This window comes from Schistocerca serialis, chromosome 10, assembly GCF_023864345.2.
Source record: "Schistocerca serialis cubense isolate TAMUIC-IGC-003099 chromosome 10, iqSchSeri2.2, whole genome shotgun sequence".
Taxonomy (NCBI): Eukaryota; Metazoa; Arthropoda; class Insecta; order Orthoptera; family Acrididae; genus Schistocerca; species Schistocerca serialis.
The window spans coordinates 185,642,385-185,766,917 of NC_064647.1; the positions used below are offsets into that span (position 1 = coordinate 185,642,385).

Consider the following 124,533-nt stretch of genomic DNA (forward strand, 5'->3'; position numbering starts at 1 on the left):
CCTCCTGAAACTCCTATCTGACTGGACAAGGGGTCTGCATCATTCCACCATCCTTCACACCTACAAATCCTTGATCCATCCCATCCTCTGTTATGCCAGCATTTCTTGGATTTCCACCCCTCTCGGTTCTATAAATCACTCGAAATTCTCAAACGCCATGCAGTCCGCCTCATCTTCAGCATCTGCCTTCCGTCCCCCATGCACATCCTCTACAACCTCATCTCCTTCCCCCACCTCCTCCTTTTCCTTGAACACAGAACACATCCACACACTGTATATTGTCCGCCACCTTGATCCCCCTCACACCCTGGTGTCTCTCTTCCTCTCCACCCCCAGCCCGTTGCCGCACCTTTACCATTGTATCCCACCCTCTCTCCATCTCCACATCCTCCGCCTCCTTTCCCAACACAACTTCCACCGTCTACCCCTCCCAGATGATGAGTTTCGCCCTGACATCTACCCTTCCTATCAACTCTAACCCCATCTTCCTCCTGCCTCCTCCTCAGGTCTCCCTCTCCTCCCCCTCCCTTCTCCTGAGCAGCTTTCCCCTCCTACTCTCCCTCCCTCTCTTGTGATTCCCTTCAGTGTCTCTGCACTCCCTCCTGCCTTGTCTTCCCTCTTCCTCTCCTGCCCCACCTGTCTCCTGCCTCTTAGTGCACCCACTAATGCCCCCTACTCTTTTCATCCCAACCCCTCCCCTGCTGCACCTTGCTCTCCCCTCCTTTTCCATCCTTTCAGGCCTCTCCCCCAGCAGGTCCCACCTGGCAGTTTTATTCTCCATCATGTGTGCTCCAAGTGGGTTTAAAGTGTGTTGTTCTGGAGTGTTTTTAATACTGTGGCCAACTTTTAACCTGTGCGTGTGACTTCAGTGTCTTTTTTGTGTTCTATGAAGCGCCAACTGTGTTTTTTTAACTTTATGTCGGCTTTTTTAACTGCCCCCCCATGAACATCTCCATGTCAGTGTATTTTTACCTCCATTATCTCCCCTTACTCTGTTCTATGTCCCCCTTTTTTATCGCCTTATATGTAACATTTTATTCTTGTATTGGTTGTCATATCACTCGGCTGAAGAGCAGCGGATTGTGCCACTGACAGCCGCCCCCCCCCCCTGCCCATATGGGGCAGGGGAATGAAATCACAATACAGAAAAAAAACCTGATTTCTCAACATTTCCGAACATGATCAATATCCCCTGGGTCTGACACGATTGAGCAGTATTCTATGGTGTGTCACATGAAAGATTTGTAAACAATCACTTTTGCATAGCTATTGATTGTATTTTCCCAGTATCCTACCAACAAATTTAAGTCTGTCACCTGCATTCCCTACAACTGAGCCTATGTAATATTCCATTTGATAGCCCTACATATTTTTCTAAGATCAGTACAGTACAAACTTATTTACTTATTTTATTTGTGTATATTATCAAAGAAACAGCATATTCTTTACTTGACTTGTGCCATAAAGGATATTGTTTCACATGGTAAACATCTAATTTGTTTACTCATTTTCACGATTGAGATTGCTTATTTGTCACATGTCATAAGCACAAGCAATAGGCTTTGTCAGTACACTTGAACTAAGGAATCAGTATTTCTTAATATGGAAATTTTTCAGAAGTTGAGTTCAGTGCCTTACAGCCTTAGAAAACATCATCCACTGTGTTGACGTAAAGACAAGGCAGAGTGTTTCAAATTCCTTTGACAAACATTTAAGATTGGTAGATCGTGTCATGGGGAATAGCTTTTGTTAGAGGCAAAATGTTCGCTGACATTTCCCAGCAACACTGGGCATTCTCTGGTACCTGCTGCCCCTGGGACTATGATATTTCCCAGAACTAACTACGTCTACTAACCAGGTGTGCAGCGTACTACCCCAGTAATTTGACAGTGATTTTCAATAATTGTGGAGCAGGTGACTGGATGACTGTCTGGAAGAGTCAGTGAACATATTGTCTCTAACAAAATGACATGAACTATCATACCCAGACATTTTTCACAACAACTTTGAAACACACTGTATATTTAGTGGAATGTGTAACAGTTTGTGTTATGGCGTAAAGTCAGTGCCGGCATGCCTGTCAGAAATGAAAGGAAAGAGAAGGCTATGAGAAGTCAGCCAATCGCACGCTAACCAACCTCACTTCCAGGACGACAACATGACAGCAGTGTCCCCTCTGCGAAGAAGGCATAAGCGCCATGCCTGACTGGTGGCGGCCCACTTGGATAGCAGTGACAATGATAGCCACTTCGATAGCAGTGTCAACCTTAGCCACTTCGTTAGGAATCTCTTTGTAGCACAGAGTTGTATTGGACTATTCTGAAGAAGACTAAATTATTTTGTATGTTACCCCTTGCTAGTGACACATCCATCAAAGTTAAGTATTTTATTGTTTTGTTGTAATAAAACTCATTAATACGAGTTGTCTGATTGATTGTCTAATGAACCGAATAGGCAGGATTCCTAGACACAACAGTTTGTATCCAGCTCAAATAACCAATTCATCCTGCATGAATTCATCCACCAAGTAACAGCATTTCAGTATCAGCGACTAATGTAGCTTCATCAAAAGAAAATAGCCCTTGGAAATGTTCAGAATGTAACCACACATACAAATTAATTTGTGGTGTGAGTGTAAAATGACTCATTCCACATCATTACAACTTGTAATGCAAAATGATCATTGGAACATGTAACTAACTAACCGAGAGCCTAACTTTACCTGCATTAGCTGGTTCCCTTTTAATTAATTATACATTTTCATTTCCATAGATGGACATGCCTATTGTCTTCTGAAATTATTTTCTGGAACAGGCTACACAAAATAAACAATGTGTTTATTGCACAGAAGCGAACAGTAAGCATACGGTGTAAAGTGGTTAACTGTACATCTTGCAGAAGAGTTTTCAAAGATCTTGGAATTCTTACACTCACTGCCCAATACATTTACTACTTAATGGTTTTTGCTGCCAATATTAAAAATCCATTTCAAGTGAACTCTGATATACACAGTCACATCAAAGGACACACAAAAATAATTTTTACTTCCTTTTCAAAATAAAATTAAAAACTTACGCAACAGCCACTCTTTCTACAAGTTATCTGAATATCTAGTCAGGGACTGAAAACTTCTGTTAGCTGTGTGGCATGCAGAGTGTTTGTTATGAAGCTGTACAACAAATAATAATTTGCTATAAATATGACTCTGTATGTGTGGGAATAATCAATCCGCCAATCAACTCTAGTGCATTTTACGTCCGGTACAATGGTTATTATAAAGTTACCATCAGTGACAAGCGACTAAAATGAGTACAGTATAACTGATGTTTGGCTGGAATTGACTGTTTAAATAGGGAACAAACATAAACATTAGGCTACACTACAGGTCACTCTGCTGCCACAACCATTTTCTGGCATGCACATTTATTGGCTTCTACAACTCACAATCGACTTATCACATTTCAACCTAACCTAGACCTGATGCTACCCTACAGATCAGTCTGTCACGCCAAACAATTTGATCAATTTCAGCCATATGTCAGCCATACTGTACTCATTTTATTGACTCATCTCTCAGTTTAGAATTGTCTCTTGTTGTTAATAAAAGTATATGACTGTTACTCAAAATAAAAAGTTCCATGTACCTTATTTTATGTGGAGTGTTCTATATGACTTCATACACAGTGGTAAGGAGAGATGGTCTATAGAGTGGTGCAGCAACCATCATCATAGGAAAGCTGGACAGGAGCAGAAATGATTAAAGAACAAGTTAACACAGTGAACAGTCAATTTGCTTAATTTATACTTCTTGAAGTGTACAAAGACTCATTACAAATAATGTGGCAAGAAATAAGAGTCCAGCTCGTACAACAGCAACAAGGTTCAGGATGTCTGAACTAAGCACAAACAATGGTATTGGAGCTGCAACTAGGCGGCATCTGCATAATGTCATGTAGTAATGTGGCTCTGAGTGCAAGTGGACTGTGTGGCTGCTGCCTGCCATCCTATATTGTGGTGGCAGAGGCCAATTGTAGTCTAGAGCCGTTGGAGGCACGGCTCAGAGGGAACGCTCCATTGGTTCCACTCAATCCTGTGTGACTGCCGTTGGTATCTGACAGAAACTTGCAATTCTGTTGCCAACTGTGACACCTGTGGGATAATTGATATGTGATATTGTATGGAGTCTAAGCTCTTCCCACACATTTGGAGATACTGACAATGAAGAAACGAGTACGATACGGCAAAATAACATTGGAAGACAGACACAAATAGTTCGTTGTCATTAGTGTTGAGATTTCAAGAAATCAAGGTTTTGGTCCCTTCCTGCAATCCAAAAAGTGAACACAGAGCAATGAAAAGAAACAAACACTAAAACAACAATCATTTCCGTGTCAGTTCAACAATCACAAACAACAATGCCGACTACACACTACCTTGCATTTGATCTTCCTACTAAACCAGGAGGTGGTGGTAAACCCAATTTGAAAATGTTAATGGTTCTGGTGAATTATTCTGGGCCACCACCTGGATAGCATAGATTACCAACACTAATTAAAATCTATTTTCTTATGAAAATTGTCTAACCCCCCCATTATTCAGTGTTGTCATACTGTGAGCTACCATCTTGCCAACAGTGGGATGAAAACAAGATGGCATCGAACTGTAAAGATAGCTCTCATGTGGTACTGCTATAAATTGCCCTTTCAGGCCTTCACACAATGTACCAGTCATAAATGGGAGCACCATTAGCACAAATGCTCTGTGGGAAGCAAGGGATCTTACAGCTGCACCATAGCCACAGGTGGCACAATAGCCCTGAGACCACATAGCTGCCGGCCGGTGTGGCGCTTCAGTCTGGAACCGCGAGACCGCTATGGTCGCAGGTTCAAATCCTGCCTTGGGCATGGATGTGTGATGTCCTTAGGTCAGTTAGGTTTAAGTAGTTCTAAGTCTAGGGGACTGATGACCTCAGATGTTAAGTCCCATAGTGCTCAGAGCCATTTGAACCATTTTTTGAGCCACATAGCCGAGATCTGACACCGGCTTGCTTTGCCCCAGTTTTGGTTGGTTGGTTATTTTGGGGAAGGAGACCAGACAGCGAGGTCAGCGGTCTCATCAGATTAGGGAAGGATGGGGAAGGAAGTCGGCCATGCCCTTTGAAAGGAACCATCCCGGCATTTGCCTGGAGCGATTTAGGGAAATCACGGAAAAACTAAATCAGGATGGCCGGACGCGGGATTGAACCGTCGTCCTCCCAAATGCGAGTCCAGTGTGCTAACCACTGCGCCACCTCACTCGGTGCCCCAGTTTTCTCCACTAAGTTGTCAAAAAGTGTATTCACATCGTTCTCTGCACAGATGTCATCAAGTTACCACTCCAGCCACCATACACCATCCCGTTCTGGTGTTGTGATGAGGAGACCACATTGTGAAGATCATGCAAAATGTCAAAAGCCGCAAAGGTATCTATTGAGTGAGGCCAGCTGTGTGGGTCCCTCCTTCACCACTACAAGGCACCCCACCAATGCCACAGTCCTCATCACATCCGGAGACTCCAAGTGCAGACTTCATCTACAGTTCCCAACCCCCTTCATAAGCCAAAGCAAGAGGTGATTCCCAGTACATGATTTACCTGTTGTCATTTATGATTACGTTACTTAAAATAAAAAGTGCTACTATGCACTTAAATTCTGTGTACTTTATTTTATGTGGATTATAAGTCTAACTCGGCAACAGCCTTGCCGCAGTGGATACACCGGTTCCCGTGAGATCACCGAAGTTAAGCACTGTCAGGCATTGGTCGGCACTCGGATGGGTGACCATCCAGCCGGCACGCGCTGTTGTCATTTTTCACTCAGCCTTGTGATGCCAATTGAGGAGCTACTCGACCGAATAGTAGCGGCTTCGGTCAAGAATACCATCGTAATGACCGGGAGAGCGGTGTGCTGATGCCACGCCCCTCCTATCCGCATCTTCCTCGGAGGATGAGAGGCGGTCGGATGGTCCCGGTAGGCCCCTCGTGGCCTGAAGACGGAATGGAGTGCATAAGTCTAACTCACATATGGAAAAGTCTTTTCTCTGAAAAATACCAATTTAATATCAAGACTAGGACTAAGCAACACAGTGATAGTTTATTGTTAATATAGTATACTTAAGTTTCTATGATTCCTTAGTCTTTTGTTAATGTATACCTTCCCTCATTTCACATCCCTAAAGGTTCCTTGATGAGATCTACGAATACAGTGAATGAGTGAGTACGTAAATATATTAGTACACGAGATATAAGAAAGGCAACCTCTCTCTCACACACACACACACACACAAGTTGCCACAGTGAGACTGCTTATTACTGATTTTGAGAGCATTTGCCTAGGTAGAAGAAGATGGGGAGGGGATAGGGTGGAAAGCACAAGGTGAGGAAGCAGTTTGAGGCAGGTGTGTTGACAGATGACTGAGTAACTGCACAATGAGATGAGAGTAGTCCAGAAGATAGAGCATATAGAAGGTAGAGAGAGGGAAAGGGGACAGAAAGGAAAGAAAGGAGAGGAAGGTAGAAATGAAGGGGCAGAAAGGGAGGGGAGAGAGAAAGAGAGAGGGGTGCAAAAGGAGAAAGAGAGAGAAAGACAACATGAGGGCAGGTGGAGGAGTGGTAGGGTGGACAGAAGAGAGAAGGGTAAAGGTAAGGTGAGGCAGTGGGAATTAATTCAGTGGAGGTGACTGTGTGATTGCGAGAGTGTGGGACATGCTGGAGAGAGAATTTCCATCTGCACTGTTCTGAGAAATTTGTGCTGGAAGGGAGCATCCAAATGACTCACATAGTGAAGCAGCTGTTGAAGTCATAAGTTTCTCTCTCTCTCTCTCTCTGTCAGCCGCTGTGGCCAAGCGGTTCTAGGCACTTCAGTCCGGAGCTGCACTACTGCTACGGTCGCAGCTTCGAATCCTGCCTCGGGCATGGATGTGTGTGATTTCCCTAGGTTAGTTAGGTTTAAGTAGTTCTACGTCTAGGGGACTGATGACCACAGATGTTAATTCCCATAGTGCTCAGAGCCATTGGAACCATTCTCTCTCTCTCTCTCTCTCTCTCTCTCTCTCTCTCTCTCTCTCTCTCTCTCTCTCTCTCCCCCCCCCCCCCCCCCCTCCATCCTTCCTCCCTCATTTTTTCACCTCTCTCTCCCACATTCCTATCTTAATCTTCCTCTCCTTTCTTCTCCTCCTGTAGTGTAACGACGTAAGTTTTGTATAAATGATTTTGTCGTTTGTTTCTTATCAGAAATTATATTAATGCAAGTTATCTGCTTTAATAAATATTAAAACCACATTGAATAAACTTTTAAGACTCAAACTCGTGATGAACGTTGTCAAAAATTAATAATATTGTCAAATAAATCAGTAATACTTCTTCCTTAATATAATTCTTCATAAATAAATTCTTGGAACACGTATTTAAACTTTTGTAGTATACACTAGCTTATTATCTTCACATATACTACATATAGACGTGAACATGGGCCTTGACAAGATACAAGATAGGACTGAACATTTACAACATGATTAAACTTTCCATTACGTTATTGTTGTAGAAATATTACAAATTCTTATTTTTTTCAGTTTTTAGAAGCACGATGCAACAACTCGGTTTCAGGATCTTCTGTTGCTGTTTGGCTGTCAACCCGCGACGTATAGTGGCCAGCAATTTTCTCTCTGGTCCCGGCAGTGAAGATGCTGTCTCCGTTCGTTGCACCGCCCTCTGCATACATGAAACATAAAAATAAATACAAAACTTTAGATAATTCACAAACAATACAAATATTACAAAATACATAAACAAAACACTAAATTAAACTGATATTCACCTGCAAACTGGGCTGACACTGGTGGATGGATGACGCTTCAATTTCGCGTCCCACTACACTCCCTACCTTTCTCTATTCGTTATACACTCTCTACTCCTTCTGTCTTGTTTTGCAGCCACTGAGTCATCTGTCAAAATACCTGCCTCACAAATATGCCACTACCCCTCCTCACTTTGTGATCTTTTCCTATCCCCCTTTCCATCTCCATCTACCCAGCAACTGCTCTCAATAATTGATTATCAACAGTCGGTCCCACCACAACCGTGGGTGTGTGCACTTGGGTGTGTGTGTGTGTGTGTGTGTGTGTGTGTGTGTGTGTGTGTGTGTGTGTGTGAGAGTGTGTGTGTGTGTGAATGTGAATGTGTGCACTTTTACTAGAGGAAGGGCAAGAGCTCAAAAGTCCAAGTAACACTGTTTTCTGGTATGTGTTTCTATGTGCCAAACATCAGTCAGCTATAGGTGAGTGAATGCCTTTCCTTTATTTTATGTATAAGTATTCCATTCAAGGATTTCCATATTAGTCATAAATATGTTATTACAAAGCGAGACTAAAACTGGGAATATGAAGGAAATTTTCTAATTCATCTACCCATGAGCAAAAATGATTTTGTAATAAGAAACTGTCCAGATTTTCATTAAACAATTTGACAAGGTTACACTTGGTGTAATTTTAAAATCTGTTAAAAAACACTTGAACTGCTATATAAACATAGCTAATGCTTTTTTTTTCTACAGTGTTGTGTGGTGACACAAGAGATGTACAGATTCTGATATTACCCTTGTGTTTTTGTTTGATTACAATTATGTGCTGTAGTTACATGCAGGTGCATTAAAATGGTGGAAACATATAAGTTAATTAGTGTTAAGAACTTATATTTAATGAATAAAGACTTCCGATGGACTGCTATCTACCCATTGCCTTCCAAATTTCAAGAATGTAATGTGAAATGTGAGTTTCTCAGGGTGCATAAAATTTCAGTGACATCACCAGCTGTACTCCTGTAAGTTGTTTCTGCTATAACATAGCTTCCATTTTCACTGTTTCCCCAAGTACAAATCCATACCTTCACAAAGGCGGAAAAAAATGTAAAATATGCCCTTCTTACATATTTTGAAGTCATACAGGCTCTCAGTGTCCTCCAAAGCTGTACCACCATTGACAATGTAACTGCTATGTATTCATCACTGTTACAGGTTAGTCTGTTGTTAAGCACAGTTCCTAAGTATTACAGCCAAAACCTCTCAGACAAACAGAAGCTAAAAGATGTCAAAGTTAGCGTAAGGAGGGCTATGCTTGAAGCGTTCAGTGAATTCGAAAGTAAAATTCTATGTACCGACTTGACAGAAAATCCTAGGAAGTTCTGGTCTTACGTTAAATCAGTAAGTGGCTCTAAACAGCATATCCAGACACTACGGTATGATGATGGCATTGAAACAGAGGATGACACGTGTAAAGCTGAAATACTAAACACCTTTTTCCAAAGCTGTTTCACAGAGGAAGACCGCACTGCAGTTCCTTCTCTAAATCCTCGCACAAACGAAAAAATGGCTGACATCGAAATAAGTGTCCAAGGAATAGAAAAGCAACTGGAATCACTCAATAGAGGAAAGTCCACTGGACCTGACGGGATACCAATTCGATTCTACACAGAGTACGCGAAAGAACTTGCCCCCCTTCTAACAGCCGTGTACCGCAAGTCTCTAGAGGAACGGAGGGTTCCAAATGATTGGAAAAGAGCACAGATAGTCCCAGTCTTCAAGAAGGGTCGTCGAGCAGATGCGCAAAACTATAGACCTATATCTCTGACGTCGATCTGTTGTAGAATTTTAGAACATGTTTTTTGCTCGAGTATCATGTCGTTTTTGGAAACCCAGAATCTACTATGTAGGAATCAACATGGATTCCGGAAACAGCGATCGTGTGAGACCCAACTCGCTTTATTTGTTCATGAGACCCAGAAAATATTAGATACAGGCTCCCAAGTAGATGCTATTTTTCTTGACTTCCGGAAGGTGTTCGATACAGTTCCGCACTGTCGCCTGATAAACAAAGTAAGAGCCTATGGAATATCAGACCAGCTGTGTGGCTGGATTGAAGAGTTTTTAGCAAACAGAACACAGCATGTTGTTATCAATGGAGAGACGTCTACAGACGTTAAAGTAACCTCTGGCGTGCCACAGGGGAGTGTTATGGGACCATTGCTTTTCACAATATATATAAATGACCTAGTAGATAGTGTCGGAAGTTCCATGCGGCTTTTCGCGGATGATGCTGTAGTATACAGAGAAGTTGTAGCATTAGAAAATTGTAGCAAAATGCAGGAAGATCTGCAGCAGATAGGCACTTGGTGCAGGGAGTGGCAACTGACCCTTAACATAGACAAATGTAATGTATTGCGAATACATAGAAAGAAGGATCCTTTATTGTATGATTATATGATAGCGGAACAAACACTGGTAGCAGTTATGTCTGTAAAATATCTGGGAGTATGTGTGCGGAACGATTTGAAGTGGAATGATCATATAAAATTAATTGTTGGTAAGGCGGGTACCAGGTTGAGATTCATTGGGAGAGTGCTTAGAAAATGTAGTCCATCAACAAAGGAGGTGGCTTACAAAACACTCGTTCGACCTATACTTGAGTATTGCTCATCAGTGTGGGATCCGTACCAGATTGGTCTGACAGAGGAGATAGAGAAGATCCAAAGAAGAGCGGCGCGTTTCGTCACAGGGTTATTTGGTAACCGTGATAGCGTTACGGAGATGTTTAATAAACTCAAGTGGCAGACTCTGCAAGAGAGGCGCTCTGCATCGCGGTGTAACTTGCTCGCCAGGTTTCGAGAGGTTGCGTTTCTGGATGAGGTATCGAATATATTGCTTCCCCCTACTTATACCTCCCGAGGAGATCACGAATGTAAAATTAGAGAGATTAGAGCGCGCACGGAGGCTTTAAGACAGTCGTTCTTCCCGCGAACCATACGCGACTGGAACAGGAAAGGGGGGTAATGACAGTGGCACGTAAAGTGCCATCCGCCACACACCGTTGGGTGGCTTGCGGAGTATAAATGTAGATGTAGATCTTGTTTCTCTATGCTAAATCTACAGAGCAAAAACCAACTATTTTTGCCAACTTATTTATTATGGAGACTTCAATACACCACCAACAGTAACACACTCTTCAAATCAAACAAAACAATATGGACCCCTGTTGCAGATAAATCAAATAACTAGTAATTCCTACAATCAGAGTTCCCCTCAACTCTATACCCATATAACTGTTTCACATCGAAGTCGTCTGTTAGCAGCTGGTAGATAGTGTAACATAATGGAAATGACGTATCACAATTGCTGTGGAAGAGAGGATGGCACACTGCTGTAACGGCCAATCTTCACCGCACTCGGCGGTTCGAGAACGGCCCATTGAATGGCTGGGTGCTGGCTTATCTGTCCCCTGGGCAGAAGGATATTTCCGGGACTATTTGCACACATGTGATAGCCGGGAAATAGTTCATTGATCATTGCACCACCTTCCTCTGCTGTTGGTTAATGCCCTCTTATGGACATTGGCTATACCTATGGGTTTGTTGTCAACTGTGAAACTTGCTGATAAACACTTTTGCATTGGCCAGACTTCACAGCAGAGCTAGCAACCTGCATCACTGGTCTGTCATCGGAGTTGCCACTGCAGTAGGTGTTTGTGGTGTCTGCAGCAATCCTTCCCTCCACCCCTCCCAGGTGCGAGGTGAAGGCACATCTCGACATTGGTCCCACGTTCTGCCAGTGGAACGAGACCACGGGCGGCAGCAGAGGTGTTGGTGGCGGGAGGAGCCTCATCGATATCCATAGGTGAGAGACCCACCCACAGGGTCTGTGCGAAAGCCAGCAGCTGCGACTGCAGCGATGGCAGCGAAGGGACGTCCGAGGAGCCTGCAGCCTCCTGGAAGACATCAGACTGAAGGCACAGTGCCGGAGACAATGGCAGCGCTGGGCCCAGCCCACGACGGTGCTGGTTGAAGTGCTTCCAACAGAGGGAACCATCGTCGAGGACAACAGTTGCCATGGTGCAGCCGAGAAATGTGGAGATCTTGGTGGGAACCCAGTGGGGGCTGGCCTTGGGAAATACCGACGCCCAGACTGAATCCTGCAGAGAAAATTACTATATCTTCATCGTTTACCATCCATGGCTGGACAGACTGCGTCAAAAATACAATGTTTATCAACTAACATTTATACAACGCCATATACAAAATTTATATTACAAATACAAGAAAATATTTATGCAGTGCACAAAAACACATAGAACATAGAGAAAATGAAATATAACTAAACAGGAAAGTAAAACTTCATAGCAGCAAATGAAAATACCATAAAGCAAAATGTTTACAAAACCATGTAAATCAAACACATAAAGTTTTGTTTTGGCAAATTATGTACTTTAAGTAAAACACAAAATTAAATGTGCAGTTAACTGAGAACATAAAAAGATTAAATTTAGGCAAAATTGTATATAAAACATAACAATGTTTATTATTTTGTCCATTCACTAGAACCACTGTTGAAAAACTCTTCCAAGGAATATAGTGGATGTTGTTTCAAGTCCTGAGCAATTTTTTTCCAATTCAGGTGGCAGGGATTTCACTTCTGGAGGCAGTTGATTGTACATTTTTAGGGTGACTGTTGGAAAGCTGTCTTGCGTACTTGATAGGTGACACCTTGGCACTTCAATGTTCCTCTTACAGCGAGTGTCATGATTATGTATTTCTTGTCCTGTGCTAAAATTCCTTTGATTTTCTTTTATATAAATGAGGCAGAAAAACGCATACTGGCTAAAAACAGTCATTATGCCTAGCCTGGTGAAAATACGCTTACAGTGGTCCAGTCTTTTGCTAGAGGATATGATCCTGATGGCCTTTTTTTTTTCTTGTAATAGCAACACATCTTTGCAGCCTGAGGAGTGTCCCCACAACAACAGTCCATAGCTAATGTGGCTGTGGAAGAGTGCATGGTAGACTATTGTGAGAACCTGGTCAGTTATTATCCTCTTCAGCTTCCTCGGGAAGTATATCACATGAGAAAGTTTGGTCCATACATATGCAGTGTGATCATTCATGGAGAGTTTGCTGTCAATCTTGAAGCCCAGTAGTCTGACAGTCTCCATGTTTTCTTGCTCTTCAATGTTGGTTAGACTGCATATCAAATGTTGGGTTTTTTCTTCATTGAGCTTCATTTTATTTATGATGAACCATTCTTTTATTTCTTCAAATATCAAATTTGATGCACCAAGAGCTTCTGCGGCTGTATGTCCTTTGGCATTAAGGGTAGTGTCATCTGCAAACTGCAACATTTGACTATTACAGCTCATATCATTGACATATATGAGGAATAGGAGAGGTCCTAAGACTGATCCTTGGGGCACTCCATGTTCCAGTTTTTGTTCAAGAGAAGTTGCTCTGTGCACTGATACTACCTGCTTTCGGTTTTCCAAACAAGATTGCAGTGTTGATAGAACAACACCTCCTACACCATAGCATCTTAACTTGGCTATTAGTGTTGTGTGTGAGATGCAGTCAAAGGCTTTGCTGAGGTCACAGACTGTCAGTGCCACACTCTCTCTCTCTTCAAAACTCTGTTGAATCATTTTTAATAAGTCCAGTGTGGATGTCACTGTTGATCTCTCTTTGCGGAATCCATGCTGTGTGTTTTGGAATAAGTTGTTTTCCTCAAAGTAATTCAGTACCTGGCAGTGCATCACAGACTCCGTAACTTTGGCTAGTACTGGTACCACTGAGATTGGTCTGAAGCTGGACACCTCGCATGGATCCCCCTTCTTATATATTGGTACTGTGCGCGCCAGTTTAAGGAAGTCTGGGAAGACACCAGAAGATAGACATTTGTTTATTACTATGGCTAGTGACTGAGCTAATTCTGCAATAATTTTCTTTAGCAGTGTGCAGGACGTGCCATAGATGTCTACACTTCCTGAGTATTTGTAGTTCACAATTTTTATCATGTCTTCAGGGTGTACTTTCTTCCAGTTTTGAATACTGCAACTGTCTGCATTTCTTATGTTTGCAGTCGGATCTAGGTCAGAGTGTAGAATTTCACTCACTGTCTTTTCCACTATTCTGACAAAATATTCATTGAAGTCATCAGTTGTTGTTATTGTTGTGGTCTTCAGTCTTGAGACTGGTTTGATGCAGCTCTCCGTGCTACTCTATCCTGTGCAAGCTTCTTCATCTCCCAGTACCTACTGCAACCTACATCCTTCTGAATCTGCTTAGTGTATTCATCTCTTGGTCTCCCTCTACGATTTTTACCCTCCACGCTGCCCTCCAATGCTAAATTTGTGATCCCTTGATGCCTCAAAACATGTCCTACCAACCGATCCCTTCTTCTAGTCAAGTTGTGCCACAAACTTCTCTTCTCCCCAATCCAATACCTCGTCATTAGCTACGTGATCTACCCACCCTATCTTCAGCGTTCTTCTGTAGCACCACATTTCGAAAGCTTCTATTCTCTTCTTGTCCAAACTGGTTATCGTCCATGTTTCACTTCCATACATGGCTACACTCCATACAAATACTTTCAGAAACGACTTCCTGACACTTAAATCTATACTCGATGTTAACAAATTTCTCTTCTTCAGAAACAATTTCCTTGCCATTGCCAGTCTACATTTTATATACTCTCTACTTCGACCATCATCAGTTATTTTACTCCCTAAATAGCAAAACTCCTTTACTACTTTAAGTGTCTCATTTCCTAATCTAATCCCCTCAGCATCACCCAATTTAATTTGACTACATTCCATTATCCTCGTTTTGCTTTTGATGATGTTCATCTTATATCCTCCTTTCAAGACACTGTCCATTCCGTTCAACTGCTCTTCCAAGTCCTTTGCTGTCTCTGACAGAACTACAATGTCATCGGCGAACCTCAAAGTTTTTATTTCTTCTCCATTGATTTTAATACCTACTCCGAATTTTTCTTTTGTTTCCTTTACTGCTTGCTCAATATACAGATTGAATAACATTGGGGAGAGGCTACAACCCTGTCTCACTCCTTTCCCAACCACTGCTTCCCTTTCATGCCCCTCGACTCTTATAACTGCCATCTGGTTTCTGTACAAATTGTAAATAGCCTTTTGCTCCCTGTATTTTACCCCTGCCACCTTCAGAATTTGAAAGAGAGTATTCCAGTTAACGTTGTCAAAAGCTTTCTCTAAGTCTACAAATGCTAGAAACGTAGGTTTGGCTTTTCTTAATCTTTCTTGTAAGATAAATCGTAAGGTTAGTAATGCCTCACGTGTTCCAACATTTCTACGGAATCCAAACTGATCTCCCCCAAGGTCTGCTTCTACCACTTTTTCCATTCGTCTGTAAAGAATTTGCGTTAGTATTTTGCAGCTGTGACTTATTAAACTCATAGTTCGGTAATTTTCACATCTGTCAACACCTGCTTTCTTTGGGATTGGAATTATTATATTCTTCTTGAAGTCTGTGGGTATTTCGCCTGTCTCATACATCTTGCTCACCAGATGGTAGAGTTTTGTCATGACTAGCTCTCCCAAGGCCATCAGTAGTTCTAATGGAATGTTGTCTACTCCCGGGGCCTTGTTTCGACTCAGGTCTTTCAGTGCTCTGTCAAACTCTTCACGCAGTATCTTATCTCCCATTTCGTCTTCATCTACATCCTCTTCCATTTCCATAATATTGTCCTCAAGTACATCGCCCTTGTATAAACCCTCTATATACTCCTTCCACCTTTCTGCCTTCCCTTCTTTGCTTAGAACTGGGTTGCCATCTGAGCTCTTGATATTCATACAAGTGGTTCTCTTCTCTCCAAAGGTCTCTTTAATTTTCCTGTAGGCAGTATCTATCTTACCTCTAGTGAGACAAGCCTCTACATCCTTACATTTGCCCTCTAGCCATCCCTGCTTAGCCATTTTGCACTTCCTGTCGATCTCATTTTTGAGACGTTTGTATTCCTTTTTGCCTGCTTCATTTACTGCATTTTTATATTTTCTCCTTTCATCAATTAAATTCAATATTTCTTCTGTTACCCAAGGATTTCTATTAGCCCTCATCTTTTTACCTACTTGATCCTCTGCTGCCTTCACTACTTCATCCCTCAGAGCTACCCATTCTTCTTCTACTGTATTTCTTTCCCCCATTCCTGTCAATTGTTCCCTTATGCTCTCCCTGAAACTCTGTACAACCTCTGGTTCTTTCAGTTTATCCAGGTCACATCTCCTTAAATTCCTGCCTTTTTGCAGTTTCTTCAGTTTCAATCTGCAGTTCATAACCAATAGATTGTGGTCAGAATCCACATCTGCCCCTGGAAACGTGTTACAATTTAAAACCTGGTTCCTAAATCTCTGTCTTACCATTATGTAATCTATCTGATACCTTTTAGTATCTCCAGGATTCTTCCATGTATACAACATTCTTTCATGATTCTTGAACCAAGTGTTAGCTATGATTAAGTTATGCTCTGTGCAAAATTCTACAAGGCGGCTTCCTCTTTCATTTCTTCCCCCCAATCCCCCAATCCATATTCACCTACTATGTTTCCTTCTCTCCCTTTTCGTACTGACGAATTTCAGTCACCCATGACTATTAAATTTTCGTCTCCCTTCACTACCTGAATAATTTCTTTTATCTCGTCATACATTTCATCAATTTCTTCATCATCTGCAGAGCTAGTTGGCATATAAACTTGTACTACTGTAGTAGGCATGGGCTTTGTGTCTATCTTGGCCACAATAATGCGTTCACTATGCTGTTTGTAGTAGCTAACCCGCACTCCTATTTTTTTATTCATTATTAAACCTACTCCTGCATTACCCCTATTTGATTTTGTATTTATAACCCTGTAATCACCTGACCAAAAGTCTTGTTCCTCCTGCCACCGAACTTCACTAATTCCCACTATATCTAACATTAACCTATCCATTTCCTTTTTAAATTTTCTAACCTACCTGCCCGATTAAGGGATCTGACATTCCACGCTCCGATCCATAGAACGCCAGTTTTCTTTCTCCTGATAACGACATCCTCTTGAGTAGTCCCCGCCCGAAGATCCAAATGGGGGACTATTTTACCTCCGGAATATTTTACCCAAGAGGACGCCATCATCATTTAATCATACAATAAAGCTGCATGTCCTCGGGAAAAATTATGGCTGTAGTTTCCCCTTGCTTTCAGCCGTTCACAGTACCAGCACAGCAAGGCCGTTTTGGTTAATGTTACAAGGCCAGATCAGTCAATCATCCAGACTGTTGCCCCTGCAACTACTGAAAAGGCTGCTGCCCCTCTTCAGGAACCACATGTTTGTCTGGCCTCTCAAAAGATACCCCTCCATTGTGGTTGCACCTACGGTACGGCCATCTGTATCGCTGAGGCATGCAAGCCTCCCCACCAATGGCAAGGTCCATGGTTCATGGGGGGGGAGTCATCAGGGCTACATGAATTTAAGCAGGAGTTAGTCTTCTTTCTGTTCTCATTTACAAGATTCCAACAGATTTACAAGGATTTTGGGCCTCTTTAATGTATGTATCATTATATTTCTTTTTTGCTTCCTCTACTGCCTTCCTATAAGCTTTTTTGGCTTTTAGGTAGTTGTGGTGATGTAATTCTTTAGCTGGAATGTCTAAATCTGATTTTACACTCCTGGAAATGGAAAAAAGAACAAATTGACACCGGTGTGTCAGACCCACCATACTTGCTCCGGACACTGCGAGAGGGCTGTACAAGCAATGATCACACGCACGGCACAGCGGACACACCAGGAACCGCAGTGTTGGCCGTCGAATGGCGCTAGCTGCGCAGCATTTGTGCACCGCCGCCGTCAGTGTCAGCCAGTTTGCCGTGGCATACGGAGCTCCATCGCAGTCTTTAACACTGGTAGCATGCCGCGACAGCGTGGACGTGAACCGTATGTGCAGTTGACGGACTTTGAGCGAGGGCGTATAGTGGGCATGCGGGAGGCCGGGTGGACGTACCGCCGAATTGCTCAACACGTGGGGCATGAGGTCTCCACAGTACATCGATGTTGTCGCCAGTGGTCGGCGGAAGGTGCACGTGCCCGTCGACCTGGGACCGGACCGCAGCGACGCACGGATGCACGCCAAGACCGTAGGATCCTACGCAGTGCCGTAGGGGACCGCACTGCCACTTCCCAGCAAATTAGGGACACTGTTGCTCCTGGGGTATCGGCGAGGACCATTCTCAACCGTCTACATGAAGCTGGGCTACGGTCCCGCACACCGTTAGGCCGTCTTCCGCTCACGCCCCAACATCGTGCAGCCCGCCTCCAGCGGTGTCGCGACAGGCATGAATGGAGGGACGAATGGAGACGTGTCGTCTTCAGCGATGAGAGTCGCTTCTGCCTTGGTGCCAATGATGGTCGTATGCGTGTTTGGCGCCGTGCAGGTGAGCGCCACAATCAGGACTGCATACGACCGAGGCACACAGGGCCAACACCCGGCATCATGGTGTGGGGAGCGATCTCCTACACTGGCCGTACACCACTGGTGATCGTCGAGGGGACACTGAATAGTGCACGGTACATCCAAACCGTCATCGAACCCATCGTTCTACCATTCCTAGACCGGCAAGGGAACTTGCTGTTCCAACAGGACAATGCACGTCCGCATGTATCCCGTGCCACCCAACGTGCTCTGGAAGGTGTAAGTCAACTACCCTGGCCAGCAAGATCTCCGGATCTGTCCCCCATTGAGCATGTTTGGGACTGGATGAAGCGTCGTCTCACGCGGTCTGCACGTCCAGCACGAATACTGGTCCAACTGAGGCGCCAGGTGGAAATGACATGGCAAGTCGTTCCACAGGACTACATCCAGCATCTCTACGATCGTCTCCATGGGAGAATAGCAGCCTGCATTGCTGCGAAAGGTGGATATACACTGTACTAGTGCCGACATTGTGCATGCTCTGTTGCCTGTGTCTATGTGCCTGTGGTTCTGTCAGTGTGATCATGTGATGTATCTGACCCCAGGAATGTGTCAATAAAGTTTCCCCTTCCTGGGACAATGAATTCACGGTGTTCTTATTTCAATTTCCAGGAGTGTATTCGGTCCACAGGATTCTTCACTGGTCTTACCAGAAATATGTCATCAAATATTGCTTTTAAGGTTTGGAACAGACATAAGAAAGAATCACTGCCTACTAACTCTGCAATTTTCTGCTGCCAGTTTACACAAGACAGAGCTGCTTTGTGTTATAACCAGGAATAACACAATAACCTCGATCAGTCTGGTTTATTAAATCACTTTTTAACAATTATGTTAGCCAAACGTCTACCCAGGCTCACACTCAGAAGTAATGCATATTTAAAGTTTGGTTATACCAATGTACAAATGTGCATAGTGGGTTGCACGTCCCATAATTATTCCCAAGTCCAGTGAAGTTCAGTCTCTCCAAGTGAAGTCGCTAGATTTCCGCCGAGCAGCAAGGTAACCTCGAGTGGTGTGGCGAGTCATCCACAAGCAGCTGCGACACGGCGTACTGCACTTCCCGATGAGAACAGTCGTTTGCTGCGGCTACCGGGTTTATATAAGGCTTGCTAGTTAATGGAGCCGTCGGCTGGGGTCGCTGTTTTCCATTGAAAACCAATCGCAATGTTTCCTGGCGTAGCCAAGTGCTATGTGCTGACAAACGCCCGCGCGAAAAGGCGGCCAGCTATGGTAGCCGCGAGCAGCCCAGAGAAGTGCGGCCAGCGATGTATTTCTCGGCCACGTAAGGGAGCGTGCGCGTGAAGACGGCCAGCGATGGAAGCAGCGGGCCGCCCAGAGAAGTGCGGCCAGCGATGTATTTGGCGGCCGCGTACTGGAGCGCGTTGTTCGGTGTTTGTTAGAAGTGGTGTATACCACACTTTGAGATCATTTAGTCTCTCTTCTTCCACAAATCTTCTTTTGAATGTGTAGTTTGAATGCCATGTGGTTATCTACAGTTTGCTCCTCATACCGGTTTCCATCACAGCTGCACGGAGACAGGAGCAGCCAGATGAGGAGAAGCAGGAAACAGGAGCAACAAGAGTGTCCGATGAGGGCGGCCATGCAGCTTCTCCACCAGAGAGGACCCCGCGGGATCAGAAGAACGATAATTATACAGGAAGAGGTCGAGGGTAGCTGCCTGGTAGTGATGCTGACACAGTTTGGCCATCTGTGACTTAATCGTGCACACAAACCTTTCAGCCAACCCATTGGATGCGGGATGGGATGGTGCCGTATGGAACAGCTGGATGCCCGACGCAGCACAGAAGGAAGTAAACTCTGCTGACGTGAACTGTGGGTCATTACCGTCACAATCGCCTCCGGTAGACCCTCAATGGCGAAAATACGAGAGAGGGCTTGATGGTGTGAGTGGCGGTCGTTGAGGACATGTTGCAACATACGGAAAAACACTTCCGGCATCCACAAAATGAACCAGTAGGACCCTAGGAATGGACTCGCAAAATCCAGATGGAGCCGGGACAATGGGGCAGTGGTCGCAGGCCATGGCAGCAGACGTCATGGCGGCGCCGACTGCTGAAGCTGTCCATGCCCCACCAATAGACATGTTGGTGGGCGAGGCGCTTCATCAGGACGATCCACCAGTGCCTGACATGCAGGAACATGAGGACCCACTGACAGAGGGAGGACAGTATTACGACACGCCAACGATCAGCATCCCCTAAGAGAAGAAGAACAGTAGTGCAATAGTATCGAAGGAAATTGACGGAGATTCGAAATGTGAAATGATTTGGGTGAAGGTCACGGTTAAAGCAGGCCCAGACATGGTAATTGGACGTCTCTATAGGCCCCCTGGCTCAGCAGCTGTTGTGGCTGAGCACCTGAAGCATAATTTGGAAAATATTTCGAGTAGATTTCCCCACCATGTTATAGTTCTGGGTGGAGATTTTAATTTGCCGGATATAGACTGGGAGACTCAAACGTTCATAACGGGTGGCAGGGACAAAGAATCCAGTGAAATTTTTTTAAGTGCTTTATCTGAAAACTACCTTGACCAGTTAAACAGAGAACCGACTCGTGGCGATAACATATTAGACCTTCTGGTGACAAACAGACCCGAACTATTTGAAACAGTTAACGCAGAACAGGGAATTAGCGATCATAAAGCGGTTACGGCATCGATGATTTCAGCCGTAAGTAGAAATATTAAAAAAGGTAGGAAGATTTTTATGTTTAGCAAAAGATGACAAAAAGCAGATTACAAAGTACCTGACGGCTCAACACCAAAGTTTTGTCTCAAGTACAAATAGTGTTGAGGATCAGTGGACAAAGTTCAAAACCATCGTACAATATGCGTTAGATGAGTAGTGCCAAGCAAGATCGTAAGAGATGGAAAAGAGCCATAGTGGTATAACAACCGAGTTAGAAAACTGCTGCAGAAGCAAAGGGAACTTCACAGCAAACATAAATATAGCCAAAGCCTTGCAGACAAACAAAAATTACGCGAAGCGAAATGTAGTGTGAGGAGGGCTATGTGAGAGGCGTTCAATGAATTCGAAAGTAAAGTTCTACGTACTGACTTGGCAGAAAATCCTAAGAAATTTTGGTCTTATGTCAAAACAGTAGGTGGATCAAAACAAAATGTCCAGACACTCTGTGACCAAAATGGTACTGAAACAGAGGATGACAGACTAAAGGCCGAAATACTAAATGTCTTTTTCCAAAGCTGTTTCACAGAGGAAGACTGCACTGTAGTTCCTTCTCTAGATTGTCGTACAGATGACAAAATGGTAGATATCGAAATAGACGATAGAGGGATAGAGAAACAATTAAAATCGCTCAAAAGAGGAAAGGCCGCTGGACCTGATGGGATACCAGTTCGATTTTACACAGAGTACGCGAAGGAACTTGCCACCCTTCTTGCAGCGGTGTACCGTAGGTCTTTAGAAGAGCGTAGCGTTCCAAAGGATTGGAAAAGGGCACAGGTCATCCCCGTTTTCAAGAAGGGACGTCGAACAGATGTGCAGAACTATAGATCTATATCCCTAACGTCGATCAGTTGTAGAATTTTGGAACACGTATTATGTTCGAGTATGATGACGTTTCTGGAGACTAGGAATCTACTCTGTAGGAATCAGCATGGCTTTCGAAAAAGACGGTCGTGTGAAACCCAGCTCGCGCTATTCGTCCACGAGACTCAGAGGGCCATAGACACGGGTTCACAGGTAGCTGCCGTGTTTCTTGACTTCCGCAAGGCGTTCGATACAGTTCCCCACAGTCATTTAATGAACAAAGTAAGAGCATATGGACTATCAGACCAATTGTGTGATTGGATTTAAGAGTTCCTCGATAACAGAACACAGCATGTCATTCTCAATGGAGAGAAGTCTTCCGAAGTAAGTTATTTCAGGTGTGCCGCAGGGGAGTGTCAGAGGACCGTTGCTATTCACAATATACATAAATGACCTTGTGGATGACATCGGAAGTTCACTGAGGCTTTTTGCGGATGATGCTGTGGTATATCGAGAGGTTGTAACAATTCAAAATTGAATGTAGGAGGATCTGCAGCGAATTGACGCATGGTGCAGGGAATGGCAATTGAATCTCAATGTAGACAAGTGTAATGTGCTGCGAATACATAGAAAGATAGACCCCTTATCATTTAGCTACGAAATAGCAGGTCAGCAACTGGAAGCAGTTAATTCCATAAATTATCTGGGAGAACACATTAGGAGTGATTTAAAATGGAATGATCATATAAAGTTGATGCCAGACTGAGAATCCTAAGGAAATGCAATCCGAAAACAAAGGAAGTAGGTTACAGTACGCTTGTTCACCCACTGCTTGAATACTGCTCAGCAGTGTGGGATCCGTACCAGATAGGGTTGATAGAAGAGATAGAGAAGATCCAACGGAGAGCAGCGCGCTTCATTACAGGATCATTTAGTAATCGCGAAAGCATTACGGAGATGATAGATAAACTCCAGTGGAAGACTCTGCAGGAGAGACGCTCAGTAGCTCGGTACGGGATTTTGTTAAAGTTTCGAGAACATACCTTCACCGAAGAGTCAAGCAGTTATATTGCTCCCGCCTACGTATATCTCGCGAAGAGACCATGAGGATAAAATCAGAGAGATTAGAGCCCACACAGAAGCATACCGACAATCCTTCTTTCCATGAACAATACGAGACTGGAATAGAAGGGAGAACCGATAAAGGTACTCAGGGTACCCTCCGCCACACACCGTCAGGTGGCTTGCGGAGTGTGGATGTAGATGTAGATGTAGATGTAGAAGAACCCTGTCGCGGATGGAGAAGTCATTGCGTTGAGGCCAATAAGCCCGAACCTCCTGGTCCAATACCTGACGATGATCAGAGAGCCACTCGAGTTGAACATGGCGCAGAATCGTCATTGATGACTGCAGGCGACGAGCGGTCTGGGCAGGGATGCAGGGATGGCGGATGTGGCATCGAACACGGAGACCAAGGGCTTGTGGTCCGTGTAGAGCATGAACCGGCTGCAGTAGATGAAATGGTAGAACTTCTTGAATCCAAAGATAATGCCTAAGGCCTTCTTCTTGATGCCGCTTTAGTTGCGTTGTGCATGTGATAGGGTTTTCGAGGTGAAAGCCACTGGGCGCTCAACACCGTCGATGATAAGAGACAACACAGTGCCCAGCCCATAATCCGACGGATCAGCAGCCAAAATAAGAGGTTTGGTAGGGTCGTATGAGACAAGGCACAGTGGAGCGAGAAGAGCAGATTTGAGACACTGGAAAGCTCGATCATATTCCGACGACCAGGCTCAGGGAACACTCTTGCAAAGCAGGCGATGCAGAGGCTCCGCCAGAGCTGCAGCATGTGGTAAGAAACACTGATAACAGTTGAGGTGACCCAAGATGGATTTGAATTGAGAGATATTAGTCGGCATCAGGAGCCGCTGAATGGCCTCGAGGTATTGCAGTGTTGGGCAAACACATCAGTGCTCAAGACATGACCGAGATAGGTCACTAGTGGCAAAAATTATTGACATTTAGTTCTGTTGCACCACAACCTCGCAGCCTGCAGAACCTCAATAAGTTGCCGAAGATTCCACGCTAAGTCTCGGGCCGAGGTCCCTGCGACTAAGGTGTCATCTAAGTAATCAGCGGTACTGGGGACCTCCTTAGTCACAGACTCCAGAAAGCATTAAAAGATGGCTGGACTGCTGGCGATCCCAAAGGGCAGGTGGTTGTGCTGGAAGAGCCCAAAGGGAGTATAGATGACAAGGATCTATTGAGAGAGAGCATCAACCGGCAGCTGCGGGTATGCTTCCCGAAGATCAGTCTTGACAAAGATCTATCCAACTACCAACTTGGATAGAATATCATTGACCTTCAGGATTGGATAAGAGTCAATGATATACCCGGAGGGACTCATTTGGTTTTCCAAGGATGACAATAGCTGAAGCCCAGCGACTCTGGTGAACTGGTGTCAGAACTCCTGCCTCCTTGAGGTGACTCAGTTTTTTGTGTAGGGAGTCCTGTAGAGCAAAAGGCACTGGTGGTGAAACTTCAGGACCACCGAGGGAAGTAGTTCAATTGCACTTCAAAACTGGACACTTCTGGAGAAGAATCAGAGAAGACATCAGGAAAGGAATCTAAAAATTCCTGTAAAAGAGCATCAGGGGACACAATTTGGACGGCCGGGGCCGAATCATGGATTTCAAGGCCAAGAGATTAGTTGCTGCGGGAGGGGCTATAGAGGGAGAAATTTGATTCCAACAATACAGAGCCACCGGTCACACTTCTCGGCATTCTCTAGAAATTTTGAAGGATTAGTTTCCTCAAAGTCTTATCTGTTCTCGAGGAGACAGCGCCTGGCCCCAAGGTCATCTTATTTATCACCTAGTGATTTTATTTCTTTGGGGACAACTAAAGGCTCAAGTGCACAAAAATCGCCCCACCACTCTGCAAGGCAACTACCCAGAAAGTGGCTGCCATTCCACGAAAAACTATGGACGGCTTCGGGGAAAGGATTCAAAATGTGTCAACAATGGAGGACGTCATTTACCGGACAAAAGTTTTAAGATCAACTAATGTAAAATGACATAGTATTTGTTGTTTACAAATAAAAGTATTTTCTCTGTATCTTTCTCTGGATGTTTGTAACTGTCTTTTGAAATACGAGAGGTCTTTTTGCCAGACTCTGTAGTAACACCATTCATTGTAGTGGTTTGCTCTGTGTGATGAATCATATTATTATTATTTTTCTTTCTACGTTCTTATCTTTATATATTTATATTGGTTCTGGAAAAAATTGTGAGGACATGGGAAAAGGAAATAAAAGGAATTCAGCTTGAGATTAAAAAAGAGCAGAGAATCAGAGTTAAGTGTCTGGCTTTCGTGAACGATCTTGCCATTCTAACGAACAATAGAGAGGAAGCCAAATTTGCATTGGAAAAACTACGCAAAATCTCAAAAAAAACTGGACTACAAATCTCCTACGAGAATACACCGTATATGGAAAACAAACCTGTAGATAATCCCCCCATTACTACTCAGTATGGGAAAGTGGCACAAGCTGACCACTTCGGATATCTGGGAGAGGTAATCCAACTATCAGGACTGAATAGCCAATAAAGGTAGAATCTCCAGATTACAAAAAGCATATAAGTTCACTTGGAATCACTATAATAAGAAATCTATTTCTGCCAATGTGAAACTAAGGTATTACAATACAGTAGTCCTACCAGAAGCAATTTATGCTGCAGAAACTACAGTGATTCATGGTCATACGAACATTAGAGAGACTTAAAAGCAGGAAAGAAAAATTCTCAGGAAAATATGTGGACCAATGCATCGGGAAGGAATTTGGATGAAGAAGCCAACTACAGAGATTTAGAAAGACATAGAAACAATAACAGACACCATTAGAAAGAGAAGGATGAAATTTTATGGACATATCAGCAGGATGAATAAAACCAGGCTCACAAGGCAAATCTTTGAGATAGTAAACAAGAGCAAAATCAAGACAAAGTGGATCACTGAAACAGAAGAGGACATTAAAGAACTGGGGACCACACAGGACAACTTAAACAATAGAGAACAGTTTAGAAACATCATAAAGAAACACCCACTTAAACAAGAACACACGGAGAACAGAACGGGAAAAAGATGGTCAGAAGAATGCAAGAGAGAACACAGTGAACATATGAAGAGAATTTGGGAAGAAGGAAGAAACAAGAGGAAATCATGACTACTCGAGTTCAATCGCTCTCTTAAAAGGGAATAATCCAAAATAAGTAACGAGTTGTTTTGTGGCAAAGATAATGTTTTGATACAAAAAGATAAGAGATACGGCTCTTCAGTTGATGAATTTCAGTATCTTCACCTGTTTGTTTCTATAAGTGGTAGCAGCAGGACGTATGACTAGCTCTGTCGTACCAGTACTGTTTAAAAATGTGCATTCCAACGGTATATTAAAAAGTGTTTTAAAAGATTATAAAAGAATATATATAAAGCCAAAGATAAAGTAACGAGTTGTTTTGTGGCAAAGATAACGTTTTGATACAAAAAAGAGAAGAGATACGCTCTTCAATTAATGAATTTCAGTACCTTCACCTATTTGTTTCTGTAAGTGGTAGCGGTCGGACGTATGACTAGCTCCATCGTACCAGCACTGTTTAAAAATGTGCATTCCAACCGTATATTAAAGAGTGTTACAAAAGATATTAGGAAGGCCAACTTTATTCATATACTTACATCAATCACACCTAACGTTTCATCATTTCGCTCGCGCCGAGAATCCTGCATCAGGAGTTTCGAAGCAGACAAGAGGAATTTGCGCGAGCAGCGAAGGGACTATCCTGTATCGGCGTTGTCTTAATCAGCACTATGCACAGTGGAACTAATGTGAAGCAATACGTAACTCAAAATCTGAATATTAATCTTAAATGTATTGACTTTGAAGGTCTGCTGATATTAGTACCAGTTGAAGTTCACCCAGGATACATGTACAGATTTATAAATTACCTTCCAGTTTCTTTCATTATTCTTTCCAATCATTTTTTTTAATTGTTCAAGCAGCAGTTATTAATCAGTTTCCATTATTTGCTCGCACATCTATATGCCACTATTCATCTGCTCATCTGTTGCGTAATATGTGGCGCAGTTTAAGATAGAAGACAGATCTAAAAATTGAAGACTCAACGGAATCCAAAAACTTCGTAAATGACTAGTTGCTGCAGGCAACTCCTTCACTATTATCCCAGTCCCTTTTTTTTACTTTATCCCAAATTAAACGTTCTCAGTAATTTGTACGGAGTGTTCAAAAAGTCCCTCCGCAGTGGTATATGATTGTTAGCCGCGCGTGCCATATGACTGTTCGCCTGCCAGGGTTACTTCCCTTCAAGTGGACTCTCCCAACATTCCACTGTTTCGTTTATCTCAGCCAGCGTCAGTAGTATCGTTGGTGTGTGTCGTTACGTGTTGACGTGAACGTTTAAGTTTAGTTCCTTTGTTCGTTTATTTCGTTTTTGTCACTGTTAATTTGCTAACCATTGAAGAACGTGTGTTTTTAGTCGAACAAGTATTCAAAGCTGGCGGTAAATACACAGTTTTAGTTCGTCAACCACTTAATTCAGTTTTCCCGGAGACAACACTCCCACATCGCGATACTGTGCGAGATTTGATTAACAAATTTCGAAGTACGGGTTCAGTGACAGATGCATCGAGAAGTGGTCGTCCTAGCGTTTTGTCTGAGGATAAACTATTCGATATTTCCGATAAAATGTCCACGAGTCCGAACAAGTCAGTAAGAAAATTCGTCCAGGAAATCGATGTTAGTGTCGGAACAGCCCACTCAGCTGTAAGGAAAAAACTGAAACTGCGTTGTGACTCACAATATTTACGTCTTTAAAAGCACAGTTTTTGAACAAATAGCTAAAACTAGCGGCAAAAGAATAATAGCGCACCACAAACAAGGAGAAACGTGGTGAACAGGATGAAAGAAAAAGTTTGGAATATAAAAATGTTCTTATGTTTCGGAAATGAAGTGGTAGTGCGACATCCAGACCAGAGAGGAAACGCAGGTGCTAACAAACCGTAAGTAATTGCTTATTTACATGAAAAGGCGCCACGTGAACTGTTTGATAATCTAAGGAAAACAAAACTGTATCGTTCTAGATCCCCCTGAAGATGCCTTAGAATAATAAAAAGGCGAAACGCGTCTGGGGAAAATAAATTAAGGTGGAGCAAGAAAAGGCGGTTCAAATGGTTCTGAGCACTATGGGACCTAACACCTGAGGTCATCAGTCCCCTAGAACTTGGAACTACTTAAACCTAACTAATCTAAAGATATCACACACATCCATGCCCGAGGCAGGATTCGAACCTGCAACCGTAGCGGGCGCGCGGTTCCAGACTGAAGCGCCAAGAAACCGCTCGGCGACACCAGCCGGCTGAAAAGGCGGTTTTATTTCCAAAACAAGTATTACTACACAAAAGATATTAACATTCGGCGAATGTCGTTCATGGCCCGAATTTCGTGAGGATTTTCAGTGCCTCTCATTCTCACAGTGTGTCGATTAAACTTTCAAGATAAATGGGAAGTTGCTTCGTCCCTGAATAACAACTTGGAAAGCCGCGCGGAGTGGCCGCGCGGTTAGAGGTGCCATGTCCCTGATTGCACGGCCCCTCCCGCCGGAGGTTAGAGTCCTCCCTCGGGCATGGATGTGTATTGTGTTCTTAGCATAAGTAGTTTAATTAGTATGTGAGTCTACGGACCGATCACCTTAGCAGCTTGGTCCCATAGGAATTCACACACATTTGAATATTTTAACGGCATGGAGATGAAATGTTCATCCGCAAGTGCCTCGTGCATTTTGATGTAAAACTGAAGACGCTGGCCATTATCTTTCGTCTATCCTTGTACATCCTTCTTTCCAACCATATCTGCATTTTCAAGTATTCTTACACTCCTGGTAATTGAAATAAGAACACCGTGAATTCATTGTCCCAGGAAGGGGAAACTTTATTGACACATTCCTGGGGTCAGATACATCACATGATCACACTGACAGAACCACAGGCACATAGACACAGGCAACAGAGCATGCACAATGTCGGCTCTAGTACAGTGTATATCCACCTTTCGCAGCAATGCAGGCTGCTATTCTCCCATGGAGACGATCGTAGAGATGCTGGATGTAGTCCTGTGGAACGGCTTGCCATGCCATTTCCACCTGGCGCCTCAGTTGGATCAGCGTTCGTGCTGGACGTGCAGACCGCGTGAGATGACGCTTCATCCAGTCCCAAACATGCTCAATGGGGGACAGATCCGGAGATCTTGCTGGCCAGGGTAGTTGACTTACACCTTCTAGAGCATGTTGGGTGGCACGGGATACATGCGGACGTGCATTGTCCTGTTGGAACAGCAAGTTCCCTTGCCGGTCTAGGAATGGTAGAACGATGGGTTCGATGACGGTTTGGATGTACCGTGCACTATTCAGTGTCCCCTCGACGATCACCAGTGGTGTACGGCCAGTGTAGGAGATCGCTCCCCACACCATGATGCCGGGTGTTGGCCCTGTGTGCCTCGGTCGTATGCAGTCCTGATTGTGGCGCTCACCTGCACGGCGCCAAACACGCATACGACCATCATTGGCACCAAGGCAGAAGCGACTCTCATCGCTGAAGACGACACGTCTCCATTCGTCCCTCCATTCACGCCTGTCGCGACACCACTGGAGGCGGGCTGCACGATGTTGGGGCGTGAGCGGAAGACGGCCTAACGGTGTGCGGGACCGTAGCGCAGCTTCATGGAGATGGTTGCGAATGGTCCTCGCCCATACCCCAGGAGCAACAGTGTCCCTAATTTGCTGGGAAGTGGCGGTGCGGTCCCCTACGGCACTGCGTAGGATCCTACGGTCTTGGCGTGCATCCGTGCGTCGCTGCGGTCCGGTCCAGGTCGACGGGCACGTGCACCTTCCGCCGACCACTGGCGACAACATCGATGTACTGTGGAGACCTCACGCCCCACGTGTTGAGCAATTCGGCGGTACGTCCACCCGGCCTCCCGCATGCCCACTGTACGCCCTCGCTCAAAGTCCGTCAACTGCACATACGGTTCACGTCCACGCTGTCGCGGCATGCTACCAGTGTTAAAGACTGCGATGGAGCTCCGTATGCCACGGCAAACTGGCTGACACTGACGGCGGCGGTGCACAAATGCTGCGCAGCTAGCGCCATTCGACGGCCAACACCGCGGTTCCTGGTGTGTCCGCTGTGCCGTGCGTGTGATCATTGCTTGTACAGCCCTCTCGCAGTGTCCGGAGCAAGTATGGTGGGTCTGACACACCGGTGTCAATGTGTTCTTTTTTCCATTTCCAGGAGTGTAGCTGGTGTAGACTCCTTAAATTTCCTTTCTCAGAACTCGCTATATCAGAAAACATCTATCTTGTACAGCTATAAATTCTTTTTGTATCTGCCACTATCATTATCAATAATATTGTCATTATTATTACTACCATTATTATCACATCTGTTACTATTAGGACAGCTGCTACAGTAGTAAAATACTTCCAAGTATTAACTTCACTAGTTCATTGCCAATATTATTTACTCACATTGCCACTTCAGACAGATAATTCTAATGCTTTTTTATTGAAATTGTTATTTTTTAGGTGTCTATGATGTAAAATGGTACTACATGTGTGAAAGCCTAGTCCGATGTAAGAGAGACCTTGATGGCCGTAAACAGATCAGGTTAAATAAATAAAATAATTGTTGCACGAGCTGCAGATGGTAAGGTTTGAAATGTAACCGCCGTTGCAAAATCTTCCACACTGTTGCGTGTTTCAAGTTTGTGCCTTGCGCGGACCGTTGATTTTTTTTGGACTACTCACAGAAAGTTCCATTACCTTTGCCACGATTGCATCTGGTTCACTTGGTCGACCGGTACTTTTCTGTTTACAGAGACAACCAGTGTCCCTAAATTGTGTCAGTACCAATGTACAACGCTGTTTTAACATGTTGGTTCTATTTCAAAATTCCTTGTGAATTCACGACACATTGTTGTAACGGACATACATCTCACATTTTCCAACTCATAAAAACTGCTGTCTTGCTTTGTCATAATTTTGTCAAGGTACTAACTGATGGGTACGATGCGAACTCGGTGAGTGTATGTTCTATTCGTGCATCAATCAAATTTGTTACGTGTAATACTTTGGAAAATATAGAACTTTGAAAATGAATGAATCATTTATATTAGTCCTGTACTTGTGAACAACGAGATTTTTTTTCTTTATTGACTTTCGATTCCCCCCACCTGGGGAGGCGCGGGCTGACAGCGTCTTAATACGCTGCTCTACAGCCGAGAGGAAGTTAAACAACGGTGACAGAACAAACAATATAAAAAGACGGTAAAATGGTGACTTTGTTAATAACAGTTGAATGGCAGAAAGTTGCGGAACTTAAAATACAAACACGGCGTTGACGATGCGGATGAAGACACACAGGAAGGAGACATGCACAATTAAAAAAACATGGCGACAGTCTGGTTTCTGTTCGCACGAGATAAAAACACAACTAGCGACAGTATGGTGGCTGTTCGCAACGCGGACAGGGAACGCACAACACTGAACACTCACTAATAACAGCACTATACAGGTGACACGGCGGCAGATGGGGGAGGGGGGAGGGAAGACCTGGACTTATGGGGGGAAAATGGGGGGAGGAGACGAAAAGAAAAAAAAGGGGAACCGACGGAAGGAGGGGACATAGAAAAGGGGGGTGGGCGGACGCGAGAAGGAGGAGGAAAGGCAGTGGAGGGGAGAGCAAAAAGGACTCGGGGGAGAGAAGGGAGGCAGAGAGAGGGTAGGCGGGGAAAAACCAGGATGGAAGGTGGGAAAGAGGGAGCCCAGGGAAGGGCAAAGGAAGGGAGGTAGAGGTGAGGATCAGAGATGTTAGGAGGGATAAATGGAGGGAGAGAGGGAGTCGACGAAAGCCACCTTGGGAAAGGAGATGAAGGGTGTAAAGGTGAAGGGTAGGGGGAACACAATGGTGAAGGCGTGGCAAAGTGCGGGGGTTGGAGAGGCGAGGAGCAACCAGGGGATGAGGGGGAGCAACGAGACCGCAGCTAACAAAGTCATACATTTCCTGACAGATGGTGGATATCAGAATAAAAGTGAACGCACCTCACCGTTAGGTGTCAGGGGTGGACATGGGGCATTCACTACCTCTCATAGAGGCGTGAACCCCGAGTGGCCTGATGCTACCAAGAAAACTTTTTTCTCTCTCAATTTTGGATGGAAAAAACAGAATTTCTTTTGGGTCATCGTGGAATATTTCCGCTTCAGTCCCTTTAGTTACATGAAGTTCTAATAGGTGGCTGTGTTATACCAAGCTTTCAAACTGGCATCTGTAATGGAGGTGCATTCCGAGCAGAGAGGTATCATTGAGGTTCTTTTGGCAGAAAACCAGAGCATCACGGATATTCCTACGTACTTGTAGTATGTCTACTGAGACCTGGTAGTAAACAAAAGCACGAAGAGTCATTGGCCGAGGCATCTGTCATCATCGCATCAAGATCGCGCAAACCTGTCCGATCTCCTGCTTAGCAGCTGGTCTCACACAGCTTTGACTCCTGCAGTGTTGGAACGCGCAGACACTCTCATTCTAGGCAACCGTCTGATCCAGTCAAACACCTCGCTCCTCAACTCGACGTCTCTGTTGGTTGTGCTGCACACCCGAGAGGTGCTCGCAATACTTTATTGGACTGTTCTTCCCCATCCACCATCATTCGCTGCAGGTGAATGCTGGGATGGTTCCACTGGAAAGGCATGGCCTGTTTCCTTCACTCTCTATCTCTGTTGTCCGCCCCGATAACTGAGTGGTCAGAGTGGCAGTCTGTCATGCCAACAGGCCCGGATTGGATTCCCAGCTGGCTCGGAGATTTTCTCCACTCAGGGACTGGGCGTTGTGTTGTCTTCGATATCATTTCATCATCTATCAGTGGAAGGCAATGGGAAAGCACCACTGGCATCACTTCCCTAGATGCCGGCCACAGTGGTCTCGCGGTTCTAGGCGCGCAGTCCGGAACCGTGCGACTGCTACGGTCGCAGGTTCGAATCCTGCCTCGGGCATGGATGTGTGTGATGTCCTTAGGTTAGTTAGGTTTAAGTAGTTCTAAGTTCTAGGGGACTGATGACCACAGCAGTTGAGTCCCATAGTGCTCAGAGCCATTTTGAACTTTCCTAGACGCTCATGCATTGGATGTCTGTGATGAAGTTTTGCCCATGACCAGACCTGCTGTAAGGCAGAACACAAATTTTCTCTCTGTTGATCCATTGTGAATACGAGACAGCAGCTGGTCAAATTTTCGGTAGTGTTTTTGATGTTGTGACAACTAATTCTGATATATCACCAGTAGCAATAATGTTTAGGCGACAGATATGCACACTACAGTGTACTTCATAGGTTATGTCACGACATTGAACTTTAAGTGACAACAGATTTTCCTCAGAAATAGGATGTTTCTCGTCTATAAGAATTATGTAGGTTTTTTTATACAAAATAAATAAATACACCAAAGTAATTAAAATATAAAGAACTAGACAAACTTTATTCTTTTGTGCTTCTGATTTTCTGTATTGTCTATGTTTGGTTTTTTATAATATTTGGCATGTTCTGTTACAACTCTGTGATGTCAAAATAATTGCAAGAGTTATTCAGAAAGTAAGTTTAGATGGGTCGCGAAATGAAAACCACTGTGAAAATCTGATGAAGGTTTGCACAGATGTGTTGGGCAGTGTCTGTAGTACGCTCGTCGATCTCGTCACGCCGTTCTTTTCGATTCTCAACGCACAGTGAACTCATAAAAATGCCAAGAAAACAGTGTCCCTCGCCATGTACGTGGACCTGGTGAGAAATTTCGCCTGGAGCTATGCAACCCACATAACATAAGTGTCATGCGTTTCCTTCTTCAAGACAATTATCAGCCACATTCTGAATGGGCAATGAAGATGCTCCTGCAGCGTTTACAGTGGGAAGTGTTTGATCACTCACAATACACCCCATAATTGGCTCCCTCTGAGTTTCATCTCTGCTAACATGAACTGCTGGGTATGAAGACAACATTTTGGCATCGACAACGAGCTGCAGACCAATGTAGGGTATTGGCAGAATGCACTGGCGGCTGCCTTCTATGACAAGGGCATTGAAAGTTGGTACGATGCTACGACAAAGATCTAAGTCGAAGTGACAGCTATGTAGATAGGTAGCTGAAAGTTGTAGCTAACTGCTACAAATAAAACATTTTTGATTTTCATAGTGGTTTACATTTTGCGGCCCATCTTAACTAATTTTCCGAATACCTCTCGTAGTTTCGATGCTAATCAGTACGTGTACATATTCTGCTTTGTTGTGCTTTATGCACACAAGGAGTCTTCTTAACGTTGCAGATTGAATTTTGTAGGTTTCAAGGACTTTTATTGTTATGCTTCATTTTCTGTAATGTCAGCTGTTGTATACCTTGACATACACTACACGTATACTCGTCTTTAACATGCAGGGGCCGGAAGAAGGCATTAATGAGATGCCGAAATTGGTCATCTAAATAAAATTTCTCAAAACATGCGGGTGTTTGACGATTTTTCTTTGGTAAGTGATGATTTCCTTCCCCGTCCTTTTGGAGTTCGGGCTTGTGCTCCGTCTCTGATGATTGAGCTGTCGACGGTATGTTAAACCCTATACGTCAGTTGGTGGGAGCTCGATCGCTTTGAAGAGGCCAGAAACAATGGACGAATTCTTCCAGGGAGAAACTCTGAGCTCTGCAGCATCGCGGCACCGGATAGGTCAGCACCAAAGAGAAGCGTAGGTTTGACAAATGACTGGAAACGGCTAGGCTGTTTCAACTCCAAACCGCATCATAACTGTGGAACCCAGCTCTTGATTTTGTTATAAATACGCTTCAAACAGAATGTACCACATCTCTAGTAATAGAACGTTTCGTGGCTGGATAGTTACAGAAATATTTTTGCGCCAGATCAATCATCTGCCGCACTCGCACACTGCCCCATACGGACTATCACTTTCCGGAAGACTCTTACCAACTGTTTTTGAATGTGTACAAGTAGTCAGGGGTAAATTTAGTTCTCGTGTCCGACAAGACGTAAACCAGCTAGACATTGAATGTGTACCTGCGCAACAGCAACGAAATATGGAAGGTTCACAAAACAAAACGTATCATCAGTTTCTGGATAACGTTTTGCAACCTTACGTAAAAACTGAGCCATTTGCGTACATTATTAACTCGTGTGGCGAGCAAAGCGATCCCTCCTTACATGGTAGACTCCTTGTAGATGAAATCTGAATACCTACGTGTTCAGCATAAGTGATTCCGCCGGTCTGTCATCTCTCCCGCGTTTACTTTTACCGGCAGGTGAAGAATTACATTCGCCGATTACAGAAGTGCCCTGGTCTCATCGCACAACAGAGGGAAATCACAAATGGAAGCTGTGCACTCAAAATACGCCACTTGAGCCATCATCAGTTGCTGGCGTCAGCTTTCGATAAAACGCTTCGATATGCGTGGTTTTCCGCTAAATTATCTCTAGATCTCGAGGTACTTTGCGTCATTGATGGGCTTCCTTTTCCTAACGATACTAACACTGAAAAATGTCACTGTGACATGTTTGTCTTGGCACGTTGATCGTGGTGCTCAGAATTTTTATGCTTTGAATGTTTTTGTGAAAGGTATCACTGTGGAGAATGCACTGGGTGTCCTGAAGTACAAAATAAGAACTCAATGCAAAGAGTGAAGTATTAGAATGTACATTCTAATATTCATTTACTGGTAATTATATAAGATTATATAAGATTTGTGATGATATAACCAGTTCTTCTTCACAAAAATGCTTACATCACATTCTTCCGTGACAACAAATGATAAAGGAAAAAAACATAAAATTGAATTTGGACCAGTCGGCCGATGTGACCGAGCGATTCTAGGCGCTTCAGTCTGGAACCGCGCGATCGCAACGGTTGTAGGTTCGAATCCTGCCTCGGGCATGGATGTGTGTCACCAACTGCGACATGGCCGCGTATACAAACAGTGATCCAATACTGTCAAATGGTTTTTATTTCAGTCTTTGATCACAATATGGATTCTTTAGACGATGACCGGGTTCAGTCCATAATGACCATCCTCAGATCTATAATATACAAATATATACACCTAGTGAGCAGTGTGTCTTTCAACATGATACAGCAATACGTATCACAATATACTATCATTCAACCGAGGAGATGTACAGAAAATACGGTAAAACGTATCTTTTTTACACCATATCCTAAAGTGATAAGGCCATAATGGCATGTCCCTGGTTGTATGATAGTATACTGAGATATGTATTGCTGTATCATGTTGAAAGACACACTGCTCACTAGGAGTATATATTTGTATATTATAGATCTGAGGATGGTCATTACAGACAGAAACCGGTCATGGTCTAAAGAATTCATATTGTGATCAAAGACTGAAATAAAAAACAAATGGATGTGTGTGATGTCCTTAGGTTAGTTAGGTTTAAGTAGTTCTAAGTTCTAGGGGACTGATGACCTCAGATATTAAGTCCCATAGTGCTCAGAGCCATTTATTTTGCATTTGGATCCAGGGCTTACAGCTGACTAGGTTTCACGCTGCGTGACTGACTTGATCAAGCGACGAGAAAATTTCGACCATCAATTTCTAGGAAACTTCGAGTGTCGGCAACTAACCCAAAATAGGTGTCCCCTTATTTTCACACTTTTTTCACGCTGCGAAGTTTTACCGTTGTCCCATATGGTGGGTTGTCCGTGTAATTTATTGATGCACCAGCAGCAATATCTTGTATGGTGCACAGAAATGTATTTTTTTACCTTTAATTACTCTTTATCCGTTTGCGGACCGATTATGCTGATTACTAACACCATCCGGCGGTGTTCCCAGGCCCACAATTTAAACAGATTGCCTTAAGAAGTATTCAAACTTGATATTCACACAACTCTGTACGGCTGTCCTCAGTATCGATTACTCTATTGTAGTTCTTACATACAAATGCTCTTATCTTTCACGTTTTTCTTAGTGTCTCTTCTCACTTGCTCGCAGTTCAAAGCAAGCTGGGAATCACGCACGCGCTATGAAGTAGTCATATAGTCCACTGCTGTGTGTATATATCACTAGAACGTATCAGCGTGATATTAGACCCTTGAACGACAGATTACATCAAAGCATTCAGCCACTTGAAACTCGAAACTTAAGCTTGCTGTTGGAGTTAATTATGAAAACACTCATCTTGACCACACGGTTCCTGAGTAACACATTCAACTATTCCGGCAAATTACTTCAAAAGTCCTCATTTAGTCTAGTATATCTAGTATGATAAAAGAAAAAAATAAATTAAATCTATTTCAATTTTTTCAATTTTAATCTGATAATTATATATACATTGTGTTTCATACTAGAATGTTGTGTTCCCAGTTTGGCACAGCTTTGCCACAGGAAACACAAAAGAGCTCGAAGACGTCCTTCTTCTGGTCGGCTCCTGATCGCTGTCAGAAGGAGGTTAGTTTTTGATTACACAAAGGCTTCTATTATTTGGAAAAGAACAACCCGGATTCCTTGACGTAATCAGTATGCATTATTATTACCTAAGGGATTTTTAACTATGAACAATAAAAAATTGCATTTGCAAATGAAATCATTAATAAATGGGGCGGCTATGTATGATGTATAGAAAACAAGGAGCGGCCTTCTGTCTACGGCCAGGATGCCGCAGTATTCTCTGCAGTAGTAAAGGCTGTTTGACATTTATTAAAATAATATGACATGGAGGTAAAAAAAAGGAAAAGAATAGAATAAGAAATCTGGTAAACACTTATGAAACGTCCCCTTTGAAAAATTCATGAATTACTGTGCTAATAAACCTCTTACATTATTTTATCTTCAAACAGCCGAGCAGAACTGAACGTACTCAGACATTTCGCTCTTTACTTATTCTGATAAACACTAAACTGGCACACAATATTTTTAACGCAATGCAATCTGACTTTCAATAATCTCTACAAAAGAATGGCCCTGACTAACAATAACCTATAACTTTCATGAATCACTTACCTCACACGTTACTCGAACTACTGCAATACAGCGTGCGCCACTACTGCCAGCTAAATAAAAGATTCTAACTACTGAAAGCACTAACTACTGATAGGCATAGTTAGCAAATGAAAGATTTCGATGGAAACAAACAATGTATTTACCTTAATAGTGTTCAAAAGTCATAATATATATATATATATATCAGTTCATCACATCCAGTCTTACAAATTTACTGTCTCTGATGGACACACGTCCAGATCATCTGCTCTCAAAACTCCGCCATCTCACTCCCCACATCCACCACTGCTGGCGGCTCACCTCCAACTGCGCAACCCTGCGCGCTGTTAACAGCCAACTGCCCAACACTACAATAGCAAATTCCAACAATGCCACCCAGCCACAGACTGCACACAGCACAGCCTACTTACACACTAAATATATTCAAATAATTCTCACAAGCAATTAGGGCTCATTTACAAACAGTATAACTTACATACGTAATTTTCCGATTGTGTTGGTGCGATCACATTTCAGCCTGTCCTGTGCTCGCTTCGTGGTTCACGTCTTTATCACAAATCACACTCATTACTTTTCTCCTTCCTTCGAGACAATTCTTGCACCGTTCAACACCTTCACAACAATAACTTGCCGATTTACAGTATCGAACAGAAATGACTTGAATTTTATTAATTAATAACTTTGTCTGCACGCTGGTAAGACCACTCACTTTTATGGCTTAAAGACGACCTTCTTTACGCTTTCACATTACATGAAGAAGTACGATAAAATCTGAAGATCTACAATGGTTTTTACCGTCATATTTTTTATTTAGGTCGAAGCGGAACGCTTAGTTCAGATTCTGTTACAATGTTTCTTTGACTGCGCAATCGATGAATTAGCGTTCGCGCTAGATGCGCATCTTTACAGTTACGTAAATTATATAAAACAAATGTCTTTCAAAGAATAGGTCTCATCTCATAAGTTGATCATTTATTACACAGTTAGGTGAATGCCTTTCCAAGGGTACTCACAGCTTTCATATGACGGAAAGTCCAATAATATTACATATACCATTTTATTAGCAAATCCAATCGTTCAGATGGTTGATAAAAGGTGATACAGTACTTCGCTTCTAGTATTACGTGTCTTCAGAAATCCTTGAAAATAATGATTACTGCACTGCGTTTCCATTAAATTCAGTAATGACGTCATAGTCATCACTCCGATCGTACTGTAGCGCTCAGAAGATAAGGTTCAGTAAGTCGTGAAATTTCGTCGTTTTCAATCAATCAACACAAGATCCATTGGTAAACGGTTGAAACAGTCGAACTCAAACTGTTACAGCCGAGATCGAATAACGTTGTCCTTGTATCGGTGGCAGATGTAACACATTACAATATTACCTACTAAAACATACGGAAAACTATCTCTTCTTGTTTGAGCTCATAGAACGGAGTAAATAAATACGAGGTCTTCTTCGCCTGTAATTATCCTCTTAATATGCACAAATTTTCAACTTTCCCCATTGATTTCAATCAATGCCCAGTTTCAACCAGTGTATGTAATTCCTTTGTGTCTTATCTTTTTAATCTTTCCACTTAAAATTCACTGATTTACTTTAGCCATCTGCTTCTTTTCCTCATTCAGTTTCAGTATGTGGTTACTATAAATTTGAGATATCGGTCAGTCAAAAGTCAACACGTTTGCTGTCCGAAACTGGAGCAGAACTTATCTCTGTAACTAGCTGGCACGATATGTGCAGTATCCCTAAGTGTTCTACAAGGAGACCAAACGACCAAATGATTGTGGTGCTAACGTTTTGGCACCTTTTGGTGACTGCTTCACTGACGCAATCTCTGCACACTGATCTCCTCGCTCCAGTCGTGCATGCGACTCCTACTTGCTTCCCGCAGGTTTCCATTGTCAACAATAACAGAACAGCTTTCCCTTTTATGAAACTTAGCGCTTACGGTGTCCCCTCCAGTAAGAAACTGGTGCACATTTATAAGCAAAATACCAGAAACAGTGTACCGAGCGAGGTGGCGCAGTGGTTAGACACTGGACTCGCATTCGGGAGGACGACGGTTCAATCCCGCGTCCGGCCATCCTGATTTAGGTTTTCCATGATTTCCCTATATCACTCCAGGCAAATGCCGGGATGGTTCCTCTGAAAGGGCACGGCCGACTTCCCTCCCCATCCTTCCCTACTCCGATGAGACCGATGACCACGCTGTCTGGTCTCCTTCCCCAAACAACCAACCAACCAACCAGAAACAGTGCTAGTTCACAGGCATAAAAAATTAAGTATCATACACAAAACAAGAGTTATAAATTCTTAAATGCCATTGAAAGCTACGTACTTCGCACAGATATTTCGAATAACAAAACCAACTTCACTAATTCTGTGGTGGTTTCTCTGTAAAAAGGAAGATTTATTCGATGCACCAATCCCTCTTAGTCTGTCCTGTGGAAGCTGAAACCTTCTTCATGTTTACGTAATTACTGCAATCTACGTCCATTTTGACCTGTTTATCGTGTTCATCCCATGGCCTCCACTATCAAATTGGTTATTCCTAATGCCTCATGTCCTATTAACCGATCCCTTCATTTAATGTCATATATTTCGTGTCTTCCTAATTCTATCCAGCACCTTCTTATAACCTATTCGAACTCTCCATCCAATCTTCGGCATTTTTTGTAACACCACATTTCAAAAGCTTCTATTCTCTTCTTGTATGAACTGGTTACCGCCCATGTTTCACATCTGCATAAAGCTACACTCCAGAAAACAACCTTCATCAAAGATTTCGTAACTCATAAACTTATATTCAGTGCCACTAGGTGTCTCTTTTTCCCGAAATGCCTTACTTGTAGTCCGTCGTCAGTTATTTTACTGGCCAAATAACTTAATTCATCTAGTACATCTACATCAACTTGAGCCAGAATGATATTTTCACTCTGCAGCGGAGTGTGCGCTGATATGAAACTTCCTGGCAGATTAAAACTGTGTGCCGGACCGAGACTCGAACTCGGGACTTTTGCCTTCAGCGGGCAAACGCTCTACCATCTGAGCTACCCAAGGACGACTCACGCGGCGTCATCACACCTTTACTTCCGCCAGTACATCAACGTGGATAGTCTGCAAATCACACTTAAATGCCTGGCAGTGGGTTCATCGAACTACCATCACAATAATTCTCTATTATTCCAATCTCGAACAGCGCGCGGAAGAAAACACCTACATGTTTCCGTGCGAGTTCTGATTTCCCTTTTTTTTTATTATCATGACCATTTCTCTCTATGTGGGTCGGCGTCAACAAATTATTTTTCGCATTCGGAGGAGAAAGTCCGTGATTGAAATTTCGTGAGAAGATGCCGCCGCACACGAAAATGCCGTTGTATTAATGACGTCAACCCAAATCCTGTATCATGTCACGGACACTCTTTCCTCTAATTTGCGATAGTACAAAACGTGCTGCTCTTCTTTGAACTTTCTCGATATACTCTGTTAATCCTACCTGGTAAGGATCCTACACCACGCAGCAGTACTCCAAAAGAGGTCGGACAAGCGTAATGTAGGCAGTCTCTTTAGTAGATCTGTTATTTTTTCTAAGTGTTCTGCCAATAATCCGCAGCCTTTTGTTCGTGTTCCCCACAACATAATTTATTTGTTCTTTGTAATTTAAACTGTTCGTAATTGTAATTCCTAGGTATTTCGTTGAATCTACAGTCTTCAGATTTGACTAATTTCTCGTGTAGTCGAAGTTTAACCGATTACCTTTTAGAACTCATGTGGATGACCTCACATTTTTCATTATTTAGGGTCAATTTCCAATTTTCGCACCGTACAGATTTCTTTTCTAAATCGTTTTGCAATTTCTTTTCATGTTCTGATGGCTTTACTAGACGATAAACGCAGCATCATCTACAAACAACCTAAGACTGCTGCTCAGATTGTCTCCTAAATCGTGTTTACAGATAAGGAACAGAGTGCCTCTAACACTAACTTGGGGAACGCCAGAAATCACTTCTATTTTACTCGTTGACCATCCCTCAGTTACTACGAATTGTGACCTTCGTGCCTGGAAATTACGAATCCAGTCTCATAACTGAGACGATATTCCATAAGCATGCAATTTCACTACAAGCAGCTTGTGTCGTACAGTGTCAGAAAACGAAATCAGTTTGAAATCCCTTGTCAACAGCACGCAACACTTCGAGTAAAGAGCTAGTTGTGTTTCACAGTAACGATGTTTTTTAAAGCCATGTCGACTGTGTGTCGATAGACAGTTTTCTTCGAGGCAATTCATAAGGTTCGAACACAATATATGTTCCAAAATCCTGCTGTATATCGAGGTTAATAATATGGGCCTGTAATTTAGTGGATTACTGCTACTACCTTTCTTGAATATCGCTGTGATTTATATCTGACACCTAGCCCCCCCCCCAGGTGTTAAAGAAACTGAAGAAAGAAGAAAAGAAATATGATAATACAAAATAAATTAAGAAGTACGTTAGGGGGCTCGCATATTTAATTGTGATCAGGGACTGGGAGAAGGAAGAAAATGAAAACTCGACTACATTATATTACCCTGTTTTGCTTTTGTTGATATTCGTACTGCCAAAGGCCTTGTTGCAGCGGTGACACCGATTCCCATCAGATCACCGAAGATAAGCGCAGTCAGATTCGGCTAGCAGTTGGATGGGTCACCGTCCGAGTCTGCAGAGTGCTATTGGCAAGTGGGGAGCACTCAGCCCCTGCGACGCCAACTGAAGAGCTACATGATCGAGATGTAGCGACACTGGTCACGAAAACTGACAATGGCCATGGGAGTGGTGTGCTGACCACATGCCAATCCATATCCACATCCGGTGACGGTACCGTTGGATCTTCAAGGCCTGTTCCGGCGGTATTTGTTTATAACATCTTTTCTAGACCCTCTCCACTCTGTTATTGGATGACACAGGAGACAGTGAATTTAATTGATGAAAGGAGAAAATATAAAAATGCAGCAAATGACACAGCGAAAGGGAATACAAACATTTATCATTTGGATTTGCAGCTTCTTGTGTTTACCATGTTTGCAGTTACAATAGTAGGATGTGAGGTCCGCCAGTTATGCAAAACACCGTTTCTCAAGTACCCAAACGTGTTTCATCACCACTGTGCCACCATCAGTGAGTTTTCGTTTTATTTAATCTGTAATGTGAAGATTTCTACTAATTGATTACAAAATTCTGTTGATATTTAGTTCAAACATTAGTTCGTTTCTTTTTGTTAACACCTTTACACTTGGTGTACATGATTTTTCAGGACCACTTGTGTATTATTTATTACAGGTAACTTGTCATCTGCAACCAAACGATGTTGATGAGAAATTTTGTTGGGAGTTAACCTATCATCTAAACGTAATTTAGTTTGTCGCGATAATTCACACCTATATTCGTTTTTACTTACGTTTTCGTGTGGCAAGCCCTTTTATTCTCAGCGTCATGAGGAGGTGTCGTGATGCACACGTAAATATAACATTTATTTTCACAAATAAGGTCGTAAAACCACTCTGCACTTCACCAAAACACAGTGTAATTGTGGTTGTTGTGTGTCCCAGTCCAGTCAGTATTCATTTGTTCAACAGAGAGTTTGGCGCCAAATTTGAATTTTGTTTACGTTTTATCTGTGTGTGTGTGTGTGTTTTCTGTGCGCCTCTTAGCTGTTTGTGTTGTCTTTTACATGGAGTTCCTTTTGTGTGTAAATTGTGAGTCTTTGCAGAGTGTAGTGTATCCATTTTTCGTGTGTGTGTGTGTGTGTGTGTGTGTGTGTGTGTGTGTGTGTGTGTGTGTGGGTAGACTTTTATCTGTTTGTGTTGTCTTTTTTGTAAAGTTCCTTTAATGTGTTGAATAGTGTGCCCTTACAGAGTGTAGTGTGTTCATTTATGACCAGTGTTCCTTCTGCTATTGCCTTCTGTATGTGGAAGTTTTCCTCAATAGTCAGTTTGCTGTATAGGCTGCAAATGGGTTTTAGTATTCTTTGATCCTATTGTAGTTGGGTGGTGATTGTTGGCTATAAGGTGGTCAGCAAATGTGCTATGGGAGCTGTTGCCTTTTAAAGCTCAGAGACGTTCTGAATATCTGGTTTTGAAGTTTCTGCATGTTTGTCCTATGGACACTGACTGACAAGTGTTGCATGTGAGTTCATATATTCCTCATCTGTTAAATTTATGTGTGGGTGTTTCTCGTGTTCTGATCTTTTCTGTGTTGTATTCTCTGTCCTGTATCCTATTTGGAGTTCCTGTTTCTTTAATATGTTGCCTATACTGTGAACCATCTTGTTATTGTAGGTGAGTATGTGCCATTTCGTTTTGTGTGTATGTTGTTGCTCTGTTGTGTGTGGTCATTGGTTATTTTTGGAGAAGAGAAATTCATTAACATCGAATACAGATTTAATTTTTAGGAAGTCTTTTCTGAAGTAAAGCATTGTACGGAAGCTAAACGTGAACAGTAAACAGCTTAGTCGAGAGAATAGAAGTTTTTGAAGTGTGGAACTACAGAAAATGGTGAAGATTAGATGTGTAGATGACATAACTAACGACGAGGGGCTCAACAGAAATGTGGAGAAAAGACTTTTTTGCATAACTTGATTAAAAGTAGGGGTTAGCAGGTAGGATCCGTTCTGAGACATCAAGGGATCACCGATTTAATATAGAGGAGAGTGTGAGGGTAAAAATTGTAGACTTAGACGAAGAGATGAATACAGTAAGCAGAGTTAGAAGGATGTTAGTTGCAACTGTTAATCGGAGATGAAGAAGATACAGTAGCATGGACAGCTGCATGAAACCAGTCTTCAGACTAAAGACCATAACAATAACAACAACAATCCACTTTGTGCAATTCCTCTTCCAAGTCCTTTGCCATTTCTGCCTCAAATTTTCTTTAAAAAATTACGTAACAAGAATGTTTCTAATGTCCTGCAAAATATTATTTACATATTTGGATACGTAACGGCTTTCGCTTTTTTATGCCATCTTGAGGTGAGAGCTGACACAAATACAGATTTAATTATGTGTGAGTTGCACTGATATTACTTACTCAGAAGATACAATAATGATGACATTACAGTGTTTACAAAGTAAAACATTACACTTTCATGTCACGGAAAAGTAGTTACGTTTAACTAATGAAAAATAAATTTATTATGTACGTATCGTTACATTTAATAACATATGAAATATAACGCCGAATTTACAGTATTGTAATCTAATATCTGTATAAATTAATCTCAGAATAACAGAGGGCAAAAAGGAGACGGTGTTTCGTCATTTAAAACAAAGCTGTTATTCAGAGTCGCATCTCTTATTTATTTTATGCTTTTCGCTTAGACCAGGGTTGACCAAACGTCCCGGATAACCGGGACTGTTCCGGTTTTCATCCCTGTGTTCCGATGTCCCGAAAATTTGTTTCCAGACGCTCAAAAGTCCCGGAATTCAGTTTTTAAATACATTTCGTGAAACTTTCTCAAATTTTTGGGATATCGCTGTATTAAAGGAAATACTACACAAGAAATTGATATATTTTAGCTTATTTGTCTAAAACCTCCATTGTCCCATACTAGTAATCACAGTATCAGTATTGATACACTCAGGCAATAATTTACTTTGAGCTGTACTTTGGCCAACAAGTAGTAAGTTGTATTATTGTAACAGAACTATGAAACCGTCCGATTGTCGCGCCACTTACTCACACACTCATTCTCAGAACAGTGTAGCAGTTGATGTTTTGTCAGACAAACTGCAATAGTTTTTCTCATATTAGTGGTATTATTGGTGCAGTACTGTGAAACGCAATGCCGTAACGTGCCTGCAAGTTCAGTGACTGTTATTCCAAGGAATGGAATTTCATTAAGAAAGGTCGTTTTGATTACGAAGCAGAGTGTTCCGTATGTAACTGTTTTATTAGTATAACTCATGGTGGACGTTCCGACATAGTTGATCACATCAGGTCAAAGAAACACATTAACAGATACAGTGCACCGACGTGCAGTAAAACTCTACAAAATTATTTTGTGAAACATCAGTCAAGTGAAGAAACGAAAGTTCGAACAGCCGAGCTTACACTAGCCTACCGCACTGTAAAACATCACCAAACTTATAGATCTAGTGATTGTACTAATAAGCGTAACAGCATTATGTTTGATGATTCTTCCATTGCAAAAAAGTTTAGTTCAGCAAGAACTAAAGTGTCAGCCTCAGTGAAAGGAGTTTTTGCTCCCCAGAGTGTAAAGGAAAGCCTTGAATACATCAAAAAGTCTTCTTTCTACGGGATATCCACTCATGCCAGCAATCATAAGGCCACTAAAATAGTTCCGTTTGTTGTTCAGTTTTTCGATATTAATCAGGGAATTCAGACCAAACTTTTGAAGGTGATTTCCCTACCTAATGAAACATCTGACGAAATTTCAAGATTTTGTATGAATACTATCGAAATGTTTGATCTTGAGGAAAACAAATGTGTGGCATTTTGTGGAGACAACACCAACACAAACTTTGGTGGTTTAAAAAGTCAAGGCAACATTGCATGAAAACATTGAAGGCATAGGGTACCCTGCACATGTTTTACACAATAGCGTGCAGACCTCTGCTGACAGTTTAAGCTGTGATTTTGAAACTATCGTCATGAAGGTATACTCACACTTTTACATATATACTATTAGAACAGAGAGGCTTAAGGAGTTCTGTGATTATGTGGGAACTGAATATATGAATGTAATGTGTCACTCGAAAACTCGCTGGTTATCACTGTTTCCAGCAGTTGAAAGAGTAATCCGCCTGTTTGAACTGTTAAAAGATTTTTTCCCTAAATGAAGACAAAGTCCCCAAAATATTGGTTCAGTTTTTCAGTAACCCTTTAAGTGAAGCCTACTTATGGTTCATTCACAGTCAGCTTAGCATTTTGCAGCATGGGATAAAGGAAATTGAGGGAAACATGAGAAGTGTAATAGAGGTAAATGATGTTTTGAAAAATGTTCTGGAAACTGTTGCCGGCCGAAGTGGCCGTGCGGTTAAAGGCGCTGCAGTCTCGAACCGCAAGACCGCTACGGTCGCAGGTTCGAATCCTGCTTCGGGCATGGATGTTTGTGATGTCCTTAGGTTAGTTAGGTTTAACTAGTTCTAAGTTCTAGGGGACTGATGACCTCAGCAGTTGAGTCCCATAGTGCTCAGAGCCATTTGAACCATTTGGAAACTGTTACTAAGAGGAGAGAACAGCAGTTCATTTCTTTTAATGTTAAATCTGTCCTTAAAAGAGCAGAAGCATCAGAAGCAGCGGAAAGGAGTTTTAGAGAAGAGGTTAACAAGTTTTATGACACTTGTGTAGAATATCTCAGCAAGTGGAGCGCCTTAGATTTACCCTCATCGCTGGTGTTTGATTGGATAGTACTGAACAGAGTGCCAAAATGGGATAGTGTTGAAGAGGCAGTTTCTTATTTGAAGAGTAAAGAGATTGAAATCGATGATTCCATTCTCTTTGATCAGTTCGGCATACTGACAAATTTTGTTGAAGAAAGTCTTCACAAGTGGAATGATGAAAAGAAAACACCACTGGAATGTCATGAGAAGTGGGTGAGTTTTTTTAATAGCTGTGACTGTCTTCAGCATTACTCTGAGTTGGTAATAATTGCAAGGTATTTATTTGCAATCCCAACCCATAATGCGAATGTGGAAAGAATATTTTAATTCATGAATATCCAGTGGACTGAAGAAAGAAACAGAATGGAGGTGGACTCTCTTGAAGCAATCCTGCAGATCCTGTACAACTACAAAATGGATTGTGCCGAGTTTTATCATTGTGTCTCAAAGAACAAAGACATGATCAAGAACGCTGGAGGTGGTGAAAAATACCCTTTTCTCTAAGGACAGTCAATTCCATCTATAAGTGCTCAGTAATATTAAAGCTCATGTTAATATTAATTGATTAAAAGTTGAATGGCTGAAAAATTTTGTAAAATCGCAATACATTTCTTTATTACTGTATACGTTTATTAAATGTCATTAATTATACAGATAATCTAGATTATATCAATCTTTTGTATCCTCTTATTAGTTATAATAATCGGGTTAACAAAGTGTATGAACAAAACATTAATATTTAAAATTACGAAACCTGGGTACATGTGGAATGAGGTGTCAATTGGCACCCGGGTGAATGTGTCCCGGTTTTCACCGAAAATAATTTGGTCACCCTACCTTAGAGTCATCTCTCTGCTTTCCTTAAACGGCACGTAAGTCTTCACAATTTACATTGTATGAATGACGTTCTGTTAATATTCTCTTTGCCTAAAATAAATGATTATAGTCTCATTCAATGATGAATAGTTTAAGCAACCATAACATAAAAAGACCTGTGTTTGAATTTGCCTCACAGGATCTCCACAAATGTCAGGTGCCTTTTCTGATCTTCGTGATTCTCGACCACTATCTCTTTGAGCGCTACGTAAAAGACTCTGAAACAGTGTTACACCATATTTGATAATACTTACAAACAAAATTATGTCAAAATCTAAGCGACACGTCCTTTTATCCAGATACATGATACGTTGTCAGGACTTGATTTACAAGTACATCTAGGACAAATATACAAAGATTTATCAACAGCAACAGATGCACTAACAGAATGTAGTGTCAACTACACATCTGTCCAGACAACAGATTTTAAATAATTTTGACGCAATTTCTACGGAAAAAATACGAATCGCTCATTTATCTGCGATAAAGCAGGACATATCTATACATTAATGAACGTTATACACCGGTGATCCTCTCTTTTGTCATTAGCGCTAGATTGTCAACTTCGATTAGATAGTATTTTCTTAAAGACATACGAGAATAGATGGAAAGTGATGCCTCAAAATTTCTTACGTGAAAACTCTCAAAGCTTTACGAATAAAACAAACTTTCTTAGCATTCTACATCTTTATTCTTCATGTCTACATATTTACTTCTCAATATCAGGGCAACGAACACATTTCTCCTAACGAGACACCAGTTTGCTGATACTGTCACTGTAGAATGTTAGACTTTGCTGATGAAGCCACATCGCGAACTCTCCTCGCACCGCTTCATCGCTATCAAAATTATGTCCTCGATGGTGATACATTATGTGGTCAAAAGCATTCGGACACCCCAAAAACATACGTTTTTCATATTAGGTGCATTGCTCTGCCACCTACTGCCAGGTACTCCATATCAGCGACCTCAGTAGTCATCAGACATCGTGAGAGAGCAGAATGGGGCGCTCCGCGGAATTCGCGGGCTTCGAACGTGGTCAGGTGAGTGGGTGTCGCTTGTGTCACACGTCCACACTGCTAAACATCCCTAGGTCCACTGTTTCCGATGTGGTAGTGAAGTGGAAACATGAAGGGACACGTACAGCACCAAAGCGCACAGGCCGACCTCGTCTGTTGACTGACAGAGACCGCCGACAGTTGAAGAGGGTCGTAATGTGTAATAGGCAGACATTTATACAGATCATCACACAGGAATTCCAAAATGCATTAAGATCCACTGCAAGTACTATGACAGGCGGGAGGTGAGAAAACTTGGATTTCACGGTCGAGCGGCTGTTCATAAGCCACACATCACGCCGGTAAATGCCGAACGACGCCTCGCTTGGTGTAAGGAGGGTTAACATTGGACGACTGAACAGTGGAAAAACGTTGTGTGGATTGACGAATCACGGTACACAATGTGGCGATCCGACGGCAGGGTGTAGGTATGGCGAATGCCCGGTGAACGTCAACTGCCAGTGTGTATAGTGGCGACAGTAAAATTCGGAGGCGGTGGTGTCATGGTGCGGTCGTGTTTTTCATGGAGGGGGCTTGCACCCCTAGTTGTTTTGTGTGGCACAGGTCTACATCGATATTTTAAGCAACTTCTTGCTTCCCACTGTTGAAGAGCAATTCGGGGATGGCGATTGCGTCTTTCAACACGATTGAGCATCTGTTAATAATGCACGGCCTGTGGGGGAATGGTTGCACAACAATAACATCTCTGTAATAGACTGACCTGCACAGAGTCCTGACCTGATCCTAAAAAACACCTTTGGGACGTTTTGGAACGCCGACTTCGTGCCAGGCCTCATTGACCGATATTCTACCTCTCCTAAGTGCAGCACTCCGTGAAGAACGGGCTGCCATTCCCCAAGAAACCTTCCAGCACCTGCGAGAGTGGAAGCTGTGGTCAGGGCTAAGGGTGGGCCAACACCACATTGAATTCCAGCATTACAGATGGAGGGCGCCACTGTATTTTTCAGCCAGGTGTCCGGATACTTTTGATCACATAGTGCATTTAAGTTTTGGAAGCAGATAAAAATCAAATGGAGCCAAATCGGATCTGTTCGGAGGATGATCGATTATAGCAAACCCTACGCATCGTACTGTCGCAGATGTAGCGCTAATGTGTGGTTAGTGTTCATGTGTAGTCAGGCATAGTCATTCTGAAAGAAGAACACGGTTCTCCATGTGTGGAAGAATTCCTCGAGAATTCGTGCTTTCAGTTTTCTGAGGGTCTCACAGTACACCGACATAGTTTCTTTACACACCGTTATGTTACACGCTACATTTCAGAGCACTGCAGTGGCAGAGGGTTGCAACTTTCTCCAGCAAAGCAGGAAAGCGACCGAGCAGTAGGCACGACATGTAATGTGTCAACTGATATTGAGGACACAACAAACAGTTCGCAGCCGTTACCTTCCTACACGTCCTTTTATGATCAAACTTACAAGCTTTCAAATAAAAAAAAATGAAATGATGGTGCCCTACACTAACAAGGGAACCTCCCCATCTCACCCCCCTCAGATTTAGTTATAAGTTGGCACAGTGGATAGGCCTTGAAAAACTGAACACAGATCAATTGAGAAAACAGGAAGAAGTTGTGTGGAACTGTGAAAAAATAAGCAAAATATACAAACTGAATAGTTCATGGGAAGATAGGTAACATCAAGGACACCGGATCCGCCGGAGCGCTGTGGTCTAGTGGTAACGTGAGCAGCTGCGGAACGAAAGGTCCTTGGTTCAAATCTTGCACCGAGTGAAAACTTTAAGTTTTTATTTTCAGTTTATGTGACAAACTCTTATGTTTTCATCACTTTTTTGGGAGTGATTATCACATCCACAAGAAAACCTAAATCGGGCAAGGTAGAAGAATCTTTTTACCCATTCGCCAAGTGTACAAGTTAGGTGGGTCGACAACATATTCCTGTCATGTGACGCACATGCCGTCACCAGTGTCGTATAGAATATATCAGATGTGTTTTCCTGTGGAGGAATCGGCTGACCTATGACCTTGCGATCAAATGTTTTCGGTTCCGATTGGAGAGGCACGTCCTTTCGTCTACTAATCGCACGGTTTTGCGATGCGGTCGCAAAACACAGACACTAAACTTATTACAGTGAATAGAGACGTCAATGAACGAACGGACAGATAATAACTATGCAAAAATAAAGAAAGTAAAATTTTCACTCGTGGGAAGACTTAAACCAAGGACCTCTCCCTCTGCAGCTGCTCACGCTACCACGGGACCACGGCGTTCCTGAGCACACGTTCTCCTTGATGTTGCCTATGTTGCGCATGGACTACTCAGTTTGTATACTTTGCTTATTTTTTCACAGTTCCACACAACTTCTTCCTGTTTTCTCAATTGATCTGTGTTCAGTTTATCAAGGCCTATCCACTGTGCCAAGTTATAACTAAATCTGAGGGGGGTGCGATGGGGAGGTTCCCTTGTAAGTACCCTCCGGCTCAGAGTTGAAATATTAGAAGTTTTGGCTAGTTTCGTTGTCTAGGGGCCGGGATACGTAATTGCCGCATTACAAGCCAAATACTACTGATTCTACATTATACAATATGAATAGACACATGAATCCAATGGCCGAAATTTCCTATCACTCGGCAATTGCGAATTTTGAACGTAATATAGACCTTTATAAATGAAAGACTACAATTAAATAAAATCTGTAGGTTCTAGCTTAACGACGTTAAATGATGAGTGCAATAATAGAAGTACTTTTGTGAATGCAGTATATTTCTGCCGAACACTTAATGGTGTCGATGGTCCAGCAATTAAATAAAATATAAGTTGAATAACAGGGAAACAATAGATTCCTACTGCACGTAATTAATTATGAATGACGACATAGCTCGCGAGATATTCACTTCTAAACGCATACTATGTCTTCACTGTGGAAACCACGGAGATGCCACAAGTTCACAAGTCAGCACTACGAAATGTTTCTATCTCCCATGCCCACGCGCAAACTGCTCCACCGTCCAAGTCTTTCCGCGACTGTGCATCCGTCGTGCGGTACTGTCCATGACTCTCCATCCAGCACCTTCCGCGTTCTGTGCTGTACTCGCTAGAGCTGTGCTGTGATTCGCTAGAGCACTCGCGCCATGTCTTCAAGCCAACGCACACACACGCACAAACACATTCGAAATATTGGATTTACATTTAAATAACTTGAAATTAAATAAATATTCCTATGGCTGGACCACGAACACGCTCTAACACACATTATTAGATACATAAACAAATTAAACAAACATATATCCAAGGAATACAACAAAAGTTAAGCCAGTAGCCTAATGTCTCTGTGCTTTCTAAAACACAGTAAATATTTAACCAATTTCTTCATGAATAGTATATATCGGATATAAACAAAGACACAGACGGATAAATATATTTATAAGCATGCTGCTACCGTTTTTTCGTGTCACTGTGGAGTACTTATGGCCTGACGCGATTAGTAGTAATCGGCCACTTTGATCTCCAATAACTCACGTACTATTCAAGTTACATGCCTGTAATTCATACCAATTTAGGTTTACACTAATAGTTTTCTAAAGACACGTCGATCGACAAAATCGGATAAACCGTTTAGATTTTGGAAATTCGTTGCTGGGTGTTACTTGTATAATTTATCGTCAGATACTAAAGTTTAAATTAGTAAAGGTATCGAAAATCTGATTACACCATCAGAATTATTGTGCAAATAATGGTAAGGTCCATGTTTCTTTTTGAGGTATCATGATTCACCTGGCTACTACTAATTTCTATACGAACTGTGGAATGTCTGCCATTAAGGCTTCACAAGGCCCGCCACATCTGGCACTCCCTGCATACACGTCTCTTTCACTGACACAGCGTCTCCATGGAATTCCCAGCCACGTGGCTGATGGACCCCGGCTAACATTCGGCAGCACGTGACCGCCGACGAGCCACGGCCGGCCCCCCAAGATGCCCCAGTGCGGCCACACCATCTCCAAACTTAGAATATTTCCGGGGCACCACAACTCGGCCCTTACCTCACAAACTTCTTTACTATCATTATTGTAATCCCTATACGCACGAAGCAAAGCAGTGCTATTACCCACCTTCTTACGGGCTCGGTATGATGTAAAATTATCATTATTACGTACATGTCAATTCACATATAAACATAGTAAGGTTTTTTGAGTCATCGGTCTTCTGTCTGGGTTGATGCGACCCCTCCACGAATGCCTCTCCAGTGCCAACTTCTTCATCTCAGAGTAGCACTTGCAACCTATGTCCTCAATTATTTGCTGGATGTATTACAATGTCTGTCTTCCTCTATAATTCTTGCCTTTTATTTGCTCGATTATTCCAATCTCTGTCTTTCTCTACAGCTTTTGCCCTCGATAGGTCCCTCTAATACCATGAAAGTTGCGCACTAAAACAAAGCAAAACAAAAAAACCATGAAAGTCATTCCCCAATGTCTTAACAGATGTCGTATCATCCTGTCCCTTCTCCTTGTCAGTGTTTTCCATAAATTCCTTTCCCCTCCGATTTTGATCTGAACCTCCTCATTCCTTACCTCATCAGTCCACGTAATTTTCAACATTCGTCTGTAGCACCACATCTCAAGTGCTTCGATTCTCTTCTGTTCCGGTTTTCCCACAGTCCATGTTTCACTACCATACAATGCTGTGCTCCCGACGTACATTTTCAGAAATTTCTTATTCAAATTAAAGTCTACGTTTGACACTAGTAGCCGGCCGCGGTGACCAAGCGGTTCTAGGCGCTTCAGTCCGGAATCGCGCGACCGCTACGGTCGCAGGTTCGAATCCAGCCTCGGGCATGGATGTGTGTGATGTCCTTAGGTTAGTTAGGTTTAAGTAGTTCTAAGTTCTAGGGGAATGATGACCTCAGATATAAAGTCCCATAGTGCTCAGAGCCATTTGAACCATTTTTTGACACTAGTAAACTTTTCTTGGCCAGGAATGCCATTTTTACCAGTGCTAATCTGCTTTTGATGTTCTCCTTGTTCCGTCAAGGGTTAGTTTGCTGCCTAGGTAGTAGAATTCCTTAGCTTCACCTACTTCGTGATCATCAGTCCTGTTCTCATTTCTCAAAAGCACCGATTTCCTGTTCTCATTCGTAGTCATTCAAACACCAAGTTCTAGAGTTCCCTGCAAATGGAGAGAGCTTGAAAGGAGTAATAATTGTTGCGATGTGGTCCACCAACGTTAAACAAAAAGCAGGAAAGTCGTACACCCACATTATCAAACCGAAATATTTAAAAATCCACATTCGTTTATTTATTTAGAACAAAAGTAATGTTTTTAGTTATGGTGTATTAGAAGGAGCAGTAGAAGACCACACAGCATCACACAACATCGTAGCCTCATAAGCTATTACATCCCAGGTAGGGAAGCTTTCCAGTGCTGTACTACCTCTTCCACATGAGCAACAGAGAAAGTCACCCAAGTTTGCCATCCATTAACGTCGATTAAGGTTCAGTTTAAAAATATTCTCGTAATACGCTACTTTTTCTCGCGACACATGTCAACAGTAAGAAGGCGTAATGTTTTGGATTACCAACCAGGTGCAAAAGTTATATTTCTCTGTGTTTAAAAGCAGCTGCAAGCCATCCAACGAACGTGAGTACATGACAAACTACACAGCAACCTATTACACACAAAACCTGTATCCGCAGCACTACCGCAATTCTAATAGTATAACGCTAACATACATAGTTCCGCGTAGTCAGCGCATACACAACTTTCCCACTAGAGCGCGCCCCGCTAAGCACAACAGCGCAGGCGCAGCGCTCGTCCGTCTCCGCACTACGAGATGGCGTTGTCATAGAGACGGACCAAATTCTGCTTCCGCCGATCCGCGTATTAATATGTAACGCAGCCAATGAGATTACTGCTAACGTAGAACCTTTTCTCCTCGCGGATCACACTCGCGCAGTGATACCTGAATGCGCGAGGTATTATAACGAGTGTACAGACCTCCGATTAGTCAATCTGCATTTGTCTGCATTAGTCAAGTTTCAGTCTGCGCCTAATAAGATTATCATATTCCTGTACATAGGCATGAAGAGAAATGTATAGACACTTTGTCAAGTATCAGAGATATGTGAGAATAAGATTAACGTACCAAGACCAAGGGAACTTCAGATTGTCAATTGTAAACAGCATCCAGAATCAAGTTACGTAATGTCTATGTTTGTTATTATTTTAATAAATGAGTGTGAAAATTAATCAAGTTCTGTTTAAAGTTGGTCACCGTCAATCTGCTACTCTAAGCGTGGAAGTGGCATTTCTATCGTCTGTCCTAACGGCAGAAGATAAACACGCCACGATAAGACCACGAGACATATTGATGACACCCGCCTACTTAGAGCGACAAGTCAAATAATCTGATGGTGTGTGTACCGAAGGTCTTACAGTACACACACCACAGTAAGTTAACTTTTTCATATTTCTTTACTAACGGCATGTCTAATAACAGAAAATATGCCGAAAATAGCGGCAACAAACGTAAAAAAACCATGCCATGACGTGAAGTAAATAAGGTATTATGAAATGATTCACAGAACGTTTATTTTGGAAGCAAACAGTACACTTGTAATAATGCATTACAATATTTACATAAGAATTCTATTTTTTAGAATTAAGGAAATCATTGACGCGGTGATATTGTTGCTGAAACTAGTTTGGGAACTGAATGAGATTTTCACTCTGCAGCGGAGTGTGCGCTGATATGAAACTTGTTGCCCACTGTATAATTTGCTGTCTCGTTTGGCACCATATTGCATGCATAATTACGGTTAGTAGCAAGATATGTTTATAAACATATGAGTACCTATAATATGGACATACATTACTGTAAGACACGTACTTCGTAATATTTAGATATATGCTTTGAGAATGAGCGTGTCAGGCAGAAACCGGTAACAGTATTATACAGGGTGTTACAAAAAGGTACGGCCAAACTTTCAGGAAACATTCCTCACACACAAAGAAAGAAAATATGTTATGTGGACATGTGTCCGGAAACGCTTAATTTCCATGTTAGAGCTCATTTTAGTTTCGTCAGTATGTACTGTACTTCCTCGATTCACCGCCAGTTGGCCCAATTGAAGGAAAGTAATGTTGAGTTCGGTGCTTGTGTTGACATGTGACTCATTGCTCTACAGTACTAGCATCAAGCATATCAGTACGTAGCATCAACAGGTTAGTGTTCATCACGAACGTGGTTTTGCAGTCAGTGCAATGTTTACAAATGCGGAGTTGGCAGATGCCCATTTGATGTACGGATTAGCACGGGCAATAGCCGTGGCGCGGTACGTTTGTATCGAGTCAGATTTCCAGAACGAAGGTGTCCCGACAGGAAGACGTCCGAAGCAATTGATCGGCGTCTTAGGGAGCACGGAACATTCCTGCCTATGATTCGCGACTGGGCAAGACCTAGAACGACGAGGACACCTGCAATGGACGAGGCAATTCTTCGTGCAGTTGACGATAACCCTAATGTCAGCGTCAGAGAAGTTGCTGCTGTACAAGGTAACGTTGACCACGTCACTGTATGGAGAGTGCTACGGGAGAACCAGTTGTTTCCGTACCATGTACAGCGTGTGCAAGCACTATCAGCAGCTGATCGGCCTCCACGGGTACACTTCTGCGAATGGTTCATCCAACAATCTGTCAATCCTCATTTCAGTGAAAATGTTCTCTTTACGGGTGGGGCTTCATTCCAACGTGATGCAACATACTGACGAAACTAGAATGAGCTCTAACATGGAAATTAAGCGTTTCCGGACACATGTCCACATAACATCTTTTCTTTATTTGTGTGTGAGGAATGTTTCCTGAAAGTTTGGCCGTACCTTTTTGTAACACCCTGTATACCAGTGCAACTGATAAGGACGAAATATGAAAAATTATCCAGTGTCCTCAGTGAAGTTTATTTAATTCATTCCTGTCGAATATTTTCCGCCGACTCAGAGGTTGACCTGGGTGTGAAGAGCCTTCGGGGGCGGGGTCAGCTGCCTCAGTCGTCGGCGAGCCTCGTGAAGTAGGGCAGCACGCTGAGTGGCGCGGAGTAGTTGGCGACCCACGCGGGCCCCTCCAGCACCGGGTGGTCCGGGTCCGCCTCGTCCCTCCAGCGGCCGGAGGGCAGGTAGATGTCGCGCGTCACGGCGCCCTCCTCCAGCACCGGCGCCACCAGCAGGTCCTCGCCCAGCAGGAACTCTGCGAGGGAGAAGCCTTTCCTTGTAGTCGGAGACCGCTTGCAATAATGAGGCACAGGAAAAAATTGTTTTACTTCGTGACAAAGTTCGCCGTTATTTTTTGCCAAATTTGGTGTTATTTTTTTGCCAAATTAGCTCTTATTTTTCGCCAACTTCGGTGTTTATCTTGGCAATTTTAATATAGTTCTTTTCTGCAACGAAATAATAAGCAACCAGTTGCATAAAAGAAATATAATTTCTTTACCGGTTTCGGGCAGTTACACTCATACTTCCAGATGTCAGATAGTCAGATCGGTACCGGACGTTGTGTGTCGATAGAGTGTTAACCAAAATACCAGTTTCGTTCATGCTTTATACTGTCCTCCACCAGAACATGAGTAAACGGTAATTGAAAGTAACACCAGAACTATGGAGAACAGGAAAGGCATAACTCTGATTAACGGGACATTGTACGTAAAATTCGTTGAAATTTGATATTTTCTGCTTTCTACTCCATGATATACTTTGGACTTTCCTGAACATTTTGGTATATAATACAGTAAAATCAGACAACTGTGAGACCTTCAAATAATATTTTCAATGTTGACATGTGACTGTCAAATTTTGCGGCTACACATATACTGCCATAGGTGAGCAGTCATATCTTGGGAACTATGCAGTCTAGAAGGCTGTGAATTGCTTTGTTTTGTGCCTACTGCTACGTCTCAGAAGTTGGCATTACGAATAAACAAATCAGTCCATTGTTTCTGATACTAGTTTTCGCTGAAAGTACTCTGATTATCGGCTATTTTTGTAGTACGCTAACTACTATTGCTTTTTATACGCAAATAAAATAACTAAATGTAAAAGTAAGCTCAAGAAACGCAAATTTGCGGCTAACAGGTATGTGAGACCTGCATTTTCTTCTGAAGTACTTGAAAACACGTGTGTCAGCAGTGAAGGAAACCACGATAATGTTTCTGAAGTGACCACGCCCCCTAGTGCATCTGAAAGGAAAGTAACTTCAGAAATGAGTGACAGTAGTAAAATTAATGATTTTATAGCAATCAAACCCATTTACAGAGATATGACAAATCCTGAGCTACTAAAGAAGTGCTGACATGGGAAGACACAGAATGTGAATGAGTCCTTCAATAATGTCGTGTGGTGCCGTGTGCCTAAAAATGTATTTGTTCGCCTTATGACTCTAAAGTTAGCAGTGTATGTTGCTGTAATAACTTTTAATGTTGGGAACTATGAAAGACTTAAGGTTCTGGAGAAGTTAGGTGTAAGATTTGGACAGAACACAGCTAAAGGACTGCGGGAACTGGATGAGCTTCGTGTGCATGAAGCAGTTAGCTGCTCAGCAATTGACAAAAGAAGCAAGAAAGAAAAGGAGGAGGCAAGAAGCACTGGGCTGTTGTGACACTGAAGAAGACACAGACTATCGCTGGCCAGACTGGGCGTGCGGTTCTAGGCGCTACAGTCTGGAACCGAGCGACCGCTACCGTCGCAGGTTCGAATCCTGCCTCAGGCATATATGTGTGATGTCCTTAGGTTAGTTAGGTTTAATTAGTTCTAAGTTCCAGGCGACTGATGACCTCAGAAGTTAAGTCCATAGTGCTCAGAGCCATTTGAACCACAGACTATCAGCCAGGGCAATTCTAGTGCATAAAAGATGTAGAAATATAAGTCTGTATAAGAATTTGTAATAAAAAAGTTTTAAACTTCATTATCTCTGAACTACATTTTTTGCAATAAATGACCCATTTTCTAAAAAAGTACTGATGGTAGAGACATGAAATTTTCTCATCATGCAAAGTGTGAGATTCAACACATATAGAGCTAGAATATATACAATGTCATGAGTTGTTTGGTTTTTATGTTCATTTATTTACAAAATTCTGCCAAAAAATGTGTTTGAAAAAAAAAGATAACATGTCCCACAATACAATTTTAGTAATAATTCTAGTTCAGTGTGTCTAGAAAGGTATATTCAGTAATTATGGAAAATTGAAACTTGGTATCTTATAAAGTTTCCAAGATAATGCGCCACAAAATTCGATAATTAAACATTGGCGGCATGGGACATACAATGTCCACTTAAGTGGTCCATATAGGTAATGTGGGGAAGTTGCTAGAACGTTGGATCGTTGTATCAGCAGTCCTAGGTTCAAACCCCCAAAGATGATAATTTTTTGTTGTATTATGTGTGAAAGTGTTATATGAGACTAATAACACTTTTGAATGTGTGAAGCTATTATTTCTTTATGCTACTGTTCTGATTGTTCATGTTTATTCCGTGAAACTACAAATGCACTAGCTGCTTCATCACGAGTGGTATCTGTTCTGTTGCACATGTCCAACAGAACACCACACCTATCTATACAAATGTACACGATGTGACTAAAAGTATTTGGACACCCCAAAAACATACGTTTTTCTTATTAGGTGCATTGCGCTGCCACCTACTGCCAGGTACTCCATATCAGCGACCTCAGTAGTCATTATACATCGTGAGAGAGCAGAATGGGGGACTCTGCAGAACTCACGGACTTCGAATGTGGTCAGTTGAAGAGGGACGTAATTTGTAATATACAGACATCTATCCAGAGCATCACGCAGGAATTCCAAACTGCATTAGGATTAGGTGGGAGGTGAGAAAACTTAAATTTCATGGTCGAGCGGCTGCTCATAAGCCACACATCACCTTGGTAAATGCCAAACGATGCCTCGCTTGGTGTAAGGAGCGTAAACATTGGACGATTGAACAGCAGAGAAACGTTGTGTGGAGTGACGAATCACGGTACACAATGTGGCGATCCAATGGCAGGGTGTGGGTATGGCGAATGCGTGATGAACGTCAATTGCCAGTGTGTGTAGTTCCAACAGTAAAATTCAGAGGCGGTGGTGTTATGGTGTGGTCGTGTTTTTCATCTAGGGGACTTGCACCCCTTGTTGTTTTGCGTGGCACTATCACAGCACAGGCCTACATTGCTGTTTTAAGCACCTTCTTGCTTCCCACTATTGAAGATCAATTCAGGAATGGTGACTGAATCTTTCAACACGATCAAGCACCTGTTCATAATGCACGGTCTGTGGCGGAGTGGTTACACGACAATAACATCCCTGTAATGGACTGACTGGCACAGAGTCCTGACCTGAGTCCTATAGAACACATTTGGGATGTTTTGGAACGCTGACTTCGTGCCAGGCCTCATCGACCAACATCGATATCCCTCCTCAGTGCAGCACTCTGTGAAGAATGGACTGCCATTCCCCAAGAAATCTTCCACCACCTGATTGAACGTATGCCTGCGAGAGTGGAAGCTGTCATCACCGCTAAGGGTGGATGAACACCATATTGAATTCCAGCATTACCGATGGAGGGCGCCACGAACTTGTAAGTCATTTTTAGCCAGCTATCTGGATACTTTTGATCACATAGTGTATATAGGTTTGCTACGTCCAAGTAACGAAGCGAAAACAGACCGCCAAAAGAACATTGCTACAAACTCCGAAAAGTCCTTTTATATCTTAGGAAAATGTTCTCCAATGTAAGTTTCAAACATTGGCAGTTAAAAAAATTGCCATCAGTGGGATTTGAAAGCGGAACCTTGATACAACGATATCATATTCTACCACCTCACCCACTGGACCTCTACGGCGGACTGATCCACAGATGCGCTTTTCCTGTCATTCTGGTGTTACTTTCAATTACCGATTACGCATTTTGTACTGGACTGCAGCACGTAGTACTAACTCAACAGGTGTTTTGGTTTATACTCTATCGACGTACAACATACCGATCTGACTGTCTGACATCTGAAGGTTTGGTGAGCCTTATTGACTGATTCACTTCTTTGTTGCTGCTGCTCTGCTGACAAAGTGACACTCCTCCCAGCTCCTTTTATACTACTGGGCCACTACCTTGTAACATCTAGTGGTCAGTTCCTCACTACTTATGCATGTGCTGATTCATCTGATCAGATAGTGCAAGTCTGCACCTGCACTATCTGATCAAGGGAACTGCGGTGGAACCTTCGCTTAACAAAAGATATATGAAACTGATCGATCTAAGAAGAAAGTACAAAAATGTATAGGTAAAGATAGGAATACAGCGATATAAGTAACTTATGACTGAAATAATAAGGAAGTGGACGAAAGTCGTTTCGAAATGGCTGTAGGAAAAATGTGAAAAAAATCGAAAAATAAATGACTGTCTGAAGAACAGATTCAGTATATAGAAAAGTTGAAACAACCTCTCGTGAAATTAAAAGCAAGGAGTCAACATTAAGAGAGCAATGGATATTGCAGTGTTGAATGCAGACAATAGAACGGAAAAGTGGAACGCGTGTACTAAAGAGGACACGGAAGTGTCTGAAGACTTTTCAGAAGAAGTAATGGGAGTCAGTGTGAAAGATATAGGGGATCCAGTATTAGAGACAGTGTCTAAACAATCTTTGGAGGACTTGATATCAAATAAAGCAGAAAGGATTGATAATATTCTTTCGAAATTTCCAAAACATCAGACGAAGTGTCAACAAACTGACCACTCAAGGTAGTTTTAGAATCTATGACACTGGAAACATACAATAAGACTTTTGCAAAGAATACCAGCCACATAGTCCTGAAGATATGAAAGAAAGACAGGTGCGACAACTATGACAGAATTTATATAATTGTTTGTTTATTTACACATCAAGTTCCGTAGGACCAAATTGAGGAGCAAATCTCAAAGGTCATGGAACGTGTCAGTACATGAAATTACAACATGAAAATAATAACGGATTAAAATAAATGTTTATGAACCCGAGAAAATTCAGTCCATAAGTTTAAGTAAACGCAATCAACAATATAACATAAGAATCAGCTTAATTTTTCAAGGAACTCCTCGACAGAATAGGAGTGACCAATGAGGAAACTCTCCCATTTCGATTTGAAAGCGAGTGGATTACTGCTAAAATTTTTGAATTCAAGCGGTAGCTTACTGAAAATGGATGCAGCAGTATACTGCACACCTCTGCGCAAAAGGAAGTCCGATCCAAATGCAGGTTCGATTTCTACCGAGTATTAACTGAGTGAAAGCTGCGTATTCTTGGGAATAAACTAATATTGTTGACAAGAAATAACAGTAAGGAATATATACATTGTGAGGCCAATGTCAAAATACCCAGATTCGTGAACAGTGGTCAACAAGAGGTTCATGAACTTGCACCACTTATTGGCAGAACCGCTCATATCTGAGTCAAAAATATCCTTTTAGAATGGGAAGAGTTTCCCCAAAACATAATTCCATATGACATAAGCGAACGAAAATAAGCAAAGTAGATTAATTTTCATGTCGAATGATCACTCACTTCAGATACCGTTCGAACAGTAAAACTGGCAGCATTAAGTCTTTGAACAAGATACTGAATGTGAGCTTTCCACGACAGCTTACTATCTATCTGAACACCTAGAAATTTGAACTGTTCAGTTTCACTAATCATATACCTATTCTGTGAAATTAAAACGTCAGATTTTGTTGAATTATGTGTTAGAAACTGTAAAAACTGAGACTTACTGTAATTTAGTGTTAGTTTATTTTCTACGAGCTATCAACTTAGGTCATGTACTGCACTATTTGAAACTAAGCCAATGTTGCACACAACATCCTGTACTACCAAGCTAGTGTCATCAGCAAACAGAAATATTTTAGAGTTACACGTAATACTAGATTGCAAATCATTTATATTAATAGGGAACAGGGGGGGCCCCAACACTGATCCCTGGGGCATCCCCTTCTTGACTGTACCCCACTCATACCCTATATCACAGCCGTTATCAACTTTGCAAATAATGACCTTCTGCTGTCTATTTCTAAACTAAGAGGTGAACCAATTATAAGCTACCTCACAGAGAAAAGAGAATATAGCATTTTCAGTTGTTAAACGACTTCTAAAGCAGAACTGTACATTTGAGAGCAAATTCGTGTGATATAAAATGATCAATTATCCTTACATACACAGCCTTTTCAACAACATTAGCAAACACTAATGGCATACAAATAAGTCTAAAATTATTTACATTATGCCTTTCTCAGTTTTCATAAAGCGGCTTTACTACTGAGTACTTAAATCGCTCAGGAAACTGACCATTCCTAAAGGAAAAGTTACAAATATGGTTAAATACAGGACTAACATGTGCAGCACAGTACTTTAATATTCTGCTAGGCACTCCACCATGACCATGAGAATCCTTAGTCTCCAGTGATTTAATTATTGTCTCAATCTCCCTCTTGTCTCTATGGTACAGAAGTATTTCAGACATCAATTTCGGAAATGCATTTGCCAAGAAAGTTATATGATTCCTTGTAGAAACTAAATTATTATTTAATGCTCAGAGAATGATTTTTAAATACTGTACAATCGCCTTTAACGTCACGCATGCAAATTGCTGACAAAAATAATATACAGAAGTATGGAAAGGGAAACTGAGAATGTATCAGATGGTGATTAGTTCGGCCATAGGAAAGGTAAAGACATCACAGAGACAACTCTGGCCTTGTGCCAGATTATGGATGCAAACCTGAAGAAAAATTAAGTCACCTTCCTACGATTTATCGATTTAGAAAAAGCGTTCCACAACACAAAATATTGAAAGCTTTTTTAAATCATAAGAAAAATTGAAGTAAGCAGTAGGTAAAGACCTATAATATATAATACCTACTTTTAATATATAATACATATAAGAACCGTAAGGGAACAAAAACAATGGATGACCAAAAATGAAGTTCTCGGATTAAAATGGACTTTCAATTTATACTAGGAGCACCAATGATAGAAATGAAGGAAAGTTTCAAGACTCTGAGTAAAATTCAGGGGGAAAGAAGATCAGTGATAAGATTTTCTGATGACACTACTCTTCTTACTGAAAGTGAAGCAGAATTACTGGACCTATTGAATGGAGTGAACGGACTTCCTGAGTATACAATATGAATTGAGGAAATACCGAATAAAGACGAAACCAATTAAGCGTAGCAGAAATAAGATTAGCGATAAGCTTAACGTCAAAACTGATGATAGCGAAGTAGACTTAGAGAAGGAATCTGTTGCCTTGGAAGCAAAATAACACATACTGGATGAAATAAGGAGGGTAAACAAGTAGACAAGCGCAGGTCGAAACTATTTATCGTCCATGTTTCACTTCCACACATGGCTACACTCCATACAAATACTTTCAGAAACGACTACCTGACACTTAAATCTATACTCGATGTTAACAAATTTCTCTTCTTCAGAAACGCTTTCCTTGCCATTGCCAGTCTACATTTTATATCCTCTCTACTTCGACCGTCATCAGTTATTTTGCTCCCCAAATAGCAAAACTCCTTTACTACTTTAAGTGTCTCATTTCCTAATCCAATTCCCTCAGCATCACGCGACTTAATTCGACTATATTCCATTATCCTCGTTTTGCTTTTGTTGATGTTCATCTTATATCCTCCTTTCAAGACACTGTCCATTCCGTTCAACTGCTCCTGCAAGTCCTTTTGCTGTCTCTGACAGAATTACAATGTTATCGGCGAACCTCAAAGTTTTTATTTCTTCTCCATGGATTTTAATACCTACTCCGAATTTTTCTTTTATTTCCTTCACTGCTTGCTCAATATACAGATTGAATAACATCGGGGAGAGACTACAACCCTGTCTCACTCCCCTCCCAACCACTGCTTCCATTTCATGTCCTTCGACTCTTATAACTGCCATCTGGTTTCTGTACAAATTGTTTTCTGTTTGCTTAAATAAGATAGTGAAAAGAAAAAGATTGGTGGCATTTTCCTTCGAATAGTATGTTGTCATGATACCCAGAATTTATAATGTGTGTGCCATTCATATTCAGTGCGATATCCACGTGTTGATCAAAGCCGTTAAATAAGAAAGAAAATGTGGTATTGCCAGTGCGTAGTGAACAGTCAGAGTTGTGTAAATTACTAATAGTCAGATGTGCATTTCCGTTCCCGTTGTGTAATATTAAAACAGGATAATTTGTAACTTAATTGTGAGTACTAGAGCTCATGTTACTTGATAAATAACAATGAATCCACACGCTTGGCAGACCACTCATCTTGCAGGCCTGATTGCTTGATGCCACAGTATGAGCAAGGCATGTGGGTGCCTCTCAACCGAAGACTCAAGAAAAAAAGTCTGAAAGCTAGTACCATGGAAGTGCACTTCGTCAACATACGTTACAATCTAACATACAGTCCATATAACTCAGTCAATTCTTGGGTGACTTTCAGAAATCGTTACTTCAATATAAACTTCACTTGCAGGCATTTTACACGTAGGTAGATCAATAGCTTGAGGATGTGATCTATGAAATGTGAACATGTTAGTATCTTTAGAGAAGTAAATTCAACTCAGGTAGTATATAATAACGTAGGAAATTCACTCCTCAGCTCTTTAACATTCCCACGTTTTTGTAGTTTGCATAAAATATTACAGTTTGCATGTGCAATATTCCCAACAATGCCACATATCCATGGACGTTTTAGTTTATTTTTTATTTATTTTACATTTCTAGTTCCACAGGACCAAATTGAGGAGCAAATCTCCATGGAACGTGTCAGTACGTGAAATTACAACATAAAAGTAATAACAGATAAAATAAAATGTTTATGAACAAAAAAGACAAGCCAAAAGTTAATGAAAATGCAATCAATAATATAACATACGAATCAGCTTAAGTTTCAAGGAACTCCTTGACAGAATAGAAGGAATGACCCATGAGGAAACTCTTCACTTTCAATTTGAAAGCGCTTAGATTACTACTAAGATTTTTGAATTCTTGTGGTAGCTTATTGAAAATGGATGCAGCAGTATACTGTATGCATTTCTGCACAAGAGTCAGGGAAGCGCGATCCAAATGCAGATTAGATTTCTTCATAATATTTAACTGAGTAAAGCTACTAATTCTTGGGAATAAGCTGATACTGTTAACAAGAAACGACAATAAAGAACATGCAGGGCGAGTCACTAACAATTGCCACCAAGAATAACTCCGAAAGGATGATAGGAGCTGAAAAGTTAGTGGGACGAAAGGTGCATGGGACAATGGGGGCCATAATATGACGTTCGTTTTTTGTTGTTAGGTGGGGTTGCTTCAGAGACATGAACGTCAACTTTGCTTTTTTTAAATGGAATGCTATAGTTTGGCACTTATTTTTTGATAGCGGCTATCGAGACGAATCCAGTGATGTGTAACAGTAAGGTCTTTGAAGGTCAACGAAATTCGTAAAACTGGCATGAACGTCCATTTACAGAAGGTGTTCGAAGTGATGACCATTGGTATCAATGCAGTGCCGCAATCTTCCTATCATGGATTGAGTGGTATTCCTTATCACTTCGGCACATATCGTAAAGGAGAAGCTTGTCACTTGTTCTTCGAAGGACTACATCATTCACATTAGCTTGATTCGACGGTACTAGTCTTACCGTTCCTATTAGTGTCGTATTGGGAAACCGTTGAATGGTGTTTTAGTGCCAATGGCACGTTAGATGGACACGCCGTATTCGGCGAATATTTACTGTTTGCGCGGTATACGAGAGAAAATTGTCAGAGCATGTGCTTCGATAAGTGCCGAAGTGATAAGGAATACCACTCAATCCATGATAAGAAGATTGCGGCACTGCATTGCCGGATGCATTTTGGCAGAAAATTTCGATGCCTGATGATGGCCTATCTGGGCGTAACTGATCGTTCCTGAGTTAATAACAAATATTGTGCACCCTACGACTGTTTTGTAAACTGTAGCAGTAAAAGCTTGCACTACCACCACGCCAACATGGAATGGAATAATTTCTACATGTTGTAGTTATTTCATTTTCCGTCAACGTCTTTTGCTTATTTACAGCATTTTAAATGCTTTATAGCTGTATGTAATGATATCAGTTTGCCAACCAGTCTCTCCAGGAATACTGAAACAGTATTGATATAGAAGCGTCTGATACTCTACTTCCTTCTGACCTGTGATGCCAGGTAACAGGTATAATTTGCCTGTCATCATCTTCCGAATTCACACGTCCTCTAGAACAATACAGCATACAAGAAGAGCGTTCCCTCTGATGGAAGACTGATTAGTAGTCATAATTAGCTTTAACGTGTCCACTTAAACTGTAATTAAAAGTGTGTTTCGTTTTTCGGTAATCAAGTAGCGAAACTAGTGTCGTATCATAAATCTGTGTGCCCAGGACAAATAATAACTGAACTAGTTTCATAAGAAATTAGTGCCCTCTGTGATCGCCCTCCATGTGTTTGCATGCCACATGGAGTCAGCAGGAGGAGCTCCCCAAAACAAAACACGCGAGTGGAAGATCAAAATGCTGTAATATCTGGTACATTGGGGCATATCCTGTGCTATGCACTTCACAGTGGTTTGTAGGTTACAGATGTGGATGTACGTGTATACATCATTCTTAGACGGAAATGATCATGTTATCAGACATGAAACACAAACCGCAGATCGCATCCACTTCACACGAAAATATAGAACCGATCGATCGCGTGTATTTCGTCGCATCATGGAACGCACGATGCCCCACATAACTGGCAGCGAGTGTTTGATATTTTCTTGTGGGCGCCATGCTGCATTGTGATAAGAAAGGTTCACTCACATGGGCAGTGACACGAGGATTGTTGCGAAGTAAATAAATAAATTCACCAGTACCCGTCCAGGGAGACAAGTGCGACTAATTGCGTGAAAAGGAGCCATAAAGTAGAACTAATGCGAGAAAGATGTGAGAATTTATCACATGATACCTGAAATTGATGTCTCATAGATGCAGTTATTTTTTTCTAAGAAAAAAATTGCCATTAGTAGCACAATATGAACTTTATTTACTGTTGTTGTTATTATTGTGGTCTTCAATCCAAAGATTGGCTTCATGGATCTCTCCATGCTACTCTATCCTGTGCAAGCTTCTTCATCTGGAAGTAACTGTTGCAACCTACATCCTTCTGAATCTGCTTAGTGTGTTCATCTCTTTGTCTCCTCTACGATTTTTACCCACCACGCATCTTCCTTCCAGTACTAAATTTGTGAGCACTTGATACCTCAGAACATGTCCTACCAATAGATCCTTTCTTCTAGTCAAGTTGTGCCACAATTCTATTCAGTACCTCCACATTAGTTACGTGATCTACCCAGGTAATCTTCAGCATTCTTCTGTAGCACCACATTTCGAAAGCTTCCATTCTCTTCTTGTCTAAACTATTTATCGTGCATGTTTCACTTCCATACAAGGCTATACTCCATACAAATACTTTCAGAAACGACTTCCTGACACTTAAATCTATATTCGACATTAACAAATTTCTCTTCTTCAGAAACGCTTTCCTTGCCATTGCCAGTCTACATTTTATATCTCTCTACTTCGACCATCATCAGTTATGTTGCTCCCCTAATAGCAAAACTCATCTACTATTTTATGTGTCTCATTTCCTAATCTAATACCCTTAGCATCACTTGATTTTATTCGACTACATTCCATTTTCCTCGTTTCACGCTTGTTGATGTTCATCTTATATCCTCCTTTCAAGACACTGTCCATTCCGTTCAACTGCTCTTCCAGGTCCTTTGCTATCTTTCACAGAATTACAATGTCATCGGCAAACCTCGAAGTTTTTATTTCTTTTCCATGGATTTTTATTCCTACTCCAAAGTTTTGTTTTGTTTACTTTACTGCTTGCTCAGTATACAGCTTGAATAACATCGAGAATAGGCTACGATCTCGTCTCACTCCCTTCTCGACCACTGCTTCCCTTTCATGCCCTCGACTCTTATAACTGCCATCTGGTTTCTGTACAAAATATAAATAACATTTCGCTCCCTGTATTTTGCCCCTGCCGCCTTCAAAATTTGAAAGAGAGTATTCCAGTCAACATATTCAAAAGCTTTCTCTAATACTAGAAACGTAGGTTTGCCTTTCCTTAATCTTCTAAGATAAGCCACAGAGTCAGTATTGCCTCGCATGATCCAGCATTTCTACAGAATCCAAACTGATCTTCCTTTTGGACGGCTCCTATCATTTTTTCCATTCTTCTATAAAAAATTCGTGTTAGCATTTTGCAGCTACGACTTAAAAAACTGACGGTTCGGTAATTTTCACACCTGTCATCACCTGCTTTCTTTAGGACAGGAGTTATTCTATTCTTCTTGAAGTCTGAGGGTATTTCACCTGTCTCATACATCTTGCTAACCAGATGGAAGAGTTTTGTCGTCGATGGCTCTTCCAAGGCCAGCAGTAGTTCTAATGGAATGTTGTCTACTCCCGGGGCCTTGTTTAGACTCAGGTCTTTCAGTCCTCTGTCAAATTCTTCACGCAGTATCAGATCTCCCATTTCATCTTCATCTACATCCTCTTCCATTTCCATTATATTTTCCTCAAGTACATCGCCCTTGTATAGACTCTCTATATGCTCCTACCAGCTTTCTGATTTCCCTTCTTTGCTTAGGACTGGTTTTCCATCTGAGCTCTTGATATTCATACAGGTGGTTCACTTTTCTCGATAGGTCTCTTTAATTTTCCTGTAGGCAGTATCTATCTTACCCCTAGTGGTACATACCTCTACATCCTTGCATTTGTCCTCTGCCCATTTTGCACTTCCTGTCGATCTCATTTTTGAGACGTTTGTATCCCTTTCCACCTGCTTCATTTACTGCACTTTTATATTTTCTTCTTTTATCAATTAAATTCAATATCTCTACTGGTACCCAAGGATTTCTACTAAGCCTCGCCTTTTTACCTACTTTATCCTCTGCTGCCTTCACTATTTCATCACCCAAATTTACCCATTCTTCTTCTACTGTATTTCTTTCCTCTGTTCTTGTCAACCGTTCCCTAATGCTCTCTTTGAAACTCTCTACAACTTCTGATTCTTTCATTTAATCCAAGTCCGATCTCCTTCAAATCCCACCTTTTTGCCGTTTCTTCAGTTATAATGTACAGTCCATAACCCATAGATTGTGGTCAGAGTCCACATCTGCCCCTGGAAATGTCTTACAATTTAAAATCTAGTTCCAAAATCTCTGTCTCACCATTATACAGTCTATATGAAAGCTTCCAGTGTCTCCAGAACTTTTCCATGTATACAAGCTTCTTTCATGATTCTTATACCAAGTGTTGTCTATGATTAAGTCATGCTCTGTGCAGAATTCTACCAGGTGGCTTCCTTTTTCTTTCCTTACCCCCAGCCCATATTCACCTACTACTTTTCGTTCTCTTCCTTTCCTAATATTTAATTCCAGTCCCCCACGACTATTAAATTTTCGTCTGCCTTAACTATCTGAATAATTTATTTTATTGCATCATATATTTCTTCCAGCTCTTCATCATCTGCGGAGCTAGTTGGCATATAAACTTGTACTACTGTGGTAGGCGTGGGCTTCGTGTCTATCTTGACTACAATACTGCTTTCGCTATGCTGTTCATAGTAGCTTATCCGCGTTCCTATTTTTTATTCATTATTAAACCATATCCTTCATTTCCCCCTATTTGATTTTGTATTTATAACCCTGAATTCACCTGACCAGAAGTCTTGTTCCTCCTGTCACCGAACTTCACTAATTCCCACTGTATCTAAGTTTAATCTATCCATTTCCATTTTTAAATTTTCTAACCTACTGTATTATAATAATAAAAAACGATGGATATATATGTAACTAAAATGAAAAAGTTAAAGGATAGTATAATGGCATTATTATCAAATGTTCTGTGCGTACGAAATTGTGCTATTGTTCATTCACTTTACCTTGTTTCGTTTCTTTTTTTTATGTGTCAATCACTATATATATTTTAATTATATCTATCGTCTTCTGAAAGCTACTCCTTGTTAATTTGCGAAAATATGACCGTGGACTTCCTTTCCTACATTCCAATTGTAGATGCAGGCAGCCACTCCAGAGAACACCAGTGCCTCTGAAGATGATATAAAACATGAAGGAAATTCCTCCCAACTTGGTTCCACTTCACTTCAGTAAAAACACTTAACACTATTATTAAGTCTTCTCTTATTCAGAATCACATATAATACAAAACAATCATAGCACATCATTCTCGGAAGAATACATCTTAACCATCCTTCTACATACGAGAGAGTGAAACAAAAAAGTGAATGATGTTTTTTGTTCATTTGTTTGCGCCTTACTGCGCATTCACAATTAATGTCTCTGCCGACGCTTATGGTCGGTCTTTGACTCTGTTATTATCGCTATTTCATTTTTTAATAAATTTTAACTTTATCGTACAGGAGGGTCTTTGAACATGCACCTACACACTCCCTGCCCGGTTACGGGATCTGACAGTCCACAGTCCGATCCGTAGGACGCCAGTTTTCATTCTTCTGATAACAACGTCCTCCTGAGTAGTCCCCGCCCGGAGATCCGAATGGAGGACTATTTTACCTCTGGAATATTTTACCCAAGAGGACGCCATCATCATTTAACCATACAGTAAAGCTGCTATTAAGCAGGGCACGCGTCAAACGTAAAAATCAGCTACAAAAGGAAGGCAAGTTCATACAGAGAAGTGAAATCTGGAGAAAGTTAGATGTAATAGTGATGGACGAACAGGAGATAAGCAGATGGTTACAAAACGCGTTCTGGTAGGGGATTTGGAGAGGGAGAGAGAAACAGAGGAGGAAAGAGAATGACCCAGGAAAAGAGTCCATACACACTGAGGTGATAAAAGTCACTAGATTCCTCCTAATAACGTCTCGGATCTCCTTTTGCCCAGCGTAGTGGACCAGCTCGACATGGCATGGAGTCAACAAGTCATTGGAAGTCTCCTCCAGAAATATTGAGCAATGCTGCCCCTACAGTCATGTATAATTGCGAAACGGCTGCGGTGCAGCATTTTGTGCAAGAACTGACCTCTACATTACATCCCAAAAATGTTCCATATGATTCATGTCAGGCGATATAGGTGACCAAATCATCGCTCGAATTGTCCACAATGTTCTTGAAACCAATCGCAAACAATTGCGGTCCGTGATGTGGCGCATTGTCAGCCATAAAAAGTCCATCTTCGTTTGGGAACATTAGGTTCATGAGTGGCTGCAAATGGTCTAAAGGTAGCGGAACATAACCATTTCCAGTCAATGATCGGTTCAGTTGGACCAGAGGATTCAGTCCATTCCGTGTCAACACAGCCAACACCATTATGGAGTCACCACCAGCTCGCACAATGCCTTGTAAACAGCTTGGATCCACGGCTTCTTAGGATCTGCGCCACATTCCAACCATACCATCAGCTATTACCAACTGTATTCGTGACTCATCCGACCAGCCCACGGTTATCCAGTCGTACAGGGTCCAACAGATATGGTCACGAGCAGAGGAGAGGCGTTGCATGCGATGTCATGCTGTTAGGAAAGGCACTCGCGCTACTTGTATGCTGCCGTAGCCCAGCACTGACAACTCCACATAGACGCCGCTGCTCTCGGTCGTTAAGTGAAGACCGTAAGCCACTCCGTTGTCCATCGTGAGAGATAATGGCTGAAATTTGGTATTCTCGGCACATTATTGACACTGTGGATCTCGGAATATTGAATTTCTTAACGCTTCCTAAACGGAATGTCCCATGCATCTAGCTCCAACTAGCATACCGTGTCAAAAGTCTGTTAATTCCTGTCATGCGGCCATAATCACGACGCTACCTATTTCACATGCATCACCTGAGTACAAAACGTAGTTCTGCCAATGGACTGCCGTTTTATGCCTTGTGTACGCGATACTACCGCTATCTACATATGCGATTGTCGCTATCCCATGACTTTCATCACGTCAGTGTTTAACGGCGGGTAGAGAGTGGCTACGGAAGGGCCGTTGAGTCGCACCTGAGTTGATGACCTGCGTAGTGGCGTCCGTCGCGTTGATCCACCAGATGGGTGGGTTGACGGGGCTGCCGTCCTCCACGGCTCTGCCCATCAGCTCCAGGATGCGCGGTGCGTAGGCTGCGTGAAGCGCCGTCAGATTACGGCTCAGCTCCACCGTCTGAAACACGCTCACTCAGTGAGGCCCTGATTCACCGCACTGGCACGGAGTGGATCACTAACCGAGAGAGGCGCGGACAGGAAATTCAAACACATTCACACTGGAGAGGCAACTGAATAGACACTTGTGAAATATGTACACAGGATGTCCAGCGAGTACACTGATGACCTAGATCATTACGACCTCTGTACACCGCGAGACAATCCCAGCTGATGGCACTGTGGGTACTAGACGCGGTAAGGAAAGTACGTGAGTGAAGCAGAGACGAATGGTGAATAATTCTAGCGATGATACAGGCCGCTAATGAGGAAATCCCCTGACTTAGGTGATTTTTGACAATGGACAGATCTTCACTGACAAGCTGGCGGACGATGACAATTATGATGACCGTTTTTACATAGCATCAGTAGTAAGGTGTTTGGACCACTTTCCATGGCCTGTATGGGTGTAACTGGACAGTCCATTCTGTGGGGTAAGTCGATGATGTTGTTGATGATGATGATGATGGGGTAAGTCGATGATGTTGTTGATGATGATGATGATGGGGTAAGTCGATGATGTTGTTGATGATGATGATGATGGGGTAAGTCGATGATGTTGTTGATCATGATGATGACCATCATCATCATCATCATCATCGACTTACCTACAGAATGGACTGCCTGGTTACGCCCATACAGGCCATGAAAAGTGGTCCAAACACCTTACTCCTCATGCTAAGTAAAAACGGTAGCAATATGACACCATAATTATCTTCGCTTTTGTAAACATCACTTTCGAACCAAACCAATTCTATAGACCAAATTACCCAAAAGCTCTCATATAAAATTTTTATAAACCCACCCATATTACTTATCTCCAATAAAAATTTTAAAAAACAGAAGTGATTCGTCTAGGAAGAGCATGACTAGAAAGATTAGAGAGCTATACTGGGATATCACTCTATATAGTTGTCATAGAGAACACATCTATTGTTAGGATGCCAGTTTCCTCATCAGCCACTTCCGGCGTTCATAAAACTGTCACTGAACCAGAGAAGTTACTTGTTTTGAACAGTCAACAAGCTGTAACTCTTCAGGCTTTCCCGGCGATCTAATGACATCTTGGGTTGTCGGGTGTTCTGCCGGATATCAGCGTCGTACTTGCACGATATTTCGGTCACGTAGCTCGAGACCTTCATCAGGTGCGACCTGAGACTGCTCCTCGAGTGGACCTGGTCCAGTATTTATGCCTATGGACTTCCCCCTCCACCAACGGCTGCAGGCGCTTCCTCTGTGGTCCGCGCCCATTCCCTGTGACCTGCTGGAGCGTTGCTGCTCCGTTTTCCGTCCGCTGCGGTTCTAGGTGTTCCCTCTGCGGTCCGCGCCCACCAAACCCGCTCCTGGGGGTTTCATCTACGGTCTGGGGTACCAGGCGTTCCCCCTGCGGTCCGCGCCCGCTCACCACGACCTGTTGGAGCGTTGCCGCTCCGTTTTTCATCTGCTGCGGCTCTGGATGTTCCCTCTGCGGTCCGCGCCCACCAGTCCCACTTCTGGGTGTTCCATCCGAAGATGGCAACGCTCCAACAGGTCGTGGTGAGCGGGCGCGGACCGCAGGGGGAACGCCTGGTACCCCAGACCGTAGATGAAACCCCCAGGAGCGGGTTTGGTGGGCGCGGACCGCAGAGGGAACACCTAGAACCGCAGCGGACGGAAAACGGAGCAGCAACGCTCCAGCAGTTCACAGGGAATGGGCGCGGACCACAGAGGAAGCGCCTGCAGCCGTTGGTGGAGGGGGAAGTCCATAGGCATAAATACTGGACCAGGTCCACTCGAGGAGCGCCTGCCACTGCACTTCCTACGACATATGATGACTTACAATAGATACATAATACTAGGAGACTTTAATGCACGACACCATATGCTAGGGGACACAGCCGACAATAGAAACGGACGAAGTCTATTCGACTTCCTGACAACAGAACCAATGGAACGGTTACCAGTTAACCAACCGACTTTCATAGGACACCGAGGCCATTCGACACCAGATCACGTACTATATGGACACAACATTAGCGACACAATGTCAGATGCTGTCGTGGGCACCTCGATAACTAGCGACCACCTGCCTATCATTTTTTCGACCAGCGCCACCCTGCCCCCAGACCATATACCCACAAGACGAACAATCCGCAAATACGCAAATGCGGATTGGGACAAATATAAAGAAGTACTCACGGAACAACTAGCAATACCACTGACGATAACAGACGACGACGACCTCCAACACGCCACAAATAGAATAGAGACTGCCATACATCAAGCAATACATGAAGCCATACCCACTATAGTAGTCGAAAATTGGAAACAAGCCATACCCCAGGAAGCCCTCAACCTAATACGACACAAAAAACAACTTTATAGACAAATCAGAAGCGACAACAACCCAGACCTAAAAAGACAATGGAATAGATTGAATGCCAGAGTCAAAAGAATCATATCCGAACACCGACAAAGACAATGGGACGACACATGCAGAAGACTTAACTACAGGGAAGGGGGGAAATTCTGGCAACGCTTTAAAACGCTCACGGGACAACGACAGACAACAAACACTACATTACTAGTGGATAATGAACCGACAACAGACAAAGCAGAACAAGCAGATGCATTTCGACAAGTACTGCAGCAAGTTTACTCCTTCCCACAAGACGCAAAATTTGACGACAACTTCAGACAACACGCCGAGCAACAGCTGACTATAATCCTAAACACCCCAACGACAGCAACAGAAGACGAAAACACGCTGACAGCAGAAATCACTAACGCAGAAATAATCAATGCCATATACTCAGGACGTAACACAGCTCCAGGACAAAATGACATAAGACGTATACACCTCCAGAAAGCCCCAGCCCACCTCCTGACACCCATCCTCTACCTCATCTACAACTATTGTCTCACAAATGAAACGCTACCCGCCACTTGGAAGACTAGCAAAACAATAATGATACCAAAACCTGACAAACCAAGGACTGACCCAAGATCTTACAGACCGATATCTCTACTCGACGTCATAGGGAAAACTTACGAAAGGATACTAACTGACCGCATAAAAACGTATGTAGAACGCAACGACATCCTCCCTCTGACACAATCAGGCTTCCGACAAAATCACTCCACTAACGACCCGTTAATCAGACTGACCAACGGAATAACACAAGGTTTCAACATAGGACACTGCACGCTTGCAGTCTTCTTAGACATAGAGCGTGCCTTCGACAAGCTCTGGCATTCAGGACTGCTCTACAAACTGAGCAAATTGGGCCTCCCGACCAAGGTTATACGACTAATACGGACGTACATCACAAACAGGAAGTGCAAGGTACATGTCGGCGGAGCCTACTCCCAAGAATTCACACCCCAAGCAGGAGTGCCACAAGGAGGTATCCTATCCCCGCTGCTGTACACGCTTTACACGGCTGACGTACCAACGACAACAACCCCCAAAGAAACGGTAGGACTGTATGCTGACGACACCGCCTACTGGTGCACAGACTTGAGGACGACAACCATACAACAAAAAACACAGACCTACCTACAAAGATTAGAAAACTGGATGACGACATGGAGAATCCGACCAAACCCAACCAAAACCCAAATGGTTTTATTTAGACACAGACACCTGACGAAAAAACGACAACAAAACACAAATGACATACAACTGACGCTGTGGGACACACCACTAAGACTTAATGACACTGCCAGGTACCTAGGAGTGTACCTAGACAAGTACTTAAACTGGAAGACACATCTCACTTATCTGCTAAACAAGACGAGGAAAAGACAACGCCTAATCAGACAAGTACAAGGACGTTTCCATGGATCTGACGACCACACGGCGATACACACCTACAAGACGTACATCAGACCAGTGATAGAATATGCAGCAGCCCCCCTAGGAGGCTTGCACAAACCGGTAGCCGAACGACTCTACTCGACCGAAAGACGACTTTTACGCAGCATCTGTAGACTGCCAAGGCTCACGCCCAGAGACGACGTATATGACATCACAGGCGTGGAGCCGCTACAAAACAGACTGACCAAACTCAGAGCGAACTACGGTAGACACATATTAACGAAACGCCCAGACATGGAAGACATGTTGACAACAAGACCGCGAATGAACAGACGACCAAAATTTAAGTATACCCAACCAGCGTGTACAGTAGCACAAAACACCAGCCAAGAATACCCAGACCTCGCCCCCACCATGGAACCACTAACACAAGGCATCCAACTTCCCCCACACCTCACCCAAAGACACAGAAACTGACCCCAGAATATACACACAAACGCGCCTGCGCGCACACGCACACACACAAAACATACACAAGAACTGTAGACCTAAGCTACATCTAAAAAGTAGCATAGAAATAACAAATTAAACATTAAAAGTAGCATACACACCAAACTACGGTACTACTATCGTATGCTACAACCTCAATACACACTAAAGTACTCCAAGAAAACAAAGAAAACAATCATAACGGAAAATACGGTATAATTTATAAAGAAACACTATATCACAACATGACTTAAAATCTTTAACACTTAAACCTCAACCTCTAACCTCATTTTATGTAATATTTTTGTACCTATCTAATATCCTTGTACCTACTTTATATTTTATTTTATTTTGTATTATTGTATTATTTTATATCTCTGCATTTTTATATATGCTATATCTTTGTATACTCAATATGATCAAATGCACTTTGCAAGAAATATTGAACTAATAAATAAATGAATGTACGAGTTATGTACAGCAAATGGCTGAAAAGGGCAATGCAAGCCCTCAAACAGCCCGCCCATCCCCATCAGGGGTGGGAATGAAAAGTGCAAAAAAAAAAAAAACACTCGAGGAGCAGTCTCAGGTCGCACCTTATGAAGGTCTCGAGCTACGTGACCGAAATATCGTGCAAGTACGACGCTGATATCCGGCAGAACACCCGACAACCCAAGATGTCAGTCAACAAACTTTTCTTGTCAGACATTCTATAGTCATTTAACTATCTTTCCAAACCTGAAGAATAGAACTCTGAACTCGACATCATATGGCAAAATACCCTATTTGTGCAGAACATGAGAAATAAAAGGCTTTCCAAAATATTAATCTCGTAAAGAATCTATACGCAAATACAAAAACAGTTATAATTTCACTTTCGAAAATGTCAGATGAAACTTTAGTAACTCAAGATATTGACAAGGATGCAGTCTGTCTCCCACTTTATTTAATCTACACTCCCGGAAATGGAAAAAAGAACACATTGACACCGGTGTGTCAGACCCACCATACTTGCTCCGGACACTGCGAGAGGGCTGTACAAGCAATGATCACACGCACGGCACAGCGGACACACCAGGAACCGCGGTGTTGGCCGTCGAATGGCGCTAGCTGCGCAGCATTTGTGCACTGCCGCCTTCAGTGTCAGCCAGTTTGCCGTGGCATACGGAGCTCCATCGCAGTCTTTAACACTGGTAGCATGCCGCGACAGCGTGGACGTGAACCGTATGTGCAGTTGACGGACTTTGAGCGAGGGCGTATAGTGGGCATGCGGGAGGCCGGGTGGACGTACCGCCGAATTGCTCAACACGTGGGGCGTGAGGTCTCCACAGTACATCGATGTTGTCGCCAGTGGTCGGCGGAAGGTGCACGTGCCCGTCGACCTGGGACCGGACCGCAGCGACGCACGGATGCACGCCAAGACCGTAGGATCCTACGCAGTGCCGTAGGGGACCGCACCGCCACTTCCCAGCAAATTAGGGACACTGTTGCTCCTGGGGTATCGGCGAGGACCATTCGCAACCGTCTCCATGAAGCTGGGCTACGGTCCCGCACACCGTTAGGCCGTCTTCCGCTCACGCCCCAACATCGTGCAGCCCGCCTCCAGTGGTATTGCGACAGGCGTGAATGGAGGGACGAATGGAGACGTGTCGTTTTCAGCGATGAGAGTCGCTTCTGCCTTGGTGCCAATGATGGTCGTATGCGTGTTTGGCGCCGTGCAGGTGAGCGCCACAATCAGGACTGCATACGACCGAGGCACACAGGGCCAACACCCGGCATCATGGTGTGGGGAGCGATCTCCTACACTGGCCGTACACCACTGGTGATCGTCCAGGGGACACTGAATAGTGCACGGTACATCCAAACCGTCATCGAACCCATCGTTCTACCATTCCTAGACCGGCAAGGGAACTTGCTGTTCCAACAGGACAATGCACGTCCGCATGTATCCCGTGCCACCCAACGTGCTCTAGAAGGTGTACGTCAACTACCCTGGCCAGCAAGATCTCCGGATCTGTCCCCCATTGAGCATGTTTGGGACTGGATGAAGCGTCGTCTCACGCGGTCTGCACGTCCAGCACGAACGCTGGTCCAACTGAGGCGCCAGGTGGAAATGGCATGGCAAGCCGTTCCACAGGACTACATCCAGCATCTCTACGATCGTCTCCATGGGAGAATAGCAGCCTGCATTGCTGCGAAAGGTGGATATACACTGTACTAGTGCCGACATTGTGCATGCTCTGTTGCCTGTGTCTATGTGCCTGTGGTTCTGTCAGTGTGATCATGTGATGTATCTGACCCCAGGAATGTGTCAATAAAGTTTCCCCTTCCTGGGACAATGAATTCACGGTGTTCTTATTTCAATTTCCAGGAGTGTATATTCAGGACGACCAAGTTACGAATTGGAAAGACGAAATACACATACGAATTACCTAAAACTGGATCTAGAATACCATTTAACACTCTTTTATAAGCTGATTACCAGATAATTATAGAGGAAACAGAAAGTAATTTACAAAGAGCAGCAAATAGATTGAGCTAAAACAATATATTAAAACAATTATATTTGCAAATAACGCAAAGATAATGACTCTGAAAGAAAAGAATCCAATCAGATCGAAAAATAATAAATGAGAAAATTTTAGAGCGAGTATTCCACGAAAAATTATCTGGGACAAAGGCATTGAGTAGAAGGTTAATAAATGTCAAGCTACCTATCTAACAACTGGAAGAACCTTGTGAAGAAAAACAAGAAAAGAAATACAAATGAAACTCTATAAAGTTATGTCTGTACCCACTCTTGCTTATGGTTGCGAGTCATGAACAGTAACAAGGAAAGAAAAAATTACGTATACAAGCAGCAGAGATGAAGTTCGTGACATATGTAAGAGGCTGGAATAAAATGGATAAAATAAGAAATGAAACAATAATATTAGAACTAAAATATTTTTAGTTACTGACAATATAGAAGTGAATAGAAGGAAATGGAAGTATTGTGTTGACGGAATAACTGAAAATAGATTATTCAAAAGGGTGATGAATTATTGGCCTACTGGAAAGAGACGACTAGGTAGACCTCAGAAGAGATAGCTGGATGGACAGATCATAGAGGCCAGAGCAGGTGAATATAACACCTAATCATTGGAAGGAGATGATGATTTTGATGATGACAGATTGCAATCGCTGGGAGCCTAGGAACGAGCATTTCGGAAACGACGAAGGTGGTCGGTTTCTCGTGTACTGCTGTCGTGAGGATCCATGGAAAGTACACTACTGGCCATTAAAATTGCTACACCAAGAAGAAATGCAGATGATAAACGGGTATTCATTGGACAAATATATTGTACCTGAACTGACATGTGATTACACTTCACGCAGTTTGGGTGCATAGATCCTGAGAAATCAGTACCCAGAACAACCACCTCTGGCCGTAATAACGGCCTTGATACGCCTGGGCATTGAGTCAAACAGAGCTTGGATGGCGTGTACAGGTACAGCTGCCCATGCAGCTTCAACACGATACCACAGTTCATCAAGAGTAGTGACTCGCGTATTGTGACGAGCCAGTTGCTCGGCCACCATTGACCAGACGTTTTCAATTGGTGAGAGATCTGGAGAATGTACTGGCCAGGGCAGCAGTCGAACATTTTCCGTATCCAGAAAGGATCGTACAGGGCCGGCAACATGCGGTCGAGCATTATTCTGTTGAAGTGTAGGGTTCCGCAAGTATCGAGTGCAGGGTAGAGCCACGTGTCGTAACACAACTGAAATGTAACGTCCACTGTTCAAAGTGCCGTCAATGCGAACGAGAGGTGAACGAGACGTGTAACCAATCGCACCCTATACCATAACGCCGGGTGAATACACGCTTCCTATGAGCGTTCACCGCGATGTCGCCAAACACGGATGCGACCATCATGATGCTGTAGACAGGAGCTGGATTCATCCGTAAAAATGACGTTTTGCCATTCATGCGCCCAGGTTCATCGTTGAGTACACCATCGGAGGCGCTCCTGTCTGTGATGCAGCGTCAGGGGTAACCCCAGCCATGGTCTCCAAGCTGGTAGTCCATGCTTCTGCAAACGTCATCGAACTGTTCGTTCAGATGGTTGTTGTCTTGCAAACGTCCCAATCTGTTGACTCAGGGACGAGACTTGGCTGCACGATCCGTTACAGCCATGCGGACAAGATGCCTGTCATGTCGACTGCTGGTGATACGAGGCCGTTGGGATCCATCACGGCGTTCCGTATTACCCTCCTGAACCGACCGATTCCATATTCTGCAAACAGTCATTGGATCTCGACCAACGCGAACAGCAGTGCCGCGATACGATAAATCGCAATCGCGATAGGGTACAATCTGACCTTTATCAAGGTTGGAAACGTGATGGTACGCATTTCTCCTCCTTACATGAGGCATCACAACAATGTTTCACCAGGCAACGCCGGTCAGCTGCTGTTTGTGTATGAGAAATCGGTTGGAAACTTTCCTGATGTCAGCACGTTGTAGGTGTCGCCAACGACAAGAGTGTGAATGCTCTGAAAAGCTAATCATTTGCATATCACAACATCTTCTTCCGGTCGGGTAAATTTCGCGTGTGTAGCACGTCATCTTCGTGGTGTAGCAATTTTAATGGCCAGAAGTGTAATAGAAAATCTGGACAAGGTACAATGTAGAGATGGGAACGTACCTCGTCGTCGAAGTCCCACGGCGTGTAGGAGAACTGTATGGCCGGCATGAAGACGGTGGCCTGCAGCCAGCGTATGAAGAGCTCCTTGGTGGGCGTGTCGCTGCCGTAGCCATTGCCGCCCACCATGTCTGGCAGCACGAAGGGATAGCCCACCATGTTCATCTGCAGCAAAGTCGTCACGAGTGTCGACAGTCCGTTGTCGAAGCCCCACCTGGAGTCCTTGTCGAGCATGCGCACAAACACCGGCAAGTCCTGGGTTCGCGCGGCTACGCGCACTTCTATCATAGAGCCGAATTGCGAGACAGTCCTCACGTAGTCCTCAGTGAACTGCATCGGACTCAGTTCTACGGGCTCTATGTCGGGCAACTGTGGCAGCCAGCTGGTCTCTCCTGCATCGAACTTAAACGAGTCGATACCAGTCTCGTTTCGCAGTGTCTGGAAATAAAATGAGAATCGTGGACGAATGCTATAGTCAGGTTGACTGATTGTACAAGTTAAATGTATTGAGATATACAGAGTGAATCACCTAAAACTTGCACTGCAGATATTACAGAAATGGAAAATGCTTATAAAATGACTTTTATCTTACAAGGGAACCTCCCCATCGCACCCCCCTCAGATTTCGTTATAAGTTGGCACAGTGGATAGGCCTTGAGAAACTGAACACAGATCAATCGAGAAAAAAGGAAGAAGTTGTGTGGAACTATGAAAAAATAAGCAAAATATACCAACTGATTAGTCTAAGCGAAGATAGCCAACATCATGCACAATCTGACCTCAGGAGCGCCGTGGTCCCGTAGTTAGCGTGAGCAAGTGCGGAACGAGAGGTTCTTGGTTCAAGTCTCCCTAGGGCGAAAAATTTTTCTTTATTTTCGCAAAGTTATGATCTGTCCATTTGTTCATTGACGTCTCTGTTCACTGTAATAAGTTTAGTGTTTGTGTTTTTCGACCGCACCGCAAAACCGTGCGATTAGTAGACGAAAGGACGTGACTCTTCAATGAGAACCGAAAACATTTGATCGCAAGGTCATAGGTCAACCGATTCCTCCACAGGAAAACACGTCTGATATATTCTATGCGACACTGGTGACGGTATGTGCGTCACATGACAGGAATATGTTGTCCAGCCACATAACTTGTACACTTGGCGAATGGGTAAAAACATTCTCCTACGTTGCCCGATTTAGGTTTTCTTGTGGATATGATAATTACTCCCAAAAAAGTGATGAAAACATCAGAGTTTGTCACATAAACTGCAACAAATGAATCCAACAGTTTCACAGTCGCTCACTTTTCCTTGTGCTCTGTCAAAACATATGTTTTTAACGTTTTCAAATTTTTCCGTGTGCAGACCCACAAATACTGCATATGTCCAAGCAAATCTGAACATGTCCTGGAATTTTGGAGAGCGAAGTTGATTATGTGTGAGTGCCTGAACTTTGATAATTGTCTGAAAATAAAAAATTAAAATTTTCGCTCGAAGGAAGACTTGAACCAAAGATCTCTCGCTCCGCAGCTGCTCACGCTAACCACGGGACCATGGCGCTCGTGAGTTCAGTCTGTCCCAGATGTTGTATATCATTCGCATGGATTACTCAGTTTGTATATTTTACTTAATTTTTCTGAGTTCTACACAACTTCTTCCTGTTTTCTCGATTGATCTGTGTTCAGTTTTTCAAGGCCTATCCACTGTGCCAACTTATAACTAAATCTGAGGGGGGTGCGATGAGGAGGTTCCCTTGTTAGTACGAGGGCTGTCCAGAAAGTAAGTTACGATTGATCGTGAAATGAAAATCACAGTGACAATCAGAAATGTTTCATTTGTAACAGTTAGCTACACCTTTCAGCTGCTTCTCTACGTAGTCGCCGTTCTGACTCAGACATTCGTCGTAGCGTTGTACAAACTTTCCAATACCCTCATCATAGAAGGCAGCCGCCAGTGCTTTCCTCCAATTCTCTACGCTGGCCTAAAGCTCGTTGTCTGTGCCAAAATGTTGTCTTCATAGTCAGCGGTTCGTTTGAGCAGAGATGAAACTCAGTGGGAGACAATTACGGGCTGTATTGTGGGTAAACAAACATTTCCAATTGAAACGATGCAGGAACACCTTCATTGCCCCTGCAGAATGAGGCTGAGAATTGTCTTGAAGAAAAAACCGCACTACAGTTATGTAATGTTGGTTGCATAGCTTCAGGGGAAAATTCTCACCAGGCCCTCGTACTTGGCGGGAGACACTATTTCCTATAACATCTTTACGCGCTCACTAAGAGCTCAGGAATGAAAAGAGCGACATAATTCTACCTAGAGTCATACTAGAGACACTGCCCAACACATCTTTGCAAAGCTTTATCGGGTTTTCATAGTCGTTTTCATTTCGCGACCGATCGTAACTTACTTTCTGGACAGCCCTCGTAATATGAATATTCATTTATGTGCTTGGAGAGAGAGAGATTGATTTTTGATTGAGATTTTTACTTTAAGTCGTAACTAGTACCTGAATTTTGGTTGCTGCCTCCTTGAATGATCAGCTCCTGCACCAGTTGGTGACGTTTTACAATTTGGAGGAAGTTAGTGTTCTTTAAGGTTAAAAAAACTGTTAGTTACTTGGCCGTATTTCGGATAGCTTTGAGTCCAAGTTTTCGTTGCTTTTCATACCTAAGGGACCACTGTTGTAAGTAAGTAAGATCAGACAGCAATCTGCTTTTCGTGAGAAAAGGAGATTGCTTGGCACACAAACTGCCTTCAAACTACACGTCCTGCTACATCAAAATTGGTCAGTGGAGTTCAGCAACATACTATTTTACAAGAACGTAATCCAAAAACAGTAATTAATAAATTATGAGAGGTTGTTACTTATTGAATGAAAACTATCGAAAATGCATTTCTTTTCCTATATTTTAGTGAACTTTGTACACTTACAATTCTGTCGATTGATAGACAGCAACGACAATGAAGTTCGCCTTTTTTTCAAAAACAAAATATTTCTATTCTTCACTTCCAGAATATTTGTATACATAAATGTTTGGCTACTATTACACATGCTTCACTCGGTTTTGTCACTAAAATATCAATTTTCATTACATGTAACAATACGTTCTGAGCGACGGCCTAGCAACACGTCCTCTTTCCACAAGATACAGATAAACAGTCCTTTTTTTAATAAAATCAATTGTCTTTTTTTAAGAGTCCATACTAAAAGATTCTCTAATAGTATCGTTGCGGAGATTGCGCGCTAAAGAGTTTCTTGCTGACCAGCTGCGCTTCACTTCACTTCAAGTACTTTTTGAATCACATTGACATTTACGTTATTTACATACATTGCTGAGCTTCTCAGAATAAAATCAGGCACTAATTAATTAAAGAAAAAAAAGCAGTGAGGCACACATAACATTACATGCTACTGATGTGCGGTTATCACAAAATGAATTAGAAGTCAGGGGTTCGTATTGTCCGCAAATAAACAGATTTTAATAATACTTAGAAAGTTTATTTTTGTGCAGACATACACTTTTGAAATGTAACAATGCCTGTTGACAGAAAAATTAAAAGTAGTCTAAATTAGAATGTCAGTGGTGCTTATTGCAGGATTCTAGTGCGAGTCGTTCACGAGATACCGTATTTTGTAAAGTTCCCACACCAACACTTGTACAATACCTATGGCAGCACACACTAAAGAACAACAAAAGCACATTCATTAGTTATGTAGAGTCTGACCAGTAACGAGGCAAATTATCATCACACGTTGTGTGCAAAATGACCATCAGGAACGGCAATTCGTGATTCCAGTCCAGTGTGGAACGACTGCTGCACACATGCTAGGATTTCAGCAGAGATGTCTGAGCAAGTTGCAGAAATACATCGTTACACAAGAACCCATATGCTTGAATATTTCTGGTATCTCAACTGCAGATTTTTCAGCGCTCATTTAACTTTAGGACTCTGTATCTCACAATGAACAAAAATGGTGTTGTACCACTATTGAAATAAGCCCTTCACATTATCGGGTGTAAGACCAACCTATAGCCCCAAACACCAGGAGCTTGTTATATGCTGACGACCTCGCTTTAGCACGCAGAGCACAGAATTGAATCAATGAAGAACCTCACGAATGCCCTTGAAGATCTATTCAGACGCTACAACACAAACGAGCTTAAACCAAACCCTTCAAAGACCCAAGTGTGTGCGTTTGATCTGAGAAACAAGGAAGCCACTAGCAAATTGAAAATAGTATGGTCGGGGGTCGAACTGGAACACTACTAGACTCCAAAATACCTAGGAGTGGCACTTGCAGATCTCTCCACTTTCAAAAAGCACTGCATGAAATTTAAATCGAAAGTCTCCACCAGGAACAATCTCCTACGGAAACTGGTCGGATCACAGTGGGGTAGCCAACCTGAAACAATCCGAGCATCTGCAATGGCACTATGCTATTCTGCGGCAAAGTATGCCTGTCTTGTTTGGTATAATTCTACTCGTGCCAAACAGGTGGATGTGGCTGCCAACGAAACCTGCAGAATTATAACAGGTTGCTTGAAATCCATTTCAGGCGAATGGCTTTACCACCTCGCAGGAATAGCACCACCACCTGTTGGAAGAGAGATAGTTGCGAACAGGGAAAGAAAGGCAGTGGAACAGGAACGTACTCGTCCTCTGTATGGGCATGAATCGCATCTGCAACGACTGAAGTCAAGGAAGGAACTAGAACCACTGTTGAAAAAGCTTGTTTACAACTATGGAGGGCTAAGACCTACTTTCCCCCGGGTTGGAAAAGGATTGTTGAAGCTTTATCTCCAGTCCATGTCAGGAAATGGACAACTTGGAAGTCCCTCAACAGACTGAGATCTGGAGTTGGAAGATCAAAAGTTAACCTGGCAAAATGGGGATACATTGATCCAAATGATATTCGGTGTGACTGTGGAGAAGAACAGACAGTCCAGCACACGCTTCGGTGTCGATTGCGTCCAGTCTCCTTTACAGAAGATGACTGTCAACAGGCAACAGAAAATACACTGGAAGTGACCAAGTTTTGGTCAAAAGTAATTTAATCATAACTGTGTAAAATGTATGTACATGTACCTGTATGTTTTTGACACGAGAATAATAATAATCTTGTGTATTTGATATGTCCTTGTGAACAGCATCTTTCAGTATTCCCCACAGAGAAAACTCTGCAGCTGTCAAATACGAGGAATGCGCCGACCAAGGTACAGGTCCTCTGCATCCAATCAAACGATTTAGAAAAAATTGGTAAAGACATGCTGCAGTACTTTGTCGACCATGGCCTGGACAGCTATCATGGAGTGCCACAGATTCCTCTTAGTCTGCAGAGGAATGCCTTCAGGCATCCGTGGAAGATGGTCCGTTAAGAGGCTACGATACTTGTGTGCGTTCAGTGTTCCCTCTCTGAAAAACGGACCTATGAGCTGATGGCTCACTATTTCAGCGTGGTGTGGTCCGAAAGAACAGACACCACTTCTACAATAAGGCGAATATGGGCAATGATCCCTTCTGTGCAGATGCACACCAATCTCGAATTCCTACAGAAATCGGCGAAATGCCGCGAGTAATGAGGATTAACGGCAAGTGGCACTACATCAGTAATGTTGAGAACTTGAGTCTGACGGGACGCGTACTAGGATAATCCGCGCACTTGCGATGACCACTGTGGCCAGGTGGCGTACTGGTCAGCAGGAGACCCCGGTTCTAATCCTGATTTGGCACAAATTTTCAACTATCCCCATTGACTTACATCAATGGCCACTGGCAACTAATGTCTTTAATTCCTTTGTGTCTTGAGTATTAATGGTGGCAGCCCAAAAACTATTTCTGTTCTTCCAGACACTTTTGGACATGTCCTAAAGAACAGAAACCACATAGGTAACTTATCAATAAGCTAACAGAACACCAAAATTTCGTGTTTAGTTGCCCAACTAATCGTCCATCGACACTTAAATGGTTGAAATTGCTCTGATCACTATGGGACTTAACAGCTGAGGTCATCAGTCCTCTAGAACTTAGAAATGCTTAAACCTAACCAACCTAAGGGCATCACACACATCCATGCCCGAGGCAGGATTCGAACCTGCGACCGTAGCGGTGGCGCGGTTCCAGGCTGAAGCTGCTAGAACCGCTCGGCCACAGTGGCCGGCCCATAGCACTTAAATCTTGCAGGAAATAGTAATATGCCGTTGAGAAGGATGTTTCGTCGACTATCCAGCAAGCACAACTATGACTTCAAAAATTTGTGTAAAACATTATGACCACTTGTTTAACAGCGTGTTGCTCCGTCTTTGGAATGGCAGCGACTCTACTTCCATTCCAATTGATCCATAGTGAGGAGGTCCTCCAGGATGTAGAACACGTCAGAAAAACAGCAATACATGACAAATATTTACAACTAAAACAAATAAGCTAATGTACCATTCCACAGGTCCCAGGTGGAATGATCGTCATTTTTTAATGAACACTATATGAAAGTTATTTTACAAATACTAATCCACTGAATTTAAAATAAAAAAGTCTTTTATTTATTTATAAGGTAATAAAACGTGTAATACAACTACTATAATACAATGAACACATTACTGCATAGAAATGGTGCAGAAGTTAGATTGTACTCACACACACACACACACACACACACACACATTACTGCACTGAAATTGTGCAGAAGTTATATTAGTTGGTTTTACTGAGAAATTCATCAGTGGAGTAGAAGGAGTTGGCCACCAATAAATCCTTTAGGCTTCTCTTAAACTGAATTTAATTGGTTGTTAAGCTTTTATGGCTGCTGGCAAGTTATTGAAAATGTGTGTTCCTGAATAATGCACACCATTTTGTACAAGACTAAGTGACTTTAAATCCTTGTGAAGATTATTCTTATTTCTAGTATTGATTCCATGAATTGAGCTGTTGGTTTGAAAAAGTGATATATTTTTAATGGAAAATTTCATTAAGGAATAAATATATTGGGAAGCAGTAGTTAGTATCCCTAGTTCCCTAAAAGGGCTTCTGCAGGATGTTCTTGAGTTCACACCACATATAACTCTTATTGTACGTTTTTGTGCCCGGAAAACTTTAGCTTGGCTCGATGAATTACCCCAAAAAATAATCCCATATGACATTACGGAATGAAAGTAAGCATAGTATGCCAGCTTTTTCATTTTTATATCCCCTATGTCTGACACAATTCGCATTGGAAATAGAGATTTGTTAAGACCCTTCAGCAGTTCTGTGGTATGCTCCTCCCAGTTGAATTTATTATCAAGCTGTAATCCCAAGAATTTAACACTGTCCACTTCTTCTATCCGCTTGTCATCGTATCTTATGCATATACTCGTGGAACACCCCTTACAAGTTCTGAACTTCATGTAGTGTGTTTCTTCAAAGTTTAGTGACAAAGAATTGGCTAGGAACCAGTGATTACAGTCCAGAAATATTTTATTAGTTGATATTTCTAAGACTACATTTGATTTGCTATTTATTGCAGTGTTTGTATCATCAGAAAACAAAACGAATTTGGCATCTGGTAATGTTACTGATGAAAGGTCATTGATATACACAAGAAAAAGTAAGGCCCCCAAAATGGAACCTTGGGGGACCCCACATGTAATTAGTTTCCAGTTGAATAATGCCTGATAGCTTGATACATGTCACTTTCCTAATGACATCCTTTGTTTCCTGCCAGAGATATAAGATTTGAACCATGGTCATTACATCAATCTGTGTTGACTATCATGCACGTGAAACTACTGTCATACAGTTCTGGCGTTGTGGTACGGAGAGTTATCCTGCTGGAAGATGCCGTCGCCGTCACAGGACACATCAGGCACGAACGGACGCAGGTCGTCCGCAATAATATTCACGAAGTCCACAGTTGGTTGGTTGGTTGTTTGGGCAAGGAGACCTGACTGCGTGGTCATCGGTCTCATCGGTTTAGGGAAGGATGTGGAAGGAAGTCGGCCGTGCCCTTTCAGAGGAACCATCCGGCATTTGCCTGGAGTGATTTAGGGAAATCACGGAAAACCTAAATCAGGATGCCCGGACGCGGGACTGAACCGTCGTCCTCCCGAATGCGAGTCCAGTGTCTAACCACTGCGCCACCTCGCTCGGTGAAATCCACAGTTGTCACGAAGCCTGCGACTAGGCCAGTATCACATTATCAAATTTCTTTGACAAAGAAATATGATCAAGCATTCGTGGAATTTCTTTGACAAAGAACTAAAAAGGGGTATTACACTGTCATCATATTTTTCGTCAAAGTTCAACATGGCGGACAACAATAACTGGTTATTACGCGCTGCAGTTGCTTGTACCACAACTGCAGTGTGTATGCATTTTAACGAGAGGCGGCAGAAAGAGAGGAAACATGCTTGTATGAAGCCGTGTGTTTTATGTTGAGATAACAAAAGCATTCAGTAAAATTTGATACGAGACCTCTAAGTGGAGAACATCAAATCATATATAAATTGCTCACGAATGGAAAAGAGTGCGTTTCAGTATTTGCTCAGTAAAGTGGCCCCTAATACACTGCCGGTCATTAAAATTGCTACACCACGAATATGACGTGCTCAGACGCGAAATTTAACCGACAGGAAGAAGATGCTGTGATATGCAAATGATTAGCTTTTCAGAGCATTCACACAAGGTTGGCGAGACCTACAACGTGCTCACAAACAGAAGTTGACCGACGTTGCCTGGTGAAACGTTGCTGTGATGCCTCGTGTAAGGAGATGAAATGCGTACCATCAGGTTTCCGACTTTGATAAAGGTCAGATTGTAGCCTGTCGCGATTGCGGTTTATCGTATCGCGACATTGCTACTCGCGTTGGTCGAGGTCCAATGAGTATTAGCAGAATATGGAAGCGGTGGATTCAGGAGGATAATGCGGAACGCCGTGCTGGATCCTAACGTCCTCGTATCACTAGCAGTCGAGATGACAGGCATCTTATCCGCATGGCTGTAACGAATCGTGCAGCCCCAACAGATCGGGACGTTTGTAAGACAACAACCATCTGCACGAACAGTTCGACGACGTTTGCAGCAGCATGGACTATCAGCTCGGAGACCATTGCTGCGGTTACCCTTGACGCCGCATCACACACAGGAGCACTTGCGATGGTGTACTCAACGACGAACCTGGGTGCACGAATGGCAAAACGTCATTTTTGCCGGATGGATCCAGTTTCTGTTTACAGCATCATTATGGTCGCATCCGTATTTGGCGACATCGCGGTGAACACACATTGGAAGCGTGTATTCGTCATCGCCATACTGGCATATGAAGTGGGGTGATGGTATGAGGTGCCATTTGTTACACGTTTCGGTCACCTCTTGTTCACATTGACGGCACTTTGAACAGTGGACGTTAAATTTCAGATGTGTTACGACCCGTGGCTCTACCCTTCATTCGATCACTGCGGAACCCTACATTTCAGTAGGATAATGCACGACTGCATGTTGCAGGTCCTGTACAGACCTTTCTGGATAGAGAAAATGTCCGACTGCTGCCCTGGCCAACACATTCTCCAGATCTCTCACCAATTTAAAACGTCTGGTCAATGCTGGCCGAGCAACTGGCTCGTCACAATACGCCAGTCACTAGTCTTGATGAACTGTGGTATCGTGTTGAAGCTGCATGGGCAGCTGTACCTGTACACGCCATCCAAGCTCTGTTTGACTCAATGCCCAGGCGTATCAAGGCCGTCATTACGGCCAGAGGTGGTTGTTCTGGGTACTGATTTCTCATCATCTATGCTCTCAAATTGCGTGAAAATGTAATCACATGTTAGTTCTAGTATAATATATTTGTCCAATGAATACTCATTTATCATCTGCATTTCTTCTTGGTGTAGCAATTTTAATGACCAGTAGTGTATTACAAAGCAGAATACTTACTTGAGTAATGCATGGGTTCCCCATAAATTGCTATTTCTTGGCACAGGAGAGAGCTGCTCCCCTCGAATACTGCAGTGCATTTTAACCAAAATAACTTCAAAAGCGTGCTTCAACACCCGCCAGGGTAGCCGAGAGCGCTAATGTGCTGCTTCCTGAGCTCTGCTAGGCACGCCGGCCCCGGATCGCCCGGCGAATTAACGACGAGGGCTGGTACGCCAGCCAGCCTGGATGTGGTTTTTCGGCGGTTTTCCGCGTCACCCAACGTGAATACCGGGCTGGTCCCCAAGTTCCACGTCAGTTACACAACTAGCACACATTTGAAATTTTTCTCACTATTCCATGGCTTACACTAGACACAGACAGCTTGGGTACACTACTTCCATCCTGCGGGGTTCGGGGTGGAGGCAGGAAGGGCATTCGGCCACCTGCTGCAGCTAACGCCACCAAATAAATAGTAACAAGGCCGACCCCGCATTGCAGCGGGAAAAAGGCCTCAAGAAAATGATGAGTGTTTCGACAACTACAAAATTAATAGAAAGTACAAGATGAAGCACGTTTAACTTGTGGCATCCAGAGTTCAAAAATAGACAAACTACAATGGAGACTTGAGAAAAAAGTTTATTTTAGAGTGTTGTCGTTTAATCCAGCTTGCTGAAAAGCTCCCTGGGTGTTTACTGTAGCTCTGATTGGGATTTGAAGTCGCCTGCAACATACCCCACCTTTCCACCAGCACAAGATTAATAGCATGAATTGTGCCCCTTGCTCACACCCCCATCCCTTTCGAAGCAAGGTTATTACACACATCAAAAAAAGTTTTGCATCACCTCGCTTCCGAAAGTTCCGGAACCTGTACAGAAAATCAGAATAGAGATCAACATCATTTCCGCCCTTTTTGATGTTCATGGTGGTGGTGGTGGTGGTTAGTGTTTAACGTCCCGTCGACAACGAGGTCATTAGAGACGGAACGCAAGCTCGGGTTAGGGAAGGATTGGGAAGGAAATCGGCCGTGCCCTTTCAAAGGAACCATCCCGACATTTGCCTGAAACGATTTAGGGAAATCACGGAAAACCTAAATCAGGATGGCCGGAGACGGGATTGAACCGTCGTCCTCCCGAATGCGAGTCCAGTGTACTAACCACTGCGCCACCTCGCTCGGTTTGATGTTCATGAAAACCGCACATTGCATGTTTTACCAACATACAGCGAGACCATCAGAGCTGGTGGTCCAGATTGCTGCACACACCGGTACCTCTAATACCCAGTAGCACGTTCTCTTGCGTTGATGCTTTCCTGTATTCGTCGTGGCATACTATCCACAAGTTCATCAAGGCACTGTTGGTCCAGATTGTGCCACTCCTCAACGACGATTCCGTGTAGAGCCCTCAGAATGGTTGGTGGGTCACGTCGTCCATAAACAGCCCTTTTCAATCTACCCCAGGCATGTTTGATAGGGTTCATGTCTGGAGAACATGCTGGCCATCCTGAAGGAAGTCATTCACAAGATGTGCACGATGGGGGAGCGAATTGTCGTCCATGAAGACAAATGCTTCGTCAATATGCTGCCGATATGGTTGCACTATTGGTCTGAGGATGGCATTCACGTATCGTACAGCCATGATGCCTTCCACCACCACCAGCGGCGTACGTCGGCCCCACATAATGTCACCCCAAAACAGCAGGGAACCTCCACCTTGCTGCACTTGCTGGACAATGTGTTTAAGGTGTTCAGCCTGACCGGGTTGCTTCCAAACACGTCTCCGACGATTGTCTGATTGAAGGCATATGCGACACTCATCGGTGAAGAGAACGCGATGCCAATCCTAAGCGGTCCATTCGGCATGTTGTCTCGTCATGGACGTTGGGAGTGAAGTTACGCATCATGTAGCCTATTGCGCACAGTTTGAGTCGTAACACGACGTCCTGTGGCTGCACGAAAAACATTATTCAATATGATGGCGTTGCTGTCAGGTTTCCTCCGAGCCATAATCCGTAGGTAACTGTCTTACACTGTAGTAGCCCTTTGGTGGCTTGAGCGAGGCATGTCACCGACAGTTCCTGTCTGTCTGTATCTCCTCCATGTCCGAACGACATCGCTTTGGTTCACTCCGAGACGTCTGGACACTTTCCTTGTTGAGATCCCTTCCTGGTACAAAGTAACAATGCGGACGCGATCGAACTGCGGTATTGACCGCCTAGGCATGATTGAACTACAGACAACACGAGCCGTGCACCTCCTTCCTGGTGGAATGACTGGAACTGATCGGCTAACGGACCCCCGCTGTCTAATAGGCGCTGCACGTGCATGGTTGTTTACATCTTTGGGCAGGCTTAATGACATCTCTGGACAGTCAAAGGGACTATGTCTGTGCTACAACATCCACAGTCAACGTCTATCTTCAGGAGTTCTTGGAACCGGGTGATGCAAAATTTTGATGTGTGTATAAGGAGCCGAAGGAACACGCCAACTAAACTTTGCAGCCATGTTTACAAGCACACTACAGACGGGAAATAGCTGTAGCGATTCCAGTGTTCCAGGCGGTTGCGTTTCCCACTTTAGTGAACAAAAGACGAACGACTTTTATGATGAATTCTACAGCGAGGCTTTAGATTTGATTTTATTTCTTTGGCAAAATGTGATATTTGACAAAGTTCCTTATTACACTATCAAATTTCTGTGACATAAATATTTGACATCAACTTTGACAAAGAAATATGATAGTGTAATAGCGGCCTTACAACCGCAAATCCCATGGAAGCCCAGGTGAACGTCCCCCTTAGTACAGAACGACCTGAACTACTTCAATGGGTCGTAACTTCCCTTCCAAACCTCGTTGACACGAGAATGTTGTTTTAATGTTGTCAGTACCTCTGAGGGAATCTGAAGTGCCACCCGTTGTTGGAAAGTTGATTGTGGTTTCTGCGCAAGAGATCCTTTGCCCGGTATACTGCTGCACAAGCTCGGCTCGTCTTCGTTCGTTCGCATACCCTCGCGGTTTGTGAAGTCTATGTGTAGTTCTGGCCGCGGTACAATGAAGAGCAACTCAGTGACTCGTTTGCTGCCTTTTAGCTGATAGAGGCATGCGGGTTTTTACTGTGAAAACACACTGGAAGACAGACCCATTGGTTATAACAAAACGGACATTCCACAGAGAATTCAATGTGCGTGATGGTCCAACAGAAGCAACAGTTTTATCGATTGCTAGGAAACTGGAGACAACTGGTGTACTAAACAGTGACAGTGGTCAACATAAAACAGTACTGAGTTCAGACGTTAGTGATAATGTTCGAAGACACTGGAGAACTCACTAAGAAAATCGCTGCGTTGATCGAGCCAGGAGACAGGCATTTTACATGGCATGTGTCAGAAACCTGCAGAGAAATTGGCACTGCGACCGTACAGAGTGCATATGATGCAAGCATTGCAAGAAACAGATCGTGGGAAAAGAATGCATTACTGTCTATGATTTCAGGGGTTTCATATTCAAGGTCCTGACATTCTCAGCCGAACTTCGTTTGAAGATGAGTAGTGGTTCCATCTATCAGGCTACATCAACACACAACACAGCTGATAGTGGGTTGGTGTAAACCCCCGTGTCATCCAAACAAGCACCACTGCATGATCAAAAGGCAGGAGCGGGGTGCACAGTGTCAGCTTTGAGGATTGTTTGCACCATTTTCTTTGATACGACCGTAGACACTACAGTTTACATGGGCATCTTCAACACATTTGTGAAGCAAATGGACGTCACCGAAGTTATACAAGGTTATTTCCAACAAGATGGAGCAATGTGCCAAACGTCTAACGCATTAGTGCAACATGTAAATACACTCACGCTCTGGTGGGCGGTTTGCGGGTTTAAATCACCTCCTGGTATGACCATGCGGTGCATTTGACCTGCGGTCGTTGCACGATGGTGCTGGCAACAGTCCACATACGCAGAAGTGTGTTGGTGCATGTCAGAGTACAGCGCAGCGAGTAAGTGTGCAGAAGTTTTCAGACGTGCTAATGGTGACTGTGTGTTGAAAATGGCTCGAAGAACACATATTGACGACGTTATGAGGGGTAGAATACTAGGGCGACTGGAGGCTGGTCAAACAAAGCAGGTCGTAGCATGGGCCCTCCGTGTGCCACAAAGTGTGATCTCAAGATTATGGCAACGATTCCAGCACACAGGGAACGTATCCAGACGTTACAGTATGGGACGTCCACAGTGTACAACACCACAAGAAGACCGATATCTCACCGTCAGTGCCCGCAGACGGCCACGGAGTACTGCAGGTTGCCTTGCTCGGTACCATACTGCAGACACTGGAACAGTTGTCTCCAGACACAGTCTGGAGACGACTGAACAGACCTGCAAGGTGCATTCCACAGACCCCTGATCACAGGAGAGCCTGTAAAGCCTGGTGTCAAGAACACAATACATGGTCATTAGAACAATGGTCCCAGGTTATGTTCACAGATGAGTGCAGGTATAGACTGAACAGTGATTCTCGCCGGGTTTTCATCTGGCGTGAACCAGGCACCAGATACCAACCCCATAATGTCCATGAAAGGGACCTGTATGGACGTCGTGTTTTGATGGTGTGGGGCGGGATTATGATTGGTGCACGTACACCCCTGCATGTCTTTGACAGAGGAACTGTAACAGGTCAGGTGCATCGGGACTTCATTTTGCATCAGTATGTCCGCCTTTTCAGGGGTGCAGTGGGTGTCACCTTCCTCCTGATGGATGATAACGCACAGCCCCACTGAGCTGCCATCATGGAGGAGTACCTTGAAACAGAAGATATCAGGCGAATGGGGTGGCCTGCCTGTTCTCCAGACCTAAACCCCATCGACCACATCTGAGATGCTCTCGGTCGACATATTGCTGTACGTCTTCGAACCCCTAGGACACTTCAGGAGCTCCGACAGGCACTGGTGCAAGAATGGAAGGCTATATCGCAGTTGCTGCTCGACCACCTGATCCAGAGTATGTCAACCCGTTGTGCAGCATGTGTACGTGTGCATCATATCCCATACTGATGTAGGGGTACATGCGCAGGAAACAGTCGTGTTTTGAAGCACACGTGTTTTGGGACGGTTTTCTCAACTTATTACAAATACCGTGGACTTTCAGATCTGTGTCGTGCGTGTTCCCTATGTGTCTATGCTATTAGCGGTAGTTTTGTGTAGTGCCACGTTGTGTGGCACCACATTCTGCAATTACCCTTAATTTATGAGCATGAGTGTAGTTTCTTTGGTGACTTGGGGGAGAGAGGGGGGGATTATGTCAGGTGATCCGAAGGCCACAAATTTTTTCAGATTATTCAGATACTTTCTCGTAGGGGTATCTTAAAACCAGAGTGCAGAAGAATAGACCGTGGTCAACTGCAGAACTCCGCGAGGCCATTACACAGGAAATGAGAAACATTGGCGAGGACACACCTTACAGAGCGTCGCGGAATATGGTGAAACGAGTACAGCTGCGTGTCGATGCTGGTAAACGCAATTTTCAACATCTGCTATGAGAACTTTGTGTGTATCTGTGTAGCCTCCCAATTGCATGTTATCATCTCCCAAAATTGGAAATGTGTCATAATTTATGACTCATTAAAGTAGTTCAAGTTTATATCGATGCACGGGGAGAGTGCTTGAACAGGTGCTATGATATCAGAGAACTCACACACTCACAGCAAGCAGCTATCCACGAGCATGAACACAAGGTGATTCCGATGTCCGAAGAAAAGTTTCTCACAGTCATTTCCTCCTTTTCCTCTGCCTGTATTAACCTTGAGTACTTGTGACTTTCCCCTTAGCAGAGCAAAGATGACTGATGGAACAGGAGAAAAGCATTTTTGTCCTTCCCAATACTTCTGATACTTCCTACAGTTAGTACAGCCAATAATCCTCAAAGATTTTTGGACAACATAGTTGTGGTGATTAACAGCGATTAGTATGATTAATCAATTATTCAAACAAAGTCTTAATCGCATTTATTATTATTATACCGCCAACCGGTTTCAACCCGACGTAGGGATCACCTTCTGGGCGTTTACACTGTGAAATTATATACATCCGCCAGAAAGACTCCATTATACAACAGCTAAAATTACGTAAATTTAAAATATGTTACCCATTGGTCGACTGCTGGTGGTGTCACTCCTGTCTACATAACGGCAGGAACTATGCGAGACTAACCCTTCGTGTGGGCTTAAATAGCGTGCTGAGATCACGTGAATAGACGGCGTCCTCACCACAAGAAGTAGAGAGCTTTGTAGTCCTTCCATATTAGCCGTTTTAGTAAATTGACTCAAATGTTTTCTACGTAAATGCACGAATAGATATATTATAATACAAGACGACACCAGTTTTTGTGTGTCACAAAATGTTTTACTTTCTATTCAAATGGTTCAAATGGCTCTGAGCACTATGGGACTCAACATCTTAGGTCACAAGTCCCCTAGAACTTAGAACTACTTAAACCTAACTAACCTAAGGACACCACACACACCCATGCCCGAGGCAGGATTCGAACCTGCGACCGTAGCAGTCCCGCGGTTCCGGACTGCAGCGCCAGAACCGCACTGCCACCGCGGCCGGCTTATATTATGGCACATAATGTAAATTACTTTTACGAATTTTACGAGTTCACTACGGAACATTTGTTGTTGTTGTTGTTGTGGTTGTCTTCAGCGCTGAGACTGGTTTGATGCAACTCTCCATGCTACTCTATCCTGTGCAAGCTCCTTCATCTCTCAGTACTTACTGCAACCTACAGCCTTTGCTTAGTGTATTCATCTCTTGGTCTCCCTCTACAATTTTTACCCTCCACGCTGCCCTCGATTGCTAAATTTATGATCCATTGATGACTCAGAACATGTCCTACCAACCGGTCCCTTCTTCTTGTCAAGTTGTGCCACAAATTCCTCCTCTCCCCAATTCTATTCAATACCTCATCATTAGTTATGTGATCTACCCATCTAATCTTCAGCATTCTTCTGTACCACCACATTTTGAAAGCTTCTGTTATCTTGTCTACACTATTTATCGTCCATGTTTTACTTCTATACATGGCTACACTCCATACAAATACTTTCAGAAACGACTTCCTGACACTTAAATCAATACTCGATGTTAACAAATTTCTCTTCTTCAGAAACACTTTTCTTGCCATTGCCAGTCTACATTTTATATCCTCTCTACTTCGACCATCATCAGTTATTTTGCTCCCCAAATAGCAAAACTCATTTACTACTTTAAGTGACTCATTTCCTAATCTAATTCCCTCAGCATCACCCGACTTAATTCGACTATATTCCATTATTATCGTTTTGCTTTTGTTGATGTTCATCTTATATCCTCCTTTCAAGACACTGTCCATTGCGTTCAACTACTCTTACAAGTCCTTTGCTGTCTCTGACAGAATTACAATGTCATGGGCGAACCTCAAAGGTTTTCTTTCTTCTCCATGGATTTTAATACCTACTCCGAATTTTTCTTTTGTTTCTTTTACTGCTTGCTCAATATACAGATTGAATAACATCGGGGAGATGCTACAACCCTGTCTCACTTCCTTCACAACCGCTGCTTCCCTTTCATGTCCCTCAACTCTTATAACTGCCATCTGGTTTCTGTACAAATTGAAAATAGCCTTTCGCTCCCTGTATTTTACCCCTGCCACCTTTATAATTTGAAAGAGAGTATTCCAGTCAACATTGTCAAAAGCTTTCTGTAAGTCTACAAATGCTAGAAACGTAGGTTTGCCTTTCCTTAATCTTTCTTCTAAGATAAGTCGTAAGGTCAGTATTGCCTCACGTGTTCCAATATTTCTACGGAATCCAAACTGATCTTCCCCAAGGTCGGCTTCAACATTTGTTATTATTTTATAATTAACACTATAATTGTAACTCTTTTTAAATGGAATGGTTTCGTTTTCTGTTATTTATTGTCACTTAAATTCATGTTAAACCAAGGTGACTAGTAATTACATATAATAAACTGTATTAAATGCCGTTGATCGCCGCTGGGGCTGTTGCCCTCTATTCACGTGATCTCAGCACGCTATTTAAGCCCATACGAAGGGTTAGTCTCGCATAGTTGCCTGCCATTATGTAGACAGGAGTGACACCACCAGCAGTCGACCAGTGGGTAACATATTTTAAATTTACGTAATTTTAGCTGTTGTATAATGGAGTCTTTCTGACGGATATATATAATTTCACAGTGTAAACGCCCAGAAGTTGACCCCTACGTCGAGTTGAAACCGGTTGGCGGTATAATAATAATAAATGCGATTAAGACTGTTTTTGAATAATTGAATAATCCTCAAAGTCTATGGGAGGAAGGGCTACTGGTACTGCATTGTCACGTGATACCTGGTTACGACTCTGGATTCAGAAGAGTACTCACCCACAGCCTGTCGGTCCACCAGGCTGCCGCATCAGGGTTCGTGAAGTCGACGACGCCGGCTTCGCCGTTCCACCAGGAGGTATTGGCACTGCCGTTCGTATTGGTGACGAAGTACCCACTGGCGAGGGCCTCGGAATAGAACGGCTCGCAGTCGATGTTCACGAACGGGTGCACCCACAGGGTGACGCGGAAGCCCAGGTCGTGGAGATCCCGCGTGAGGTTGCTCACGCTGGGGAACCTGGTCGCGTCGAACGTCAGACTGCCGTAGCAGCTCTCCCACGAGTCGTCTATCTCGATCTGGCTGTTGTTGAAGCCGTTGGCGACCACTTCCGCGGCCAGCTGCCTCACCGTCGAGTCGTCGATGTCCCGCTTGTAGCGCGCCCACGTCGACCAGATGGGGTGCGTGACCATGCGCTCATCCGGCACTCCGGAGGGCTTGCCCAGGAACCTCTCGACGGCGTCCTCGTGCGCCTCCCTCGCGTCCCCGAACACGCACGTCGTCTCGTTGAGTACGATGATGTCTCCCTCCAGGGGGTACGGGGGCTCCAGCTGAGCGGCCACGCCCAGGCAGCCCACCGAGTCGTTCTCGTTCTGGTTCACGAACAGCTGCATTTCCGGCGCCGCGTGCATGTACCTGCCGTCGGAGAAGAGCCAGTAGCGCTCGGCTACGCCCACGTTGTCCTCCTGCTTGGTGACGTACGCGTAGTTTCTGTACACGACCGACTCTGTGGGCCAGTACTGGTAGAACTGCTCCGGGCCGCCGTAGAGGTGGCTACCGCTGAAAGGAGTGCACGTCTGTACAAAGTATATTGATGAGACGTTGAACGACATGTAAGTCGTGACACACTCTCCCGCCCTTGCCGAATGCTCGACGACAACCCTCGACTCCTGGAACTCGAAACAATCACTGGACCCAGCACCATCGCATGGACTAGGAACACCCTCGTATCCAAATACAACGACCGAGCCGACGTCTCCACCTGCAAAAATCAAAATACATTTGTCTCACAGCAACACTATTTATTCCTAAAGCAAATCCTTAGTCAACAGTATATGTAGAGTAGAAATCTACACTGAAGCGCCAGTTCCCCACAGTCGTTTAATGAACAAAGTAAGAGCATATGGACTGTCAGACCAATTGTGTGATTGGATTGAGGAGTTCCTAGATAACAGAACGCAGCATGTTCTTCTCAATGGAGATAAGTCTTCCGAAGTAAGAGTGATTTCAGACGTGCCGCAGGGGGGTGTCGTAGGACCGTTGCTATTCACAATATCCATAAATGACCTTGTGGATGACATCCGAAGTTCACTGAGGCGTTTTGCGGATGATGCTGTGGTATATCGAGAGGTTGTAACAATGGAAAATTGTACTGAAATGCAGGAGGATCTGCAGCGAATTGACGCATGGTGCAAGGAATGGCTATTGAATCTCAATGTAGACAAGTGTAATGTTCTGCGAATACATAGAAAGATAGTTCCCCTATCATTTAGCTACAAAATATCAGGTCAGCAACTGGAAGCAGTTAATTCCGTAAATTATCTGGGAGTACGCATTAGGAGTGATTTAAAATGGAATGATCATATAAAGTTGATCGACGGTAAAGCAGATGCCAGACTGAGATTCATTGGAAGAATCCTAAGGAAATGCAATCCGGAAACAAAGGAAGTAGGTTACAGTACGCTTGTTCGCCCACTGCTTGAATACTGCTCAGCAGTATGGTATCCGTACCAGATAGGGTTGATAGAAGAGATAGAGAAGATCCGACGGAGAGCAGAGCGCTTCGTTACAGGATCATTTAGTAATAGCGAAAGCGCTACGGAGATGATAGATAAACTCCATTGGAAGACTCTGCAGGAGAGACGCACAGTAGCTCGGTACGGGGATTTGTTGAAGTTTCGAGAATTACCTTCACCGAAGAGTCAAGCAGTGTATTGCTCCCTCCTACGTATATCTCGCGAAGAGACCATGAGGATAAAATCAGAGAGATTAGAGCCCACACAAGCATACCGACAATCCTTCTTTCCATGAACAATACGAGACTGGAATAGAATGGAGAACCGATAGAGGTACTCAAGGTACGCTCCGCCACACACTGTCAGGTGGCTTGCGGAGTATGGATGTAGATGTAGAAAGAAACTGATACAGGCATGTCTGTTCAAATGCAGAGATATGTAAACAGGCAGAAGACGGCGCTGCGATCTGCATCGCCTGTATGAGACAAGTGTCTGGCGTAGTTGTTAGATCGGTTACCGCTGCTAAAATGACAGTTTATCAAGATTTAAGTGACTGGAATGAAACACCTCCCAGGCTGTGACTAAGCCATGTCTCCGCAATATCCTTTCCTCCAGGAGTGCTAGTTCTGCAGGTTCACAGGAGAGCTTCTGTGAAGTTTGGAAGGTAGGAGACGAGGTACTGGCGGAATTAGGGCTGTGAGGACGGCGCCTGAGTCGTGCTTGGGTAGCTCAGTTGGTAGAGCACTTGCCCGCGAAAGGCAAAGGTCCCGAGTTCGAGTCTCTCCCAGGAAGTTTCAAGATTTAAGTGAGTTTGAACGTGGTGTTATAGTCGGTGCACGAGCGATTGGATACAGCGTCTCAGAGGTAGCGATGAAATGGGGATTTTGCCCTACGACCATTTCACGAGTGAACCGTGAATATCAGGAATCAGGTAAAACATCAAATCTCCGACATCGCTGCGGTCGAAAAAAGATCCTGCAAGAACGGCACCAACGACGACTGAACAGAATCGTTCAACGTGACCTAAGTGCAGTCCTTCCGGAAATTCCTGCAGATTTTAATGCGGGGCCATCAACAAGTGTCAGCGTGCGAACCGTTCAACGAAACACCATCGATATGGGCTTTCGGAGTCGAAAGCCTACTCGTGTGCCCTTGATGATTTCACGACACAAAGCTTTATGCCTCGCCTGTGCGCGTCAACACCGACATTGGACTGTTGCTGACTGGAAACATGTTGTCTGGTCGGACGAGTCTCGTTTGAAATTGTATCGAGCAGATGGACGTGTACGAAATGGAGACAGCCTCACGAATCCATGGACCCTGCATTTCAATTGGGGACCATTCAGGCTGGTGGAGGGTCTGTAATGGTGTGAGGCGTGCGCAGTTGGAGTGATATGTGACTCCTGATACGTCTAGATACGACTCTGGCAGGTGACACGTACGTAAGCAGCCTCTCTGATCACCTGCATCCATTCATGTCCTTTGTGAACTCCGACGGAGTTGGGCATTTCCATCAGGACAGTGTGAAACCCGATATGTCCAGAATTGCTGCACAATGACTCCAGGAGCACTCTTCCGAGTTTAAACACTTCCGCTGGCCACCAGACTCTCCAGACATGATCGTTATTGAGCATATCTGGGATGCCTTGCAACGTGCTGTTCAGAAGACATCTCCACCCCCTTGTACTCTTACAGTTTGTGGACAGCCCTGCAGGATTCACGGTGTCAGTTCCCTCCAGCACTACTTCAGACATTAGTCGAGTTCATGCCACGTCGTGTTGCGGCTCTTCTGCGGTCTCGCCGGTGATCAACATGATATTAGGCAGGCGTACCAGTTTCTTTGGCTCTTCAGTGTGTAACAGGCTAAGTGCCAAAACACTGATTCCGAGTTATTTAGCTTTTTTGTTTTATAAAAGTATTTTAATGAAAAACGTCTACAGTATTTCTATTTATTATCTACTATTGCAATTTTTTAAGTTATCTTTCTTTTATCAATGAAAATAGGCATTAATTCAGAAAAACGCAGTATGTACTAAATTCCATACGGGTATCAGCAAAAACGAGATAACTTCCAATGAAAGAAAACTCAAGCATTTATCAGTTTTCTTAAAAATAGACATTTCAGAGATAAATTTTACACATACTTTATCCTGTGATTAAATTATTTTTAATCCTTCTTTTAATTCTATAGAGCACAAAGCAGTTTAAATTGATTAACTCTTAGTAATACTATTATATTAGGTACTTTCAAATACGACAGCATCTGTTTCAGGTCATTTTTCTTTTCAGCTGACAAGTTATTTTTACATTTTTGTGACCGTAAAACAAAGTTTTTTTTATTTTGTCAGTGGTAAAGTTGTACGTGCTCTGGTCTCCAGGTTCACTGAACATTGTTCTTGTCCTTAAGACAGCAGGACCAATTTCTTTCATTTGAATCCCACTACATTTGGAAATATTTATTTTCGTTAGTGTATCGGCTGCTTTTTTTAAATAAAAATGTGTTCAGCTGGAGAATAGCAACCACAAATAGATGGTTACGTGCCGCATTCCCTATTCGTTTTGCACGGTACTTAGGTACGTGGTAGTTTGACATCCTTCCAGCCTCTTTAAGTTTTTTCAGTCTGGGCTAAATGTCTGCTGTCACACGCTGCGAACAATTGCAAAGCTCTGGACACCTAGTCCGCTTTAGACTCACCAGCGTGCCAGCACATACCGCTCATGCTGTCCTTCCCGCACTATAGAACTGATCATAACGCATAGAGCTTTTTGGGTTGTTAGCTGTCCATAAGAAATACATTGGAGAGAAATTATTCCAAGTCCGAGGTACGGAGGAAATCTTGCAGGCCCTGTTCCGAATGCGTTCGGAATTGACAGTACCCCCGTCTGGGAAACCCGATAGCAAAAATAACTGACAATTATTTATAACTGTTAAAAGTAATTGGATTTGACGGTGTGATGATCCTATGGTTGACATAAGCCACTTGCATTTGATTTTACTGCCACAATTGAACGCTTCACGACCCTCAAGCAGTGTAGTGTCCTGCGATCGGCAGGGAAGAACTAAGAGTCATTTGAGTTCCGATTGGTATAACACTGTTGCATGTTGTCTGGTGAAGTAGTTCTGTGTTGTTTTCGAAAGTCTGTTACTGTTTCAGTCCGATGGCGATGTTTCTCTCTACTCTGCTGAAAGGGGTTAGCAACCCATCTTGCGTGTCGGTTCTGCGGGCCCTCTAACAATAAGGGGCCGCTACGACATTTCTCCAACTGGGAAAAAACGCACAGCAGCACAAACGTCCATAGGAGTAGGGGCGTCCTGGTCGACGTCCATGGGTTCATGGTTGGCACGGGCGCGAGGCGGCAACGCAGCACGGGCAGCTGGCGGCGGAGACAGCGACGGAGGCGGAAGCGGAGGTTCCGCCACAGGTCGGGCGGTGACAGGCACTGGCAGCTACCCCCCCCCCCCCCTCCCAGGGCGTCGCGGTCCACCAACCAGACTGGGGCATAGCTGGTTGAGGTGCTCACGACGGCGGAACCGTCGGCCCACCTGAGAGACACCATCGCTCGGCCGCAGAGCTCGGTGATGGCGCAGGCACCCAGCGCACCCATGGATGAGAGAAGGTCCTCGACCAGACCTCCTACCCTACGCGAAAGGAGTGTGTCGGCGTGTGGGCGGAAGGGAGGGTAAGAAGCCTCGGGAACCAGGAGAGATAAGGGTTAGCGGAATGGTCGACTGTGAAGTACCTCCGCTGGACTTTCTGGACATTTACCGACGGAGGGAGGGGGGGGGGAGGGGGGGCGCAGTACATAGCCAAGGAAAGAAGCATGGCCTCCTCCAGTGGGTGATGGCTCTGCAGCTTATCGGGCTGGGTCTTGAATGTCTGCTCAAAACGTTCCACCCGGCTGTTTGATGCAGGATGAAATGGAGTGGTATGGGCGAGGGAAATTTCATTGGCAGTGCAGAATTGCTTAAAACTGGTCAAAGTAAACTGTGGACCGTAATCCATAACAATCGTTTCAGGAAGTCCCTCGAGAGCAAAGAGGTGCCGGAGAATGTTGATAGTCTCAGCAGAGGTGGTGTTCGTCATGCGGGAGACATAAGGCTATCCCGACCTGGAGTCTGGAGTGGCTCATACTGATCTAGGAAAGAAACGGCTCTGCAAAATCCAAAAGGAGACGTTCCCATGGAGCGACAGCATCTGGCCACGAAAAATACTGGCGCGGGGGTGCTTCCTGACATGTTTGGCATGTGGTGCAGGCTGACATGAAGCGGGCAATGTCTTTATCCATACCGCGCCAATAAAGGTGTCGGCGGGCAAGCTGTTTGATGAGCACGATGCCCCAATGGCCTCGTGGAGAAGGTCGAGGACACAGCGGCGCAAATCATGCCGCATGACCACCCGAGGAACGTCGGAATCACTGTGCAAAAGGATAACGTCACTGCGGGAAAAGAGACTGCGCCGATGATCCCAAAAGTGCTGGACCTCTGCATTGCGGACGCTACTACGGATGGTCGGCCAACCCGCAGCGGTTTGGTGGCGGAGACCTTGCAGTGTCTGATCCCGAGCGGTGGCCTACTGGACCACACCAGCATCCAATGGAAGCGAGTCCAGAGCTGCGTCTACGTCCAGGACCACATGGAAACAAACCGAGGGGGAAGCGTCAAACTCACGGTCCGCCCCAGCAGGCAGCCAGGACAGAAAATCGGCGTTTGCGTGCCGTTCAGAGGTGCGGTAGACAATATCAAAGTCGAACATCGCCAGGAAGAGCACCCAACGCTGGAGGCGGCGCGCTGTCTGGGTGGGTGCTGCAGCACCTGTATGAAACAAAGAAACCAAAGGTTTGTGATCTGTCTGCAGCGTTTAATGACGACCGTACACGAAATCGTAGACCTCCACTAGGGCAAAAACCAGACCCAAAGCTTCCGTTTCAATTTGACTATGTAGGGTGTCCGAAAAGTCTTTCCCTGATTACATAAATTGATAACTCAACTATCAAAGTTTTTTTCACACATCAGTAAACTTCCACATGAGCACCCTTGGTAGCACATAGCACATCTAGGGGATATTCAATTTCCGTCCACACATTAGCCAACGTCACTGGAGGGATCGATTCAATGACTGTGGTTATCCATTGCCGCAGGGTTTCAAGATCTGGTACACGTGTTCGATAGACCTCGTCCTTGACATAACCCCATAAAAAGAAGTCTAATGGGGTTATGTCAGGAGAGCGTGGAGGCCAAACCATTGGCCCATCACGACCAATCCATCGCCCAGGAAAGGTCATATCGAGATAGGCACAGACGTCCAAACCCCAATGCGGTGGTGCATCATCTTGCTGAAACAAGACATCGGGGTGATACTGAAGCAGCTGAGGAACAGCATACAGTTACAACATGTCCAGATACACCGCAGATGTGATGGTAGCCTTAGCATAGAAGAATGGCCCGATAATTCGATTGTGCAATAGCTGGCACCAAACATTCACCTTTGGACTGCCCCTGATGAACTCCATGACCTCGCCAGGGGGTTGTGAACCCCAAATGCGCACATTATGGCGATTCACTACTCCACTGACAAAAAAGGTCGCTTCGTCGGAAAAGGAAATTCGTCTGAGATAACCATCATCGTCCTCATTACGTGATAGCATTTCGACCTCAAAGTCATATCGACGTGAACTGTCATTGGGCAACAAGGCCTGAACGATTTTCGCTTTGTATGCACGAAACAATAAATGTTTGTGTAAAATGTCATAGAGAGAGTTTTTTGGCATCTGTAATTGACGTGAGGCCCTGCGCACCGATTTCTTCAGACTTCGCAGAAAAGTCTGCCTTACAGCTTCCGCCCTGTCTGCTGAGGTTCTTGGTCGACCAGACCTCGGAAGGTCAGCAACCAATCCTGTGTTCTTGAACTTCTCATACCAGGCGTTAATGCTCTTGACATCAGGTGAATTCCTTCCAAATGTTGTCTGGAAATGTCTCTGCACTGTGGTTGGTGATCGTGTCTCATGGTACCACAGGACACACTGTCCCTTCTCCTGATTGGTTAACATGGCATCTTGGGCACTGCACCTCATCCACTACTTACGTACTGCGAACCTAAAACAGAAAAACACTGTGATAGTTGTAAACAATTGGACACAAGTTTCATATTTGTATCTTACTTCTAGCCTGAGTTATCAATTTATGTAATCGGGGAAAGTCTTTTCGGACACCCTGTATTTGCTTTGAGCCTCGGTCAGTTTTTTCGATGCAAAAACCACCGACCTCTCAACGCCGTCGACCACTTGTGAGGGGACCGCAGCCAGGCCAGAGTTCAAGGCGTCGCCAGCGACGATGAGAGGCAGGGAAGGATCGTAAGCGGCCAGACAAGGAGGGTGGGAGAGAGTTGACTTGATACGTGTGAAAGCCACCTCACACACCGTATCCCAAACCCAACGTGCGCCCTTGCGCAATAACCTGGTCAGGGGCGCCGAAATCTCGGTGGTATGGGGTATGAAACGCCGATAATAGTTTATTTGACCGAGGACGGACTACAGTTGCTTCACGTTGGTAGGAGGAGGCAGGTTTTGAATCACCGTGACATACTCCCTAGAGACGTGTAGGCTGCGGGTATCAATCGTGAGCCCGAGATAGCTGATCTGTCGCACAAAAAAGTCACACTTTTCTTTCCGGCAACGCAGGTTAGCCTCGGAAAAAACATAGAACAGCCGGTCCAGCTTGTCCGCGACGTCCAACGCGGACGAGCCACCGCGCGATGACATCGTCCAGATAATTGGCCGCCCCGGGCACCTGGCTTATGAGGCATTCCAAATAACGTTGGAAAATGGCGGCGCGCTTGCAGTGCCAAACGGGAGGCGGTTGTACCGGAAAAGGTCACACTGGGTATTGATGACTAGGATCTGCTGCGATTCCTTGTCCAACGGCAGCTGGAAATAAGCATCACGCAAATCAGTTTTGACGAAAACGGTCGAGCCCGCAAGACTGTGTCATCCACCGATGGGACGGGATAGGCATTGATGACGAACTGGGAATTTACCGTGACCTTAAAATCGCCACAGATGCGTAAATCACCGTTCGGCGTCTCGACTATCACGAAAGGCGTCGGCCAGCGAGTGTGCGCGAAGAGAGAAAGGATGCCCTCATCCTCTAAGTGGCGAAATTCCACCTGGAACCTGTCTCGGAGAGAAAAGGGGACCGGACGGGCCCTTCCTGGGGTGGAGAATGAAAGCACCATGTCGTATTTTCTGAGTAACTTGGCGAGGAGGGTATCCGACGAGGGAATCGACTCCGCTTGCACTGATAAACCCAGATGATCAAAAATGTCCACACTGAGAAGATTAGTAGCTCAAGGGGATCCGACCACCAAAAACAGAGCAGTGAAGGAACGACCATTGTAAGAGATAATTGTGTGGATAAAACGCCGTCGGCGAATATAGAGTGATTACTGAAACTGCGCAAGGCGCGCGTGTACGGGGATAAAACCGGCGAATCCAAAACGTTGGTATGTAGCACTGTCTACAATAGAGACGGATGATGCCATGTTAGTTTGGAAGACCACCAGAATATGCGCGACGTCCAAGGTAATGAGAAAACGGTCACCCGACTGGGGAATGATGGAGAATACTTGGCCGTCAATGGAATACGAGGCTTCCAGGTCCTGAGGTGACAATTCGTGGCGATCCCGTGCATCCGCAGGAAGCGTGGCATCGACGTGATGTTTTTGTGAAGCCTAACACGCCACGGCGATATGGCCCGCTCGGCTGCAAGCCGTGCATCTTGCTCGCCAGTGGGGGCACTCCGACAGCTGGTGAGTCCGGAAACAGTCTGGCAGGATGGACGCTGGGTGAAAGACTTCCTGTCACGGAATGGGACAACGGATCGACGAGGCTCCCGCTCGGTGCTAGGCAACTGGCGAACCGCGAAAACAGCTGGATCAAGATGCGGTGGTTGTAGACGGTAAGACTGTTCAAACGCACGAGTGATCGGCAGACATGTGTCGAGGTATGGGTACTGTAACTTCAAAATATCAGCCCAAAGACCATCGTCTGGTGCGTGAAACACCACCATATCGCGAATCACCGAAGAGGCATAAGACTGATTGCAGGCGACGTTGGCGCAGCGGAATTTACAATCGAGGGAGAGATCCTGGAGCGTCGTAATCCATTCCCAATAAGTCTGACCTGGAGACTTTCGACAAGAAAAGAAAGTCTGACGGGTGGAGGTGACGCGTATTTGTGCGTCAAAGTACTGAAAGGGTAGTCCTTAATGTGAGTAAATGAGAGATGCCGAGGGGGAGTGCTGAGGGTTCAATTGTTGAATTAAACGATACACCTGTGGACCGAATGCTGCTTTAAAAAAAAAAAAAACTCGTCATCGATTTTCGTCGTGGATTCCACGTGCCAGTAAATGTTGTTCCAACCGTTCGACATAACGTCACTATGGTTCGACAGACCTATCGAAAGCTGGAAAAGTCGGTGAAGCCCTGTGCAACGTGTTCAATTTACCTACGATGGAATCGACCCTATGGACAACTCCTTGCAACTCTGGCGAGTGAGAGCGAAGTTCTGAACGTGTGAGCATTGCCTGAATCCGCTGAAGAAGCTCCTCAGAGGAGCTGTGTTTGACCAGCCTCCACTCGCCGTAGTATTCTACCCCTGATAACGTCATCAATATGTGTTCTTTGAGTCATTTTCAACACACAGTCACCACTATCTCGTCTGAAAACGTCTGCACACTTACTCGCTGCACCGTACTCTGACATGCACCAACACACCACTGCGTATGTGGACTGCTGCCAGCACCATCGTGCAACGACCGCAGGTCAAATGCACCGCATGGTCATACCCCGAGGTGATTTTAACCCCCAAACCACCCAACAGAGCGTTGTTTCACGATGTATCAGCATTATCCTTAATTTATGAGCTTGAGTTTATACACTCCTGGAAATGGGAAAAAGAACACATTGACACCGGTGTGTCAGACCCACCATACTTGCTCCGGACACTGCGAGAGGGCTGTACAAGCAATGATCACACGTACGGCACAGCGGACACACCAGGAACCGTGGTGTTGGCCGTCGAATGGCGCTAGCTGCGCAGCATTTGTGCACCGCCGCCGTCAGTGTCAGCCAGTTTGCCGTGGCATACGGAGCTCCATCGCAGTCTTTAACACTGGTAGCATGTCGCGACAGCGTGGACGTGAACCGTATGTGCAGTTGACGGACTTTGAGCGAGGGCATATAGTGGGCATGCGGGAGGCCGGGTGGACGTACCGCCGAATTGCTCAACACGTGGGGCGTGAAGACTCCACAGTACATCGATGTTGTCGCCAGTGGTCGGCGGAAGGTGCACGTGCCCGTCGACCTGGGACCGGACCGCAGCGACGCACGGATGCACGCCAAGACCGTAGGATCCTACGCAGTGCCGTAGGGGACCGCACCGCCACTTCCCAGCAAATTAGGGACACTGTTGCTCCTGGGGTATCGGCGAGGACCATTCGCAACCGTCTCCATGAAGCTGGGCTACGGTCCTGCACACCGTTAGGCCGTCTTCCGCTCACGCCCCAACATCGTGCAGCCCGCCTCCAGTGGTGTCGCGACAGGCGTGAATGGAGGGACGAATGGAGACGTGTCGTCTTCAGTGACGAGAGTCGCTTCTGCCTTGGTGCCAATGATGGTCGTATGCGTGTTTGGCGCCGTGCAGGTGAGCGCCACAATCAGGACTGCATACGACCGAGGCACACAGGGCCAACACCCGGCATCATGGTGTGGGGAGCGATCTCCTACACTGGCCGTACACCACTGGTGATCGTCGAGGGGACACTGAATAGTGCACGGTACATCCAAACCGTCATGAACCCATCGTTCTACCATTCCTAGACCGGCAAGGGAACTTGCTGTTCCAACAGGACAATGCACGTCCGCATGTATCCCGTGCCACCCAACGTGCTCTAGAAGGTGTAAGTCAACTACCCTGGCCAGCAAGATCTCCGGATCTGTCCCCCATTGAGCATGTTTGGGACTGGATGAAGCGTCGTCTCACGCGGTCTGCACGTCCAGCACGAGCGCTGGTCCAACTGAGGCGCCATGTGGAAATGGCATGTCAAGCCGTTCCACAGGACTGCATCCAGCATCTCTACGATCGTCTCCATGGGAGAATAGCAGCCTGCATTGCTGCGAAAGGTGGATATACACTGTACTAGTGCCGACATTGTGCATGCTCTGTTTCCTGTGTCTATGTGCCTGTGGTTCTGTCAGTGTGATCATGTGATGTATCTGACCCCAGGAATGTGTCAATAAAGTTTCCTCTTCCTGGGACAATGAATTCACGGTGTTCTTATTTCAATTTCCAGGAGTGTATTTATTGTCCTTTCTGAACAATAAATCTCTTGCTTTAGAGTGAAATAGTGAAAAACAAAGTAGTCGAATATCGTGCAGTTTCACTGGCAGACAACCAGTTCTGGTAGTTCATTGTGAAACCACAGGTGCGTCTGTGTGTATGTACGTAGGGGCCTAATTTGGAAATTTCCTAATCGTAGCAGGTAGCAACTCCCTGTGATGTACACTATGCAGTGTTATTCAAACCTAGTGTGTGACTCTAAATATTGTTCAAGCAGTAGCAGGGTTGAATCATTTCTACAGCTGCAATGGAGGAGTGACGTCACCTCTTTCGATGGAGAGTACAGTGGGGCCGGTATTCTCGTCGTACCGAGTGATGACGTCACCCGCAACAGCCGCCATCAGCACCAGCAGCGACAGCAATGGCGGCACCCCCATTCTGCAGAAAAAAAAAACAGCAAACGTCATGCTCTGACATGCATATGTGTGTATGCCCTGATAGAAAAAATAATCGCAGCAACAAAAATATTTAATGTAAGTGATGAAATTTGGGTATACATTTGTCTAGGTACAATATTTAAGTGATTAATATTGAAAAATCACAGGTTAATGGAAATGAGAGTTGAGTCATTGCAAATGTGAAATGCTGGTACATTAATAACCGGTGTAGCCGCCAGAATGTTGAGCGCAAACATGCAAATGTGCATGCATTGTGTTGTACAGGCGCCCAATGTCAGTTTGTGCGATGAAATTCCATGCCTTGGTCGGTCAACAGAGAAGCCGTTAATGCTGTTTGTGGATGACGCTGGACATGTCGACGGATGATGTTCCACATGTGCTCGACAGGAGACAGATCTGGTGAACGAGCGCGCCAAAGCAACATGCGGACACGCTGTAGAGCACGTTGGCTTACAACAGCGGTATGTGTGCGACCGTTATCCTGTTGAAAACACCCGAATCCCCCACAGGATTGCTGTTCATGAATGGCAGAACGACAGGTCGAATCACCAGACTGACGTACAATTTTGAAGTCAGAGTGCAAAGGATAACCACGAGAGTGCTCCTGCTGGCCTACGAAATCGCATCGCAGGCTATAACTCTAACTGTCGGACCAGTGTGTCTAGAATGCAGACAGGTTGGTTGCAGGCACCCAGCTGACGTCCTTCTAACCAACACACGGTCATCACTGGCGCAGAGGCAGTGAGATTTCTCTCACTCTACAATACTAGATCACTTTCTATGTCACTCTGAAGCGCCACTTAACTCCTTTTTCAAATACTTTCTTTACACTACTGGCCATTAAAATTGCTACGCCAAGAAGAAATGCAGATGATAAACGGGCATTCATTGGACAAATATATTATACTATAACTGACATGTGATTATATTTTCACGTAATTTGGGTGCATAGATCCTGAGAAATGAGTACCCAGAACAACCACCTCTGGCCGTAATAACGGCCTTGATACGGCTGGGCATTGAGTCAAACAGAGCTTGGATGGCGCGTGCAGGTACAGCTACCCATGCACCTTCAACACGATACCACAGTTCATCAAGAGTATTGTGACGAGCCACTTGCTCGGCCACGGGTGACCAGATGTTTTCAATTGGTGAGATATCTGGAGAATGTGCTGGCCAGGGCAGCACTCGAACATTTTCTGTATCCAGAAAGGCCCGCACACGATCTGCAACATGCGGTCGTGCATTATCCTGCTGAATTGTAGGGTTTCGCAGGGATTGAATGAAGGGTAGAGCCACGGGTCGTAACACATCTGAAATGTAACTTCCACTGTTCAAAGTGCCGTCAATGCGAGCAAGAGGTGACAGAGACGGGTAACCAATGGAACCTATACCATCACGCCGGGTGATACGCCAGTATGGTGCTGACGAATACACGCTTCCAATGTAGGTTCACCGCGATGTCGCCAAACACGGATGCGACCATAATGATGCTGTAAACAGAACCTGGATTCATCCGAAAAAATGACCTTTAGTCATTGGTGCACCCAGGTTCGTCGTCGAGTACAGCATCGCAGGCACTCCTGTCTGTGATGCAGCGTCAAGGGTAACCGCAGCCATGGTCTCCGAGCTGATAGTACATACTGCTGCAAACGTCGTCGAACTGTTGGTGCAGATGGTTGTTGTCTTGCAATCGTCCCCATCTGTTGACTCAGGTATCGAGACGTGGCTGCACGATCCGTTACAGCTATGCGGATAAGATGCCTGTCGTCTCGACTGCTAGTGATACGAGGCCGTTGGGATCCAGCACGGCGTTCCGTATTACCCTCCTGAATCCACCGATTCCATATTCTGCTAACAGTCATTGGATCTCGACCAACGCGAGCAGCAATGTCGCGATACGATAAACCGCAATCGCGATAGGCTGCAATCCGACCTTTATCAAAGTCGGAAACGTGATGGTACGCATTTGTCCTCCTTACGCGAGGCATCACAAGAATGTTTCACCAGGCAACGCCGGTCAACTGCTGTTTGTGTATGAGAAATCGGTTGGAAATTTTGGTCATGTCAGCACGTTATATGTGCCAACCTTGTGTGAATGCTCTGAAAAGCTAATCATTTGCACATCGCAGCATATTCTTCCTGTCGGTTAAATTTCGCGTCTGTAGCACGTCATCTTCGTGGTGTAGCAATTTTAATGGCCAGTAGTGTATTTGTGATATCAAGATGCAAGCATGTGTGTGAAATTTTATCTAATCACAACAGACCTCCACTCTTGCCTTCCTGTGAGCTTTTGCTAGACACCACTGAAGTCGGAAATGTCGGTTGTTTGGGGTCAGTGGGATGTACGCTATAGAGCCTTTGGTTCGGAGCTTTACGTGAAGTAACCGATTTGCACCAGTTCGTTGTGTCACTGTGGTGCCAACTGCTGCTCATATTTCTGCTGCTGATGCGGTACTATACGCCAGAGCCACACGCCGAATACGACACTCTTCCCTCTCGGTGCTGCGACACGAACGCCAGAAATACGGTCTTCTCGCGACCGTACATTCTCGTGATCACCGCTGCCAGCAGTCATGTACGGCGACTACATTCCTGATGAGTCGTTCTGCAATATTGCAGAAGGAACATCCAGGTTTTCATAGCCCTATTACATGGCCTTGTTCAGGCTCAGTGAGGTACTAACAATGGCGTCTTTGTCGCCTTAAAAGCATTCTTGACTAGAATCAACTCACCACGTCCAGTCTCAACAGTAACTAACCATCAGCAGCGTTAGAGCGCGTACTTGAAGGAAACCTGATTTACACTCATACCGTGGCGCTACTAGAGCTACTTTTATGCGACTGGCGCTAAGTTTGAACAGACATCATCTTTCGGATGGAGAAACACGCGTACCAGGTTTTGTGTATGTCGCACAACCCCTTGTACATCTACATTTATACGCCGCAAGCCACCCAACGCCGTGTGGAAGACGGCACTTTACGTGCCACTGTCATTACCTCCCTTTCCTGTTCCAGTCGCGTATGGTTCGCGGGAAGAACGACTGTCTGAAAGCCTCCGTGCGCGCTCTAATCTCTCTAATTTTACATTCGTGATCTCCTCGGGAGGTATAAGTAGGGGGAAGCAATATATTCGATACCTCATCCAGAAACGCACCCTCTCGAAACCTGGCGAGCAAGCTACACCGCGATGCAGAGCGCCTCTCTTGCAGAGTCTGCCACTTGAGTTTATTAAACATCTCCGTAACGCTATCACGGTTACCAAATAACCCTGTGACGAAACGCGCCGCTCTTCTTTGGATCTTCTCTATCTCCTCAGTCAACCCGATCTGGTACGGATCCCCACTCAAGTATAGGTCGAACGAGTGTTTTGTAACCTTTGTTGATGGACTACATTTTCTAAGCACTGTCCCAATGAATCTCAACCTGGTACCCGCCTTACCAACAATTAATTTTATATGATCATTCCACTTCAAATCGTTCCGTACGCATACTCCCAGATATTTTACAGAAGTAACTGCTACCAGTATTTGTTCCGCTATCATATAATCATACAATAAAGGATCCTTCTTTCTATGTATTCGCAATACATTACTTTTGTCTATGTTAAGGGACAGTTGCCACTCCCTGCACCAAGTGCCTATCCGCTGCAGATCTTCCTGCATTTCGCTACAATTTTCTAATGCTGCAACTTCTCTGTATACTACAGCATCATCCGCGAAAAGCCGCATGGAACTTCCGACACTATCTACTAGGTCATTTATATATATTGTGAAAAGCAATGGCCCCTTCTTGACGTTGCGACTTTTTTTCCGTATATACAGTGTGATTCAGGAGGAAAGGTACACGCTTTGACGTTTGATACTACTGGTGATTCTGAACAACAAAAATTTCAAATGGCTCCAAACACTATGGGACTTAACATCTAAGGTCATCAGTCCCCTAGACTTAGAACTACTTAAGCCTAACTAACCTAAGGACATCACACATACCTATGCCTGAGGCAGGATTCGAACCTGCGACCGTAGCAGCAACGCGGTTCTGGACTGAAGCCCCTAGAGCCGCTCGGCCACCGCGGCCGGCTCTGAACAACAAACTTCTAATAAACATATCCCGTTTTCTTAACCATCTCCGCGTAAACAAATGAAAACAACTAGGAACGGGAAAGGTGCAGGTGACGGTAAATTAAGATACTGTTATGTTATGGTTTGTTTAATTGTGTACGTTTCCTCAGAGAAGATGTTCAAACAGTCCACCGTCAACTTCAATGCATGTTGCTGCTCTTGTAGACATGTGTTATGTCGCCAATCAGGAATCAGCTTTAGAGAGAGAAGACTTATGTAAAACACCTACATATGTGAAATCGGAATAGCTCATTATCGTAATAAAGAAGAGTCAGCTAACATTCAAAAGGGGTATGTCAAGGTTGCTCCCTGATCTCCGTACTTGTTTAATCTGTACATACAGAAGGCAATCGACAGGATGAGAGAAGAAGTAAACGTAGGAGTAACAACTTATGGAGATACGACAGACATACTGCGATTCGCTTGATGATATAGCATTAATTGTAGAAAGTGAAGAAGACCTGAAAAAAATTCCGGACACACTGGATAGATAAATAGTGGAGAAATTCCATATGACAATAAACGCGCATAAAACAAATGTTCTAGTCTTCTGTAGAAATTAAAAAAAGCAAGACAGTGCTAAAGTTGGAAAATGGAACAACTGAGTAAGTGAACAAGTTTAATTACCTCGAATGTAAAATTACAAGTGATGAAAGAAGCTACAAGGAGATAGTATGCAGAACTGCCCAGGCCAAGAATCTTTTTAATAAGAAGAAAAGCATATTCACTACAAAAGAACATAGGCCCTGACGAGAGGAAACAAATGTTGAAGATCTACGTGTGATGCACTGAAGCGAAGTGGGAGTGAGAGAGGAGAGGAATGATACAGAAGAGCGATGAAAATCAGCCGGAGAGAAATGACCACGAACGAGGAAGTTTTCACGAGAGCGAGAGAGAAAAGATGCTACATGAAACACCTATAAAACAACACCTGTAAAGAAGAAGGACTCAGTTGATAAGCCATGTACTCCAAAGCGATGGTCTATTGAAAAGCATAATTGAGCGAGCAGTAGAAGGCAGAAATTACAGAGAAAGACCCAGACTGGAGTACAGTACACAGATGATGGAGAATATGAATAGTTCTTCATACTACGAGCTGAAACGGAAGGTGGTCAAGTGAGAAGAATGGGGAACTGCCGCCAGCGAGCCTCACAGAGAGAGAGAGAGAGAGAGAGAGAGGGAGAGAGCGCGATAAAGATGTTTACCCTTCGATTATGTTCAGACTTCTTCAATGGTCCCCTCTAGTGTGCAACTTTCTTCAGGGGCTGCCCATTTCAAGAGCTTCTATTCCATTTTTATGTCTACGATTTTTCGTAGACCTTACATACAAAGCTACACAAAAAAAAGAATCAAGTGGGAATGAGGAAGAAGGAAGAAATAGGACGGCAATAGCTGTGAGAGGAAGGTTGAAAGAAGAAGCGAAGGAAATAAATGACAAGATGGTGAAGGTTGGAGTAAAAGTAAAAGTGTATCTTATATGCATCACATGTTTGATGTTCTCCTGAAGTGAAATAGATCTTTGAAGAGGAAATGCAGAGGCAAATATGATAAAGGGAGATGTAAATCCACTTGTGGACAGGGAAGCAGAAGAGCATGAGTAAGTACTGGAAGAGGAAGGATGGGAAGGAAGAAATGAGATAGGATGAAAACGTTTAACGTGACGTACAAGGAATGGATAGACAGTCGACAACAAGTGGTTTAATAACAAGGAAAGTTTTAAGATAGCGTCGAGCATGATTTGTAGAGTAAATCTGTGGCAGACTGCATTATACATGAGCAGAACAGTAAGATAACAGTCACATACGTCGAGGTAAAACTTTCCGAAGCTCTAGATATCGATCAGAGTACCAACAGTTACAGAGTTTAAACCGGAAAAGCGTGCAAAAAGACAGGAAACAACAATAACAGTGTGAAAGTTAAAAAGAAGAAACATTTAAAGAGGAATTTCAAATAACAGTAAAGATCAACGAACCAAGGTATCAAACAAACTCAGCAGAAGAAAAATAAGGAAGGTTCAAAACAACGATGGTGGAAGCTGCAGAAAAAATGTGCGAAAGAACCTGTGATAAACGCCCTGGTGAAATTATGCAATATGTAAGGAAGAAATTCAACCCCTAAGGGAATGCAATTGGGAATTAAAATGTTGAAGAAAATGTTTACGTATATTAAAATAATTTTAAAGCTAAATTTTTCATAACTCGTATTTCACTTGTCGGTTAGATATAAAGATTTGTTGAAGGATCACAGTTGCTATAGAAATATCTCCACAAGAAAGCAAAAGGCATGATTACAAAAACTTTGGACTCCAGCTACCAAATCGCTTTTTCGTCAGAAGTACATTCGAAAAGGACCATGCTTATATAGCCTTAATTAACGTGAAAAACTTAGGTGTTGCAGTTCGTGAACAACATGAAAATTCGATTAAATAAAACCAGAAAAAATCTCTGCTGGCCATGCAGTCTACGCGAGAGAACTAGCGGGCGCTCAGCTAGGTATGTACACACACCAAAAAAAGTTTTCCATCACCTCGGTTCCGAGAGTTCCGGAACCTGTGCAGAACATTGGATTAGAGAGCAATACAAACATCATTTCCACCCTTTTTATTCCTTTTGAAAACCACACTTGCATGTTGTACCACTATACAGCGAGACCTTCAGAGGTCGTGGTCCAGATTGCTGTACACACCGATACCTCTAATAGCCAGTAGCACGTCCTCTTGCATTAATGCAAGTCTGCATTTGTTGTGGCTTACTGTCCATAAGTTCATCAAGGCACTGTTGGTCCAGATTGACCCACTCCTCAACAGCGATTCGGCGTAGATCCCTCCGAGTGCTTGGTGGGTTACATCCTCCATAAACAGCCCTTTTCTAACTATCCCAGGCATGTCCGATAGGGTTTATGTCTGGAGAACATGCTGGCCACTCTAGTCGAGCGATGTCGTTATCCTGAAGGAAGCTATTCACAAGATGTCCACAATGGGGGCGCGAATCGTACAGCCGTTACGGCGCCTTCCATGACCACCAGCGGCATACGTCGGCCCCACATAATGTCACCCGAAAACAGCAGGGAACCTGAACTTTGCTGCACTCGCTGGACAGTGTGTCTAAGGCGTTCAGCCTCACTGGGTTGCCTCCAGACACGTCTCCGACGATTGTGTGGTTGAAGGCATATGCGACACTCATCGGTGAAGAGAACGTGATGCCAATCTTGAGCAGTCCATTCGGCATGTTGTTGGGCCCATCTGTACCGCTCTGCATGGTGTCGTGGTTGCAAAGAAGGACCTCGCCATGGACGTCGGGAGTGAATTGCGCATCATGCAGCCTACTGCGCACAGTTTGAGTTGTAACACGACGTCCTGTGGCTGCACGAAAAGCTTTATTCAGCATGGTGGCTTTGCTGTCAGCGTTCCTTCGAGCCATAATGCGTATGTAGCGGTCATCCACTGCAGTAGTAGCCCTTGGGCGGCCTGAGCGTGGCATGTCATCGACAGTTCCTGTCTCTGTCTCCTGTCCCCTGTCCGAACAACATCACTTTGGTTCACTCCGACACCCCAGGATATTTTCCTTTTTGAGAGTCCTTCCTTGCACAGAGTAACAAAGCGTACGCCATCGAACCGCGGTGTTGACCGACTCGGCTTGATTGAACTACAGATAACATGAGCTGTGTACCTCCTTCCTGGAGGAATGACTGGAACTGATCGGCTGTCGGAACCCCTTTGTCTAACAGGCGCTGCTCATGCATGGTTGTTTACATCTTTGGGCGGGTTTAGTGACAGCTCTGAACAGTCAAAGGGACTGTGTCTGTGATACTATATCCATTGTCAACGTCTATCTTCAAGAGCTCTGGGAACTGGGGTGATGTAAAGCTTTTTTTGATGTGTGTATAAAGAAGGCTCACTCATCCCGAGAATCGATCATCTCAACGATATTTGCCTGTTATCGACATGGATACTGGCAAGATATCGGTCCCGGGAGTTCCAAGGTCGTATCAGTGCAGTTCCTCAAACTAGCCCGCACATACAAGAAGAAGCGAGCAGGTTACTCCGGCTTATACACAGGGTGTTCGGAAATTCCCGTTACAAACTTCTAGGGCTTGTACAAGGGAGTGAGTAGGTAATATTTTGAACGGGAACATTTGTCCAGAAACGTACCATTTGCGTCCTGCGACAGTTCCAATTCAGATGTTTAACTCGTCAATTTTCACTTGAGCAATTGAATTAGGCGGGACGCAGGGCTGTTGATAGGTAACAATTTGAAAATAAATATAACGAAACATCCATTTATAACTCAAACATATTTCTTTGCATTAACACTTAAATTTTACGTGTTTACTTTATTCTAAAACAAAAAAGAACCCAGCTTACCGTACATGCAGAAGGTCATGTTTAAGTGGTAATAGAAATAAATGTGTCATAGCGATAAACGGACGTTTCGTTACGTTTCCTTTCGAATTGTTGCCTAATAAACGTCACGCCTGATTCAGTTCCTCCAGCAGAAGTGTATGAGTTAAACATCTGAACTGAAATCGTTGGAGAACGAAAACGGTACCTTTCTGGACATGGGTTCCCATTCAAAACATTATGTACTCACTCCCCTTTACAAGCCACAGACGTTTGTAACGGGAATTTCCGAACACCCTGTATGTGGACAGAGAAGATTTACCGAACCATTTTTTAATTTGCTTACTAAAACATGACTACAAATTAAATTTTATGTTTGCATGAAGTAATGTTCGTCTATTATGCGTTTGACGTTCTAATGGCTAAAACATACTTTTATGTCATATAATTACAATTGAACCATTTACAGATTTTTTACTTGTACTGTGAAATCTTGCAACTTGCACAGTTTCATGATTCTAGGGCAACGGAAAGTATCTGATAGGTTTTGATGATTACGTTTGCGAGTATCAACGTGTGAGACATAAATGTCCGAATCTATTCATTTCATTCACTCATAAACTTAATTTTTTTACGCCATCAAGGGAGTTTTGATGATTAAGTTTGCGAGTATTGGCAGCATCCTTCTGTGTTTTGTGGATGCATACTGAATTTTACACTCATGCTAGTGCACATGGTAATGGTTGGGTTACTGTGGCTCTAGTTCTTGCTGGTAAAGTGGAGAGTGTATCAGGGCTGGAGACTTTTAACAACAGAGAAGTTATTGCTTTCGTACATTTCAGATATGTGAAGTGCATAAGGGAGATCGTGGTTCGTCTTACTACATGGCTACAATGCCACTGGTTCTTAGGACAAGGAATCGTCGTAAAGTAAATGAATCTGTGGCCGTATGGGTTAAAGGTGCACTGAATTGTGTCAAGATTAAAGTTGTTGGTGATGTGACACATTACTATAGAAACTGAAATAAAGTAGCTGTCCTTTCCTTGAGAAAATAAAAAAATGATAATAAATACTGCACGACAGCAAAAAAGAAACCTGTTGGGTCATGGTAAATGACCCATCCCAAGTCATTCAGATACTGATTCACCAACAGATACTGACATCTCAGAGGGGGGGGGAGGGGGTACCATGGCAATGGGGGGAGCTGTGCTCCCATCTTTGAGTATATATATTCATTTGCCGTCAGTTGCTACGATATATATCTCCAAATCTTTTCATTTGATTCTCTTATCAGCTTAAAAATTTTACACCGTAGACTTTAGTATGTGATATGAATTTTAACTTGAACGTCTACCAGTTCCTGAGCAAGGGCATCTTAAAATTCTGACAGACAGACGGACAACAAAGTAATCTCATATGCGTTCTGTTTTTACACATTAAGGCGCAGCACCCCAAAAAACCGGATCAAAATCCCTGAGATCGGCCGGTGCATACAGACAGAAGGGAGAGGGAACCTCAATTTGTAAATATATACAGAAGACCACTTGAAATTAAATGTAGCTGTCATAAGCGCGAATAGCAACAAGCGTTACAGTGATGTTTCGCTGTTAAATACAGAATACATACAATGAGGTGACAAATGTCACGGGATAGCTATATGCACATAAACAGATGGCGGTGGTACCGCGTACAGAAGGTATAAAGGGCGGTGCACTGGAGGAGCCGTCTTTTGAACTCCGGTGATTCCTGTGAAAAGGTTTCTGACGTGGTTATCGCCGCACGATGGGACTTAACAGACTTTGAACACCGAATGGTAGTCGGGAGCCTGTTCGATGGGATATTACATTTAGGAAACCGTCAATGAATTCAATAACCCGAAATCCATAAGAGTGTGTCGAGAATACAAAATTTCAGGCTTTACCTCTCACCACGGACATCGCTGTGGCCGAGGGCCTTCACTTAACGACCGAGAGCAGCTATGTTAGCGTACAGTTGTAAGTGCTAACAGACAAGCAACACTGCATTAAATAACAGCTGAAACCAGTGTGGGGCATGAGGCAAAAGTATTCGTCAGGACTATGCGGCGAAATCTGGCGTATATAGTGTCAGAAAAAGACCAACACGAATGCTTCTGTTAACAGCACAACATCGCCTGCAGCGCTTCTCCTTGGTTCGTGACCCTATCGCTTGCACCCTAAACAACTCGAAAACCCTTGCCTTGTCAGATGACTCCACTTTTCAGTTGGTAAGATCTGATGGTAGGGTTTGAGTGTGGTGCAGACCCCACGAACTTGTCAACAAGGCACTCTATAAGCTGGTGGTGGCTTCCTAATATTGTGTTTGCATACAATGGACTGGGGCCCTGTTCCAACTGAACCGATCCTTAACTGGAAATAGTTTTGTTTGGGTACTTGGAGACCATATGCGGCCATTCATGCACTTCATATTTCCAAACAACGATGGAGCTTTTATGGATGACAATGCGCTATCTCACAAGGCCACAATTGCCAATCAGTTTCAAGAACATTCTGGACAGTTCGAGCGATCGATTTGGCCACCCAGATCGCCCGATATAGGACATAATTGAGAGGACTGTGCCACGTCGAGTAGCTGTACTACGCCGGGCAAAAGGAGATCCTAAACGACATTAGGAAGTTACCCCATGACTTCTGTCACCTCAGTGCGTTAATTTTCTATGATTTACCTGTCTTTTGTCAACGAATACCATG

At 43.8% G+C, this 124,533-nt stretch overlaps 1 protein-coding gene across 1 annotated transcript; it reads right to left on the reverse strand.

Annotated features, from left to right (window-relative positions):
• Positions 1-57,294: 57,294 nt before the first annotated feature.
• LOC126424662 (myogenesis-regulating glycosidase-like) lies at positions 57,295-113,321 on the reverse strand. Its single transcript, XM_050087392.1, has 5 exons — positions 113,210-113,321; positions 100,816-101,795; positions 82,526-82,960; positions 73,352-73,508; positions 57,295-57,494 (listed from the first exon to the last, which is right to left on the reverse strand). Exons 1-5 carry the CDS (start codon positions 113,319-113,321, stop codon positions 57,295-57,297), a joined length of 1,884 nt encoding a protein of 627 aa, XP_049943349.1.
• Positions 113,322-124,533: the final 11,212 nt, after the last annotated feature.

Coding starts and splice junctions, on each gene's coding strand:
- LOC126424662 (XM_050087392.1), bottom strand. CDS start 113,321: ATGGGGGTGCCGCCATTGCTGTCGCTGCTGGTGCTGATGGCGGCTGTT. Junction 101,796..113,209: donor TGTACTCTCCATCGAAAGAG/GTGACGTCACTC, acceptor TGATTTTTGCAG/GTGGAGACGTCGGCTCGGTC. Junction 57,495..73,351: donor TACGCAGGTCATCAACTCAG/GTGCGACTCAAC, acceptor TCTCCCTCGCAG/AGTTCCTGCTGGGCGAGGAC.